Below are 114,034 nucleotides of genomic sequence, written 5' to 3'. Positions count from 1 at the left end.
AGATGAATTACAGAGTGCAAGTTCAATACAAAAATCAACTCAAACACAGCACATGAGCCATTAAAAAAAAAAATAATAACAGAATTATGAATGAACAGAATTATGAATCTAACCCTATATAGACATAGAAACATAGAAATTAGGTGCAGGAGTAGGCCATTCGGCCCTTCGAGCCTGCACCGCCATTCAATATGATCATGGCTGATCATCCAACTCAGTATCCCGTACCTGCCTTCTCTCCACACCCTCTGATCCCCTTAGCCACAAGGGCCACATCTAACTCCCTCTTAAATATAGCCAATGAACTGGCCTCGACTACCCTCTGTGGCAGAGAGTTCCAGAGATTCACCACTCTCTGTGTGAAAAAAGTTCTTCTCATCTCGGTTTTAAAGGATTTCCCCCTTATCCTTAAGCTGTGACCCCTTGTCCTGGACTTCCCCAACATCGGGAGCAATCTTCCTGCATCTAGCCTGTCCAACCCCTTAAGAATTTTGTAAGTTTCTATAAGATCCCCTCTCAATCTCCTAAATTCTAGAGAGTATAAACCAAGTCTATCCAGTCTTTCTTCATAAGACAGTCCTGACATCCCAGGAATCAGTCTGGTGAACCTTCTCTGCACTCCCTCTATGGCAATAATGTCCTTCCTCAGATTTGGAGACCAAAACTGTACGCAATACTCCAGGTGTGGTCTCACCAAGACCCTGTACAACTGCAGTAGAACCTCCCTGCTGCTATACTCAAATCCTTTTGCTATGAAAGCTAACATACCATTCGCTTTCTTCACTGCCTGCTGCACCTGCATGCCCACTTTCAATGACTGGTGTACCATGACACCCAGGTCTCGCTGCATCTCCCCTTTTCCTAGTCGGCCACCATTTAGATAATAGTCTGCTTTCCTGTTTTTGCCACCAAAATGGATAACCTCACATTTATCCACATTATACTGCATCTGCCAAACATTTGCCCACTCACCCAGCCTATCCAAGTCACCTTGCAGTCTCCTAGCATCCTCCTCACAGCTAACACTGCCCCCCAGCTTAGTGTCATCCGCAAACTTGGAGATATTGCCTTCAATTCCCTCATCCAGATCATTAATATATATTGTAAATAGCTGGGGTCCCAGCACTGGGCCTTGCGGTACCCCACTAGTCACTGCCTGCCATTGTGAAAAGGACCCGTTTACTCCTACTCTTTGCTTCCTGTTTGCCAGCCAGTTCTCTATCCACATCAATACTGAACCCCCAATGCCGTGTGCTTTAAGTTTGTATACTAATCTCTTATGTGGGACCTTGTCGAAAGCCTTCTGGAAGTCCAGATACACCACATCCACTGGTTCTCCCCTATCCACGCTACTAGTTACATCCTTGAAAAATTCTATAAGATTCGTCAGACATGATTTACCTTTTGTAAATCCATGCTGACTTTGTCCAATGATTTCACCACTTTCCAAATGTGCTGCTATCCCATCTTTAATAACTGACTAGCAGTTTCCCCACTACTGATGTTAGACTAACTGTACCCCGCAACGCTGATTACACTGCGAGAGGGATAACCAGTCGGGTCGAGTTTACTGAAATTGCCGACGTTCCGCCCCGTTGCGTACTACACAGCAGCCCATTGGATTAAGCAGGAGTGGACTATCTTGCTCCGCTATAGGATCTTTGGTCAACAGTCAAGCCAGCAACAGAGCATGATTAAAAGATAGAGTAAATAGATTAAAAGAACATTCACAGACTTCTCAACTTCAAAACATTCACAAGTTCTAGGAGTAGAATTAGGCCATTCGGCCCATCGAGTCCACTCCGCCATTCAATCATGCCTGATCTTTGCCTCTTAATCCCATTCTCCAGCCTTCTCCCAATAACCCTTGACACCCGTAATCAAGAATTTGTCTCTCTGCCTTAACTAATGCCTTCCACACATTAACTACCCTCTGACTAAAGAAGTTCCTCCTCACCTCCTTTCTAAAAGTGCTCCCTTTTTTTCAAGATACAAGATATATTTATTTGTCACATGTGCCAGTTGGCACAGTGAAATGTTATCACCATACAGCCATACAATAAAATAAAGAACACAACACACGATAGAGTTCAACATAAAACATCCCCACACAGCAGAATCAAAAGTTTCCCACTGTGAGGGAAGGCACCAAAGTCAGTCATCTTCCTCGATGTTCACCCATGGTCGGGGCCTCCGGAGCCTTCCGCAGTCACCGCTACGGGCAGCTTGCTCGCCGGGATGTTAGAACTCCGACGTCGTGACTGGAGGCCAACCTCAGCGGCTTGGACCTCCGAATCGGTGGAGGTGAGGGAGTGTGGGGATTGAGGGAGAGGAGGGGGTAGGGAGGGAGTGGGGGGGTGAAGAGGTAGAGTGGGGGAAGAGGGGGAATAAAGGGAGAGGAGTGGGGGAGGTAGGGAGTGGGGAAGAGGGATAGGGCAGTGGGGGAGGTCAGGAGGGATAGTGGGAGGGGAGGAGTGGGGGATAGGAGCGGGTAGGGAGGGGAGAGAAGTTACGGAGGGAGGGAGGGAGTGACTCAGGGTTGGGGAAAGGGGAGGGAGAGGTGAAGGATTGTGGAGGGGAGGAGAGGGGAAAGAAGAAGGAGGGCGAAGAGGAGGGGGAGGGAGTGCTGGGGGATGAGGGGAAATGAGCCGCACCTGCGCAGTTGGCAGCTATTCATGAGTGGTTGAATATTGCATTGGGAGAACGGGTGAGTGGTGGAATATTGCGTTGGGGAGCAAACCCAACGGGTCCGCACTTAGTCTAGTCAATTATTAAATATCAGGATAATTTAATAGGAGAGAAAAAAATTAAAGTAAAATAAAGAAGTCAATGAAAGAAATACAATATGTGAAGGAAGGAACTGCAGATGCTGATTTAAACCGAAAATAGACACAAAAACCTGGAGTAACACAGTGGGGCAGGCGGCATCTATGGAGAGAAGGAATGGGTGATGTTTCGGGTCGAATCTGTTTCGGGTCTGAAGAAGGGTTTCGACCCGAAACGTCACCCATTCCTTCTCTCCAAGGAAATGCAATATAACCATATTAAGAACGATTACAATTATTTTCTAATAGCACATTTTTTTTAAATCATTTCTTTGAAGGGAAAATAATTTCTTTGAAGATCAGACGATGGCTGTACGTGTGGCTTGGCTATAGTGATAATGCAAATCCCAGATTAGGAAGATAAATAAACGTGAATTAAAAGCAGCATAAAATAAAATTCAGCACAAATCATTCATACATAATGTCACTACAGTGGTGAATATAGCATATATTCTCAATGATAATAACAGGGCATCTTTGGGAATTATTTTACAATTAATTGAAAACTTTTACGATTTCCCGTTCAGCACAGCACATATTGAACATGTTTCCTGCCTCTAGCATGTCCAAACCCTTAACAATCTTATATGTTTCAATAAGATTCCCTCTCATCCTTCTAAACTCCAGAGTGTACAAGCCCAGCCTCTCCATTCTCTCAGCATATGATAGCCCCACCATGCCGGGAATTAACCTTGTAAACCTACGCTGCACTCCCTCAATAGCAAGAATGTCCTTCCTCAAATTAGGGGACCAAAACTGCACACAATACTCCAGGTGTGGTCTCACTAAGGCTCTGTACAACTGCAGAAGGACCTCTTTGCTCTTATACTTGACTTCCCTTGTTATAAAGGCCAACATGCCATTCACTTTCTTCTCTGCCTTCTGTACCTGCATGCTTACTTTCATAGACTGATGAACAAGGACCCCCAGACCCCGATGTATTTCCCCTTTTTCCCAACTTGACGCTATGTTACTATAATTGACTGAGTAAAAGATACAACATGGAAACAGGCCCTTTGGCCCACCAAGTACAGGCCGACCATCAATGATTTAAGTTCTATGTTTTCCCATTTTCTTACCTACTATTACACACGAGGCAATTTACAGAGGCCAATGTGTGCAGGAAGGAACTGCAGATGCTGGTTTATACTGAAGATAGAAACAAAATGCTGGCGTAACTCAGCGGGTCAGGTAGCATCTCCTGAGAGAAGGAATAGATGACGTAAGGGGGCAAGACCCTTCTTCAGACTACAAACCCTTCTGCAAACCCTAACACTTAAAAGGATTTGAATTCTTTGAACTTCCCAGTTCGATGAAGAAGAATGTTTCCAAATAAAATCAGATGCTTAAAATTTGATAGAAATCAGACTTTTGATGACAAGTCATGCAGTATGATGCCGATGCAAATCAGTAAATTGTGTTCACGTTTCACACCAGAAAGACGCACGAGTCAATTAAGTCACTTTAATCAATTTAAATTCCTTGATTTGTAATGATATTTTGTTGAACAAAAGTATATGGCAGTAAAAGTACATTATGTAGTTTTATACTCCTATGTTTATTTACAATAGTGCTTTACTTTTCCCCGTTTTACATTAAAATAACTCTTCAGTTCTATGGACTGAAGCGATAACATTTTCACGTTATTAAGTCTTATATCTATAATTTTCTACTTTCCAAATTATCACATCACTGCACCATAAATCTTTATTCAAACACAGCTGAATGTGGTTTGACTCCACGATTTACACTTTCTCTCAGCAATATATTTAAATTTATCGTACGAAAAAATATATAGCAACACCTGGCAAACATAGGATTTTAAGCAGAGCTAGGCACTTAAACCTTTTACATTTAAACTGACCGTTGACAATATGCCAAGTAAATATTTCCTTGGGCTTTTAAATTAGTGGAGTCAATAGCATTTTTTTTTTAGATCCATCATGATACACACAAGTTATTGAAAAATGCATTCCAAATTCCCCACCCAAGTTGTAAAAACAATTGGATGGAGTTATATTAAAATGTCTGAAAAGTAGGGCTGTCCCATTTATGTTTTGAGACCACTTATATTTGAGACCTGGCAATTAAAATACAGTTAAATTCAACAAAATCAAATTATAGGCTGGAAGATATTTATGCACCAAATAATTTGCTTAGTGAATTTTACTGAACAGAACGGTGTAAAGGATTTTAAATTTCACCAAACTGTTCTTATGAAAATTACTGAACGCAATTTGGGGAAAACATCAGGATATTTCTACTTTTATAAATTGTGACAACTCTTCAGCGTTTATTGAACATTCATGGATGTACATTCATTCTAAGGACTTGTCGTCAGTGCAGTGGGTTAAAGTCCTCAAATAAACGGTGTAACACAGAGTGTCTGCCGCTTGGAAATGAACAAATCACCGTATGGTCACTGATGGATGAGAGAAACAAGCCATTGGATCCTACTCAGGTCCACCACGCTGTAAAACAAAGTTACCATACCATTACCAAGGTACTCAATCTGTATAAAACTAATACATACTACAGTTCAGTTTCAGTTCAGTTTAGTTTATTGTCACGTGAACTGAGGTACAGTGAAAAGCTTTTTGTGGCATGCTAACCAATCAGCAGGAAGACAATACATGATTACAATCAATCCAATTACAGTGTATAGATACATGATCAGGAAATAACGTTTAGTGCAAGACCTTTTCCCTGTTGGGTCTCCGTTGTCGTTGGGGCCTAGCACCGTGGAGCGGCCTCCAACCGGAACGACCTGGGGCTCCAGTCGCGGAGCCTGCAGACTACTCACCATCGCGGAGCTGGCCGAGTTCGGAACGGGAGGAGCTGTGGTGGCGCGCTGCTGCGGCCCAACCCCGGAGATTAGGAGGCTCCAGCCGCCGGCCCGGTGGACGGTGACATCGGGAGCTCGCGGGTCCCTGGTGGGAGACTGCTTTTCGGTGCTTCCGCAACGGCAACTTCTCCCGCCCGAGTTGCGGCATTGAAAATGACCTGGAGCGGGGCCTTACATCGCCCGACGCGGCTTTAATGGCCGCGGGACTTGCTAGCGCCCGCCGGGGGCTTTAACATCAAGACCCGGAGCACTGCCTTGCATCGCCCGGCACGGCCTAAATGGCCGCGGGACTTATTTACCATCGCCCGCCGGGGGCTTTGACTGACATCGGGAGGAGAATGGGGAGAGCAGGGGAGAGATAAGCCTTTGCCTTCCATCACAGTGAGGAGGAGATTCGCTGTGATGGATGTTTGTGTAAATTATGTTGTGCCTTGGTTCTTTTTCTTGTTTGTATTGACTGCAGAAACCAAATTTTGTTTGAACCTCAATGAGGTTCAAATGACAACAAATAAATTGTATCATTGTATCATTGTAAGGTAATGCCAGCAAAGTCCAGTCAAGAACATCAAAGAGGTAGATTGTAGTTCAGGACTGCTCCCTGGTTGAGGTAGGATGATTCAGTTTGCCTGATAACAGCAAAAAAGAAACAGTCCCTGAATCTGGTGGTGTGCGTTTTCACACTTCTGTATCTTTTGCCTGATGGGAGGGGGAGAAGAAGTAGTGGCCAGGGTGCGACTGGTCCTTGATTATGCTGCTGGCCTTGCCGAGGCAGCGTGAGGTGTAAATGGAATCAATAGAAGGGGGGTTGGTTTGTGTGATGGCCTGGGCTGCGTCCACAATTTGCTGCAATTTTGTACGGTCGTGGGTGGAGCTGTTCCCAAAACAAGCTGTGTACAATTATATTCAAATCGATAATTACATTACTTTCAATCCCAATCCAAGCACCAATTCAGATAATTGAACACAGACTGATTACAGGAAAACCCCAGAGAGAAATAAGACAGATTTAAAACTGATGTTGATTATTCAAGTCAAATTCAGAATTCGATCTTGAACTAAAAGGATTCAGTTGAGCAGGGAAGGCCAAATTACTTGAGTCATTTACTTTGGAAAAACGTAACTAAAATACAATATTGCGTACACTGTGAATGGCTCGATTGTAATCTTGTATTGCCTTTCCTCTGGCTGGTTAGCAGGCAACAAACACTTTTCACTGTACCTCGGATCGCGTGACAATAAACTAAACATTGTTTAACATTGAGAAGCAGAACCCAGTCAAAATATTGATTATAATCAGCGCAACCAATTTTCTGTAATTCAGTACAAATTGCAAATCTACAAATAAATCATAGCACAAGAAGAGCACCGTTCATTTTTCTTCTTAGCTAACTGTGCAAATGAATATTTTGGTTAGGTTCGGGTTTTTATCGTTATTCCACACACTAGAGAACTAACAAACTGTGAATTACATCAGAAATTGAAAGGTAAAGATCAGATTCTGAAGACTATGGTATACATTTTGTGGGGGGGAAAAAACATAGGTCATGTGGTAGATTTTATACAGATCTATTTTCAAAGCCAAGTAAGAGAGCCTAGTTGCACGATGAGGCATTTGCATTCTGTAATGCAAATTGTATTACATAATTCAATTCATGTTGAACTATTTTAATAATTGACGACATTTATTAAAATGAATTATTGCATTATTGAATTTATTGAAAACAGCGTAGTTGTTTGGATAAGGGAAAGTCTGAGTAGATGGGAACAAATGTACAAGCTGGTTTCAGTTATGTTATAGTTCCAGCAGCACCTTAATCCTTAAAGCCCTGTCCCACTGTACGAGTTCATTCAAGAGTTCTCCCCGAGTTTGCCCTGATTCGAACTCGGAGATTTACGGTAATGACCGATCGTAAGTACTCGGGGCTCTTGTGGACATTTTTCAACATGTTGAAAAATCTTCACGAGTCTTCCCGGGCTAACCTGCCGTTAGAGAGTCTTCCCGAGTACCAGCCGTTAGCGTTACGAGCCGCTAAGAACCGTCCCCGAGCTCTGACGTACCCGCTATATTCATTCTATGTGCTTACCACGAGTTTGATTTTTTTTAAAACTCGGGAGAGCACTTGAATGAACTGGTACAGTATGATAGGGCCATCAGTTCTATTCTGCTGGTGGGGTTCGCCACAGCTTTCAAGTAGCTTTCTGCCATTAAGACAGGACCTCAGCAAGTCTCCGTTTTCACCATTGACGGGCAAGGATAAACCCATGCTCGCATCATTCATAAATTCATTTCCTAAGTCAAATAATAACTACGCACCTGTAGCTCTTACAATGTTGTGAAGAGTAAACCTAATTTCATCTAGAGCGCCCGTACTCACCTGAATGTACTCCATTTCTTCTTGTGAAATGGGTAATCTTCTGTATTTCTGCGGCAGAGCTCTTATTATTTCGATAGTGTCACGTGTGCCAGACAATTTGCTAACGGGGACACTGGCTGAAGAAACTGAACTTGTTGTTGTTGTTGTTGTTGTTGGCTGCTGTCCCTGGATTGATACAGACATCGATTTGAGAGCTTCACGCACTAAAAAACAAGAATCGAAATAATTGAACAAGCCACAGTACAGCACCCAACTTCTTCTCTGCCACAAGATAAGGTCAATGCAAACTTCAATCCACAAGAGATAAAGCAATTAGTAGCTGTTCTACTGCAACCAGGTGGATCATTATATATGGTGATAAATAATCTGCATTTTTTCAATTACTTTAGAAAATGTTTCCTCCCCGTGTTTTGTTTTAGTTTTTAGAGATAGTGTGGAAACAGAGACCCGGGTTCGATCCTGACTACGGGTGCTGTCTGTACGGAGTTTGTATGTTCTCCTCGTGATCTGTGTGGGTTTTCTCCGAGATCTTCGGTTTCCTCCCACACTCCAAAGACTTATAGGTTAATTGGCTTGGTAAATGTAAATATTGTCCCTAGAAGGATAGTGTTAATGTGCGGGGATTGCTGGTTGGCATGGACCCAGTGGGCCGAAGGGCCTGTTTTCGGGCCGTATCTCTAAACTAAACTTTGGCTCACCGAGTCCATGTGGACCAGTAATCAACCAAACACTAGTTATATCCTACAAACTAGGAATGTTTTTACAGCAGCACGTCTCTGGAATGAGGGAGGAATTCCAGAGCACCCGGAAAAACCCCGTGCGGTCACAGGGAGATCATACAAATTCTTTACTGACACCACCCGTAATTAAGATCCAACGGGTCTCTGGCGCTATAAGGCAGCAACTCTACTCTGCGCCACAGTGCCACCCCTTAACAAATAAATCTGTTATGTTAAGTAAAGAAATGAACACCCAACTTATGGGCACCCCATACACATGGACGAGCATTTGGGACACCAGTGGGATCATCTAAGATTAGGTCGGGGGAGTCCCCCCCGCCACGGGCACCATGTAATCCCGTGCTACCTGCTCCATGGTCGGATAGTCAGCGACTCAACCGTCTCCCCCACCTGGTGAGGAGGGGGCTGTGGACCCACAGCAGGACCAAAAACAAGACCTGTCAAAGGGTGGATGAGCTCCTAGCGAGCCAACGGCCATCCACACTTCAGTAGAGGTTGAGATCACTGTCGTACACGGCATTGTAAGGCACCGTGCCCGTTGATGTTTTCAACGATGATGATGATGTTGATGATGAGTGGGATCATTAGGGATGGATTTACCACCGTCTCCATCGGTGGGAGGTTGGGGGTCAGTTTCCCACACAAGCCATAGGTGACTGGGCAATCTGAACCCAAGCACCAAGTTGCAAGCGGCCGAAGGTGCGCATTCCTCGGGACAGCCCCCACTCTCCCACGGCCACCATCCGTGGGCTGTGGGTCGGGTGGGACAAAGTTCATCCCTCCACAGTGATGTGGTGGACGCGGGGGTCTGGTCCAATCGCTGACAAGTCCCCCGTCCCCCCCCGCAACATCATGTCCGTTATTTGACTTTTCTGTTGAGCGGCATTCGGTCCATTGGCTTGTAGGCGACGCTGCCTTTCGGGTAGGCGGCGTTTCGGCAGAGCGGCCATTCGGTTATTTGGCTTCTTTGCTTTGGCTTCTCGGTGCCATGTCCGAGTACCGTTATGGGGAGAAGCCAGGAGAATGGGGTTAAGAAGGTAAGATAGATCAAGCACGATTGAGTGGCAGAGTGGACTTGATTGGCCGGATGGCATAATTCTACTCCCATCACTTATGAACTTATGATTTTGTTTGCAAGGCCATGAAATGCTATGGAACACTTTCAAATGGGTAACCACTGTAACCAGACATATGATGAAAGAATGGATCGACTGGGCTTGTATTCACTGGAATTTAGAAGGGTGAGCAGGGATCTTATCGAAACATATAAAATTCTTAAGGGATTGGACAGACTAGTTGGGGGAATCCAGAACCAGGGGCCACAGTCTAAGAATAAGGGGTAGGCCATTTAGTGAAATGAGTAAAATCTTTTTCACCCAGAGAGTTGTGAATCTGTGGAATTCTATGACACAGAAGGCAGTGGAGGCCAATTGACTGGATTTATTCAAGAGAGAGTTAGATTTAGCTCTTAGGGCTAATGGAAACAAGTATTTTTCTTCTTGCGTATGGCACAGCCTAAAGACAACTTGTTCTGTTTGATCTTCTGTTTGTGCACACCAGGTTGATTGCATTCGTCGAGACAGGGTGGACCACGTGAAGGTTGCAATCTCCCACCCCAACGGAAACAAGCAGGAACTGGGTACTGATTTTGGATGAGCAGCCATGATCATATTGAATGGTGGTGCTGGCTTGAAGGGCCGAATGGCCTACTCCTGCACCTATTTTCTATGTTTCTATAATATTACTATTAGTAGTAAAGCAGTACACACAGGACATAAAACTGTACAGCACAGGACAGGCCCACCATGTTTGCGTCAAACATGATGCCAAGCTGAATTGATCTCATCTGCCTGCACATGATCCATATCCCTCTATTCCCTGCACTCCCATCTGCCTATCTAAAAGCCTCTTTAAGCCCACTGTGGTATCTGCCTCCACCACCATCACCACCCCTGGCAATATGTTTAATCACCTATCACCCTCTGTGTAAAAACACTTGCCTCCGCACATCTGCATTAAACTTTCTCCGTCTCACCTTATAGCTACGCCCTCTGGTGTCGGACATTTCCACCCTGGTACATTTACCGATATGTAACATGAAAAATCATCCTAAGATGCTTAACGTAGAAGAAATATACTTGTTAAATTTACTTGTATATTTTCATACAAATGTAAACATGTATTTTTGTCAGGGGGGGGTGGGGGGGTAACGGGATGTGTAACAGGGTGGTTACCTGAAGATGGTGTTAAGGGTTATCATAAAGGAGACAGTCAAAGTAGAAGGACTTTAGAGAGATCTTCAAATTTGGGACCAAAACAACTAATAAAGTCAGAAGACACCAAAATAGGAAGGCCACAGAGAAACATGGACTATGAAAATTTTATTTATTTTTAAATCAAATCACTGTTCAAGCGGGAGGTAGACAAAAATGCTGGAGAAACTCAGCGGGTGAGGCAGCATCTATGGAGCGAAGGAAATAGGCAACGTGATCGACATCTGGTTTGTGAACTGCTCTGCCCTGGGCAAGAAGGCTCTGCAGAGAGTAGGGCGTTCGGCCGAACGTACTTTGGGAACTACACTCGCCCCTCTGCAGGAACTATACATCAGAAGGTGTAGATCCAGAGCCAGCAACAATATGGGGGACCCCTTCCACCCCAGCAACAGACTGTTCCAGCTGCTACGGTCAGGCAAATGCCTCCACTGTCATGCTGTGAAAACAGAGAGGTTGAGAAGGAGTTTCTTCCAGAGGCCATTAGGACTGTAAACTCTCATCTCACCAGGGACGAACTTACTTGACCAATTTACTGTTGTGTGGTGTCTTTTTAAAATTGCAGTTTTTTTCTCACAAATATGTAATTACTAATTCTGTTCCATTCTGTTTTGTAGTTTTTTTTGCACAGTCCGCAAACATTGCCACTTTTCATTTTACTGCACATCGCGTATGCGTATGTGACAAATAAACTTGACGTTTCGGGCCGAAACCTTTCTTCAGACCCTGTTCAAGCGGGCACTGATGTAGAACATCGAACAGTGCAACACAGGAACGGGCCCTTCGGCCCATAATGTTTGAGCTGAACATGTTGTCTAGCTGAACTGATCTCATCTGCCTGCAAGTGATTCATATCACTCCATTTCCTGAAAAGCAATGTGCCCATCGAAAAGCTTTTTAAATGCTACTATCATATGTGTCTCCACCATCACCCCGAAACGTTATTCCCTTTATCCTGTATTGGTACGCTGTGGACGGCTTGATTGCAATCATGTATAGTCTGACCAACAAAAATGCTTTTCACTTTACCTCAGTACACCTGTTAATAAACTAAACCTAATTACCCTCTGTGTAAAAAAAACTAGCCCCGCACATATTTCCTCCCTCTCACTTTCTAGCCATGCCCTCTAGTATTAGACATTTCCACCTTAGGGAAAAAGGGTATCTATCCTACCTATGCCTACAATAATTTGAAATACAGGTGCACAACCTTTTATCCGAAAGCCTTGGGACCAGACACTTGTCGGATTTCGGAATTTTTCAGATTTCCGAATGGAAGATTTTTAGCGTAGATTAGGTAGGTAGCGCGGGCGGCTTGAAAAGTCAGGAGCGGCTGCCTCCTCCCCGGAGACCGGGGAAATCATTGTAAATCATTGCTTAAATGTTAGTCAGTTAGTTTGGAGGGATTTTATGTGGTTGGTGGGTGGGGGGTGAAGGGGGAAACTTTAATTCTTAGTCCCCTACCTGGTCGGAGAGGCGAGGAGCGGGCAATGCCTTACCGGGTCGCCGTGCAGTAAGCTCCGGAGCGCTGTGGCCGCCGACTCCCAACATCGCGGAGCTGGGGCTGCGGGCGGCGCCGGTTGTAGCTCCAACCCCGGCAACTCTACCCCTGGCTGCGAGGCGCTTCAAATCCAGCGCCGCTCGCAGCCCCAGTTCCGCGATGTTGGGAGTCGGCGGCGTCGCAGCGCTGGGATACCAGCGGGGAGCGGGCAATGCCTTACCGGGTCGCCGTGCGGTAAGCTCCGGAGCGCTGTGGCCGCCGACACACAACATGTCGGGCTGGGGCTGCGGGCGTCCGGCCGCGGGCCGCGCTGGATTTGGAGCGCCGCGCAGCCAGGGGTAGAGTTGCCGGGGTCGGAGCTACAACCGGCGCCGCCCGCGGCCGGACGCCCGCAGCCCCAGCTGGGAGTTGGCGGCCACAGCGCTCCGGAGCTTACTGCACGGCGACCCGGTAAGGCATTGACCGCTCCCCGCCTCTCCGACCAGGTAGGGGACTAAGAATTAAAGTTTCCCCCTTCACCCCACCCCACCCCCTTTTTCACATAAAAGCCCTCCAAACTAACTGACTAACATTTAAGCAATGATTTACAGATGTTTAAGTGTCTCCCCAGTCTCCGGAGAGGAGGCAGCCGCTACAGTAGTACAGACCTGGGTTGACAGTGGGTCGTTTCGGGTCAAGTTTGGCGCCAAACGCGAGCTTTGGTGTGCAGACGACATCCTGGAAAAAATGGCCGGTTTTCAGAGTTTTTCGGTTTCCGGAACTCCGGATAAAAGGTTGTGCACCTGTACTTCTATCAAGAATCCCCTCAGCCTCCAACGTTCCACAGAAAACAATCCAAGTCTGTCCAGTCTCTCCCTATACCTGAAACCCTCTGATCCAGGCAGCATTGTGGTAAACCTCCTCTGCACCCTCTCCAAAGTTTCACAACTTTCCTGCAATAGGGGGACCAAAACTGATCGGCGTAATATGACCTGAATTGATTGATAGAACTATACCAAGGGATAGTCAGTTGGAGGGACCACATCACCAATGGGGTCACATCACTCTGTGGGGAGAATCCACCTCTGACGGGGAAGATCAGGTGGAGAAGGATGAGGCTCGCTGGTCACTGCCACGGCCACCCAGAAATGCCAGCAAACAAGGTTGTGCTGTGGGAACCCGCCCATGGAAGACGTGACCCGGGACGGCCGACCAAGAAGATGCTGAAGACGTTGACGGAAGACGCATGTGTAGAGACAAAAGAAGAGCTTGCCAGCTGCATGGAGGACAGAAATGTGTGGTGCGTCCGTCACCGTGCCCGTCGGAAACCAGCACCACTGCGTCGCTAATGTTTTCAACCATGATGAATGAATACCAAGGGATAAAAATCTAACCCATTATCCATCTTTTCTGTAAATTATCAGAAAGCTTTACTGAATTACACTTACCATTAGGTTTAGGGGCAGTCTTTCTGTCTGGGAATTGAATTAATCGTTGATATGGTTTCACAATCTACAAAGAAATTTAAAAGAAAATAAGCACATACTTTCCAAGTCACTGATTATTCAGTCCTCAAAACATTCTCAACAAACATTTAGAAGTTTCCATCATCTATCTTCATCAAAATTCTTCAAGATGTTTTATTTACGAGGATTCATGAATATTCCTATTAATATACATATTTTTAATGCATTTCGTAGAAGCGAATGAGATGTTTGAAAATACAAATATTGATTTTCAGAACTCCACTTTAAATATTATCTTAGACATTTTCTTTGTAAACATTTGTAATCTCTAATAATTTATGAATGTGCATTTTTCAGGTTTGAATAGGATTCAGATACTGTCGATAGTTTTTAATCCTGGTCATGAAAGTCCTATTTTTCATTGCTTTTGACAGTTGAAAATGTAGTTTGGAATTTTAGTTTATGTTCTCCCTGTAACTCGCGTGGGTTTTCTCCACAAGCTCCGGTTTCCTCCCACACTCCAAAGACGTGCAGGTTTACTAGGTTAATTGGCTTCAGTAAAGATTGTAAATTGTCCCTAGGGTAGTGTTAGTGGGTGGAGATCGCTGGTTGGCATGGACTCGGTGGGTCGCAGGGCCTATTTCCGTGTTGTAACTCTGAACTAAACTAACAAAAGTAAGCCCATGATCTTTGGGCAACTGATCCAAATGGTCCTTTGTTCCCTTCATTATCTAGTCTGATTAACAGAAGGAGTTGGGAATAGATTTGGAGATATGGGGCATATACCAAGCGCTGGGTGGAATGCATTGTCGAGGTGCAGCAGAAACTGACATTGTACAAGAAATACTCCCTCTCGATCGCAGGTAAGAACCTGTTTGTCAGGTGTGAGGTGCTGTCAAAAATAAATTCCAAAGCTTCAAGAAGACAGCAAGGAATAAGGATAGGTGGAGTTCCTAAAAATGCTTAAAGTCCTCTTCATGTGTTCTAATAATTCTGAGCTTTAAAGGTTGAAACTTCTTGCGTGCACAGCCTAACGTTGTAGGACAACTTGTTCTATTTGATCTTATTTGATTGTGCATGCCGGCTTGATTGCATTCGTCGAAACAGGGCGGACCACGTGAAGGTTGCAATCTCCTACCCCAAGGTTGAAACTGAGCATGTGTAACTGACACTCACTGCATAGAAACATAGAAAAATAAGTGCAAGAGTAGGCCATTCGGCCACCACCACCATTCAATACGATCATGGCTGATCATCCTAAATCAGTACCCCGTTCCTGCTTTTTCCCCATATCCCTAGATTCCTTTAGCTCTTAAAGCTAAATCTCTCTCTGAAATTGGCCTCCATTGCCTTCAGTGGCAGAGAATTCCACAGATTCACAACTCTCTGGGTGAAAAGGCCACTCCTCATCTCAGTCCCAAATGGCTTATCCCTTATTCTTAAGTCTTCTTAGTCAGATTTGCTTCTCTGTTGTCAAAGAACAAATGGCAATTGTAAAACAACGAGTTAAGATGGAAAGGGTAACAGGACATTTCCTGTCTGTAATGGGGTGGAATTGGGCTGTATGTACTCTTCTGTGTTTTTCGGTATAAACTAGTCGGTATAAAAAAGTGTTATAAGACCATTTGGAAGAAGGAAAAGTGCTAAAATGCCTGCTACAGTAAACAACACATCAGTCTGAAGAAGGGTTTCGGCCCGAAACATTGCCCATTTCCTTCGCTCCATAGATGCTGCCTCACCCGCTGAGTTTCTCCAGCACTTTTGTCTACCTTCGATTTTCCAGCATCTGCAGTTCCTTCTTAAACATCAAAGTAAAATTCTGTATATGAGCAGTTAATGATTCTTTGTTCGTTAGAAACATAGAAACATGGAAAATAGGTGCAGGAGGAGGCCATTCGGCCCTTCGAGCGAGCACTGCCATTCATTGCGATCATGGCTGATCGTCCCCAATCAATAACCCTTGCCTGCCTTCTCCCCACATCTCCTAGATTGCTCCCCAGTGATCACTGTATTTGACACTCTTAAATAAAGTTTTGATTGTTTGCCTAATTGTCTGTTTAAAGTTTTCTTTAACAGGGCGGGTCATTCCCTCTTCTCCCCTTTCTCATCAGGCAAGATGCAAGTTTAAAAGCGCACACCTCCAGATTGAGAGATAGTTTCTTCCCAGCAGTTATCAGGTAACTGAACCATCCTATCACCAACTAGAGAGAGGTCCTGACCTACCATCTACCTCATGGGCCATCTTTGCACTAAACATTATTTTTCTTTATCCAGTATATGTACACTGTGAATGGCTTGACTGTAATCATGTATAGTCATTCTGCTGCTAGACACAAAATGCTGGAGTAACTCAGCGGGACAGGCAGCATCTCTGGAGAGAAGGAATGGGTGACATTTTGGGTCGGGACCCTTCTTCAGTCGTTCCGCTGACTGGATAACACACAACAAAATAGCTTTTCACTGTACCTCGATACATGTGACAATAAACTCAACGATCGAACTAGCAAGTGACAAACAATGAAACAACTGTTAACTGCTGCTAGAAAACCATCAAGAGAGTCAATAGTGTTTAATTATCATATGCACCAGGACTGGAACAATTAAATTATTACTTTCTGTAGCTTTACACATACATTAAATGCAACAATTCAACAAACAAATATATATATCATAAATTATCAGTTATATTCGGTAGCCAGTCCATAATAGTGCAAGCCAAAGTATGTTGTGCAATCTTATACCAAGTCCCTTGTAGTTCTGTGCTGATGATGATAAAAGTAGCCCTATTCCTGATGGTCATCTTCGAGTGGGGCTCAGTTCAGTTTATTGTCGCGTGTACCGACGTACAGTGAAAAGCTTTTGTTGCGTGCTATCCAGTCAGCAGAAAGACAATACATGATTACAATCAACCCATTTACAGTGTATAGATGATGATAAGGGAGTAACATTTAGTGGAAGGTAAAGCCAGCAAAGTCTGCAACAAAGGTATCCACAAAATGCTTGAGTAACTCAGCGGGTGAGGCAGCATCTCTGGAGAGAAGGAATGGGTGACATTTTGGGTCGATTCCCAAGGGTCTCGACCCAAAATGTCGCCTATTCCTTCTCTCCAGAGATGCTGCCTCACCCGCTGAGTTACTCCAGCATTTTGTGTCTACCTTCGATTTAAACCAGCATCTGCAGTTCTGTCTTACACACAAAGTCTGCAACAAGCTGTGTGCAGATCCTGGACATTCAAATACTTTTTGTGTTACTTCAAAATGAGGGTCAGGCTGGAAATGTGTCCCCAGCATTGTGAAGGCTATGTTTGGCCATGCTGATGCAGCACATTCCTTTGGTAGAAAGTTCATGCTCAAGAACGCAACTCAATCTGGCACAAAGAGATTGTTCATCCTGTCAGCTCCAAACTGTCAAAGACATCTGGCAGTGCGCGTCATTGACAGAACTTTCACAGTAACTACACTGTGCCTGGCTGATGGCGAGAAGGGCTCTCCCCATTAGAGTCTCAATATCACTGATGGCACCGATGAGTTGGTTGTAATGGGTATTGTCATCCCTGGAGGAGTTTCGGGAACTAAGGAGTAAACTAAAAAAGGATATCAGATGGACAAAAAGGGGCCAGGGGATAAATCTGACAGATAGCATTCAGGACAATCCCAAGAGATGTTCTAAATTCATAAATGGGAAAAGGGTAACTAGAGAGAGAGAGAGAGAGAGAGTGGGAATCCTCAGGAATCAAAATGGTCACCTCTGTGGAGCCACCGGAGATGGGCAAGGTCCTCAATGAGTATGTAATTACCAAGGATAAAGACAGGATGATGGAGGAACTTGTGGCAGTCAATGGAAGTGTGTTGAGAGCAGTCAGTGTTACGGTCGAAGAGGTGCTGGAGGTATTATCATGTGTGAAGGTAGACAAATTTCTGATCAGATATATCTGAAGACATTGTGGGAAACTAGAGAGGAAATTGAGGGAGCCTTGGTTGAAATTTACGAGTCGTCCTTAAATACAGGAGAAATGCCGGAAGACTGGTGGGTGGCAAACGTTGTGCCTCTATTCAAGAAGGGCTGCAGGGAAAATGCTGGGAACTATAGGCTGGTGAGCTGAACATCTGTTTTCAGAAAGTTACTAGAGAGTATTCTGAGGGATAGGATATGCAGGCATTTAGATGGATAAGGACTGATTAGGGAGTCAGCATGGTTTTGTACGTGGGATCACAAATTTGGTGCAGTTTTTTGAAAACGTGACCGAAAAGGTCAATGAGAGCAGAGCTGTATTTGTGGTGTATATGGATTTCAGTAAAGCATTCAACAAGGTTCCGCATGGTAGGCTGCTCTGGAAGGTTAGATCGCATGGGATATAAGGAGAGATAGCTGAATGGATAGCAAATTGGCTTAATGGAAGGAAGCAGAGGGTGATGGCGGAAGGTTGCTTCTCGGACTGGAGGCCTGTGACTAGTGGTGTGCCTCAGGGTTCGGTGCTGGGCCCATTACTGTTTGTCATCTACATCAATGATTTGGATGAGAATCTACAGAGCAAGATCAGCAAGTTTGCCGATGATACAAAAGTGGGTGGTTTTGCAGATAGTGAAGATGGTTGTGAAAGATTGCAGCAGGATCTTAATCGATTGGCCTGGTTTGCGGAGGAATGGCTTATGGAAATCAATACAGAGATGTGTGAGGTGTTGCACTTTGGGAAGTCTAACAAGGGCAGGATCTACACAGTGAATGGTAGGGCTCTGGGGAGTGCAGGTGCATGGTTCCTTGAAGGTGGAGTCGCAGGATGATCAAAAAGGCTTTTGGCACATTGGCCTTCATCAGTCAGCGTATAGAGGTTGGGAGGTTATATTGCAGTTGTATAAGACGTGGGTGAGGCCGTAATTGGAGTATTGTGTTCAGTTCTGGGCACCATGTTATAGGAAATATGTTGTCAAGCTGGAAAGGGTACAGAGAAGATTTACAAGGATGGTGACAGGACTAGAGGGTGTGAGCTATAGGGAGAGGTTGAGTAAGCTGGGACACTTTTCCCAGGAGGATGAAGGGGTGACCTTATAAAGGTGCATAAAATCAAGAGAGGAATAGATCGGGTAGATGCAGTCTCTTGCCCACAGTAGGGGTATTGAGGACCAGAGGACATAGGTTTAAGGTGAAAGGGAAACGATTTAATAGGAATCCGAGGGGTAACATTTTCCACACAAATGGTAGTAGGTGTATGGAACAAGCTGCCCAATGAGGTAGTTGAGGCTGGGACTATCCCAAAGTTTAAGAAACAGGTAGACAAGTACATGAATAGGACAGGTTTGGAGGGATATAGACCAAATGCAGACAGTGGGACTAGTGTGGCTGGGACATGTTGGCCGGTTTAGGCGTTGAGCCGAAGGGCCTGTTTCCATGCTGTATCACTCTGCATCTCCTTCTGGAATGTGCATTTGCCAAGATGCAGAGGCTGGGGCTACGGATGCAGGGGCTTTGTCAAATCTTCTGCTATACAGCAATGAAAAACAGGGACATGTGGTCTTCAATGGTTCCCAGTAATTCACACCAATACAAACATGATCACCAACATGGAATTATACAGTACAAAAATGAGCCCTATCAGTTCACCTCATTAATGCTGGCCATGATGCCTATCTACACTCATCCCGTCTGTCCCAAAGATCCCGCCTAACCCACTAAGATACTCCAGCACTTTAGGGGCTTTTTTTCCCTTACATCTTTTGCTCTCTCTACCCAGTAACCTGTATTTAGGACAGAACAGAATAGACTATTCTTTCAGGAGCCTGGTGTCAGGAATCTAAATACATGTCTGCCAATGAAGCTGACTGGGTATAAAAAGAGCATCAACGCTCAGGATGTTGGTGTGAGAGAGATCGCTGACATTGGTTCACCTTTCCAGTTGATTCGGAGAATTGTGCAGAGAAATTATTAATGGAGCAATGTACTCGCACGTGCTTACGTTGTGGACCTACAGTTCAAAGAGGCACATACCATAACAGTATATTATTAACATTGCTAAGCACTATACTATCATTTGATTCTCGGTTTTACTTGTGAGTTAGATGCTGCAGCCAGTGCAGAGTTTCATGTTCATGTCATATGAGCAGAATTAAGCCATTTAACCTATTGAGTCTACTCTGCCATTCAATCATGGCTGATCGATCTCCTTTCCCTCAACCATTCTATACTGACTGATTTGGATGGCTGAAAGGTAACAAAGGCAAGTGGGACTCGTGTAGCTGGAACATGTTGGCTGGTGTGGGCAAGTTGGGCCGAAGGGCCTGTTTGCATACTGTATGAACCTACGACATTTTGGGTCAGGACCCTTCCTCAGAAGAGTCTGATGGTGATTAGGGGTTCCGACCCAAAATGTCACCCATCAGAGATGCCGCCAGACGCACTGAATTATTTTGTGTCTATCTGCACCATTGATATAGTGAAGCATGAAAACGTGAGCATTGCCCTGGATAGAGTGAAGATAGACACAAAAAGCTGGAGTAACTCAGCGGGACAGACAGCATGCCTGGAGTGAAGGAATGGGTGGCGTTTTTGGGTTGAGACCCTTCTTCAGACGGCGTGAATATGGAGAGGATGTTTCCGCTCGTTGGAGAGACCAGGACCAGATGCCATAGTCTCAGAATAAAAGAACATAAAAAGGACAGAATAAAGGAAAGATGAGGCGGAATTTCTTTAGTCAGAGGGTGGTGAATCTGTGGAACTCATAGAAACATAGAAATTAGGTGCAGGAGTAGGCCATTCGGCCCTTCGAGCCCGCACCGCCATTCAATATGATCATTGCCACAGACGACTGTGGAGGCCAAGTTAATGGATAATCATAAGGAGGAGATTGATGGATTCTTGATTAGTACGGGTGTCATGGTTGTGGAGAGAAGGCAGGAAAATGGGGGTTTCGAGGGAAAGATAGATCAGCCATGATTGAATGGCGGAGTAGACATGATGGGCCGAATGGCCTAATTCTGCTCCTCGAATTTATGAAGTGGAGTAACCGGATGTTGGCAACTCATCCCTGGGGCTTCCCTTCAGTTAATGGGACAGAGGTCAGGGTCAGTGGCTGCAACAACCCATGTCTCTCTCTCTCCAGAGATGCTGCCTGACCCGCTGAGTTACTCCAGCATTTTGTGTCAACCAGCATCTGCAGTTCCTTCCTACACATTTCGTCTCTCTCTCTCTCTCTCTCGCTATCTAATGTATCTCTGTGGCTGTGGATGGCGCAGCTGGTGCAGCCGCGGGATCTCCCGTCCCCTGACAAGGACAAGCTGAGGGTAACAGGGTGTGGACATGGACAAGGACACCCGCGGCCCCGCTCCAGGCTCAGCGTCTCTGTGTGAAGCAGCGAGAGGCACAACACGGAGAGCCAGACGCGGTGCAGCGGCGGCAGCAGCAGCGGCGGCGACTCCTCGCCCACTCACTCACTTACTTACCCGGACGACCCGGCCCACGGCAGCCATCTTAGATCCCCAGCCGTTCCCCATGGCGACGCTGCGCACGGAGCACTTCCGGGGTGGTGGCACGGGCCCAATCACAGCGAGGCGGGGTCAGCGAGGCGGAAGCGCGTGTGAACACTACACAATGTATCAAAGACAGACACAAAGTGCTGGAGTAACTCAGCGGGACAGGCGGCGGCTCTGGGCAGAAGCAATGGGGGACGTTTCAGGTCGAGGTCACAACTGATACAGCAGAATTAGGCCCATCAAGTCTACTCCGCCATTCAATCATCTCTCTCCCTCCTAACCCAATTATCCTGCCTTCTCCCCATAACCCCGTACTAATCAAGAATCTATCTATCTCTGCCCTAAAAATAGGAGAGATAAGACGTTGCCTTCCATCACAGTGGGGAGGAGATGCGCTGTGATGGATGTTTGTGTAAATTGTGTTGTGCCTTGGTTCTTTTTTTGTGTGTGTATGTAATGACTGCAGAAACCAAATTTCGTTTGAACCTCAATGAGGTTCAAATGACAACAAATAAATTGTTAAGAGATAAGTTTTTTTGGCCTTCCATCACAGCAATGTGATGGATGTTTATGTAAATTATGTTGTGTCTTGGGTCTATTTGTTTGTAATGTATGGCTGCAGAAACGACATTTCGTTTGGACCTCAAGGGGTCCAAATGACAATAAATTGAATTGTATTGTATCATTGTAAATATCCATTGACTTGGCCTCCACAGACATCTCTGCAGAGACTGTCTGTCGCGCTGCGTTACTCCAGCTTTTTGTGTCTACCTGTAAGGAGAGGTTGGAGAAACTTGGACTGTGGCAAATAATTCCCCAGATTCACCACCCCCTGACTAAAAAAAATCCTCCACATCACCTTCTTAAAGGAGCGTCCTTTAATTCTGAGGCTATGACCTCTAGTCTTAGACTTGCCTACCAGTGGAAACATCCTCCCCACATCCACTCTTCTGTACATTTCAATTAGATCTCCCTCATTCTTTTAAACTCCAGCCAGGCCCAGTGCCGTTAAACACTCATGGAGACCCTTCATCAGACTGAGTCATGGGAAAGGGGAATCTAAGTCTGAAAAAGGTCTCAACCCAAAACGTCACCCATTCCTTCTCTCCAGAGATGCTGCCTGTCCCGCTGAGACTCCAGCTTTTTGTGTCTACCTTCGAAAGGGAGTCTTACCCACTGTTACTCCAGCTTTTTCTGTCTATCTTCGGTTTAAACCAGCATCTGCAGTTCCTTCCTATACACAATGTATCAATGAGGCGGCCAGATCCCCATGGGAGCACTGGGGCATGGTGACAGAGGTCCCAAAGCCACCAAATACATGCTCTCAGCTCAGAGTTCCCAAACCAACTCCCCTCACCATGACCTGACAGCATATATTGGAGACAGACACAAAATGCTGGAGTAACTCAGCAGGACAGGGAGCATCTCTAGAAAAAAGGAATAGGTGACATATCTGCAGAGACTCTGCCTGTCCCGCTGCGTTACTCCAGCTTTTTGTGTCTACCTGTAAGGAGAGGTTGGAGAAACTTGGATTGTTTTCTGTGGAATGTCAGAGGCTGAAAGGAGACCTGATGGAAGTATATAAAATTATGAGAGACACAGGTAGACCGTCAGAACCTTTTTCCCTTGGATTGAAATATCAAATTAAGATCAGTGGGGCACAGTTTAAAGGAAATGTGCGGTGCAAGTTGTTTTGTTTACAGAGAACGGTGGGTGCCTCAAATACACTGTGTGGGACATAGGTGGACGCAGACATGAATGTGATGTTTAAAGGATTTTAGATAGGCACTTGGATATGGAGGAATATGGATCATGTGCAAACAGAGGAGATGGAGTTTAACCCAAGCAAGTGTGAGCTGTTGTAGATTATTATCTGAATGGTGGCCGATTAGGAAAGGGGGAGATGCAACGAGACCTGGGTGTCATGGTACACCAGTCATTAAAAGTAGGCATGCAGGTGCAGCAGGCAGTGAAGAAGGCGAATGGTATGTTAGCATTCATAGCAAAAGGATTTGAGTATAGGAGCAGGGAGGTTCTACTGCAGTTGTACAGGGTCTTGGTGAGACCACACCTGGAGTATTGCGTACAGTTTTGGTCTCCTAATCTGAGGAAAGACATTCTTGCCATAGAGGGAGTACAGAGAAGGTTCACCAGACTGATTCCTGGGATGTCAGGACTTTCATATGAAGAAAGACTGGATAGACTCGGTTTGTACTCGCTAGAATTTAGAAGATTGAGGGGGGATCTTATAGAAACGTATAAAATTCTTAAGGGGTTGGACAGGCTAGATGCAGGAAGATTGTTCCCGATGTTGGGGAAGTCCAGAACAAGGGGTCACAGTTTAAGGATAAAGGGGAAATCTTTAGGACTGAGATGAGGAAAACATTTTTTCACAGTGAGTGGTGAATCTCTGGAATTCTCTGCCACAGAAGGTAGTTGAGGCCAGTTCATTGGCTTATATTTAAGAGGGAGTTAGATGTGGCCCTTGTGGCTAAAGGGATCAGGGGGTATGGAGAGAAGGCAGGTACAGGATACTGAGTTGGATGATCAGCCATGATCATATTGAATGGCGGTGCAGGCTCGAAGGGCCGAATGGCCTACTCCTGCACCTATTTTCTATGTTTCTATGTTGTACTTTGGGAGGTCCAATGTTAGCAGGTTTCCAGCTAATGACAAGACCCTTAACCACATTGATGTAGAAAGGGAACTTGAGGTAGAAGTCCATAGCTCCCTGAGAGTGGCAAGTGCTTGTCTTCACTGGCTTTGCTCTAGCAAGTATGCATTATGTAGTTTAATAAAGCAACCAACATATAAATGAAATGTAAATGATAAATATGCAAACAACAATACAAATAACATTTGGCAATAAAAAGCAGGACGTTCAGTTATTGGTTATTGACTTTTATTGTCACCACATCTTTGCTACTTTTTATATAAAATGACATTTCTGCTAAAATAGACAAAAAATGCTGGAGAAACTCAGCGGGTGAGGCAGCATCTATGGAGCGAAGGAATAGATGACGTTTTGGGTCGTGACCCTTTTCTGAACAAGGGTCTCGATCCGAAACGTCACCTATTTCCTTCGCTCCATAGATGCTGCCTCACCCGCTGAGTTTCTCCAGCATTTTTTGTCAACCTTCGATTTTTCCAGCTTCTGCAATTCTTTCTTAAACATTTCTGCTAAAATATATCGAATTTCTATGTGACTTCAGGTTTTATACTGAAGGATTAAATTACACATACGATGTTGTCATTTGCACTTACGGCTGATTTACATTTTGAAACAGTTTAACCCATGATAATGGGGCATGTTTTAAAAATTAGGATATTAAATATTAATTGAGAAAGAAAATATTTGCAAGAGAAAAAATTACACTACAACAGCAACATTAAATATTTAATCAAACAAATTAGTTAATCTTGCAGAGATTTGTTTCCATATATTCTAAATGCCTCCCAATTTATATTAACCACTGATCAGAAGGCTAAGAAACAATTCACATTTCACCACAATTTAACCAACATAATCTCACCTAAAAGACAACTATATAAAGATAATTTAAAACAAATTGGGGATTCACTTTGCACATCGGGGTTTTGCTGACTACTTCACTGCCAGAATTCAGTTTAAGCAATACTGAAATCTCAGTCTCGCTTGCATGCTGCATCAAACAAGAATTTACTGACTGATTTTGGATGACTAAAAGGTATCAGTTATCCCTTCAGCTGGAATAAGATCAGTGGTGCTGCCCAGACCTGCTGGTATATCAGACTTATATTTGGTGAGCAGGGGAAGGGGCCAGGCAGAATGGGAAGCATGGGGAAAAATAACATTTTGGATCTGGTTTTGATTAAATTGATTTCAAATGGGACTGCAGGACAAAAGGGTGGCGGACGTTACTTTTAGATAACTAAATAAGTGCAATATTTGTTTTTAGTTAACATTGTTTTAAATATAATCATTTTACAGTTTTATTTCAATTTCAATTCCTTTAAATTCAATTCAATATCCTTTAAATGACTCTGAATGCCATATACATTCAAAAAAATATTATTAAGAGTATTTTAATCGTAAACCTATACCCCAATCCCAACTTTGATAGCTGTTGCGGGCATTGAGTATCAGCGCCTCATCACTGTGGCATACAAAGGCTCCAGCCTCACTAGACCGTTATACTGGGTCAGAGACAATGCCTCAGCTCATCCAGACCAGCTATATAAGGGCCCAGGGAAGGGACTGCAACTGGGTGGGGACTGCAGGTGCAGGGGATGTCAGTGGGATTTGGATCACCATATCAGGCGATCAAAACTGAACATGGATAGGTGATGTTTCAGCAAAACCTATCCATGTTCTCCACAGACGCTGTCCGATTCGCTGAGTTACTCCAGCACTTTGTCTCTTCATGAGTGGATTGAATCAGTTTCTTCAAGTGGATTATTCTCCAGTTGCAAAACTATTTCCTTCAACTCAGGATCATTGGCCCAGTTCACTCCACTGGCAAGAATAACACCCTGTAAAAAGATGTTAATATTTTCTGATTAATTTTCAAAGCATGAGAAAATGTTCAAGGTTAACAAAATTATTCAGCAATTTTCAACCCAATTTAACATACTTCAAACACCTCACATAATAACAACATGTAGAAGAGTAGTACAGTCCATTATTCCAAATACAATTGTCAGTTTGTGTCAAGGATAATTGGATTTGTCTGGTATTGCAAAAGCTGAAACACAATTAACTTTGAGTAGTTTAGTTTAGAGATACAGCATGGAGCATATCCCACTTTGTCATCCATTCCCTATACACTAGGGCCAATTTACAGAGGCCAATGAACTTACAAACCCGCACATCCATGGTAAGCGAGAGGAACCCGGAGCAGCCAGAGGAAACCCACGTGGTCACAGGGAGAACATGCAAACTCCACACAGGCAGCACCCGAGGTCAGAATCGAACTCGGGTCACTGGCTCTGAGGCAACAGCTCTACCAGCTACGTCAATGTGCCGCCTTTAGTACCTTCTCATGTACCTTATCATTATCACAGATACTATTCTCCATCATTTAACCTAAATGTACAAAAAACAGCCAGCAGGGCAAATTGTATCTGTGGGTGTCAATCAAAAAGAATTGAAAAAGCAGAGAGAAGGAGTTGACAAAATAAGGATTTGCTAAGCAGAAGATAAGACATTTTAGATTTATTATTGTCATGTACTGGGGTACAGTGAAAAATGTGCTATCTAAACAGATTAGATATACCATGCATATATGCAATCAAGTCAAATTCAAATACAATAGGTAGAACAAAGGGGAAGGTACAGAGTGCAGAAGATAGTTCTCAGCATTGTAGCACAACAGTTCCAGAGACAAAGTCCAATGTACTCGATTGAGTAGAGGTGAATCGGACAGTACCCTAACTTATGGAAGGAGTGTTCAGAGGCCTGATAACAGAGGGGAAAAAGCCTTTTCTGAGTCTGGTGGTGCACGCTTTCAAACTTCTGTACCTCCTGCCAGATGGGAGCAGGAAGGAGGAACAAGTGAAGTGGGAAATCTATGATTCCGTTGGCTGCTTTTCCAAGGAAGTGTGGTGTAGATGGAGTCAATGGTGGGAAATCTAGTCTGTGTGATGGACTGGGTTACATCTTCAACTCTCTTCAATGTCTTGCAGTCTTGGGAAAAGCTGTTCCCAAACCAAGATGTGAGGCAACTCAACAGTAGGCTTTCCATGGTGCACTTGTAGAAGTTTGTAAGAGTGTCTGGAGAGATGCTGAATTTTCTCAATAATGTCCACGACAGATCATTGGTAATATTACCGCCAAGGAACTTGAAGCTCTCAACAATTTTCACTGCACCACTGAGGCTGATTGGGGCACGTACTTGAAGGTAGACACAAACTGCCGGAGTAACTCAGCAGGACAGGCAGCATCTCTGGAGAAAAGGAATGGGTGACATATCGGGCATCGACCCGATATGTCACCCATTCCTTCTCTCCAGAGATGCTGCCTGTCCTGCTGAGTTACTCCAGCATTTTGTGTCTACCTTCGAATTAAACCAGTATCTGCAGTTCTTTGCTACACATTTTGAGGCACACACTCCACCATTCTTCCTGAACTCGATAACTAGCTCCTTGGCCTTGCTGTCAAGTATCATGTCACATGCTTTCACAGTATTACAATTCCTCCTCCATTTCTAGGCATTTCACCCCTTCTGTTTCTCGTTGATCTTCTGCTATACCAGGTAACAAATCAAAGGGTCATTGACATGAAACATGTGTAAGAAGGAACTGCAGATGATGGTTTGCACCGAACATAGACACGAAGTGCTGGAGTCAGTCAGTGGGTCAGGCAGCATCTCTGGAGAAAACAAAAGCTTTCCACCCGACCTCGGTACACGTGATAATTATAAACAAAACTACCAAGATCACATAAACCATTTATGTAAACGAATTTTCCATCAGTGGATGAAATAGTCAGCGGAGAAATTAGGAGCAAGGTGGTGGAGAACATCTTTAAAGTAAGTGCAAAAATACCATGCTTTGTATTTTTAGACTAAAATATACCACATTAACCAGTATTTTGATGCTAACACCCCCTACCTGCAAAACCTTCTGAATTAATGTCACCATTTTAAAGTGTTCTTGCAAGTTCTTTTCTCCACGTTTTGGAAGTTCATTTTCTAATTGCTGTAACAGTTGTTGCTGCTTCTTCTTTTCAGCTTCCATGTCCTTTAATACACCCTGCATTTTTTGTTTTAGTGCTGCAAATTAGAAAAAGTGCAAATACGTTTTCAGTTATGAACTAAAAATGTAAAGTAACAGTACCACTGAGTTCAATATCACTATCCATTCCATTGATGCGTTTCACAAAAGACTTGAACTATCTCAAACTTATCTGCACTTCATTCTCTGATAAATTGGAACCCTTGAGCATTGCAAATTTGTAAAATGGCTTTACTTTACTACAGCCGGAGCTGGAAGATCCATTCCCATTCCCAACTTTGAGAGCTGGTATCTCGGCTCCTTGGCAGCAGAGGCAGACCATTCCAGTACCTTTGGATTCCTCTTGGAGGCCGTGACCTCTGTTGTACCAGCAAAATGGATAAGCCAGAAAGGCTCTGGAACCAAGGATGCCGGAAAACCAGTGGTGGACGTATTCCAGTTCTGATATTCCCTTAACTAATTCAGGTGGAATATCCCTGATAAAGTTTGACTGGAATGTAGGCTCTGGAACCAAGAATGCCGGAAAACCAGTGGTGGACTTGTATTCAAGTTCTGATATTCCCTTATCTAATTCAGGTGGAATATCCCTGATAAGGTCTGACTGGAATGTAGTACATGAGATGGGCAAGGAATAAAAGGTACTAATAAAATGATATGCCATTAGTGCACTCTATTGTATTAAAACAACTGCATTGTATCGAAGTGATAATTACATAGTCTCTGCTTTTGTACTTCAAACACTGCATTTTCCAAAGTGTGAACTTCCTACAATAAAAGGAAAAAAACAATTACTAGCTGTCCACAAGTTGTTAATTGTGAACTATAATAGTAGCTAATAATTTGATTAAATTATTGAAGGAAAATTGTCAGCAGCATTGATTTATTAAAAAAAAAGAGGACTTTCATGTCAGTGCTGAGGAATGAACTTTTCTCATTGCGACAGACTCTCCCAAGCCAAGTATTTTTGTCATTCTGCCTCAAGAATGTCCTAGTCCCAACTTTGGAATAGCATTAAATCAATTTTATAAAGCAAAATACTGCAGATACCATAAATTAAAAAAAATTAAAACTAGAAAATATTGCAAGTTATCAGCAACTCAGGAAATAGCTGGAGAGATAGAAAGAGAAAGAGTTAATATTTCACGTTGGTAACCTTTCGTCAGAAATAGGTGAACTTAGAAATCAAGTATGTTTCTCGTTACAGGAAGGGAGAGGATTGGAGTGACGAAAGAGAATTGTTTGTATAGACTGCAGACAAATCAAAATGTATGATAGTTTTAATATTGATCCTACTGAGAGAGGATGGTGCAGGCTTGTTGATTGCAGCAGATCTGTCTGCAAAGATTCCAGTAGGAGAAAATGAACGAGAATAAAAGGCGAAAGAAAAACCTTTGTGTGTTCTGGGACTCATGACAATAAACTCTCTTGACTTGACTAATGCATTTTACATTTTTAACAGTATCAACAGTTTACATGCTTATAATGTATCCAAGAATAAAAAGATTTGGTGCTGTAAATGATTGTGAACTCGAAAATACACAAGTGATTCATTATATTTGCTTTACCTTCTGGGTTGCTATAATCTCAGAACAAAGATCTAAAGAGTGCTTGACTGTTTCCATTATCAACCTAGGAACAAAGAACGATTCATTTAAAAAAGTAGACTTCCGTCAAACTTTGATCTCATTTAAAAAAAAGACTAATTTACATTTTTAGAATATCACTAATGACATATTTCAAACAAAGTCAGAAAATGCCACAAATGGCCATCAGATGGGGCTGAGAACAGATGAAACATTTCAAGTCGATGAAACTTCAGAACAGGAGAAGGAGAAAACAAGCATGTTTTCAGTTGCAGAGAGGTGGAGAGATGGTAGGACAGAGAGAATGTCTGTGATGGGATCATCTATATCAATGATTTGGATAGAATGTACAAAGCATGATTAGCAAGTTTGCAGATTATACTAAAGTGGGTGGTATTAGTTTATAGTTTAGCTTGAACTAAATTGTCGATTGTGAAGGTTGTCAAAAATTGCAGCAACATTGATCGATTGGGCAGGTGGGCTGAGGAACGGTTGATAACATTTAATACAGAGAGGTTTTAAGCCAAAATTCCAACGATGTACAGGTTTGGAGGCTAATTGGCTTGGTAAAATGGTCATTTGTCCCTTTTGTGTACGATAGTGTTAGTGTGCGGGGATCGCTGTTCGGAGTGGACCCGGTGGGCCTGTTTCCACGCTGTATCTCTAACGTAAAAAGTGGATAGATACAATGAGCAGGGTGTTGAAAGGGAATGCAGAAATGAGGTGACAAATCAGCTATATTCTTATTAAATGGCGGAGCACATTCAAGGGGCTAGATGGTCTATTTCTGCTCATAATTCATATGGTTGAATGTTTATAAAGCAAAAGCACTTAAGGCCAATTTTGAATTAAGTAGCAATCAAAGAAGTTCGAATCCAGATGAATTTGAATAAAAACACAGCATTTACTAAACCATGGATCTGAAATACTTACTTCCCATCTTTATCATTCATTTGTGCTGCTTCTCGAAGAGCATTTGTGTACTGAAGCCTGCAAAACAGCAGAGGTGTCAAACGCTTGCAATTTTATGCATTTCTTCATTCCGAACGCAAGTTAGGAGGGAGAGATAGATCAGCCATGAATGAATGACGGAGTAGACTGAACAATTTCCATCAGAAAGTCTGATCTGCTTCTAGATTTCTTCAGTTTTCTGAGCCAGATGATAAAGGACTGATGGTCCACAACTTGCTTTTTCTGGCCTTTGCAGCAGCTTCATAGAGCAAGCCATGTCTTCAAACAAGCCATCGTGGTAGATATTTTAACAAGGAAGCATCAATATTGTAATGGGGCTCTCGGTTAGTCTGCAACCTACTGCAGAACTGCATCAAAGTCTATATTAAACTTGCATGCATCGCCCATAAAATTGAAGTTTTCCAACTTTGCCAGCTGGTAAAGAAGTAAGAACTTGACATAACAGATTCAATTTTCAACCCATGCCCATTCTAGACAAAAACGTTGTTTGATTCTGTACAGGTAGATATATTAGCGTAGTAGACTAGGATCCAGAAAGTTTGAATCCTACCACTGCAGCTGAGGAACTTCAACTCAATTATGTCTAGAATGAGGTATTAGAAATAGAGCTTGCAAAACTACTCTTTCTGTGATGAAAATCCATCTGATATTTTAATGTTCTTTAGGGAAAGAAATCTGCCATCCTCACCTAGCCTGGTCTACATGTATCTTCAGTCCCACTGATGCTAACTCTGAGTTGAAATGGAGCTGCATGTCAGATCAGGACGAATCAGGGGCGGACAACAAATACCTGCCTTGTCAGCAACTTCTAGTCCCATGAACAAGCAAACTTAAAAAACACCAAATATCCATCACAGCACAGGCCTGTGTCATTAGGATTTTATTTGAAAATAAACTTCTTCAAACTGCTGCATGCACAGAATTAATAGTTGAGCCATCCAAAATGCTGAGGAATAATTCCACGAGACCTTAATGAGACAGCTTCATCACTACACCAATCTAAAGAGGTGGCTTCTCAGGGGAGGTAAGGCTGGACATGCTGGACTTCTAAACATCAATAATGCAACAAAAAAGATACCACATTGGAGCCAAATCACAATAACGCAACCTGGATATTTTTTTGTACCTATGGAGAGACATGTTTTTCTGCTGGAAAGAGACTGTAACATCTTCTAATTCCCGTTCGATCGCTTGAATTCTGTCAAAAGACACAAAATAAAGTAATCATTCAATAAGCAACCGATGGACCATGTTGCCTTTCCATATAGTTTCTCATCATGAAAATAATACTGTAATAAGAAAACTTGAAGATAAACCATCTTTTGGTTCACAGTAGAACAATAAACTAAGTAAACATACGTTTCTTTCAGGTTTTCTTCTGACACAGCCTCTGTATTAGTTTCAACACCTGGCAATAAAATACAAATACTCATTAAAGTTTGTAAAAAAAACAAAAAAACTTTTGGCCAGTTCCTTAAATTTGATTCTTGAGTTTCCTGGTCACTTTACAGACTAAGAGATAAAGTTCTCTGGAGTAATGGGGAAGTGAAACACATCACTCAGTATATTATATAAAACAGCATCACCCATTAATCAACTGTTCAATATCACAATTGGTTTTTATTTTTACAGATGAGAAATTCAATAATACTTGAGGTGTTTCTGGTTGTTAAATGCACAATGGGGAATAATATTTTCTGCAAGATAACTTTTTTTTTACACAAGAAGCAAAAACAATATATCACTCACAAATCATGAGCAAAATCCACTATAATGTACAATCTTGCAGAGGGTACAAGACACTTAATTGAAGAATGCAGCAAGTAAAGAAAAAAGGGGAGGAAAAATAGTCTAATCACAGCAAATTACTTAAACGCTGCTGCAAGAGAAACAAAAATGGCCGAGGAGACTCAGTCCCTACTTTCAGGAATGTAATACCACGAAAATGGAGCAAAAATGAAGAGGCTTCTGTGTACAGTTTTTCTTCTTGCTACTTCTTGAGGGATGCTGTCAATAAAGTATTTGTCTAAGGGATATCCTTGGGGAATTGAATGAATGAATGAATGAATGAATGAATGAATGAATGAATGAATAGTTTATTTCAGTCATACATTCAAAAGAACAAAACTTTACAATCTGTGTGAATATGAACCAACACTGTGTCCATTTCACACAACGTTCACATAATCAATGACCGAAAAAGGAATAGGCTGAAGCCACAACGCTTATTTTTTGCCTATCCTATACTTATTGAAATAAACACATCGCAAAATGCAAGGTCCTCCAACACGAAGAGTTTAATAGGTGAGCAACATTTTGCACAAATTAAGTTTAATGATTGTTTAAACTGAAAAATGAGAAATAATTTTTCATGACCCCAGAATATTTATAAACCAATGACATAAGTATTTTCAAAGTCGATTAAAGTAATTGTTGTAAAGCGGGGGGGGGGGGGGGGGGGGGGGGGGGGGGGGCATGAGGTATGGTTCAACATGTGACTTGAAAAGACAGTACACCAGACAATGTGATAGTTCATTATGGCATTATTTTGGACTTTTCAAGCAAATCTCCAAATGAACCTTTAACCGATAATCCGACCCAAATAGTTGCCTTTCTACCAAGGCAAGGGGTTGACATATCTGAATGGCAGGTTTTACTACACAGAGGATGGTGGATATATAGAACACACTGCAGAGTTCACAGAGCCATGAAGAAAATCAAAATGACCTAACATTTAATCAAAACATCTTACAAGCTTTCACACCAGCCTGGAGTTCCACCGTTTGTTGGCTTACTTGATCCTTTAACCTATAAAGAATAAATTACAGATACATAAAAATTATTTTTTATTTTCTGTTTCCAATAGCAAATATTAACAAAAACGCACGTGTTCCTTTCATTTCAAATTATCAGGACTGAAGCCTGCATTGAGCTCTGCAATACCATCAACTCGCCATATACATGGACTGTCTTGCAGCATGTAATTTTGATAAGCTCAAACAATGTTTTAAATAGTCACTAAGTGCTGATGTAACTGAGCGGGTCATGCAGCATCTCTGGAGAACATGTTTCGGTTGGTAGCCTTCTTCATGGATAGGTAACATTTCAGATAGGGACCCTTCTTCAGATTGAAGAAGGATCCTGACCCAAAATATCACCTGTCCAGCAGAGATGCTGCTTGATCCGCTAAGTTACTCCAGCACTTATGAGCCTTTTTTTAAATAAACCTGTATCTGCAGTTCTTTGTGTCCCATGTCTTTTACTTCCCAACATCATTGTCAAATTTAAGAATTAAGGTTTAAGAGATATTTCAATGGCCAATTTTAATTTACCACATGCAACCGCTTCTGAACCGATGACCTTCCTCCAGACTCAGTTATAATGTGCCTTCCTTTCACCTTCCAATCATTAATTACTGCAGAATATGCAGCTAGCATGCCCTGTGCTATGACATTATCTTTTTAAACCATTCCAAACCTATGAAATTTCTCCTGATCATTGAAAGCTCTGGCAAATAGTTAATACATTTTTTACATTGAGCTACTGCTGGCTCGAAGGGCCTACTCCTGCACCTATTATCTATATTCAAGCAGAAAATTTAAATCTTCAAAGGCTTCATAATTACTATTCCAAATTTTTTTAGCTTAGAGATTGTGCGGAAACAGGCCCTTCGGCCCACACCGATCAGCGATCCCCACTCGATAGCACTATCCCACACACACTAGGGACAATTTAGAATTAAACCAAGCCAATTAGCCTAAAAATCTGTACATCTTTGGAGTGTGGGAGGAAACCGAAGCACCCAGAGAAATCCCACGCAGGCCATGGGGAGAACGTACAAACTCCGTACAGACAGCACCCATAGTCAGAATCGAACCCGGGTCTCTGGCGCTGTGAGGGAGCAACACCACTGCTGCGCTACCGTGCCACTCCTCTTACAGTCATTAATACTTTTACTGTGAAGGGATATTGAAAATCTACTGTACGTTACCAAATGCACAGCCACTTACTCACCACAGAAGATGCAGAACGGAGTCTGTTAGAGCAGCGTTTTCTGGTCCAACAGTTGGTGCTACATGGAAATTATCAAGTGCCAACTGTCCCAGCTTCATACAGGAAGCACCAAGCTCCTGAAGAATATGCTTGTCGGTTCTATAATATCAGAGAACAGTTAAGCCATTGCAAGATGGAAAATAATTTAAAGTGTGCGGCAACTTGTACAGGAATGGGCTAAGAAACTTCCAAGAGTGGTACATTAGAACCATATAACACATCCTTAAAAGGGCTTTCCACTTGTCTGGGGTTATGGGGAGAAGGAAGGAGAATGGGATGAGGGAAAGATAGATCAGCCATGATTGAATGGCGGAGTAAACGTGATGGGCTGAAAGGTCTAATTCTTTTCCTATCACTTAAAAACATGAGCAAAATTAATTAATTAACCCGTAATAGAACATTCTGCATACCCCGACCACCAATATAACAAGATAATATTTTGAGGAATAAATATTGACTAGCACATCTTCTATGTATATCGGACTTTTCAACAGAGCAAAAAAATGGGCCAAGATACTTCACATTAGCATTATCAAATACATAATTGATTATGAGGCTAAAGAAATAGATTTAGAAGGAAAAGGAAGGGGGGTATAGGAAGGAAGAGACTGTCACATGTATAGTTTAAAGCCTTTGCAACTGAGGGTATGATAGAGTATTTAAATTCAGACATGGTCAAAAAGACAATTGATAGGGTTATGAAATCTAAGTTATATTGCTTCGAAGATTTACAAACATGGGGAGTTGCAAGACCATGCATGGATTTGTAAAGACATAAGAATTTTTTTAATTGTTTGTCAAGTTTATTGCCATATGCCCAGGTATAGTGAAGCGTAGGTACAATCAAAATCTATCCTGCAGCAGCATCACAGGCACATAGACTCAGGCAACACACAAAAACATAAATGACACTGAAATTCTTCAAAAAGACTGCAAAGAAAAAACGATTGCAACGCAACATGATGGGTGATATGAATTACATAGAATTAAGACTGAGCATCAGAATTCATAGATTGCAGTAAGAGTGAGCTGGGACAGGAGAATTGGTATTGGGTTATTGTTGTCACATGTACCGAAATGCAATGAACAGCTGTGTGTGCTATCTAGTTAAATCATACTAAATACGCGTATAATGGGCCTCGGATGGAACACTTGAATACAAAAGGCCTGGATAGAGTGGATGTGGAGAGGATGATTCCACTGGTGGGAGAGTCTAGGACCAGAGGCCATAGCCTCAAAATAAAAGGATGTTCCTTTAGAAAGGAGACGAGGAGGAATTTTTTTATTGAGAGGGTGGTGAATCTCTGGAATTAATTGCCAGAGATGGCTGCGGCGACCAAATAATTGGTAGATGGGTAGAAGGCAGGAGAATTTGGTTGAGAGGGAAAGAAAGATCAGCCATGAGAGAATGGTGGTGTAGACACAATGGGCCGAATGGCCTAATTCTGCTCCTACAACTTATTAACTTAATCAGGTCATATAGGAATACACCAATTTGTGTAAAGTGAAATATACCAGAATATAGCACTTCAGTTACAGAGAAAGTGCAGGTTAAAAAAATGGGGTAGGTTGGAAGATCGAAGTTCTACACAAAATGCTGGAGTAACTCAGCGCGTCAGGCACCTTCTCTGGAGAGTGCAGATAGGTTATGTTTCAGGTCAGGGCCTTTTTTCAGACTTGGATATCATTGATCAAGGTCAAAATGTTGATAAATGGTAAATTGCTCATTGTTGCTTACAAGAGACGACAAGGACTCTCATATAACTCAGTAAAGCCTCACAGACTTATTTAGCTCAAGATCATTACAATTTATTATTTTTAATATATACATTATGTGGGAGAAACTGAGTTTATCATTCATTAGTCCAACTTCCCCCGAGAAATCTCAGTTGTCAACTGGATATTGTTATAGAATGTAGATGTAATGGTTGTGAGCATTTTGCTTCCTTCATTGAAGTTTGTCTGCTGGCGTGGTCAAGGGAAGCAGATATCCAGTTAAGGTAACAAACTATGGTGATGTCTAAATCATGATCCTAGATGGCACAAAGATCTGTGAGTGACGCTTGCGTTGTAAACCACAAATCAATGACACAATTTCAACATAACCTACCTAACATCAAATGCACAGATCACAGACTACACCGTCTCTTGTTTTTTGGGACCAGTGCAGTTGCTGGAGTGTCAGAGACTGCCGTTCGGAACATTCCTCCCAGACTAGCTCCAAAAACCAGCAGTGGGCATCTGAACTTGTACGAAAAGCTAATGCACAGCACCTTGTTTGCCGACAATACAATACAAGTTTGGCTCCACTGCATGTAGGAAGTAGGATGCAGGCCGGGATCCAGCCAGGGGGGGGGGGGAAGGGTGCTGTCACATGCGGCGGCTGGCAGAAGACAGGACTGTTCAGTGAACTTTTTGTAACTTTGTTGGCGCTAGAAATGTGGTGACGCTTGTGTACTGCCTGGGTGAGTTCTGCTGGAGGATTTTACCAGATTAGACAATAGACAATAGGTGCAGGAGTAGGCCATTCGTCCTACTCCTGCACCTATTTGGCCCTGCACCCATTCGGCCCTTCGAACCCGCACCGCCATTCAATGTGATCATGGCTGATCATCCCTAATCAGTACCCCGTTCCTGCCTTCTCCCCATATCCCCTGATTCCGCGATCTTTAAAAACCCTACCTAGCTCTCTCTTGAAAGTATCCAGAGAACCGGCCTCCACCGCCCTCTGAGGCAGATAATTCCACACTCACAACTCTCTGTGTGAAGAACTGTTTCCTCGTCTCCGTTCTAAATGGCTTACCCCTTATTCTTAAACTGTGGCCCCTGGTTCTGGACTCCCCCAACATCAGGAACATGTTTCCTGCCTCTAGCATGTCCAAACCCTTAATAATCTTATATGTTTCAATAAGATTCCCGCTCATCCTTCTAATCCCCGCCATCCCGGGAATTAACCATGTAAACCAACGCTGCACACCCTCAATAGCAAGAATGTCCTTCCTCAAATTAGGGGACCAAAACTGCACACAATACTCCAGGTGTGATCTCACTAGTTCCCTGTACAACTACAGATGGACCTCTTTGCTCCTGTACTCAACTCCTTTTGTTATGAAGGCTAACATGCCATTCGCTTTCTTCACTGCCTGCTGTACCTGCATGCTTACTTTCATTGACTGATGAACAAGGACCCCCAGATCCCGTTGTACTTCCCCATTTCCCAACTTGACACCATTTAGATAATAATCTGCCTTCCTGTTTTTGCTACCAAAGTGGATAACCTCACAATTATCCACATTAAACTGCATCTGCCCACTCACCCAACCTGTTCAAGTCACCCTGTATTCTCATAGCTTCCTCCTCACAGTTTTCACACTGCCAGCCAGCTTTGTGTCATCTGCAAATTTGCTAATGTTACTTGGAATCCCTTCATCTAAATCATTGATGTATATTGTAAATAGCTGCTGTCCCAGCATGGAGCCTTGCGGTACCCCATTAGTCACAGCCTGCCGTTCTGAAAAGGACCCGTTAATCCCTACTCTTTGTTTCCTGTCAGCACTCTACCCCCAATACCATGTGCCCTAATTTTGCCCACTAATCTCCTATGTGGGACCTTATCAAATGCTTTCTGAAAGTCCAGGTACACTACATCCGCTGGCTCTCCCTTGTCCATTTTCCTAGTTACATCCTCAAAAAATTCCAGAAGATTAGTCGAGCATGATTTCCCCTTCGTAAATCCATGCTGACTCAGAGCGATCCTGTTACTGCTATCCAAATGTGCCGCTATTTCATCTTTTATAATTAACTCCAGCATCTTGTCCATCATGTCAGGCTAACTGGTCTATAATTCCCTGTTTTCTCTCTCCCGTCTATCTTAAAAAGTGGGATAACATTAGCTACCCTCCAATCTACAGGATCTGATCCTGAATCTATAGAACATTGGAAAATTATCACCAATGCTTCCACGATTTCTAGAGCCACTTCCTTAAGTACCCTGGGATGCAGACCATCAGGCCCTGGGGATTTATCAGCCTTCAGTCCCATCAGTCTACCCAACACCATTTCCTGCCTAATGTGGATTTCCTTCAGTTCCTCCGTCACGTCAGATCCTCTGGTCACTAGTACATCAGGGAGATTGTCTGTGTCCTCCTTAGTGAAGACAGATCCAAAGTACCTGTTCAACATCTGCCATTTCCTTGTTCCCCATAATAAATTCACCTTTTTCAGTCTTCAAGGGCCCAACTTTGGTCTTAACTAATTTTTTCCTCTCCACATACCTAAAGAAGCTTTTACTATCCTCCTTTATATTCTTGGCTAGCTTATCTTCGCACCTCATCTTTTCTCCCCATATTGTCTTTTTAGTTATCTTCTGTTGCACCTTAAACATTACCCAAACCTCTTGCTTCCCGCTCATCTTTGCTACGTTGTACTCCTTCTCTTTTCTTTTTATACTGTCCCTGACATCCCTTGTCAACCACGGTCACCACTTACTCCCCTTGGAATTTTTCTTCCTCTTTGGAATGAACTGACCCTGCACCTTCGGTTTTATTCCCAGAAATACCTGCCATTGTTGTTCCACTGTCATCCCTGCTAGGGTATCTAGCAATTAGCAAAGTACCGTGGTATCCATTACATCCACCCAAGAGACTGCACCTGCACCTCTCAGATTAGTATACAATGGACAGGCAGCCCATATTCTGTACCCCAGTCTCTGGCTTTAAATGCACAACATTTTGGTCTCACATCAGATCTTCAACTAAACTCATCAGCTGCCTCTGCCCGGAGTACAAACTATGTGAGGTTCATTATTATTGTCATGTGTAGGAAAGTACAGTGAAAAGCTATGCTTTCCAATCAATCAGATCATATACATAAAGTACAATCAAGCCAAACTCAAATACAATAGGTAGAGTGAAGGGAAAGGTACAGAACGCATAATATTCTTCTCAGAGCAACGGACATTAGTGTCATGCCAAAAAACAAACTACTGGATGAAGGCAGGGCTCAAGCTCTACCTTGGGAAGGAGGGATTATTCGGATGGTGGATGCTACAAGTCATCAAGAACTTCACACAGCCTCGGAAAAGAGGCCAACATAATCAAAGACTTGTCCTGTCCCACCCCGTCATTCCTTTTCCCTCTTATGTTCAGCAGAAGCCACATAAAGTTGAAAGTGTGTACCAACATCTTAGCGACAGCTTTTGCCCCTCTGTTATCAGGCTTCTTCCCTAAGTTATGGGGTACTGTCCAACACATCTCTACCCCATTGAGGACTGGATTTCGTCAATGTAACTGATGCGCTACAATGCTGAGAACTATATTCTGCACTCTATACCTCCCCCTTTGCTCTATCTATTGTACTTGCAATTGACTTAATTGTATATATATCATTATCTGACCTTCTTGGATTGCATGTAAAACAAAGCTTTTCACTGTACTGCAGTAACAATAATAAACCTACACCTAAACGAGAATGTAAAGTCTGAAGAAATGTCCCAAAACATCTCCTGTCTGTTAGATCCTCAATCACCGTTGTGATAGTCCAGGGACATTGCAAACTGAAGTTGAGACAGTGGGGGATCAAACTCAAGACTACCAAATTAATGAGCCAATAATGCACGAGTCAGAGGAGACTATGCAAAACCAGGATCGAGATGATGAACTGGTGGAATAGGACATGACAGATCAGATTCCAGTACCAGTGCAAACAGAGGCAGTGGTCAGACCAAAACGTCAGAGAAGCCCACCCAAGAGATAAGAGTGAGGTTTTGACATTGTCCACGTTCTCCACAGATGCTGCCTGACACACTCTTTGTTCTATATTTTTGTAAACCATCAACTGCAGTTCCTTTCATTTCATGTTCATAAAATATAGGAGCAGAATTAGACCGTCATGTCTACTCTGCCATTCAATCATGGCTGATCTATTTTCCCCTCCCAACCCCATTATCCTGCCTTCCCCCGTAACCCCTGACACCCGTACTATAGTAATCAAGACTTTTCCAAGCTGTTGGAGGAACTCAGCAGACCAGTCTGTGGGGGATGGGGGGGGGGGAGAAATATGTTTCAGGTCAGGTCCAACAAAAGATGCAGCACAGAAGCCACAGGAGATCCTTTTCCGCTATGTCTATTAAACTGTCCAACTGCTGTTGTACTGTTGTTGCTGACTGACACCTACCCCAATGTTTGTACATCCCTCATCCTGGACTTTTCCACACCATAATTTAACTGCATGTCTGTGCGATATTACATATGTGCTGTGCAATAACTGGCCACTTAAATTTCATTATTATTATAATGTACATGACACTTTCAATGCCTTGTAACTGTATATTTTAGCTGTTAGCAAACCAATTTCCCTCTGGGATAAATAAAGTGGTATTGTAATTCAGACTTTGCAGTCTTCACACCGATGACCTGCAACAGCCACCATCCAAATAATCCCTCGTCCTGCAGCAGCCACTTTGAGCAGAATTCCAGCCTCCACAGGTCCCCTGAGTCATAGCCATACAGTGTGGAAACAGGCCCTATGGCCCAACTTGCGCACACCAGCCAACAATGTCCCAGCTACACTAGTCCCACTTGCTTGCGCTTGGTCCATATCCCGCCAAACCTGTCCTATCCATGTACCTGTCTAACTGTCTCCTAAATGATGGGATAGTCCCAGCCTCAACTACCTCTTCTGGCAGCTTGTTCCATACACCCACCACCCTTTGGGCGAAAGCGTTACCTCTCGGATTCCTATTAAATCTTTTCCCCTTCACCTTGAACCTATGTCCTCTGGTCCTCGATTCATCTACTCTGGCCAAGAGACTGTGTGCATCCACCCGATCTATACCTCTCACGATTTTGTACACCTCTATAAGATTCTCCCCTCATCCTCCAGTGCTCCATGGAACAGAGACCCAGCCTATTCAACCTCTCCCTATAGCTCACATCATCTAGTCCTGGCAACATCCTTGTAAATATTTTCTGAACCCTTTCATGATAATATCTATCCTATAACATGATGCCCAGAATTGAACACAATATTCTAAACGCGGTCTCACCAACATCTTATACAACTGCAACATGACATCCCAACTTCTATACTCAATACTCTGACTGATGAAAGCCAAAGTGCCAAAAGCCTTTTTGTCCACCTTATCTATCTGCGACTCGACCTTCAAGGAACAATGCACATGTACTCCTAGATCCCACTGCTCTACAACACTACCCAGAAGTCTACAATTTACTGTGTAGATCCTGCCCTTGTTCCACGTCCCCAAATGCAACCCCTCACATTTCTCTGTATTAAATTCCATCACCCATTCCTCCGCCCACCAGGCCGATCGATCCAGATCCTGCTGCAACCGTTCACAACCGAGGGATCGGGATTTTGTTACCAGCAACCACTGTACAACCAACATGGACCCCCTAGTCCCACAATTATAGACGAGAATCATTCTCTTACTCCTCACTCGATGCCGCTGCCGCCGGAGATCCGGCCTCCACAGGGATCGGGGCTTTCACCGGTAAACACTGCCCGACCACAACCCCCTCAGTGATAGACGGTAATCACTCTCTCTTACTCCTCACTCGGTGCCGGTGTTGCTCCCGCCGGAGGACAGGACAGGCCCGGCCCGGCCCAGCCCCCAGAGGGAGCGGGTATTTACCAGCAACCAACACTATACAACGAACATGGACACATAACGCTCAGTAATGGATGAGAACCACTGTCTTACTCCTCACTCGGTGCTGCTGCTGCTGCCATCGCCGTCGCCATTGCCGTCACCGTAGTGCGTGGATGGGTGGGATGCCGCCCCCGTCCCGCCTATTGCCCCTCCCCCCCATGTCCATTGCCCCTCCCACCCCCCATTGTCCCTCTCCCGCCCATTGCCCCTCCCCCCCCCCCGCCTAATGGCCGGGCTGGAGTTCCGGGGCGGGATCTCAGGCGGATCAATGCTCCGGTTGGATGAGAGTGATGTCAATCAGCAGGCCGCGCCTCTCTCCGGGGGTGATTGACAGCAGCGCGAGGCGGGACGGTTGAAATTTGAAACGGGAGAGTTGTGTGGAGGCCAAATAACGTGCCGGACATAGACGGTGAGTGTGAACGGTCGGAGTGGTGGTGGGGACACGAGTTGTGGAGTCCAACGGTGTGTGTGTGTGGGGGGGCCCGGTAAACGTCTCAATGAGATGAACGGTGTGTGAACGGCTGCAACGGTCGTGACCGAACGGGGACGGACCGGAGAACGGTCGGTGTGTGGAGGCCAACTATCGCGTCTAACACCAGGCAAGACGACAGCGGCCGGACAGGACGGTGTGTGAAGGGGCATCAACGCTTGGACTGGACACTGGACGGTATGTGGAGAGGTAACGGTCAGTGAGGTGACCGACTGTCGACCGGGCAATATGACTGTTTCCTGCTGATATTTATTACTGCCACTTAATAACTCAATTATCAAGAAAGCTCATCAGCGCCTCTACTTCCTGAGAAGATTACGGAGAGTCGGATTGTCAAGGAGGACTCTCTCTCTCTCTGTCTGAAGAAGGGTTTCGGCCCGAAACGTTGCCTATTTCCTTCGCTCCATAGCACCCGCTGAGTTTCTCCAGCATTTTTGTGCACCTTCGATCTTCCAGCATCTGCAGTTCCTTCTTGAACACTCTCTCTAACTTCTACAGGTGCACAGTCGAGAGCATGCTGACCGGTTGCATCGTGGCTTGGTTCGGCAATTTGAGCGTCCTGGAGAGGAAAAGACTACAAAAAGTAGTAAACACTGCCCAGTCCATCATCGGCTCTGACCTTCCTTCCATCGAGGGGATTTATCGCAGTCGCTGCCTCAAAAAGGCTGGCAGTATCATCAAAGACCCACACCATCCTGGCCACACACTCATCTCCCTGCTACCTTCAGGTAGAAGGTACAGGAGCCTGAAGGCTGCAACAACCAGGTTCAGGAATAGCTACTTCCCCACAGCCATCAGGCTATTAAACCTGGCTCGGACAAAACTCTGATTATTAATAACCACTTTCTGTTATTTGCACTTTACCAGTTTATTTATTCATGTGTGTATATATTTATATCATGGTATATGGACACATTTATCTGTTTTGTAGTAAATGCCTACTATTTTCTGTGTGCTTAAGCAAAGCAAGAATTTCATTGTCCTATACAGGGACACATGACAATAAACTCACTTGAACTTGAACTAATAGTGACCACATAGCGCATAAGTTAAGTACTTTAGTAATTTTTGTCTTCAACTATGATTTTATTTTTCTAGATTTATGGCTCCAACTCTTAGACCAAGCGGATTACGGGAAGGAGATGGCACTCCGTGCCGTGGATATACGAACCTCAATACAGGAATACAAATAAATTCGCAGCCACTCTTTGCAAACAGAAGGAAAAACATGGGAACTCCGAATGAAAAGGGGAAAATCTTTCATACTCCACGTCATCGATTGGTAACACCCTTAATTTCAAACACACTTGATCATCTAATGTAAGTACCATAGCTAAATATAGAAAAAGTCCTCTATTTCAAAATAATTCCCCTATTGATTGCTCATTCTTTTTTCATGTCAACCATTTAATATTTCCCTAGGCTATTTATAAAATCACTTGGTTTTCAACTTAACTAGTGTTCATGTCAAAGGACCAGACTTAGGCCGTTTGGCCCATCGATTCTACTCTGCCATTCAGTCATGACTGATCTATCTTACCCTCTCAACCCCATTCTCCTGCTTTCTCCCTGTATCCTTTGGCATCCTTATTAATCAATAATTGGTCAATCTCCGCTTTAAATATGCCTTGGCCTCCACGGCATTCTGCGGCAATTAATTCCACAGATACACCACCCACCCTCTGATTAAAGAAATTCCTCCTCATCTTCTTTCTAAAGGTACATCCTTTTATTCTGATGATGTAGCCTCTGGTCCTTGACTCTCCCAATAGTGGAAACATCCTCTCCACATCTATCCACGCTTTTCACTGCTTGGTAAGTTTCAATGAAATCCCCCCCTTTCATATTGAGTTTTGTGAAACATTTTTTCGAAAATCCATACTCCACAAAGATTTTGGGGATTACATTGAGGTGTCTAATCCTCAAAGTTGGTGATTGCTCAAGCAAGACCTTCTTCCGGATCCATGCTAACTATTGTTAAGAGTGGGTTATTTTTAACAAATTTAATACAATATTTCATATAGGAAAGGTGTGGGCTCCTATATATCGGCGAGACCAAGCGCAGGCTCGGTGATAGTTTCACTGAACACCTCCGCTCAGTATGCCTAGGCCTATGCGATCTCCCGGTTGCTAAACACTTTTACTTCCCATCCCATTCCCACACTGATCTTTCAGTCTTGGGTCTCCTCCACTGTCTGAGTGAGACCCAACTCAAATTGGAGGAACAGCATCTCATATTTTGCTTGGGCTGCTTACAACCCAGCGGTATGAATATTGATTTCTCTAACTTCAAGTAACCCTTGTGTCGCATGACCCAGTCATACTCACGAACATGGTACAACAGTATTGAAAAACACATATAGAAACATAGAAATTAGGTGCAGGAGTAGGCCATTCGGCCCTTCGAGCCTGCACCGCCATTCAATATGATCATGGCTGATCATCCAACTCAGTATCCCGTACCTGCCTTCTCTCCATACCCTCTGATCCCCTTAGCCACAAGGGCCACATCTAACTCCCTCTTAAATATAGCCAATGAACTGGCCTCGACTACCCTCTGTGGCAGGGAGTTCCAGAGATTCACCACTCTCTGTGTGAAAAAAGTTCTTCTCATCTCGGTTTTAAAGGATTTCCCCCTTATCCTTAAGCTGTGACCCCTTGTCCTGGACTTCCCCAACATCGGGAGCAATCTTCCTGCATCTAGCCTGTCCAACCCCTTAAGAATTTTGTAAGTTTCTATAAGATCCCCTCTCAATCTCCTAAATTCTAGAGAGTATAAACCAAGTCAATCCAGTCTTTCTTCATAAGACAGTCCTGACATCCCAGGAATCAGTCTGGTGAACCTTCTCTGCACTCCCTCTATGGCAATAATGTCCTTCCTCAGATTTGGAGACCAAAACTGTACGCAATACTCCAGGTGTGGTCTCACCAAGACCCTGTACAACTGCAGTAGAACCTCCCTGCTCCTATACTCAAATCCTTTTGCTATGAAAGCTAACATACCATTCGCTTTCTTCACTGCCTGCTGCACCTGCATGCCCACTTTCAATGACTGGTGTACCATGACACCCAGGTCTCGCTGCATCTCCCCTTTTCCTAGTCGGCCACCATTTAGATAATAGTCTGCTTTCCTGTTTTTGCCACCAAAATGGATAACCTCACATTTATCCACATTATACTGCATCTGCCAAACATTTGCCCACTCACCCAGCCTATCCAAGTCACCTTGCAGTCTCCTAGCATCCTCCTCACAGCTAACACTGCCCCCCAGCTTAGTGTCATCCGCAAACTTGGAGATATTGCCTTCAATTCCCTCATCCAGATCATTAATATATATTGTAAATAGCTGGGGTCCCAGCACTGAGCCTTGCGGTACCCCACTAGTCACTGCCTGCCATTGTGAAAAGGACCCGTTTACTCCTACTTTTTGCTTCCTGTTTGCCAGCCAGTTCTCTATCCACATCAATACTGAACCCCCAATGCCGTGTGCTTTAAGTTTGTAAACTAATCTCTTATGTGGGACCTTGTCGAAAGCCTTCTGGAAGTCCAGATACACCACATCCACTGGTTCTCCCCTATCCACGCTACTAGTTACATCCTCGAAAAATTCTATAAGATTCGTCAGACATGATTTACCTTTTGTAAATCCATGCTGACTTTGTCCAATGATTTCACCACTTTCCAAATGTGCTGCTATCCCATCTTTAATAACTGACTCTAGCAGTTTCCCCACTACCGATGTTAGACTAACTGGTCTGTAATTCCCCGTTTTCTCTCTCCCTCCCTTCTTAAAAAGTGGGGTTACGTTTGCTACCCGCCAATCCTCAGGAACTACTCCAGAATCTAAAGAGTTTTGAAAGATTATTACTAATGCATCCACTATTTCTGGAGCTACTTCCTTAAGTACTCTGGGATGCAGCCTATCTGGCCCTGGGGATTTATCGGCCTTTAATCCATTCAATTTACCCAACACCACTTCCCGGCTAACCTGGATTTCACTCAATTCCTCCAACTCCTTTGACCCGCGGTCCCCTGCTATTTCCGGCAGATTATTTATGTCTTCCTTAGTGAAGACAGAACCAAAGTAGTTATTCAATTGGTCCGCCATATCCTTGTTCCCCATGATCAACTCACCCGTTTCTGACTGCAAGGGACCTACATTTGTTTTAACTAATCTCTTTCTTTTCACATATCTATAAAAACTTTTGCAGTCAGTTTTTATGTTCCCTGCCAGTTTTCTTTCATAATCTATTTTTCCTTTCCTAATTAAGCCCTTTGTCCTCCTCTGCTGGTCTCTGAATTTCTCCCAGTCCTCCGGTATGCTGCTTTTTCTGGCTAATTTGTACGCATCATCCTTCGCTTTGATACTATCCCTGATTTCCCTTGTTATCCACGGATGCACTACCTTCCCTGATTTATTCTTTTGCCAAACTGGGATGAACAATTTTTGTAGTTCATCCATGCAGTCTTTAAATGTCTTCCATTGCATATCCACCGTCAACCCTTTTAGAAATAATTGCCAGTCAATCTTGGCCAATTCACGTCTCATACCCTCAAAGTTACCTTTCTTTAAGTTCAGGACCATTGTTTCCGAATTAACAATGTCACTCTCCATCCTAATGAAGAACTCAACCATATTATGGTCACTCTTGCCCAAGGGGGCACGTACAACAAGACTGCTAACTAACCCTTCCTCATTACTCAATACCCAGTCTAAAATAGCCTGCTCTCTCGTTGGTTCCTCTACATGTTGATTTAGATAACTATCCCGCATACATTCCAAAAAATCCTCTTCCTCAGCACCCCTGCCAATTTGATTCACCCAATCTATATGTAGATTGAAGTCACCCATTATAACGGTTTTGCCTTTGTCGCACGCATTTCTAATTTCCTGTTTGATACCATCTCCAACTTCACTACTACTGTTAGGTGGCCTGTACACAACACCCACCAGCGTTTTCTGCCCCTTAGTGTTTCGCAGCTCTACCCATACCGATTCCACATCCTGCAAACTAATGTCCTTCCTTTCCATTGCGTTAATCTCCTCTCTAATCAGCAACGCTACCCCACCTCCTTTTCCTTTCTCTCTATCCCTCCTGAATATTGAATATCCCTGGATGTTCAGCTCCCAGCCTTGGTCACCCTGGAGCCATGTCTCCGTGATCCCAACTATATCATAGTCATTAATAGCTATCTGCACATTCAACTCATCCACCTTATTACGAATGCTCCTTGCATTGAGACACAAAGCCTTCAGGCTTGTTTTTACAACACTCTTACCCCTTATACAATTTTGTTGAAAAGTGGCCCTTTTTGATTTTTGCCCTGGATTTTCCGGCCTGCCACTTTTACTTTTCACCTTGCTACCTATTGCTTCTACCCTCATTTTACACCCCTCTGTCTTTACGCTCACACATTTAAGAAACCCTTTCCCTTTAACTCCATCCTCCACTAGCCCATTCGACACCCCACCCCCCTTATTCAGTTTAAAACCACACGTGTAGCAGTGGCAAACCTGCCTGCCAGAATGCTGGTCCCACACCTGTTAAGATGCAATCCGTCCCTTTTGTACAGTTCCCCCTTACCCCAAAACAGATCCCAGTGATCTAAGAATCTAAATCCCTGCCCCGTGCACCAGTTCCTCAGCCACACGTTCAGGTCCCGTATCTCCCTGTTCCTGCTCTCGCCAGCACGAGGAACTGGAAGCAAACCGGAGATAACAACCCTGGAGGTCCTGCTTTTCAGCATTTTTTCCGAGCTCTCTAAAGTCACGCTGCAGAATATTCATCCCCTTCTTTCCGACATCGTTTGTGCCGACATGCACTACCACTTCCGGATGTTCACCTTCGCCCTTGAGGATTTTCTGCACTCTGTCCGTGACATCCTGGATCCTGGCACCAGGAAGGCAGCACACCATCCTCGCATCCCGTCTGTTGCCGCAGAAACCCCTGTCCGTACCTCTCACAATGGAGTCTCCCACTACAATGGCGTTGCCTGCCTTAGGCCTTTTTGGTTTTGGCTCAACAGCCCTATTCGCATCACAAGCCAGTCCGCCGCCCAGTGTAAACACCTCTTCTGTCCCGACAGCTTCTAAGTGGGTGAACCTGTTCACAAGAGGTACAACCCCCGGGGACGTTGGCATTCCATGCTTCCCTCCCGTTCTCACTGTCTCCCACCTTCTCTCTTCCAGTACCTTAGGTGTAACAATCGTACTGTAGGACTTGTCGAGGAACGACTCCGTTTCTCGGACGAACCGGAGGTCATCCACTTGCTTCTCCAGTTCCCCAACACGGCCCTTCAGGAGCTCTACCTGGATGCACTTTTCGCATTTGTAGCAGCCAGAGGCACTAGCGGTGTCCTTGACCTCCCACATACTGCAAGCATCACACTGAATCAGCTTGCCTGACATCTCCTTCTTTCGTCTCTCCCTCTGCAGTGTTTTGCGTAGTCTCCTCTCCTCAGCCTCCTCTCTGAAGACTCTCGAGCCAAAGACTCACACTTTTCTCACAGGGCACTTCACTCACTGCCGCTCCCAAAGAGCAGTCTTACTTAAATTGACTGATAAATTGCCTGATTTACCAATTTACAAACCAAATTCCTCAGTTTTCAACTGTTTTCACTTCTCTCCTCCCACTTGGGTTAGAGCCAATCAGTCGTATCTCTTGCTAATCTCCTCCTGCTGTTGCTCCCAAAGCTACAGCAGTTCTGAGTCAAGTCTGCCTGTCCTTGACCTGTACTTAAACTGTTTTCACTTCTCTCCTCCCACTTGGGCTAGAGCCAATCAGTCGTATCTCTTGCTAATCTCCTCCTGCTGCTGCTGCTGCTCCCAAAGCTATAGCAGTTCTGAGTCAAGTCTGCCTGTCCTTGACCTGTACTTAAACTGTTTTCACTTCTCTCCTCCCACTTGGGCTAGAGCCAATCAGTCGTATCTCTTGCTAATCTCCTCCTGCTGCTGCTGCTGTTGTTGTTGCTCCCAAAGCTACAGCAGTTCTGAGTCAAGTCTGCCTGTCCTTGACCTGTACTTAAACTGTTTTCACTTCTCTCCTCCCACTTGGGCTAGAGCCAATCAGTCGTATCTCTTGCTAATCTGCCGCTGCTGCTGCCGCTGCTGCTGCCGCTGCTGCTGCCGCTGCTGCTGCCGCTGCTGCTGCCGCTGCTGCTGCCGCTGCTGCTGCCGCTGCTGCTGCCGCTGCTGCTGCTCCTCCCCCTCCCAAAGCTACAGCAGTTCTACAGCATATAATGCACTACTTCTGCTGTGGAGCAGCATGGACTGCCAGCACAAGTTGGGTTGCGATAATATGAACAGTGTAGTAGGCGGAGCGTCTAATAATAAAGTATTACATTGGTTAGTAAGTGAAGTAACGAATCTAAGTCTGAAGAAGGGTTTCGGCCCGAAACGTTGCCTATTTCCTTTGCTCCAAAGATGCTGCCTCACCCGCTGAGTTTCTCCAGCATTTTTGTCTACCTTTGTTTTTCCAGCATCTGTAGTTCCTTCTTAACCAATCTACACCTTGCTTGCTTTCTTTCATTCTCTTTCTCTTTCTCTCTCTCTCTCTCTCTTCGGGAGAGAGAGGGAGGGAGAGAGAGAGGGAGAGAGAGAGAGAGGGAGAGAGAGAGGGAAAGAGAGAGAGGGAGAGAGATAGGGAGAGAGAGAGGGAGAGAGAGAGGGAGAGAGAGAGGGAGAGAGAGAGGCTAGAGAGAGGGAGAGAGAGATGGAGAGCGAGGGAGGAGAGAGAGAGTGGAGAGAGAATGGAGATCGCGATATTTCATCTCTAAGAGTGGTTTCTAGCTCTATTGATCATCGAGCTATTTCGCTCTGATCTCTTTCTCTTTCTCTCTTTCTCTTTCTCTCTTTCTCTTTCTCTCTCTCTTTCTTTCTCTCTTTCTCTCTTTCTCTCTTTCTCTCTCTCTCTTTCTCTCTCTTCTTCCCCCCCCCCCCCTACCCTAGTTGTCCGACTAGTTTCACTGTCCTGATAAATTGTACTGATTATATGCCTCCTGGTCACCATCCCCAGGGCTAACAATGAATAAAATTGCTACATTTCCTTATCTGCTTTGATCTATTGTTTTTGCAGGTAGACACAAAATGCTGGAGTAACTCAGCAGGGACAGGCAGCATCTCTGGAGAGAAGGAATGCGTGACGTTTCGGATCGAGACCCTTCTTCAGGCTGATTCAGGTGTCATTTTTGCACCTTGCATCGCCATATTTCTAGACTCCTCCCCCCCCCCCCCATCGCTCTGTGTCTGAAGAACGGTCTTGAGCTGAAACATCACCCGTTCCTTTTCTCCAGGGATGCTGCCTGTCCCGCTAAGTTATTCCAGCATTTTGTGTCTATCTATAATAGAATATTTTGTTCGAAACATATTTACCTGAGGATTGTAATTCAGTTGAGGTGATATGTGGACTTCCAGAAAATGTTTGATAAGATGCCGCATAACTAGCTTATCCGCAGAGTCGAAGCATATGAAATAAAAGCGACGTGGATAGAGTGGATATGTCGTTGGCTAGTTAACAGGAAAATGATTGTCATGTTCAATGGTTGTGTTTTGTTTTGGAGGGTGGAAAAAGGCATTCCCCTGATGTTGGTGTAAGAACCATTATTTTTCCTGTCCTGATCTACATTAATGGGAGACACAATGAGCATTAAATTTTATTTTGTATATTGTGCAGCTCCAGTGTTGAAAACAGCCACAAGAAGTCAGAAAAAGCAGTCAGCCCAAACCTTGCAATGCTTAGAATGACACCAGGTGAGTTGGTAGTTTGACAAAATGCGAGTCTTAAGTGAAATGCCATAAAAGTGGGATATTTAAACCCTTGGGTCTCAATCTCAAACCCTGCATAAAAGCTCTGGCATTTTTGCTTACTGGTTTAGCATGTTAGAAATTTACAGTTTGAGGTTTAGAATGTAACATTCAGTGTTGTTTTTTGTAACAACACCAGAAAAGCTACCAAATTGTTGTGGAAAGACATCTTGTTTACAAACACGACTCGGGGGGAAAAGAAAATCTGCCATTCTTGCCCTGTTGGACTATGTAATTCTGGTTGATTTTTAAATGGCATCTGAAGTGGCTTACCAAAATACCAAATTGTACCTAGTATCTTTAAATCAGAGAATAAAACTGGATAAACTATGTTTAATGCTACAACTGATTCTAGCACTGATTCCATTATTTCTCTAATTGCTAAGAAAGCATCTAAATATTAAGTGAGGTACCAGTGCAGTAGTAGGAGTAGAGAGCTCCTACTACTGCCTTGGCCATCTGTTTCTGGCTCTGTTTTGTTCTGGCCCTCTACCTCCTGTATCCCCACTCTACTTCCGAAACGTCACCTCCAGAGATGCTGCCTGACATGCTTTCTTATTTCTCCATATTTTAAATTAAAGTGCAGCTGTAGAAATTGGTAAATGGGACATCTACCAATGGAATGTGGACCAATCAACAAGCAGAAATCATAACTGCTCACTTCTTGCAGGAAAACTAGTCGGAGTTTTTGCTTATTAATTTAAAAAGTACTAAAATGTATTTGGTTATCTAACATACTATTTGCACTAGTTGCACGAATCGCATTCTTAAAACTACCCAACCGTTAACAAAAAATTAATAAATGTTTCTAGAATTGTGACTTGTGAAGTAAAAATGAAGGCTCTTAATTTTATGAATCAGGTCTTCAGCAGAAACAAAAGATTTTACAAGAAAAACATCTAAAAGCAAAATCTGCAGTGGACAAGTTTCCTATAGGCGGTGGAGTAAGTATTTATTTTGCAATAATTATAGATTTGCTATTTGCAAATTCCCTGTGAATGTATTGGTAACATCCAAAAGGGGATCTCGGATTCTCATGCATTCACACTAGCTCGGAACAAGAGTAGGCCCCTTGCGTCTGCACTGACATTTAATATCATTGCTGATCAGATTCAAACCTCGGCTCTGCATTCCCATCTACCTGCACATGAGTAGTTCTAAAATGAATCAAATATATTTGTGCTCTTAGTAAGAGATCCAAACATTAACATAAACTGAAGGTCTTGTATATTTGTTAAAATGTTCAACATTTATGTCCTCAAATTCACTGTAGGACATCCATTATTCACTGATAACCATGTATTATTAAAATAGTGCAATGTAGAGCCTTTTTAGTTTGAGGAAATATGAACTTGCAAAGTTATCCATATTTACTAATGTACTTTAAAAAATATACTTTTAAAATGTGTGCATAATAAAGGGCAGCCTTTAAACCACCATGTAACTTCGGGTCTGCTGTTTTACTGAGTTGATAGATTTTGTAATAGAGAAGCCAGAATTCTCTCCTCAGCATCCAGTTCTGGTGGTCTTCAGAATCTGTGAACAGTCTGAGCTGTGGACAGTTTGTAACTCATGGGATGGGAGTGATATGTTGTAAATGAGGCTTTTTATGAAAGGAGCTTCCTTTATGGAGTTTTTGAGACCTTCAGTCCTCTCGCAATGTGGGCGCTGATGTTTTGGGGCTAGGTTGATAGAGGTGATAGAGAAAATTAGGTAGTGGCAGTTATCTGTACAGATGCTGTCGATACCTTTTACAGCCCCTTGCTTGGATAAGTGCTTACACTGGGGTTGTTTCCATAATGTTTTGTGCTAATCCCTTTAACAGAATAGGTTGTTCATTATGATCGGGCTGTGGCTCCAAGCATTTGCCAAGGGAAGGGGTCTGTTGGAGTTGGCCTTCCCTACTCCTTCCTTGCTGACCATGCCATTCCAGAGGGTTGGGTCCCTTCATGCCCTCTCATTGAAAACAGACAGGTGAATCAGTTTTGGATGTAGACCAGAATCTTTCTGATGTTGAAGTTCAACCTGACCTCGACTGCTTTTACAAAATAAATTCTCAAGTATGGAACAAAAGGTCTGAATTTAATTTGTGAAACCTTGAGATGCAAATATAGCATCCTGGTGTTGATGCTAAGATATTATAATGAAGAGTAGAATAATGTTTGTATGTTAGGCCTAGATAGACACAATGCTGGAGTAACTTGGTGTGTCAGGCAGCATCTCTGGAGAAAAGGAATAGGTGGCTCTCTGGAGATGCTGCCTGACCCGCTGAGTTACTTCAGCATTTTGTTTCTATCTTCGGTATAAACTAGCATTACCAGTTCGTTCCTATACAGTTTATTCGCCCTGCTATTCTTAGTCTGGAGAGAAGAAATGTAAAGGAAGGATCTGCAGATGCTTGTTTACACCGAAGATAGACACAAATTGCTGGAGTAAGTCAACAGGACAGGCAGCATCTCTGGATAGAAGGAATGCGTGAAGTTTCGGGTTGAGACCCTTCTTCAGACTGAGGGTCAGGAGACGGAGACACAGATGAGGAAGTGTACGGTGTGAACGCGAGACATCAAAGGGGATGAGCATTGAGGAAAATGTAGAATAGATCATTGTTAGCTACGAGAAGGTGACAATGAAGCATACAGAGATATAATTTAACCAAGGGGACAGTCAAACTGGTCGGAGAACTAGGAATGTGGAGAGATGGGGAAAGCAAGGGTTACTTGAATTTAGAGAAGTCAATATTCATACTGCTGGGGGGTCTGCCCAAGTTAAATGAGGTAAAAGTAGATCCATTCTAAGCAGAGAAGTTCTTCATGTTGATTAGCAGAAAAATATTTAAAGAATAACTGATTTTTTTTTTTTTAAAGTAAAGCTTGTTACTATCATTAGCATTTAATAATTCATTTTCTTTATTTACAGATTAGTTTATGGCCAGAAATGGACAATATGAGACTTACTAAAGGCGAAGTGATTAGTCTAGCTATAACATCTTTGATGCTAAGTGTTGCTGTTTTCATCATGTTTGAATATCTGCATGGTACGTTTCATTTTGTCACTAAATTAATATTTAAATTATTCCTTCCTCTCCAGTGTTTACTCTCATCATATTTGAATATCTGATCCTAGTAGAATCCACCTACTGCATGGTTCTTCCTGCTTTGAGTAATTTTCTTGTATATTAATTTTAATGGAACATATTATGTCATCATGACCCCATGTTAATGATTGAACATGTGTTTGCAGGCCCATTACTTTTACGTTTAAATCTCTATAGCGGAAAAGTGAGAGCATTCCACAGAGACCATTCAATTTCGAGCCGCTCAGAGCCAGCCCTCAATCAATCACTCATAAGGTGGCACAAAGATTTCTGGAATTTATTGGTGAGTAATGCAGAAATGGAAAGTTTGGGGTCTTTTTTATTTTTTATTTTTATCCTTACCAACATATATAAAGTGGGCAATCCAACTTTTGTGTGGCCTCTGAATTAGCTAGTATACACAGGTCTCTTGATTCTGAGTCAGAAAGTTATTTTTATAAAGCTGATGCCAAATATATGCAAAGACATTAAACAAAGAACCCATATGCTCTCCCAAATCAATATAAAGGATCCAATAGAATCTTTGTTCTTGGATTTAAAAAAAAAAAGAAATGGGTGTGGAAATTGGTCATTCAGCTTTTTAAGCCCGCTCCAACATTCAATATGATTATGGCAGATCACCCAAATTCAGTAACTTTCTCCCTGTGTCCCTTGATTCCTCTAGTCCTAAGAACAATATTCAACTCCCTGAATATGGTTAATAATTTGGTTTCAACGGCTTACTCTGGTGGAGAATTCCAAGGGCTCACTGCCCTACAATAGAGGCCATTTCTCCAAATTCTTAAATGGCTAACCCCATTATCATTAGACTACAGGGTGTGACCAGCAATAAGGCCAGCATTTATTGCCCATTCCTAACGTCAGTTTAGTTTAGAGGTACAGCGTGGAAACGGGCCCATCAGCAAGTTTGTGCCGACCAGCAATCCCCGTACATCCTTTTTCCTTTCTTCTCCCCGCCTCCCCCCGCCCCCTATCAGTCTGAAGAAGGGTTTCGACCCGAAACGTTGCCTATCTCCTTCGCTCCATAGATGCTGCTGCACCCGCTGAGTTTCTCCAGCATTTTTGTGTATCCCCGTACATTAGCACTATCCTACACACCAGGGACCACTTATAATTTTAACGAAGCCAACTAACCTACAAATCTGCATGTCTTTGGAGTGTGGTAAGAAACCGGAGCACCCGGTGGAAACCCACGCAGGCACATAGAGAATGTACAAACTCCATACAGACAGCAGCCGTAGTCGGGTTCGAACCTGGGCCTCCGGCACTGTAAGAGAGCAGCTCTACCGCTGCGCCACTGCGCTGCCCCACTGGCACTGTTCTAGTAAAGTCAATTCCTTACATGAAAGTTGTGCTGCGTAGGTGGTTGGCAGAATTCTGCATATCACAACATGCTGGGAATTGACGTGGGATGTGTACTATTTAAAATTCTGAGCATGATTCATGTAACTTTATACAATGTTCTCCTGCCCTGTGTTGTCAGTAACTAATTATCACAACCAATTGGCCATGCCATAGAATTTGATATTGTCTTCTCAAAGGATTATTATAAATTAGCTCACCATTATAAATGTGCCTATTCCTGACTACATAAGAAACCTACATTTGACCTCATCAGTCTTTTTCCTCATATAGATATAGAAGCTTTCACAGTCAGTTTTCATGTTCCCCGCAAGCTTGCTTTCTTGCTCCGTTCTCACTTTAATTAATCCCTTGGTTCTCTTTTGCTGAATTCTTTTTTTTTTTTTTGCATTTTCAGGCCAATTTATGTTTCAACCTGGATATAATAATATCCCTACTTTCCCTTTTTAATCATGGATACCCAATCTAGTATAGCCCATTATGCAGTAGATTCCTCGTAGTATTGTCAAGAGAGCTATCCTGCATGCACTCCAGAAATTCTCCCTGCAAGCATTGTTACTCATTTAGTTAGCCCAAATTATTTGAAGATTAAAGTCACCTCATGATTACCGTAGTATTCTTATTGCATATACCTCTAATTCCCTGTGTCATGCCATCCTCCGGTATCACCGTCACTGTTGGTAGGTTCCACTACTGTTTTTAACACCAAAAGCAGTATCAATATAGCACAAACTTATATCCCACCACTTGCACCATTCGTCAAGCTGTGGATTTATCCCATTTATCCTTCCTATGGAAAGACATTCTTGCCATAGAGGGAGTGCAGAGAAGGTTCACCAGACTGATTCCTGGGATGTCAGGACTTTCATTTGAAGAAAGACTGGATAGACTCGGCTTGTACTTTCTAGAATTTAGAAGATTGAGGGGGGATCTTATAGAAACGTTAACAATTCTTAAGGGGTTGAACAGGCTAGATGCAGGAAGATTGTTCCCGATGGTGGGGAAGTCCAGAACAAGGTGTCACAGTTTAAGGATAAGGGGGAAGTCTTTTAGGACCGAGATGAGAAAATCATTTTTTACACAGAGAGTGGTGAATCTGTGAAATCTCTGCCACAGAAGGTAGTTGAGGCCGGTTCATTGGCTATATTTAAGAGGGAGTTAGATGTGGCCCTTGTGGCTAAAGGGATCAGGGGGTATGGAGAGAAGGCAGGTACAGGATACTGAGTTGGATGATCAGCCATGATCATATTGAATGGCGGTGAAAGGCCGAATGGCCTACTCCTGCACCTATTTTCTATGTTTCTATTTCTTCTTTGACTGGCACATGACACTGGAAATATCCTGTCATAACTGAGGTTCTGCTGCTTAATTTGCTTCCTAACTCCATATCTGGCTTATAGGACCTCATCCTCTTTATTTACCCATATCATCAGACTATTTTAGGGAGATAGACAAGGTAAATGTTGAAAGGTAACCGGAGCACCCAGGGAAGACCCTCAGGGTCACGGGGAGAATGTACAAACTCCTTACAGATAAGCACCCATAGTCAGGATCGATCCCGGGTCCCTGGCACTGTAAAGTAGTAACTTTACCGCTACGCCACCGTGCGCCCTACGGAATAATTTTACTTGCTATACTTTTCAAAATATTCTGCTTTTCACTTTTCTCCATGGGTCTATTCTAACTGCTACTTTCTCATCCACTCATTTATTTTCTTCCAAAACCCTTTCTCTTCCTTATGGTTTGTATTCCTTCTGCAAGCATGGAAACCATACAATTTAGACCTCAACCAAAATATATTTAGAGATTGTAAATAGCTGGGGCCCAGGCATTCAACTGTCTTATCCTGTCTTATTTTGTAATTTATTGAACTACAGGATAAGATTCAATGGCAATTTGAAGCGCCCTTTCGTGTGACCTTCATTCTATATGTTCTGCTGTATGTTGCTGGGATAATGATACTGCTTTACTACCTCGCAGATAACATGATTCAGAAAAGCAGGCTCACTCCAAAGAGAACAAAGAAATGGTAAGTTGCCCATTCTTTAAACCTTCTGTCTCCAAAACGGAGAGCCATGGTCATAGAACCAAGCAAACGCACAGGTCAGAGACGGTGACTTGGCTTCTTATGCTTGTAATGAGTGTGCTTGAGCAATCTAAATGAAATTAAGCTCTGCACGGTGACGCAGCAATTGAGTTGCCGCCTTACCCGGGTTCGATCCCGACTACGGGTGCTGTTTGTACGTTCTCCCCGTAACCGCGTGGGTTTTCTGCAGGATCTTCGGTTTCCTCCCACACTTCAAAGACTTACAGGTTTGTAAGTTAATTGGCTTGGTGTATGTGTAAATTGTCCCCAGTGTGTGTAGGATAGTGTTAATGTGCGGGGATTGCTGGTTGACGCGAACTCGGCGAACCGAGGGGCCTGGTTCCGCCCTGTATCTCTAAACTAAATAAGGGCATGCCCATTTAAGATTGAATTAGGGACGAATTTTTTTTAAATATTGTATTATTATTATTATTATTACTTATTTTTAAATCTGGTGCATACAAACTAGGTATCTTCATTGCTGTTCACAACACATAGTCTAATTTGAATGTCCGGTAATGTGGTGTTTTGACACCTTTAAACTTATTACCAAACGAACATTTGCTGCAGTTATGTCCTTTGGCCATCTCTTGTCAGTTAGTGCAATGTTTAACCTGTCAGATGGGTATAGTCAGTTTTAACAGCTATTATTATAAAAAGCCTTTAGAAATGTCCTTGCAACCTGTATATTTTGTTGTGGATAAATTATGTGGGAAGCGAGAGTGTTTCTGTGCCAATAGCAATAACGACCCATGCTATGGCCATGTCATGATAATTTTCGGTCCTTCACAGAAAACATGGCGCGATTGCCTCAATCTGTAGTGTGCATGGTTAAGCATATATGTTACCATGGTCCAGGATTTATTGACACAGGTTGATCATACACTGAATAATCCAACCATATTTTTGTTTGGAAGTGGAAAGAAATAATAGAAATTGCATTAATTGCAATGTGTAAAAAGAGTTGAGATACTGTATTATAATTTTGCTGCATGTCATTGTGGTATATATCATGTGTTGATTGATGAATATGTTTAGTTTGTGACTTTTTTTGAAGCAGAAATAATATGCGAATGCTTCATTGACCATCATTCCGACTGGCAACTATGCACTTCGTCCGAGCACATTATTGCACGTGTCATGCAAGCCGTCTTAAATGACCACCTAAACTGTCATTTGGCAACCTTAAAAGCTGCCTAGGTTGCCCAGCTGGCAACAGGGAAAAAAAGTTGAGAGCCCTGGACATGGATATGACAGGTTTAGAGGGGTATGGGCCAACTGCAGGCAGGTGAGACTAGTGCAGATGGTACATGTTAATTGGTGTGGGAATGTTGGGCTGAAGGGCCTGTCTCTACGCTGTATAACCCTATGACTCTATCTCCTCAAATATTTTATCCATGACTCATTGAAACCAATCAGTTGCATCATAACGTGGCAATGGAAAATGAAACAGTGCAGCACAGTTGGCCCACAGTGTCTATGCTGACCTCCTTGTAATTCTCCATGGTGTAGTAAAGGTTTATGCAACGTTCCTAGATTTAACATAATTCAATTAAAGTGTGCTTTGAAGATCCATATTAATTATTGTCGTCCAGTGCTAATTGAAGTTTTCCAAGCAGTTGCCAATACCAGGGACAGGTTGTTTACTGATTTTGCAGTAAGATATTTGGATTTCTCAATTACTTTTATTAAATAAAACACGATGGATCTATTTTTTCCATGCAACACGATCTGAAAGATTTCACTGTCTTGTGGTAATTGCACACTTTTCTTGAGGATCCTTTATACCAACACTAGATGTCACCAACATACTTAGCACAGGAAATAATTAACAAAGAAAATCTTGCATTTATGTAGTGTTTTCAGAACTTTCGAATATCCTGTAGCACTTTGTAGCCAATGATTGATTATTGTACAAAATACAGGCTGCGATAAAGCTTGGAGAGGCATTTCGGAAGAACTCCCGATGGCTACTTGATTGGTCTAATATGATGTCCACTAATATATAATTCTGGGATGCCATGTGCATGGGCTGTGGTAGAATTTAGCCCATACAGAGTGCAACATGCCACCTTGCCACTTTTAAGTGTCATGTAGAAGAGAGGAGAACTTCTTCAAAGTAGGACTTAAGATGGGGCCCCAACCCAAATGTTCCCTGTGCATAAAATAGCCACAAAATGCTGGAGTAAGTCAGCGGGTCAGGCAGCATCTTTGGAACAAAGAAATAGGTGACGTTTTGGGTCCTAATCCTCCTTCTGCCCAAGTGTTACAATTTAAAAAGCTATGTTGACAAAATCATTATTGTTGGTGATTTTTAATTCTCTTAAATAGGTTGGTTCTGCTGGTTGTTGCTGCATCATGGACCTTGCTTATGATGAAGCTGCTGATTGCTGCTCACAATCTTGAACATGCAATTGAAGGAGCGGTGTACAGATTAATAGAAGAACTGGTAGGGGACATAATTTATTATTTCATCAACTTTAACATATGCATAACATAGGAGACTAGCAGGAAGTTCGTAAGTCCTTGGAGCAGAATTAGGCCATTCGGCCCATCAAGTCTACTATTCCAATCAATCATGGCTGATCTATTTTTCCTTCTCAACTCCATTCTCCTGCCTTCTTCCCTCAACCCTTACTAATCAAGAATCTGTCAATCTCTGCCTTAAAAAAAATACCCAATGGCCTCCACAGATATCGGTGCCAATGAATTGCACAGATTCACCTCCCTCAGTCTAAAGAAATTCCTCCTCAACTCCTTCATAAAGGAACATCCTTGTATTCTGAGGCTGTGCCCTCGACCTAGACTCGCCCACTAATGGAAACACCCTCTCCACATCCACTCTATCCAGGACTGTCACTATTTGGTGAATGTCAAGGAGGTGACCCCTCATCTCTAAACTATAGTGAGTACAGGCCCAGTGCAGTCAAACATTAATCATATGTTAACCCAATCATTCCTGGGATCATTGTTGTAAGCCTCCTCTGGATCCTCTCCAATGCCAACCTTCCTCACATATGGGCTCAATACTGCTCATATCTGTATTTTATATATATTTTTATGTATATTCATATATGAAGTATTTTACTTTTTGAATGTCAAATGCAGGAGCATAAAATCTAGAGCTAAAGAAATCCCTGTAAAACTACTTGTGTAATTATTACATCGGCGTCAACATGGCCTGTTGATCCCCGAGTGATTTATAGGTTTCTGAGAAGAAAAGGGAGCCAAACTGTTAAAAACTCCTGACCTGTTTGTCATCTACATCAATGATTTGGAAGATTAGCAAGTTTGCTGATGATACAATTGGGCAGTTTTGCAGATAGTGAAGATGGTTGCGAACGATTGCAACAAGATCTGGATCGATTGGCCAGGTGGGCTGAGGAATGGTTGACAGAATTTAATACGTAGAAGTTAGAGTTGTTGCATTTTGGGATGTCTAACAGGGCAGGAACTACACAATATATGGCAGGCCTCTGGGCAGAGGGATCTAGGAGTGCAGGTGCATGGTTCTGTGAAGGCCGAGTCGCAGGTAGATAAGTTGGTCAAAAAGCCTTTTGGCACATTGGCCTTCATTAGTCAGAGTATGGAGTATAGAAGTTGGGAGGTCATGTTGCAGTTGTATAAGACGTTGGTGAGACTGCATTTAGAATATTGTGTTCAGTTCTTGCACCATGTTATAGGAAAGATATTGTCACGCTTGAAAGGGTTCAGGGAAGATTTATGTTGCCAGGACTAGAGGGTGTGAACTATAGCTACTCCTTGGAGTGCATGAGGATGAGGGGTGATCTTATAGTGTATAAAATCATGAGAGGAATAGATCAGGTAGATGCACAGTCTCTTACCCAGAGTAGGGGATTGAGTACATAGGTTCAAGATGAAAGGGAAAATATTTAGAGGGATAACATTGTCATTGGTGGGTGTATGGGGGGGGGGGGGGGGGAAGCTGCCTGATGAGGATAGGACAGGTTTGGAGGGATTTGGCCCAAGCGCAGGCAGGTGGGACGAGTGTAGCTGGGACATGTTGGCCGGCCTGGGCAAGTTGGGCCAAAGGGCCTGTTTTCCACTCTATGACTCTACATCCCAGTGGACATTAATCAATTATTTTTTTTAGAAATCAAATTAATCTTCAATTATTCACTTATAGGAGTTTTTACATTGAAGGAATTACAGATGTGATTTCTCTAATGCAAACAGGCATAATGTGCAATCAGCATACATGGCAATTATACTGACTCTTTTAAATCCAGTATATTGTGAGAAAGCCATTTCACTTTTTAGAAAATGCTGTACATATGGTTAATAAATGAGCTGTCAGATGAAGCAAGATGAATGTTGATGCTGTGTGCTTGGGACAGCTGATGATGAGAATGAATAATACTTTCTTCCAGTAAATAACCTGCCATTCAGAGTAAGGTACAGTCACGTAAAGGCCCACACAATGTGTAAAAATAGCGCTGATTCAACTCTGCAAAAGAACTATGTTCAGAATAGCACAGTTACATTAAAATTAATTAAAAGTTCAGGGTTGCGTGTTAACACCCAATCTCTTGGTCTTGTGGTGCAGGGAATTGTCTAGGAAAGGGGAAGTAACAATATCAAATTAATTATGTTGCATATTCTCACTTTAATTCTAATTTTGTTCTCTTGCATTGTAACTTCAATAGAATAAAATTAACTTATCAAAGATCAATATTGCAGCAGAGGTGTAAAATCATTTTGAATATATCTGAAATCTATTCCTGTTGAGTATGATTTAGACTTGATACAGCGCGAAAATAGGCCCTTAGGCCCACCGAGTCTCCACCGACCAGCGATCTCCATACACCAACACTGTCCTACACACATTAGGGACAATTTACAATTTTACCAAAACCAATTAACCTACAATCCTGTACGTCATTGGAGTGTGGGTGGAAACCGGAGTACCCGGAGAAAACCCACGCGGTCACGGAGAGAGCGTACAAACTCCGTACAGGCAGCACTCTGGCGGGGTACTCGCTAGAATTTAGAAGATTGAGGGGGGATCTTATAGAAACTTACAAAATTCTTAAGTGGTTGGACAGGCTAGATGCAGGAAGATTGTTCCCGATGTTGGGGAAGTCCAGAACAAGGGGTCCCAGTTTAAGGATAAGGGGGGAAGTCTTTTAGGACCGAGATGAGAAAAACATTTTTCACACAGAGTGGTGACTATGTGGAATTCTCTGCCACAGAAGGTAGTTGAGGCCAGTTCATTGGCTATATTTAAGAGGGAGTTAGATGTGGCCCTTGTGGCTAAAGGGATCAGGAGGTATGGAGAGAAGGCAGGTACAGGATACTGAGTTGGATGATCAGCCATGATCATATTGAATGGTGGTGCAGACTCGAAGGGCCGCATAGCCTACTCCTGAACCTATTTTCTATGTCTCTGGCGCTGTAAGGAAGCAGCTCTTCCACTTCGCCACTGTGCCGCCAAAATGTTGTCCCCTGGTGAAACCTAATCACCCTGTTGCATGATTCCAGGCGGACCTTGCAGTATCGGGGCATGATCTTCGCTGCTACCATGACGTTGTTATCTATTGGCGATTCCGATGCCTTCCTCCAACAAAAAGGGGGATTCTGAAAATATTTGGGTTAATAAAAGTCTACGATGCCTCATTTTACTTTCAGTATTACAGCCTGCCAGTGATTACAGCATTGTGCACACCAGTTGTTAAATTATTACTCGCATTGAAGGCGGTCTACACCGGCCCATGTGTCAACTAAATGGACAATTGCAATTATAATTTTCTTCCATATCAGATCGTGGGAACAATGCCACATTACTTTTTAAAAGTGTGTATGCCTATTCGAATGTTCAATTTTTTACTTAAATGACATGGAACATTTTAGTTTGCAAACTAGAACAATATTGATGTTAAACCTTAACTGAATCTAGAACACATTCTTGTGATCTTATTGTCTGCTCTGTATAACTAATTTATTTGAGAAAATCTTTCTTGGGATTAATGTTTTGATGCATTTTATCACTGCTGCTGTGTGAAATGTCAAAACTATTATTTTAAAATTATCTTAACTTTTGAATGATTTTTATAATTAAGTGGGTTTAATTATGCTGGGATCTTGCATAAGATCGCAAACAGTATTCAATTGTATTGTGGCAGCTCTGTACCTCAATTCCCTGTAAAATAGTGAAACGCATTGAGCCTAATAATGTTGCTATTAAACGATGTGCTGGAATGAATTTAAACTTAATGAAATTACTGCTGCTCCTACAGTCACGAGTCCAGAGCTGTTCTCTTTGATGCCCAGTCAGGTCCCTTAATGCTCAGATATGTGTAAACCGCTCAAAGCTCTGGTTCTATGTATATTGCAGAGCAATAGGAGGCATTCTTGTTGCAAACACATCTTCCCCCATTGCTATAACCAAACAAAAGCTTTTGGCTGTATCTCGGTACATGTGACAATAATAAACCTAAATCAATATCAACCAAAGGCAAGTGTGGATGCTGGAAATCTGGTATAACACGTTTTCTGGGAAGCATTGGTTCCTAGGAGAAATTAAGGAGAAAGAGAATTAATGCTTCAAGGTGATGACTTTTCATTGACGAGACATGAAGCCTGTTTCTGTACATAGATGCTGCTGAAAATGCCTGAACGTTTCTATCATTCTGTTCATATTTGTGATATTCACGTCTATTCAAGCAAGTTCAAGTGAGTTTATTGTCATGTGTCCCTGTATAGGACAATGAAATTCTTGCTTTGCTTAAGCACACAGAAAATAGTAGGCATTTACTACAAAACAGATAAATGTGTCCATATACCATGATATAAATATATACACACATGAATAAATAAACTGATAGTGTAAATAGCAGAAAGTGGTTATTAATAATCAGAGTTTTGTCCGAGCCAGATTTAATAGCCTGATGGCTGTGGGGAAGTAGCTATTCCTGAACCTGGTTGTTGCAGTCTTCAGGCTCCTGTACCTTCTACCTGAAGGTAGCAGGGAGATGAGTGTGTGGTCAGGATGTTGTGGGTCTTTGATGATACTGCCAGCCTTTTTGAGGCAGCGACTGTGATAAATCCCCTCAATGGAAGGAAGGTCAGAGCCGATGATGGACTGGGCAGTGTTTACTACTTTTTGTAGTCTCTTCCTCTCCAGGGCGCTCAAATTGCCGAACCAAGCTACGATGCAACCGGTCAGCATGCTCTCTACTGTGTATTCTAACTCTGAGATCTTAGTAACTGAACATCTCTACTAGATGGCTTGATTTAAAGCTGAGATCCTTTCAAGCAGAGGGTGTTCACCTAATCGGATTTTCATCAACAGCATTACAAATAATCTTGAGTCTGAAGAAGGATGCTGATCTGTAACGTTGCCTACCCATGTTTTCCAGAGATGCTGCCTGACATGCTGAGTTACTCCAGCATTTTGTGCCTAACTTTGGTATAAACCAGAATCTGCCGTTCCTTTTTGTTATATGTCGTATCCAGTGTTGTGCTGCCATCATCGTAGCCCGAAGCTGGTGTGGATGGTGCCACAAAAGCCAAATGTAATGAAAGCCACGGGCACAATGGGTCACATTGTCTATGTAATTTTGGCCACCGTATCAAATGATAATAATAAGTGAGATGGGACTAGCCTGGAGAAGGCATGGACGGGTTGGGCTACAGGACCTCTTCCTGTATGGCTCTATCTCTCAGTTACTGGTTCATGGGTCTTTTAAACTCGAGAGCCATGCTCCAAGTCATTCAGAATAAAAATCTAAAATTCATGGGGTTTTTTTTCTTTTTCTTTGCAAAGGACTAAAGTTGCTGCCTTACAGCACCAGAGACCCACGTTCCACTGCGGGTGCTGTCTGGGCAGAGTTTGTATGCTCTCCCCATGACCACGTGGGTTTTTTTTGGGTGTCCTGGTTTCATCTCATACTCCAAAGTTGTGCACGTTTGTAGTTTAATTGGCTTCTGTAAATTGTGTGTTAAATAGAATTCGTGTACGGGGGATCGATGGTTGGCATGGAATAAGGCCGAAGGGCCTGTTTCCAAGCTCCATCTCTTAAACTAAACTAAAGACTGGTTATTCACACTTTAATCTCAGCAGGCTAAATGTGTCCCAAGAAACTGTCTCTTTTCATCCATGTCCACCCTCAAAAATCACTATCCTGTCTAGTATCACATCTACCCAGGGGTCCTTCAGTCCCTTGCTTGCATAAAAATGAGAGTGAAATAGCGAGGCAGGGGCAGAGAGAGTAATTCGAAGAACTTTGCAGCACATTGTACCTCTGATCTATATACTATTAAAAATCTCGACTTGTTTGTCTGTCTGTGATCGCGGGAGCTACGTCAAAACGGTGCACAATGCCACAAACCTTTTGCAGAATCTTACTATGCTTTTTCCAGTGGTCATTTGTATCAAGTTTTTTCACATTTGATGTTATATTTCACAAGTTATTGATATTTCAAGGTTTTTAAATTTTTTTAAAGGCAACTTTAACAAGATTTTTACTGCTAAAATCCTTACTCCAGCTTCCAACAAACTTTGATACAAAGTTGTGATACAGGAACACTGCTTCCACCAATATCACAGTCCTCCACCAGGTATTTGCAACAATGTTGCCATGATACAACATTACTCCAGCTCCTGGAAGGACAGGAGGGGGAGGGTGAATTGGTATTGCAATTGCAATTTTTTTTTAAAGTCCAGTGCTGGGGGAGGCAGGGGAGCGCTGCAAACTTACGTTTGGGAACGGGTTGAGTTGGGGGACCACGCCTCCTTTGGGGGCTACGGGTTAGTGGTGCAATATTGCGTTGGGGGTCCAGGCGTCCTATGTGACAGCAGTTGGTCTAGTATGGGGTTGAGAACTGGTGCCCAACGCTGGTGTTGTGGCTCCAGCATTGAGTGGACCCTGAATGTAATGATATCGATAAATAGCTGGGGCGGCGAGGTGTGCCTCCTGCGGCAGTGGAGAGGAGCGGCAGACACGAGGCCTGAAGCTTGGCGCTTCACCCCGGAATGACCTCCAAGGAGAACGGAAAACTTTTAAGAACCAGCCCAAGGTGTTTAATTGAAAAATACTGCCTTCAGTATATTATATTTTGTTCTTAATTTCATATTTGTAATTCATAAGTTCATATTTTGTTGTGATGCCCTAACTTGCACAATCATTTATTTTGCATAATATTTGAAATAAAATTCACTGCTTGAGCTTATTTTTTTATAAAAACTAAATAATCTTTTTTTTTCTAGTTATTTGCTAATTCCAAATGCATGCATACTGGGATCAACCCACACAAAAAACTCATAGAATGTAGAACAGGCCCTTAGGCCCATAATGCCTGTGCTGAACCTGACACCAACTCAGGCTGTGTATTGAATGAAAGAGTTATTAATGTTAACGATTTACATAATTAAACAGAAACATATTTCTCGCTTCACCTTAATTTATTTTTCAATAATTCTCAATTAATCCTCCGCGATAATTCTCAATAAATTCAATCTAATTAGTTCGAAGAAGGGTCCCAACCCAAAACCTTGTCGGTTCATTTCCCTCCACAGATGCTGCCTGTTCCACCAGCATCTTGTTTTGCTTATCCTTTTAGTGAGTTGATTTTCTTTCAAATAAAATGCCAGTCTGCAAGTACAATATCACAATCAATAGATATCATTGGGGGCGGCACAGTGGCGCAGCGTTGGAGTTGCTTCCTTACAGCACCAGAGACCTGGGTTCGATTCTGACTATGGGTGCTGTTTGTACATTCTCCCTGTGACTGGTTTCCTCTTGCATTCCCAAGAATTGCAGGTTTGTAGGTTAATTGGCTTCTGTAAATTGTCCCTAGAGTGTCGTGTCGAACTAGTGTATGGGGATTGCTGGTCGGTGCAGACTCAGTGGACCGAAGGGCCTGTTTGCATGCAACTTAATCACTTGTTTGGCTTTGTTGATTGATGGTAAGCAGCAGCCTTATTTGCCCATCAGTCATTGGCTGACAAGGAACAAAGTCGACACTGATTCCAGGATATTTCCGTATTTCACTAAAATTAGAATTTTCCAGCTTTATTATCAGCTCCTGAAGCTCATAGTTGAGATTTTGTAGCTCTTGAATTTCTAACATTGTGATATCACGTTCCCTCACATTCTTGTCTCTTTCGTGAGTCACAGAAGCTAATTCTTCTTCAAGTACTTGTAACCTGCGGTTGAAATCAAATAAAGCCACGTTAAAGCAGTCTTGTCCTAATTACACAGATGCAGTCACAAGGAACTGCAGATGCTGGTTTACAAAAAGGGTTGGAGTAACTCGGAGTCAGGCAGCATCTCTGGAAGACATTGATAGACGACGTTTCAAGTTGGGGCCCTTCAAGTGACCCTTGCTTTCCCTCTCTCCATCCCTCCCTCTTCCCAGTTTTCTGACCAGTCTGACTGTCCCCTGATTACATTGTATCTCTGTTTGCTTTGTTGTTACCTTCTCCTAGCTAACAATGATCTATTCTACATTTTTCTATCTCTCTTTCCACCCGCCCCCCCCCCCCCCACCACTCTCAGTCTGGAGAAGGGTCTCGGCCCAAAACGTCACTCATTCCTTCTCTCCAGAGAAGCTGCCTGTGCTGCTGAGTTACTCCAGCATTTTGTGTCTATCTTTGGTTTAAACCAGTATGCAGTTCCTTCCTACACATGGGCAGTGTTGAACATGCCAAATGGGAAAGGTGATTGAAGTTTGATCAATGTTAGAACAATATTAATTATTTCTCTGAATTCTCAGTTTAAAGAGGGGTGCCAACCCAAAACGTCTGCCCATTCCCTCCAGAGATGTTGCCAGACCCACTGAGTTCCTCCCGCCTCGAGATTCTAGCATCTGCAATCTTGTGCATCAATGTTAATGATTCCTCCTTCCCCATTTCTTTTCATTCTCTTTGACGGTTCAGTTCATCCACCAGGAATGTTATGGTAGCAGAAAAAGGACATTCGAAAAGAAAGGAGAAGGCAAGTGGTCTGATGAGTACGTTTACGGATTACACCAAAATGTTGAGGTGTGGACAGCGAATAAGGTTGAGCCTAACATCTAATTATCTTCAGTAAAGATTGTAAATTGTCCCTAGTGGGTAGTGTCCAGGGATTGCTGGTCAGCGCGGACTAGGTGGGCCAAAGTGCCTGTTTCCCCATGTACAAATAAACTAAACCAAGTTGATTGTACTGTGTCGCTCATGTACCTAAACAAGCTCTCAACCTCTGTTTTGAAAATAATTTGTATTTCTGGTTTACCTTTGTAAATATCCTTCCCTCATGATTTCCACCTTTTGTCCCAACTCCAGGTTGTCTTCTTTCAGATTTTTATTGGCTTCTTTGGAAAAGAGAAAGATTTCTTTCATGGTTGATTTACCATTTATAGAAATGCGTCCTACCAAAGGCAAAATGAAATGAAGACAGTCAGTGCACTCAAAATGCCGGCAGTTAGTTGTGTCGTAGTCAATGTGTATTGTAAATAAACTTGCCCTCGAACATAGAACAGTGCAGCGCAGGTACAGACGCTTCTGCCCACAATGTCTGCTGATGGAAGCGCCAAGTTAAACTGAACTCTGCCTGCGCATGGTGCATATCCCTCCGTTAGCACGCAACAAAAACTTCTCACTGTACCTCGGTACAGGCATGGGTGGAAATCCCGGGGGGGAACGACACGTCCCTCCCACGTTTTGTGAGGTGGGGGACAATGCCCCCCATGTTTTGTAATCTGGATTTTGAAATTCGGTGAAAAAAAAATCTATTAAAAATCTCCGCTTTCGGCGAGACAGTGGGGGTGGGACAGATGATCGAGGACGCCGATTGGACGAGAGAGACGTTTGTCCACAGGCAATGGGGGGGGGGGGGGGGGGGGGGGCGGGACATGATGATTCAGCGCGATGATTGGAGGAGGGAGGTGTCGGTCAGAGGCAGAAGTAGAGGGGTGGGACTGAGGATAGAGCGGAGCAAAGATCATAGAGCGGAGCTTGACTTGGCCGCGGGACCTTCCACCTCCCTGCTGTCAAATTGCTGCGTCGAGGCTCCCGATGTTGAAGCCCCCGCCGGGGGATGGAAGATCCCGCGGCCGGTTTTAAGCCGTGCCAGGCGATGAAAGGCCCCGCGAACGGGCCGATTCAAGCCCCACGATTTGGGGCAGGCGAAGCTGCTGTTGCTTGAGTTCAGAGTCGCTCACCAACCAGGTCAGGGGCCAAAGCCATGTGTGTGTGTGTACGCTCGCGTGGCCACCAAGTAATCGTGTGTCCCCCCCCCCCAGATTTCCGCCCCTGGGTTCAGATGACAATAAACTAAACTGAAACATTCCCTGCATATCCATGTACAGTAATAAATGCCATGTGATGCTTTACATTAATATAAATGATGAAATAAATGAGCATCAGAAGGCAGCATGGTTGCACAGCACAGTTGCTACCTTGCAGCGCCATGGACCCGGCTTCAAGCCTGACTACAGGTGCTTGTCTACAGAATTTGTACGTTCTCCTTGTGACCTGCGTGGGTTTTTCCAGGATCTCCGGTTTCCTCCCACACTCCACAGACATACAGGTTTGTAGGCTAATTGGCTTGGTATAATGGTAAATTGTTGTGTAGGAATGTGGTAATGGGCAGGGATCGCTGCTCGGTGCTGGGGACTCGATTGACTGAAGGGCCTCTTTCCGCGCCGTATCTGATTATGTGTACGGTTTTATAAAAGATAATATGGAGTTCATAAACTAAACATTTATGCAAAAATCTTAACAATACAGGCAGCATGCAGGTTACATAAAGGTTCCGATCCTGAGAACTGTCTATAAGCCAATTTCTCCATTGTCAAAAATGTCAGTTTTCTATGTAACCCATATCTATATGCTCTTCATACACTGTCTATAATTTGCTTATGTTCATGGGCGAGGAGAGGGATCGCTGAACGGCCCAGATGTAGGCAACGGCTGGAGGCCCTGCAGAAGCCTGGGGCTCGCCTGGATCGGGAGCCGCTCCATGAGACCTGACTTTGGACCGTTGGAAATGGCTCCAAATCTGGCGACTTGAAAAATAATTTCACTGTGTTTTGCCCATGTGGCAATCAAGCGCCATTGAAGCATTGAGCAGCCTTACCTGGGTCAGGGATTGAATGACTGCGCCTCACAGAACTCCAATCTCCCATTGGCAGCTGTGTTGGCTTGGAGCCACCTGGACTCCACACAAAAATAAAAACATTAATGAGATGTAGGATAGACGACCTGACTTACTAAATAAAACAATCCCTGTAACTGAAACCCACTAATCCAGGCAACATTCTGGTAAACCTCCTCCCCACACTCTCCAAAGCTTCCACATCTTGGTTGTAATGGAGCAACCAGAACTGTACGCAATACTCCAAACGTGGCCTAACCAAAGTCTTATAGAGCTGCATCATGACTTCCTGACTCCTGTATTCAATACCCCACAGCAATGCATATTTTACCACCCTATCTACTTGTGCTGTCACCTTGAGTGTGTAATGAACCTGGACTCCAAGATCCCGCTGAACATCAATGCTGTTAAATATATTGCCTTTAACTGTATACTCTCTGCATTCAATGGTTAGGTGACGTTTCAGGTCAGGACCCTTCTTTACACTGATGGATGATGCTTTGTGTTAGAGCCCTTCTTCAGTCTGAAGAGTGGTCCCAACCAGAAAGGTAGTCTATACATTCCCTCCACAGATGCTGCCTGAGCCGCTGAGTTAGTCCAGCACTTTGTGTTTTTTTCTGTTTAAATCAATGCCTGAAGATGTCTATACATAGACATAGAGTTAGATAGATCTGTACATAGACATAGAGTTAGATAGGACTAGCGGAATCAAGGGATATGGGGTGAAGGCAGGCACGGGTTACAAATTGTGGATGATCAGCCATGATCACATTGAATGGCGGTGCTGGCTCGAAGGGCCAAATGCACCTATTTTCTATGTTTATAGGCAAGCCTGACATTTTTTATTCATAGAAACATCTGAGGAGGTTTGTGAGTCTAAGGGTTTATACCTGTGCTGTACTGTTCTAAGTACTATTTATGAGGAATAAAAACAGCGTGTGATGTTTCAGGTGCGACCTTCATCAATCAGCCGCGGTTTAAGAAATGAAGAGAAACACACTGAAAATATTAACACGTCATCCTTTGTCCTCACAGATGCTGACTGCACTTCCAATATTAACTTTCATTTTGCAACTAAGGATCATTGAAAGTTAAAAATCAGTGTCTCTACAGTTTCGTTTCGTTTAGAGATACAGCGTGGACACAGGTCCTTCCGCCCACCGAGCCCGTGCCGACCAGCGATCGTCCCGCACACTAGTTCTATCCTACATGCTAGGGACAATTTACAGAAGCCTATTAAACTACAAACCTGCACGTCTTTGGAGTGTGGGAGGAAACCGGAGCACCCGGAGAAAACCCACTTGGTTATAGGGAGAACATACAAACTCTGTACAGACAGCACCCTAGTCGGCATCGAACTTGGTTCTCCAGCGCTGTTAGGCAGCAACTCTACTGCTGCACCATCACACAAACCAACCTCCCTTCCATTGACTCCATCTACACTTCACAATGCCTCGGCAAGGCCAGCAGCATAATCAAGGACCAGTCTCACTCCCTCTTCTCCCATCACCCATCAGGCAAGAGGTACAGAAGTGTGAAAACGCACACCTCCAGATTCAGGGACAGTTTCTTCCCAGCTGTTATCGGGCAACTGAACCATCCTATCAACAATTTGAGAGCGGTCCTGATCTTACTATCTACCTCATTGGAGACATTCGGACTATCTGTAATTGGACTTTACGTCTGTGGAGCGGCCAGCCGCGTGCGGCGGCGCTGAACTTCACATCGGGAGCCTGGGATCTCTCGCCGAGATCGCCGGTGGTGGAGCTCCATCCAGCGCGGCCTGTCGGCTTCCGAAGCCGCGGTCTCCGGTAAGGAAGCGGCTGTTCCAGTTTTCCCATGCCGCTGTGAGGATTCTTCCGACGCCGGAGCACCATCACACGTAGCGGCGAATGCGGAGGCCAAAATAGGCCCGACTATGGGTGGACATGGGGATGGGGACTGGACTTTGAGCCTTCACTCATAATGGGAACCATTGTGGGGGGATGTTATTTATGTTTACATTTCTTTATTATTGTTATGTTTGTATTATTTTTTATATGCTGCAATGGCAATATGCATTTCACTACACCAATCGATTTATATGACTAATAAAGAACCATTGAACTGGACTTTAGACACAAAATGCTGGAGTAACTCAGCAGGTGAGGCAGCATCTCTGGAGAGAAGGAATTTACTGGACTTTATCTTGCACTAATCATTATTCCCTTTATCCTGTATCTGTACACTGGATGGCGCGATTGTAATCATATTTCTGCTGACTGGATTGCACGCAACAAAACGCTTTTCACTGTACCTTGGTACACGTGGCAATAAACCAAACTAAAGAAGAAAAAAGATTGCTTTTCTTATCTTGGAAAACTGTAGCCAGGTTTCATAATCAAAACTGTAACCAGATTTCAAAAATAATTTCAAAATATATCAGACCCAAAATAGTCGCAAATCAAATAGTCGCAAATCAATTCACATAATCTTTAGGGAAAAAACAATTGTGAGCCTTAAAAAGATTACTAGGGTAGATTATTTGTGAATTGGCCAATATCGCACCAAAGTGCGCCACCAGCAGTGGCTGCCTCGCCAACAGTCTGTCTGTCCTTTCTTTTTGTTAAATTTAGGATGTATTAAAAAGTATGTTGGGGGAAACTTTTTTTAAATCTCTTACCTCGACAGAGATTTTTTCCCGCATCGTATCTCTGTCCGCACTGCGGCCTAACATCGTGGAGTTGGCGGCCTTTCCTGGAGACCGACCAAGCGCTCCAAGCCGCGGCGGTCTGCGGGACGTTAATCCCTTTGCCGCGGATCGCAGCTCCAACCGCGGGGCCTGTGGGATTTAACATCATGAAGCCTGCGGTCTCTGTTAAAAAGAGGCCGACTCGGGAGCTCCATGCCGCGGAGAGAGTTTCGATCAACCCCGACGGGAGCTGCGGGGGGAGGGGGGGGGGGCTTTGATTGCCCCGACTGCGGTTGGTTCGCCTGCCCCGAACGCGGGAGAACAAAGAGGAAGAAGCTTGAACTTTATTGACTTCCATCACAGTGAGGAATGTGGAATCCACTGTGGTGGATGTTTATGTGAACTTTTATGTGGTTGTGTGTCTTGTTGCCAAATCAGAAGGATGTACATGTGACAATACACTGACCTGGATACCTTGAACCAAATCAGAAGTATCTACACTACAGAAGGATCCTTCCCCTAGCTAACAATGATCTATTCTACATTTTCCTTGATCTGCATCCCCTTTGATGTCTCGCTTTCACACCATACCTTTCCATATCTCTGTGTCTCCCTGACTCGCGGTCTGAAGAAGGGCCTCGACCCGAAACATCACCCATTCCTACTCTCCAGAGATGCTGCCTGTCCCGCTGAGTTACACAAGCATTCTGTGTCCCAGTCAATTCTGTTTGTTCCTTACCTGCATATGTCCAGTCCTTGTCTTCAGTGGCCGTTCGAAGAGTCTGAGCGAGGTACCAATATCCCAGCTCCCCCAGAACGCTGCAAAACGACTCGAACACGTGGCTCTCAGCATTTTTAACAATCTCAAGAAGTTTGGCCACCTTCAGTTCCGGCAGGCTCTCTAGCTGTGTGGATCACCAGTCACTGGTTACAGTCAGTTTGGCCAATTACTTTATTTTTTATTAAGTCACGTATATTATTTTTCCTAGTGTACATTACATGATAGCTTTGATGTAAGAAAGCACATAATGACAGACACAATTCTGTCAGGTTCACCAAATAGTCGTACAGCAAAGAACCAGGCCCTTCGGCCCAACTTGCCCATGCTGACCAAGATGCCCCATCTAAGCTAGTCCCATTTACCCTTGTTTGGCCCAAATCCCTCTAGACCTTTCCTATCCACGTTCCTGTCCAACTGTCTTTTAAGTGTTGTTATCGTACCTATCTAAACTCTCTCCTCTGGCAGCTCGTTCCATACAACCACCACCCTCTGAGTGAAAATGTTGCCCCTCTGGTTCCTATTCAATCTCACCCCTCTTACCTTAGACCTAAGACCTTTGGTTATTGATTCACCCTCACTGGTGTTTATCTTGCACTAAACGTTAACTTTAAGAAGGAACTGGAGATGCTGGGAAAATCGAAGGTAGACAAAAATGCTGGAGAAACTCAGTGGGTGAGACAGCATCTATGGAGCGAAGGAATAGGTGACGTTTCGGGTCGAGACCCTTCTTCGGACTGATGTGGGGGTGGGGGGGGAGGGGGGGGGCGGGAAGAAGAAAGGAAGTGGAGGCAGTCGGCTGAGGGAGAGCTGGGAAGGGGAATGCAGGGACTACCTGAAATTGGAGAAGTCAATGTTCTTACCGCTGGGGTGCAAACTGCCCAAGCGAAATATGAGGTGCTGCTCCTCCAATTTACGGTGGGACTCACTCTGGCCATGGAGGAGGCCCAGGACAGAAAGGTCAGATTCGGAATGGGAGATGGAGTTGAAGTGCTGAGCCACTGGGTGATCAGGTTGGTTATTGCGAACTGAGCGGAGGTGTTGGGCGAATCGATCGCAAAGCCTATGCTTGGTCTCACCGATTTTGAGCAGCTGACACCTAGAGCAGTGGATGCAATAGATGAGGTTGGAGGAGGTGCAGGTGAACCTCTGCCGCACCTGGAACGACTGCTTGGGTCCTTGGATGGAGTCAAGGGGGGAGGTAAAGCGACAAGTGTAGCATTTCCTGCAGTTGCAAGGGAAATTACCAGGGGAGGGCGTGGTTTGGGTGGGAAGGGAGGAATTGACCAGGGAGTTATGGAGGGAGCGGTCTCTGTGGAAAGCCGAAAGGGGAGAAGATGGGAAGATGTGGCCAGTGGTGGGATCCCATTGGAGGCAGCGAAAATGTCGGAGGATTATCTGTATGTGTGACGGCTGGCAGGGTGGAAGGTGAGGACAAAGGGCACTAAACTGGGGATGATCAGCCATGATCATATTGAATGGCGGTGCTGGCTCGAAGGACCAAATGGCCTACTCCTGCCCCTTTTGTCTATTAACGTTATTCCCTTTATCATGCATCTACACTGTGGATGGCTTGATTTGAATCATGTATTGACTTTCTGCTCACTGTACCTCGGTACATGTAACTATAAACTAAGTTTTTTTTAAACTACAATATGTAACTATACTTTATAATATGTTTGCTTCTAATTAAAAAAAAATAAAATTTAATCTATAAAAAAAATAAACTAACTAACTAAGCTCGAAGATAGTAACTCAGCGGGACAGGCAGCATCTCTGGAGAGAAGGAATAGGGAACGTTTCGGTTTCACTTGCACCTCCTCCAACCTCATCTACTGTATCCGTTGTTCTAGAGATGGACTCTTATACATCGGCGAGACCAAACGCAGACTGGGCGATCGTTTCGCGGAACACCTTCACTCAGCCCGCCTAAACCACCCTGATCTCCTGGTTGCTGGACACTTTGATTCTCATTCCCATTCCAACACAGACCTTTCTGTCCTCAGTCTCCTCCATTGTCAGAATGAAGCTAAACGCAAATTGGAGGAACTGCATCTCATACTTCGCTTGGGCAGCTTACAGCCCAGTGGTATGAATATTGATTTCTCTCACTTCAGGTAGCCCCGGCATTCCCTCTCTCTCTATCCCTCCCCCACCCAAGTCACACCAGCTTCTCATTTTCACTCAACAAACAGCTTACAATGGCCTGTTTCCTTTGTTATCGTTACTTTTTTGCATATCTTTCATTCACTGTCTTTACCTCTCCACATCAACATCTATATCTCTGCCCGAAACGTCGCCTATTTCCTTCGCTCCATAGATGCTGCTGCACCCGCTGAGTTCCTCCAGCATTTTTGTGTACCTTCTATATCTCTGGTTTCCCTTATCCCTAACCAGTCTGAAGCAGGGTCTCGACCCAAAACGTCACCCATTCCTTCTCTCTAGAGAGTTTAAGAAGGAACTGCAGATGCTGGAAAAGCGAAGGTACACAAAAATGCTGGAGAAACTCAGCGGGTGCAGCAGCATATATGGAGCGAAGGAAATAGGCAACGTTTCGGGCCGAAACTTGCCTATTTCCTTCGCTCCATAGATGCTGCTGCACCCGCTGAGTTTCTGCAGCATTTTTGCGTACCTTCTCTGTAGAGATGCTGCCTGACCCGCTGAATTACTCCAGCATTTTATGTCTATAAACGATCGCTGAGCCTGCTCTTGTTCTCGCCGACATATAGGAGAGTCCACGCTGTTTTATCTGTGTATTTATCTGTTCAGTTCTTTTCTTCTGTACGGTTGGCGAGTGACAGCGCCAACATTCAAAGGAGAACAATAGACAATAGACAATAGACAATAGGTGCAGGAGTAGGCCATTCGGCCCTTCAAGCCAGCACCACCATTCAATGTGATCGTGGCTGTAATCAACATAAATCAAAACAAAACTCAAAGATGATCCCTACCTCAATCTGCCCCACTTGCTCGGTGGTTAAGACTCCCTTCTCCTTCAGAGCCCGGTAAAAGGGGGAAGATAACTTTATCTCTTTGACCAGGGACGCGAAGTGGGTCCGGATTACAGTACCATGGTGATGTGGGCTTTCACCAGCCTTTGCCCCTGTTAGAGGAAGGACATGAGAAGGGTTATAAGTGATCAAAAGGGAACTGCAGATGCTGGAATATCGAAGGTACACAAAATTGCTGGGGAAACTCAGCGGGTGCAGCAGCATCTTTGGAGCGAAGGAAATAGGCGACGTCGCCTATTTCCTTCGCTCCATAGATGCTGCTGCACCCGCTGAGTTTCCCCAGCAATTTTGTGTACCTGGGTTATAAGTGAACCTGCTTTGAGAGCTGATGTGTGTAGTTTAGTTTAGTTTAGAGATACAACGCGGAAACAGGAAACAGGCCTTTCAGACCACCAGATGCGCGATGACCAGCACTATCACTATCCTGCACAGGAGGGACAATTTACAATCTTTGTGCCGAAGCCAATTGTACCGAGTCCGCATCGATCTGCGACTCCCGCATTCTAATACTCTCGTCGGGACAATTTGCAATTTACACCAAGCCAATTAACCTACAAACATGTGTGGGAAAGATGCTGGTTTATAGCAAAGGTGGATACAAAATGCTGGAGTAACTCAGCGGGACGGGCAGCATCTCTGGAGAGAAGGAACGACTGCCTGTCCCGCTGAGTTACTCCAGCATTTTGTGTCTACCTTCAACCTACAAACTGTTCGTCTTTGGAGTGTGGGAGGAAACCGGAGATCTCGGAGAAAACCCACGCGATCATGGGGAGCACGTACAAACTCTGCACAGACAGCGCCCGTAGTCAGGCTTGAACCCGGGTCTCTGGCGTCGTGAGGCAGCAACTCTACTACTGCGCCACCGTGCCGCCCAGATCAACACAGCAGGTAAATTCAGCAGGCGACAAAAGTAGGTTATTATACAGGTATTATCAGGTTATTATACAGGAGGTTAACTCAGCTGAGTTTATTGTCACGTGTACCGAGGTACAGTGAAAAGCTTTTGTTGCATGCTATCCAGTCAGCAGAAAGACAATTAAGCCATTCACAGTGTATAGATAGATGGAAGATAGACACAAAATGCTGGAGTAACTCAGCGGGACAGGCAGCATCTCTGGAGAGAAGGACTGGGTGGGTGACGTTTTGGGTCGAGACCCTTCTTCAGACTTCCAGCATTTTGGGTTCATCTTCAGTTTAAACCAGCATCTGCAGTTCATTTGTACAGAGTTTGTACGTTCTCCCCGTGACCTGCGTGGGTTTCTTCCCGGGTGCTCCGGTTTCATCCCACACTCCAAAGACGTGTAGGTTTGTAGGTTAATTGGCTTCTGTAAAATTGCAAATTGTCCCTAGTGTGTGCGTGATAGCGTTAATGTGCGGGGATCACTGGTCGGCGCGGACTCGGTGGGCTGAATGGCCTGTTTCCGCCCACCTCTAATGGCCTGTACCTCTAAATTAAGCTAAACTAAACCAGGCTGTGCAGGCCATTCACTGGTTGCATTGAAGGCCAGTGTTAGGATGTGTGCGGTTGGTTACTCACTGTAGGTTTGCAGCCCTCCGAATGTCACTCGCTTTTTCCGGCTGCCGAACGGTCTAGACATGGTCTGGAGATTGTGATGACCGCTTGTGTCTAGACCATCCCGGAATCTGACATCCCGACCTCTGCCCCGCTCAGTCCCAAACGTTCGCAGGCCCGGCCGAGGAGACTTTAACGCACAAAACTTTGTTCTTCCAAACTCCAGGTCGAACCCAGTGATTACTGGCGAGCTCAAGTGTCGGGTGTTTGTTTCATGTGGTTGCTAGGTGACATTGGGATTTAGCTGGAAGTTGCTTAGCACAGGCCTACTTATACACCAAGCACGCCTGAGCTAACTTAATGAGGCTGGGCTCGAGGTCAGGAGTGCAGTGGTCATAACTTCAATGTTTCAGTGGCATTTATTTGTCGCAGCTGCAACTCCACAGTCAGATTCTTGTTGCATATTTACACATGAGGGCGCCGCCACAGTTTTGGCGCCATTTCTACAAGCCCAAAGTCCGGTCGGCCTGCATGCTCGGTCTACTGGAGAGGTTCCCGATCCATCACGCCCACCTCAACCCAACCCGAGAGCTTTCAGAGATACTTCCTTCAATTGTGGACGCAGCCCAGACCAACCTCCCTTCCATTGACTCCACGCTGCCTCGGCAAGGCCAGCAGCATAATCAGGGACTAGTCTCACACCAGTCACCCCATCTTCTCTCCTCTCACTTCAGGCCATGGTACTGAAGTGTAAAAACACACACTGATGATTAGGGACAATTAACATTTTAGGTGTTGTGTACCTTGGTTTGTTTGCCCCGCATACCTCGACAGGTCATCTACAGCATGCTCTCCCAGGGACAAAGCGACTGTGGGTGTCCCAGCAAGTGGTGCAAAGATTGTGGCAAGGACCATCTCCACTATTGTGGCCTTGTGGCCAAGCAACTGGAAGCCTGGGCCAGCGACAGAACACGCTGGCGTGCAGCAGTGCGAACAGCAGCCAGCAGCTTCGAGGAATGCCACCTAGAGCTAGCAAAGCCAGGGAGAGGAGGAAAGCTGCCACCCAGAACCCGCCAGCAATGTCCTTCTTCTGCACCCACTGCCCTCGAGTGTGCTCTTCACGACTTGGACTCGTGAGCCATGTCAGAACTCACCAGAATGGAGACTGCACAACCCGCCATCGTCAAAGTCAAAGTCAATTTTATTCGTCACATGCAGTGAAATGAATTTGCCAGCAGCGATACACTTAAAAAGAGAACACACAATATGCAATAGAATTTAACAGAAAAATCTACCACAGCATTCTCCACTGTGGTGGAAGGCAACAAAGTTCAGCCAGTCTTTGATCCGTGATCGGGGCCATGAACCCTCCGTAGTCGCCGCTATGGACGGCCCGATGTACAGGCCCTCTCGTCGGGATGATCCAAACTCCGACGTCGGGACGGTCAAACCCACTCCGCGGCTTGGAGTGGCCGAATCGGCACTTTCCTACCAGAGACCGCGGCTTCAGGATGTTATAGGCCGCAGGCAGGCCGGCGGTCGGAGATCTTCTCCGGCGATCCCCAGCAAGGGATCCCAGGCTCCGGGTGGCAAGTCCACGCCACGCCCGCAGCTAGAAGCCCCGCAGACCACAGCCCCATGATGCCAAAGTCACCAGGCCAGCGATCGGAGCACTCTTCCCTGGCGACCCCCGGCAAGGGTTCACCCGCTCCTCGATGGAAAAAGTCCACGCTGCGCCTGCCTGTGTAGCTCTGGGCCTGACTCCGGGAAAGGCCGCTCCAATCCAAGCTGTTAGGCCGTGAGGGAGGCGACATGGAAAAAGTAGCCTCTCCGTCGAGGAGGCGACCAAAAGCGTTTCCCCCCCCCCTTTTCCCCCCTCGTTAGGGACGGGCCACCACCATCTTGGGTTGCTTGAGTGCAAGATTAAAAGCTTGGTCAGTTAATGAAGGACACTGTGCAGAAATTAGCTATGACGTTGCCTACCTTCACAAACAGAAATGGCACATTAACAGCAGCAGCTTGAGAACAGTGAATATGTAGCCGGTAGAGGAGGCCAGGTAACTTTACCCTCCTGATGGTTTTTGGGCAGATCATTCCACCACTAGAAGCAAGTTGAAAACAAGATTAGTTTAGTTTATTATTGTCATGTGTATCGATGTTCAGTGAAAAGCTTTATTGTTGCGTGGCAATAGACAATAGGTGCAGGAGTAGGCCATTCGGCCCTTCGAGCCAGCACTGCCATTCAATGTGATCATGGCTGATCATCCCCAATCAGTACCCCGTTCCTGCCTTCTCCCCATACCCCTTGACTCCGCTATCTTTAAGAGCCCTATCTAGCTCTCTCTTGAAAGTATCCAGAGAACCGGCCTCCACCGCCCTCTGAAGCAGAGAATTCCACAGACTCACAACTCTCTGTGAGAAAAAGAGCATCCTCGTCTCCGTTCTAAATGGTTTACCCCTTATTCTTAAACGGTGGCCTCTGGTTCTGGACTCCCCCAACATCGCGAACATGTTTCCTGCCTCCAGCGTGTAACCCTTAACAATCTTATATGTTTCAATAAGATTCCCTCTCATCCTTTTAAACTCTAGAGTCTACAAGCCATTATCAGTGAAGACTATACAGGATTACAATCAAGCTGTCCACAGATACTGTAGATACAGGATAAAGGGTGTAATGCTTAATGCAAGGTAAAGTTAAATTAAAAATAGTCCGAGGGTCTTCAATGAGGTAGATGGTAGCTCAAGACCGCTCTCTAGTTGTGGATAGGATGGTACAGTTGCCCGATAACAGCTGAGAAGAAACTGTCCCTGAATCTGGAGGTAGACAAAAATGCTGGAGAAACTCAGTGGGTGAGGCAGCATCTATGGAGCGAAGGAATAAGTGACGTTTCAGGTCAGGTTTTCACACTTCTGTATGTCTTGCCTGATGGGAGAGGGGAGAAGAGGGAGTGACCAGGGTGCGACTGGTCCTTGGTTATGCTGCTGGTCTTGCCAAGGCAACGTGAGGTGTAGATGGAGTCAATGGAAGGGAGGTTTGTTAGTGTGACGGTCTGGGCTGTGTTCAGACACGTAGATGTAAATATTCAACACATGCAAAATAACTTACCCATTCATTCTTTGATTAATCATTTCGATTGAAAGACATGAAGCAGGCTTACAAAACATGGGTGTCACAAGGCTGTCGGCAGACAAGTGCATCCAGCTCATCTGTTCAGTACCTCAAGTAAAATCATAAGGACAGCACCATGATGTAGCTGGTGGAGCCGCTGCCTGTCAGCGCCAGAGACCCGGATTAGATTCCGACCTCAGTTGCTGTCTGTGTGGAGTTTGCACGTTCTCTGTGTTTGCATGGGTTTCCACTGGTTTCATAAGGTCGTATGGAATAGGAGTAGAATTAGGCCCATCAAGTCTACTCCGCCATTCAATCATGACTGATCTATCTCTCCCTCCTAACCCCATTCTCCTGCCTTCTCCCCATAACTCCGACACCCGTTTCCTCCCACATTTTGATTATTATTGTCATGTGTGCGGAGGCACAGTGAAAACCCTTTCTTGCATGCTATCCAGTCAGCAAAAAAATTACCCGATTACTATCAAGCCTGCCACAGTGTAGAGATACATGATAAAGGGACAATGTACAAGGGCGAGTTAAAGCACAGTAAAATCGGAGAGCTCGAGGGTCTCAAATCAGGTAGATGGTAGCACAGCACCGCTCTCTGCTTGCTGGTAGGATGATTCAGTTGCCAGGGAGGTCGGTAGTCAGACGGGTGCTGTACCCCCAGGCCCACAGCCAGTGCAGAGAAGCAGCGCTAAACCCAGCTCAACTCTGCCTGTCCCGCCAGGTTAACCTGCCTGGGCTTGTGGGAAATATGGCCAGCGCGGAGAAGCAGCGCTGGTGTCCCGTCAGTCCAGTCAGGGCTTGTAGGTTAACCCAGCGAGACAGGCAGAGTTGAGCTGCATTTAGCGCTTGATTGAGCCTCCGAAGCCTCGTGTGAGTGTGCACATGCGTGCGCGACCACCCAAAAATTGTGTCCCCCCCTGTCCCCTCCATATTTTGATAGCGAGTTCCGTGCCTGAGATGGACCCATAGGCCAAAGGTCCCATTTCCACACTGTATCTCTAAACTAAACTGTGGTCTTTGCAGAATCCACAAGTGAAGATTAGCTGTGCTATCAGCCCAAAGCAACTCTGCTCCAAGTGGAAGCTACATGAAACTACAGCACAAGCACAGACCTCCGTTTAAAGCAAATGCTTAGAAAGATGGACACCAAGTGCTGGAGTAACTCAGCAGGACAGGCAGCATCTCTGGATAGAAGGAATGGGTGACGTTTTGGGTTGGGACCCTTCAGACAGAGTCATGGGAGAGGGAAACGAGAGATATGGAAGGGCAAGGTGTGCAAATGAGAGATCGAAGGGGACGAAGCACAAGGAAAATAAATCCTTTATTAATTAAAAGAGATAAATTACAGGTTAAACAACAATAACTTACAGGTTAAAACAGTAGCAGCATTAAGTCAAGTAGGGCAGACAATACACTTCATTTTAATGACGACATGCATTTGACAATTTAAGAATCAGGACTGACGTCAGTTGCAAGATAGTGCTGATCCTCAGTTCATTCTTCCTAGCATACTTGTTCTTCACAGTCTGCAGCAAAGAGAAAAGACAACAGCATCTGATAAATGCACATAATGGCAGCACGGTTGTGCAGCGGTAGAGTTGCTGCCTCACTGCGCCAGAGACCCGGGTTCCATCCGGACTACGGGTGCCATTCTGTACGGAGATCGTATGTTCTCCCCGTGACACGTGTAGGTGCTCCGGGTGCTCCGGTTTCTTCCCACACGCCAAGATGCACAGGCTTGCAGTTTAATTGGCTACAGTCAGTGTGCAGGATAGTACAGAGATCACTGGTCGGTGGGCCGAAGGACCTGTTTCCGTGTTGTATCTCAAAATTAAACCAAAGGCATCTGGCTTGCTAGAATTTTAACTTGCGCGCAAATGTAGAAAACATAAGTCAGGCACATGGAGTGCTTATCTCTCTACTTATTTTAATCTCTGCACAATAAGGGAGACACAAAGTATACGATGCATAGCAAAGGACCGACTGCACCCCCTCCAAACACATCTGGATATCCTGCCATCAGGCAAGAGATACCGTAGCATCAAAGCCCGGACAACCAGACTGCTAAACAGCTTCCTTCCACAGGCTGTAAAGGGCTTGTCCCATGAGCATGCGACTCCACGTGGCGAGCGCGACCTAACGTGTTCGCTTGAGCCGTACGGCCTCGCAGGGCCGGTCCCACTTCGATCGCTGGAGCCGTATGGAGTTGTGCGGAGCTGGTCCCGACATCGCGCGGGGCTCAGAAAAACTGACCGTGTTCAAAAATTCCTCACGGCAACGGCCTGCCGGCCCGCAGCCGCATTGAGGCCGTACGCACCGCCTCGGCGGGCATACGCAGCATCTTGACGCCGTACGCAGCGTCTTGTTGTCGTACGTCACGCGCAAACTTCCCCCGGACTTCACGTCAATCACTCGACCTCCGCACGGCCCCCGCTTCCGGTTTGGTCGCGCTCGCCGCATGCAGGCGCATGCTCGTGGGACAGACCCTGAAGGCTGCTAAACAGTCACTCCACCTGATTCTGCTGCTTTTTTGCACTGACAATTTAACAACTCTGGCACTGGCCACTTAAATCAGCTGCCCTGGACAATTTATGACTGTTTTTACTTGTATTTTAATGTTGCTGTTTTTTACCCGCACTTTTTAAACTATTCGTATTGTTTTTATCAGGGACTGGATTGTTTTTATTTATGTGTGAAATGTTTAAGTTTTATGTGCGATGCTCTGGTATTCCCTGGGAAACGTCTTCTCATTTTGTACTGCACAACTGTTGCTTTGCAAGATGACAATAAAGGTTGATTGATTGATTGATTGAATAGATAAGTTTAAGAAAGAACTGCAGATGCGGGAAAAATCGAAGGTAGACAAAAATGCTGGAAACATAGAAACATAGAAAATAGGTGGAGTAGGCCATTCGGCCCTTCGAGCCTGCACCGCCATTCAATATGATCATGGCTGATCATCCAACTCAGTATCCTGTACCTGCCTTCTCTCCATACCCCCTGATCCCTTTAGCCACAAGGGCCACATCTAACTCCCTCTTAAATATAGCCAATGAACTGGCCTCAACTACCTTCTGCGGGAGAGAATTCCACAGATTCACCACTCTCTGTGTGAAAAATGTTTTCCTCATCTCAGTCCTAAAAGATTTCCCCCTTATCCTTAAACTGTGACCCCTTGTTCTGGACTTCCCCAACATCGGGAACAATCTTCCTGCATCTAGCCTGTCCAACCCCTTAAGAATATTGTAAGTTTCCCGAAACGTCACCTATTCCTTCGCTCCATAGATGCCGCCTCACCCGCTGAGTTTCTCCAGCATTTTTGTCCACCGAAGAATAGATATGGTCAATAGTCAGACCTTTCTTTCCAGGGCAGAAATAAAGATCAAAGGGTATAGCTTTAAGGTGAGAGGGGCAAAGTTCAAAGGAAATGTATGGAGAAAGTATCAATGCATTGAGTGCCTGGAATACACTGCCTGGGATGGTGGAGGCAGAAAATGATGCACAAGGCTTTTAGAAAGGTGCATGGATAAACAGGGAATGGAGGGATTATGAATCACATGCAGCAGAGGAGATTAGTTTACCCTGGCATCAATACAATACAAATTTATTCCTCACATGCACCAACTAAGGTGCAGTGAAATGAATTTGCCAGCAGCGATACAACTGAAAAAAGAACGCACAATACATAATAGAATTCAACATAAACATCCACCACAGCATCCCTATCTGTCCTCCTCCTTTGTTCATCCGTGGTCGGGGCCGTGAACCCTCCGTAGTCGCCGCTATGGACGGCTCAATGTACAGGCCCTCTCGACGGAGTGATCAAAACTTCAACGTCGGGACGGTCGAACACGCTCCGCGGCTTGGAGAGCCCGAATCGGCCACTTTCCCACCGGAGATCGCGGGCTTCAGGATGTTACAGGCCAGCGGTTGGAGTTCCTCTCCGGCGATCCCCGGCAAGGGACCCCAGGCTCCGGACGGTAAGTCCACGCCACGCCCGCGGCTAGAAGCTCCGCAGACCACAGCCCCATGATGCCAAAGTCACCAGGCCAGCGATCGGGGCACTCCTCTCTAGCGACCCCCCCCCCCCCCCCGGCAAGGGTTTGCCCCCGCTCCACGATGGAAAAGTCCACGCTGCGCCCGCTGCTGAAGCTCCGGGCCCGACTCCGGGAAAGGCCGCTCCAATCCAAGCTGTTAGGCCGTGAGAGGGGACGCGGAGAAGCAACATGGGAAAAGTTGCCTCGCCGTCGAGGAAATTACTAAAAAATAGTTTTCCCCTCCCCCACCCCCCCCCAGACACACAGAGAACCAAAACAAACACTTGGACATACCAAAAAAAAAGTAAAAATAACGAACACTGCTGGCAGGGCAGCCGACTAGCAGCATCCCCAACTGGCCCTGATTTGGCATATTTGGCACAGACATTGCTGTCTGAACGGCATGTTCCTGTGTTGCACTGTTGTATGTTCACAAGGCTGTTTATGCACTGCTGCTTGCAATTTGTTGTGTCAAAAGGTACATTATTTGACCAGGCTGGAATGCAGGGCAGCACAGCGGCCATCATATACTTCAGTCTTGAAGGCCCCTGGGCAGTATATTGTCAGAACATCTTTCTACACTTCAGGTTTGTTGAATTACATAAGAGGCGGCACAGTGGCACAGCGGGTAGAGTTGCTGCCTTACAGCACCAGAGACCCGGGTTCGATCCCGACTACGGGTGCCATCTGTATTGAACATGGTAGCTCTCCCCGTGACCTGCGTGGGTTTTCCCCGGGTGCTCCGGTTTCTTCCCACACACCAAAGGTGTACAGGTTTGTAGGTTAATAAGCTTCACTAGAAAGATTGTAAATTGTCCCGAGTGTGCAGGATGGAACTAGTGTAGGGGTGATCGCTGGCCAGTGGGGACTTGGTGGGCCGAAGGGCCTGAATCTCTAAACTTTGAAGAAGTTAAGTAGTGTCAATAAAGCTAGAGTTTAGAACAACCTACCATGTGCCTGGTGCGGCAGTTGGTGACTTGCACAACATTTTTTGCTATGTGTTGCATAACTGGTAGAAGATCCTCTTCTTCATACAAGAGGTAATACTGCAAGAGGGGAGTCTGAAAAAAACAACAACGCATTACGTACAGTTCTGGTCAGTACAGGAATAGTTCGGGTAGATGCACAGAGTCTTTTACGTCGAGGGGAATCGAGGACCAGAGGACATAGGTTCAAGGTGAAGGGGAAAAGGTTTAATAGGAAACTGAAGGGGTGACTTTTGTTGGGAACTTTTATGGAACAAGCTGCCAGAGGAGGTAGTTGAGGCTGGGACCATCCCATCATTTAAGAAGCAGTTGGACGGGTACATGGATAGGACAGGTTTGGAAGGTTATGGACCAAGCGCAGGCAAGTGGGACCAGTGTAGCTGGGACATTGTTGGCCGGTGTGGGTGAGTTGGGCCAAAGGGCCTGTTTCCACACTGTATGACACCCCATTACAGAAAGGAGAAGGTGACTCGAGAGAGAAGCAGAGGATGTTTATCGAACACTGCCTGGGTTTAAGGGCATTAGCTACAAGACAAGGTTGGACAAACTTGGATCTTTTAATCTGGAACGTCATGTTGAGGAGAGACCCGATAGAAGGATACAAAATAATAAGAGGCTTATATAGTTTTGATATACAGACTGTTAAAGCTCCAGGGTTAAAATCTGTGGAATTCTCTGCTTCAGAGGGCGGTGGAGGCAGGTTCTCTGGATGCTTTCAAGAGAGAGCTAGATAGGGCTCTTAACAATAGCGGAGTCAGGGGATATGGGGAGAAGGCAGGAACGGGGTACTGATTGTGGATGATCAGCAACGATCACATTGAGTGGCGGTGCTGGCTCAAAGGGCCGAATGGCCTACTCCTGCGTCTATTGTCTGATTACTGGCAGCTTGCAAAATATACTCACCCATTCACCAGAGTGGAGGAGTTTCTGAGCGAGATGGAAGGCGGCAGCAGCAATCAGGGACGGAGGATAATGGACCATGTCGTAATCCCCCATTGTCAGCTCCATCAAGTATTTGGCAAGAGCATGTTGTTCTGTGCTGGACTGAACAAAATGACATAACGAGCGAGTCAGGAATGTTTAATTCTCATCCGTACTAAACGCAATAGTGAAATTCTTACCTTGCAGCAGCTTAATAGGCCTATAAATGCGATACGCCGATCAATTAAAAATTCAGTAGCTGTAACTAGCATTAGTAACAGTGATCAGTCTGAAGAAGGGTCTTGACCCAAAACGTCACCCTTTCCTTCTCTCCAGAGATGCTGCCTGTCCCACTGAGTTACTCCAGCATTTTGTGTCTATGTTAGTAACCATAATTCTAGTGCAAAAACCAAAGTCCTTCGTGCAACCGGAGACTAACTATAGAAGTCCAAAGTTTACGTTAGTGTCGTGCGATGGTCAAGAGCCCGATTCTTAGTTTATAGATACAGCGTGGAAGCAGGGCCTTCAACCCACTGGGTCCATGCTGACCGTGGATCACCTGGGCGTTAGTTCTGCATTATCCCATTCCCTTCACACACCAGGGGCAAATCACAGTAGACAATTGATCCACAAACCCGCATGTCTTTGGGATGTGGGAGGAAACCAGAGAACCTGGAGGAAGGTCACGGGGAAAACGTGCAACCTCTACACGTACAGCACCCGAGATCAGGATCAAAGCCAGGTCTCTGGTGCTGCCTCCGATGGCTGTTGGAAAGAAGCTATTCTTGAACCTGGCGGTCATGGTATCCGGGCTCTTGGATCTTCTGCCCAGTTGGAGGATGGAACTGAGTGTGGCCAAGGTGGTGTGGGTCTTTGACGACATTGGCTGCCTTTGAGGAAAGACCTGCAGCTTCCGTCAATGGTGGCAAAGCCAGTACCCGTGATGGACTTGGCAGTGTTTACTCTGCTAGATACAAAAAGCTTGAAGCTTTAAGCTTGAAAGATTACAATATACTAGTTATTAGGGACAATTGCAGGAAATGCAATCAATCTAATAGGACCATTCCATTTCAACCACAATAGAATGCACAATAATAGGCAGTAGACAAAAGTTTGACGATACCACAATTTCCATTGGAACTGTGGACAGGTTCATGTCAGGAAACCCGTCAGCAAATTTTCTAAATTGATCTGCCTTATCCGTCACATTAAAGTTAATACGTTCTAGGAGCAGATTTAGTCCATTCGGCCCATCAAGTCTACTCCGCCATTCAATCACAGCTGATCTATCTTTTCCTCAAACCTACTTCTCCTGCCTTCTCCCAATAACCCCCGACACCCGTGAGTGACCCCCGACAAATGTTTCACACAGAGTTGTGAGTCTGTGGAATTCTCTGCCTCAGAGGGCGGTGTGGAGGCCAGTGTGGAGGCCAGTGTGGAGGCCAGTTCTCTGGATACTTCCAAGGGAGAGCTAGTTAGGGCTCTTAAAGATAGCGGAGTCAGGGGATATGGGGAGAAGGCAGGAACGGGGTACTGATTGGGGATGATCAGCCATGATCACATTGAATGACAGTGCTGGCTCGAAGGGCCGAATGGCCTACCCCTGCACCTATTGTCAGCTTAGTTTATTGTCACGTGCACGGAGGTACAGCAAAAAGCTTTTGTTGCCCCATTCTCCCCAGTCATGAAAGCGACACAGACTTGTGGGGAGAAATAAAAGTGCTTACATCTGCAACTTTCGATGCTCTTCTGAGGAAATGCAGTGGAAGAGGTTTGCCAAGGGAAAAGTCGAGCTTCTTCAATATGCACCTCTCCATTTGACGGATTTGTGCGCAGGTGTAAGCGTTGTCTGTGATGACTACAAAGTCTCCAATTACTGGAGGAAAAATCTCTTCATATTTGCAAGCAACAAACATTGCCGTCACGCCAACAAGTTGCAGATTCTTCTTGGTTACTGGGTTATCCTAAGAGACAAGAGTAGTCCATGTTATAAAGTAGAAGAGTCCAGATTTACTTCTGCCTTGAACTGCTTTTATCTTGTTTGCTTTATCAAAGACCTACTTACAATAAAGCTGGTATTTAAAGCAGGCACAAGGGGCTGGTTTACAGAAAAGACAGGTGTGGAGTAACCCAACAGCTCTGGAGAACATGAATAGGTGACATTACAGGTCAGGCCCCCTTCTTCAGACTGGCTGCAGTAAGGAGCAAGCTGGAAGAGTTGGTGGGGTGGGACAAACCCTGGCAAGTGGAAACGAGGAACTGCAGATGCTGGTTTACAAAAGGACAAAACAAAGTGCTGGAGTAACCTAGCGGGTCAGGCAGTATCTCTGGAGAACATGGATAGGTTCAGGCACGGACCCTCAGACAGATTTGAGGTGGGCTGAAAGGTAGCTGGGAGAGGAGAGGCAGGACGGAGCATGGCAGGTGGACACAGGTGAGGGCGTTTTTGTAGGCAGATGGTTGGAACAAAGGAAAGAGTTTAAAGCAGGGAGTGGAGGGACAGCAGGATTGAAGAGTTACAAATTGTGAAGCCAGAGGAAGGAATGGGAAGGGGGAGAAACACATGCCAGGGGTAAGGGGGTGAAGTGTGGGGTGTCTTTGGAGATCACCCTAAAATTGGTGGACTCAATGTTCACACCGCTGGGTTGTAGGCTGCCCAAATGGAAGACGGGTTGCTGGTCCTCCAGTTTGTGAGGCGCTTCACTCTGGCAATGGAGGCGGTCCAGGGCAGAGAGGTCAGTGTGGGACTGGGAAAGGGCAAGTGATAGGTGGAAGCAGACAAGACGGGTGTTGTTTGGCCGATGCGGCATGCAATGGCCAGAGGTGGCACGATGACAAAAGCTCGAGATAAGAAGAGGCAAGAGGAAGGGATATTGGTTGAAAGGAACAGGGCAAGAGGGACAGGTTGTTGAGTCGGAGTGATACTGGTTGGGGGAGATCTGTCCCCCCCCACCCCCCCATGTTTTGAGAGGTGGAGGACAATCCCCCCATGTTTTGTGACCCGGCCAGTTCCCAGGTCGCCTGCGTGCCCCGGGACTGGCTGTAGCGCCCAAGTCAGCTCGCCTGCCCCACACTCCAAAGACGTGCAGGTTTGTAGGTTAAGTGCTTCAGCAAATTGTGAATTGTCCCTAGTGTGTCAGATGGTGCTCGTGTTTGCTGGTCGGCGCAGACACGGTGGGCTAAAGGACCTGCAGTTCCCAGGTCGCCTGGGCGCCCACGTCGGCTCGCCTGCCCTGGGGACTGGCTGTAGTTCCAACGTCACGAAAACTAATTGAAAAAAAAATACGCCTGCGGGCCGGATGATTTTGGCCCAGATCCGGCACATGGGCCATGTCCTAGATGTCAGGCCTCATTGTGCCCCCCCCCCCCACCCCGCCATGTTTTAAAAGCGATTTCCGCCCATGATCAACTGATTAAAAATAGATGGTCAGACAGTTTGCAGGGAAGAATACAGAGCCCATTTTTCCCCTCAGGAATACTTACCTGGAGAAATCTGTCAATGATGGACACAGTCATGTACAGGCTTTCTGGAAGAAGCTTGAAGTTCACTTGGACTTGCACGAGCCAGTCTATTAAGACAGCGCGCATGGGTCCTGTGATCCCCTGTCCTGTCAGGTAGTCTGGTCTTACTGCCTGATCAACCTGTGGGGGGGAAAAGGACTGGTTACAATCTGTAGGTAGATAGAAGAAGCTGGAGTAACTCAGCGAGACAGGCAGCATCTCTGGAGAGAACGAATGGGAGACGTTTCAGGTCAAGACCCTTCTTCACACTCCAAGTCAGAGGCGCGGGTAACAAGAGATACAACAAGCCACATAGAACAAGCAAATTAACTAATCAAATAGTGAATGAATAGCAAAAGGCCTGGATAGAGGGGATGTGGAGAGGATGTTTCCACTAGTGGGCGAGTCGAGGACCAGAGGTCACAGCCTCAGAATTAAATGACATTCCTTTAGGAAAGAGACGAGGAATTTCTTAGTCAGAGGGTGGTGAATCTGTGGAATTCTTTGCCACAGATGGATGTGGAGTCCAAGTCAGTGGATATTTTTAAACCTCCTCTGGCAGCGCGATCCATACACCCACCACCCTTTGCATGGAAAAAGTTACCCCTCAGATTCCTATTAAATTTTCCCTTCACCTTAAACCTATGTCCTCTGGACCTAGAGCAAGAGCAGCATTTCATCCCAAACTTCAAAAGTCACTCCCAAGCCAGCCCCATAGCAGAAGCGTCCACACCGCGGGGCTGGAAACTGGAAGTATCCCGAGCATATTCTGCTACCACCATCATCTATTGCGACCAGTGATGGCTTCCACTGATTGTCGCCGGAAGCCTGCGCCCTTTTCAGGACGGACGATGACAGCGAGGTCAACATTTGTAGCAAGATGGACACGAAAAGAAGACGACTCCCCACCCAAAAGAGATATTGAACAAATGTACTGTTCTAGTACATTGCACTAGCGTTACTAGTCACTCACGTTACTGTTCGATGAACTTTTGTATCTTTGTCGGCGTCAGAAATGCGGTGACACTTGTACTGTCTCGGCGAGGCCTACTGTACGATTTTACCGCAAAACAAAGCATTTTACTGTACATAGTAACATTGACAATAAAGTATTCATGTGATTGTAGTAGAATTAGGCCATTCGGTCCATCAAACCTACACCGCCATTCAAACATGGCTGATCTATCTTCCCCACTCAACCACATTCTCCTGCCTTCTCCCCATAACCACCCGCCCCCTCCCCCCACCCCGACACCCATGCTAATCAAGAGTCTACTTTGCCTTAAAAATATCCATTGACTTGGCCTCCACAGCCTACTGTGGCAATGAATTCCACAGATTCACCACCCTCTGACTAAAGAAATTCCTCCTCATCCCCTTGCTAAAGGAATGTCCTCTTATGCTGAGGCTGCAGTGTATGACCCCTGGCCATAAACCCTCCCACTAGTGGAAACATCCTCTCCACATCCACTCTATCCAAGCCTTTCACTATTTGGTAAGTTTCAATGAGGTCCCACCTCATCCTTCTAAACTCCAGCGAGTAGAGGCCCAGTGCCGTCAAACACTCATCATATGTTAACCCACTCATTCCTGGGATCATTCTCGTAAACCTCTTCTGAACTCCTCGCCAGCACCAGCACATCCTTCCTCAGATAGAGGACCCAAAATCGCTCACAATACTCCAGTATCATTCCACAATTAATAAGCAACACTGATGCGTACAACTCTAGATAAAAGTTCAGAGAAAGGAAAACTAACCTCCAGTTGCCGCAAATACTTGAAGATATCTTTAACATATTCACTGCAGTTCACTATATCATTGCCGTCCTTTATATCAACATCTTCAACAGGAAGGATCTCTACAGAGAAGGCATCATAGAGTTCAGGCGAACACATTGAAATGTCCATTGGCGTTGGTGGCACCTGTAGAATATTTGTGAAATATTAACTTGGAGAAGTGGTACATGTTCCACAGAATTAAGCATCGCAAGTTGAAGCTCTGAAACGCGACATCATTTAACATTTCCAGTTTCCATTACTATATTGTAGGTATATAGAGAGTCATAGAGTGATACAATGTTGAAACAGGCCCTTTGGCCCAACTTGCCCACACCGCCCAAAATGGCCCAGCTACACCAGTCCCACCTGCCTGCCACCAGTCCAAGTCAAGTCAAGTCAAGTCAAGAGAGTTTATTGTCATGTGTCCCAGATAGGACAATGAAATTCTTGCTTGCTGCAGCACAACAGAATATTGTAGGCATAAATACAGATCAGATCAGTGTGTCCATATACCATAGAATATATATACACACACACACACACATAAATAATCATAAATCCATATCCATCTACCCAATGTATTCCTCTAATGATTTTATGCACCTCTACAAGATCCCCCCTCTTCCTCCTGCGCTCCAAAGAATAGAGACCCAGCCTATTCAACCTATCCCTATAGCTCAGTCCTTCTAGTCCTGGCAACATCCTTGTATATCTTCTCCAAACCCTTTCAAGCTTGACAATATCTTTCCTATAGCATCGTGCCCAGTACTGAACAGTATACACATCTGCGCCTTCCTCCCTCGGAACATGGACCCGTTGCAGTTCTCATACCTCCGAACAGATCCACGGACGATGCGGTCTCCCAGGTCTTGTACACCGCTCTCTCCCATCTGGACAGCCAGAAGGGGGGCTACGTGAGGATGCTGTTCATAGAAACATAGAAACATAGAAAATAGATGCAGGAGTAGGCCATTCGGCCCTTCGAGCCTGCACCGCCATTCAATATGATCATGGCTGATCATCCAACTCAGTATCCTGTACCTGCCTTCTCTCCATACCCCCTGATCCCTTTAGCCACAAGGGCCACAGCTAACTCCCTCTTAAATATAGCCAATGAACTGGCCTCAACTACCTTCTGCGGGAGAGAATTCCACAGATTCACCACTCTCTGTGTGAAAAAAGTTTTCCTCATCTCGGTCCTAAAAGATTTCCCCTTTATCCTTAAACTGTGACCCCTTGTTCTGGACTTCCCCAACATCGGGAACAATCTTCCTGCATCTAGCCTGTCCAACCCCGTAAGAATTTTGTACGTTTCTATAAGATCCCCCTCAATCTTCTAAATTCTAGCGAGTACAAACCGAGTCTATCCAGTCTTTCTTCATATGAAAGTCCTGACATCCCAAGAATCAGTCTGGTGAACCTTCTCTGTACTCCCTCTATGGCAAGAATGTCTTTCCTCAGATTAGGAGACCAAAACTGTATGCAATACTCCAGGTGTGGTCTCACCAAGACCCTGTACAACTGCAGTAGAACCTCCCTGCTCCTATACTAAAATCCTTTTGCTATGAATGCTAACATACCATTCGCCTTCTTCACTGCCTGCTGCACCTGCATGCCTACTTTTAATGACTGGTGTACCATGACACCCAGGTCTCGTTGCATCTCCCCCTTTCCTAATCGGCCACCATTCAGATAATAATCTACTTTCCTGTTTTTGCCACCAAAGTGGATAACCTCACATTTATCCACATTATACTGCATCTGCCATGCATTTGCCCACTCACCCAGCCTATCCAAGTCACCTTGCAGCCTCCTAGCATCCTCCTCACAGCTAACACTGCCCCCCAGCTTCGTGTCATCCGCAAACTTGGAGATGTTGCATTCAATTCCCTCGTCCAAATCATTAATATATATCGTAAATAGCTGGGGTCCCAGAACTGAGCCTTGTGGTACCCCACTAGTCACTGCCTGCCATTGTGAAAAGGACCCGATTACTCCTACTCTTTGCTTCCTGTCTGCCAGCCAGTTCTCTATCCACATCAATACTAAACCCCCAATACCGTATGCTTTAAGTTTGTATACTAATCTCTTATGTGGGACCTTGTCGAAAGCCTTCTGAAAGTCCAGATATAACACATCCACTGGTTCTCCCTTATCCACTCTACTAGTTACATCCTCGAAAAATTCTATAAGATTCGTCAGACATGATTTACCTTTCATAAATCCATGTTGACTTTGTCCAATGATTTCTCAACTTTCCAAATGTGCTGCTATCCCATCTTTAATAACTGACTCTAGCATTTTCCCCACTACCGACGTTAGACTAACTGGTCTGTAATTCCCCGTTTTCTCTCTCCCTCCCTTTTTAAAAAGTGGGGTTACATTAGCTACCCTCCAATCCTCAGGAACTACTCCAGAATCTAAAGAGTTTTTAAAAATTATCACTAATGCATCCACTATTTCTGGGGCTACTTCCTTAAGTACTCTAGGATGCAGCCTATCTGGCCCTGGGGATTTATCGGCCTTTAATCCATTCAATTTACCTAACACCACTTCCCGGCTAACCTGGATTTCACTCAGTTCCTCCATCTCATTTGACCTCCGGTCCCCGGCTATTTCCGGCAGATTATTTATGTCTTCCTTAGTGAAGACAGAACCAAAGTAGTTATTCAATTGGTCTGCCATGTCCTTGTTCCCCATGATCAATTCACCCGTTTCTGACTGCAAGGGACCTACATTTGTTTTAACTAATGACTACAGTTCAGCCTTCAACACGATAGTCCCCACCAGACTGGCCGGGAAGCTAATGGAATTGGGGCTCAACACCTCCCTGTGTGCCTGGGTCCTGGACTTTCTCACTGCCAGGCCCCAGGTAGTCAAGATGGGAGGGAATACATCGAAGTCCCTCACCCTGAGCACAGGATCGCCCCAGGGTTGCGTCCTCAGCCCCCTATTGTACTCCCTGTACACACATGACTGTGTGGCTAGGTTCAGCTCCAACTCAATAATTAAGTTTGCTGATGACACTGTGGTGGTGGGCCTGATCTCAGACAACGATGAGAAGGCCTACCGGGAGGAGGTGGTTGATCTAGCACTCTGGTGCCAGGATAACAGCCTCCTCTTGAACATCAAAAAAACGAAGGAGCTGATCATGGACTTTAGGAGGGCACATCATCCGAGGACGTACACACCATTGAGGATAAATGGGGATCCTGTGGATAGGGTGAACTGTTTTAAATATCTGGGAGTCCACATCTCCGAGGATATGACATGGGCATCACACGCCTCAGCACTCGTGAGTAAGGCAAGGCAGCGCCTTTACCACCTCAGGCAATTGAGGAAATTCAGTGCGTCTCCGAGGATCCTCCAGTGCTTCTACGCAGCGGCGGTGGAAAGCATCTTGTCCGGGAACATTACCATCTGGTTTGGGAATTGCTCTGCCCAGGACAAGAAGGCTCTGCAGAGAGTAGTGCGTTCGGCCGAACGCACTATGGGAACTTCACTTGCCCCCCTGCAGGAACTATACATCAGGAGGTGCAACTCCAGAGCCAACAATATCATGAGAGACCCCTTCCACCCCTGCAACGGACTGTTCCAGCTGCTACGGTCAGGCAAACGCTTCCGTTGCCACACGGTGAGAACGGAGAGGTTGAGAAGGAGTTTCTTCCCAGAGGCCATTCGGACTGTAAACGCCTAACTCACCAGGGACTAACTCTACTGAATGTTTTTCCTTCCATTATTTATTATGTAAAAGAATATGTGTGTTATGATTGTGTTTATAGTTTGTTTGGTTGTTTGTCTTTTGCACAAAAGTCCACGAGCATTGCCACTTTCATTTCACTGCACATCTCGTATGTATATGTGACAAATAAACTTGACTTGACTATACTCTAAATGCAGTCTCACCAACGTCTTATACAACTGCAACATGATCTCCCAGCTTCCATACTCAATACTCTGACTGATGAAGGCCAAAGTGCCAAAAGCCTTTTTGACCACCTTATCCACCTGCGACTCGACCTTCAAGGAATCAAGCACCTGCACTCCTAGATCCCTCTTGTCTGCAACACTCTCCAGAGGTCTACCATTTACTGTGTAAGTTCTGCCTTTGTTAGACATCCCAAAATGCAACACCTCACATTTCTCTGTATTAAATTCCATCAAATATATGATCTACCTTTAGAGAAAGTGACACATCACCTAAAATGATGATATAATGATGGGATAAGAATCAAGTCGAAAGGTATATGGATAGGTACACAAAAATGCTGGAGAAACTCAGCGGGTGCAGCAGCATCTATGGAGCGAAGGAAATAAGCAACGTTTCGGCCCGAAACGTTGCCTATTTCCTTTGCTCCATAGATGCTGCTGCACCCGCTGAGTTTCTCCAACATTTTTGTGTACCATCGATTTTCCAGCATCTGCAGTTCCTTCTTAAACAGGTACATGGATAGGACAGGTTTAGAGGGATATGGACCAAACACAGGCAGGTAGGACTAGTGTAGATGGGTAGAATGAGCCAAAGGGCTTATTTCCACACTGTCTGACTCTGAAATGGCAAATCCCATTCAAATTTAGAGGCTGGCATCCATCTCTATAAAACTCATTTTAATTAAATGGCAAATCAAGGCTGTTCTGAAAATGGTGTAACGAACCAGCAACTGAGCATTGGCTTAATTGGTTCAATTATCAAATAGTTTAATGATATATTTCAACAATGCTATGAATGGTTAGGACATCAAGGATCTATCCAATCTGGGATCACATATCCTTTCACACAAAGCTGTTGACAAAACGGCTCAAACTTTAATCAATTGTAAATTTTAAACCAGTTCAAGGATTATTTTTTTACTTCGTTCAAGTTCAAGTGAGTTTATTGTCATGTGTCCCTGTATAGGACAATGAAATTTTTGCTTTGCTTAAGCACACAGAAAATAGTAGGCATTTACTACAAAACAGATAAATGTGTCTATACCATGATATAAATATATACACACATGAATAAATAAACTGGTAAAGTGCAAATAACAGAAAGTGGTTATTAATAATAAGAGTTTTGTCCGAGCCAGGTTTAATAGCCTGATGGCTGTGGGGAAGTAGCTATTCCTGAACCTGGTTGTTGCAGTCTTCAGGCTCCTGTACCTTCTACCTGAAGGTAGCAGGGAGATGAGTGTGTGGCCAGGATGGTGTGGGTCTTTGATGATACTGCCAGCCTTTTTGAGGCAGCGACTGCGATAAATCCCCTCGATGGAAGGAAGGTCAGAGCCGATGATGGACTGGGCAGTGTTTACTACTTTTTGTAGTCTTTTCCTCTCCAGGGCGCTCACATTGCAAAACCAAGCCACGATGCAACCGGTCAGCATGCTCTCGACTGTGCACCTGTAGAAGTTAGAGAGAGTCTTCCTTGACAATCCGACACTCCGTAATCTTCTCAGGAAGTAGAGGCGCTGATGAGCTTTTTTAATAATTGCGTTAGTGTTCTCGGACCAGGAAAGATCTTCAGAGATGTGCACGCCCAGGAATTTGAAGTTCTTGACCCTTTCAACCATCGACCCGTTAATACAAACGGGGCTGTGGGTCCCCCTCCTACTCCTGCCAAAGTCCACAATCAGTTCCTTGGTTTTGCTGGTGTTGAGGGCCAGGTTATTGCGCTGGCACCATATGGACAGTTGCTCGATCTCTCTTCTGTATTCTGACTCATCCCCATCAGTGATACGCCCCACAATAGTGGTGTCGTCAGCGAACTTGATGATGGAGTTCGCACTGTGGTTCGCTACACAGTCATGAGTATAGAGTGAGTACAGCAGGGGGCTGAGCACGCAGCCTTGAGGTGCTCCCGTGCTGAGTGTTATCGAAGCTGACACATTTCCACCAATACGAACAGACTGGTCTGTGGATGAGGAAGTCGAGGATCCAGTTGCAGAGGGATGCGCAGAGACCCAGTTCTGCGAGTTTGGTAACCAGTTTGGAGGGGATGATTGTGTTAAATGCCGAGCTGTAATCAATGAATAACAGCCTGACATATGAGTTTTTGTTGTCCAAGTGGTGGGCCAGCGAGATCGCATCCACCATTGATCTGTTGTGGCGGTACGCGAACTGCAGTGGGTCCAGGTTTTTGTCGAGGTAAGAGTTGATTTGCTCCATGATCAACCTCTCAAACCACTTCATCACCACCGGCGTTAGTGCCACTGGTCGATAGTAATTGAGGCATGTCACCTTACTCTTCTTGGGCACCGGTATAATTGATGCCCTTTTAAAGCAGGTGGGGACCTGCTTTTGAGCCCATTTCAGAAATTCTGCACAATGCAGGGAAAAGCCAATTTCTAAACTCTTCTAAACAAGATTACAACCTCAGGTTGCAGGGGTAAAATTGGTATTTAAATTGGTATTCAAATTGGAAATTCAAACTTATTAAATAATGATTGGCAAAAATTAATTTCAATCCCCTCAGGCTCCAGATTGCCAAAGGTCAGCATTTAAACCAAAGAAAGAAACAAGGAACTGCAGGTGCTAGTTTACAAAAGAAGGACAAAGTGCTGGAGTAACTCAGTGGGTCAGGCATCATCTCTGGAGAAAAAGGATGGGTGACGTTTTGGATTGAGATGGGGGGGGGGGGGGGGGGGGGGGGGGGTTGGGGGAAAATCCAAATCAGGGCCAGCAACAGATGATCTCAGCCAGGATTAGTACAATCCCAAAAGAGATACATCATTGCGGACTGTGTCATAGAGTGGTACAGTATGGAAACAGGCCCTTCGGCCCAACTTGCCCACGCCAACCAACATGACCCATCTACACTAGTCCCACCTTTCTGCACTTTACCCATATCCCTCCATACCCGTCCTACCCATGTACCTATCTAAATAGACAATATGTGCAGGAGTAGGCCATACGGCCCTTCAAGCCAGCACCACCATTCAATATGATCATGGCTGATCATCCCCAATCAGTACCCCGTTCCTGCCTTCTCCCACATCCCCTGACTCCGCTATTTTTAAGCCGTATCTAGCTCGCTCTTGAAAGCATCCAGAGAACCTGCCTCCACCGCCCTCTGAGGCAGAGAATTCCACAGACATAGCTAGATAGGGCTCTTAAAAATAGCAGAGCCAGGCGATATGGGGAGAAGGCAGGAATGGGGTACTGATTGGGGATGATCAGCCATGATCACATTGAATGGCCTACTCCTGCACCTATTGTCTATTGACCTCCCAACTTCTATACTCAATATTGTGGCTGATTAAGGCCAAAGCCTTTTTGACCACCCTATCTAACTGCAACTCCACCTTCAAGGAACTATGTACCTGCACTCCTAGATCCCTCTGCTCCACAATACTCCCCAAGGCCCTACCATTCACTGTGATGCCAATATCATACAACCTTTTTCTCCAGATGCTGCCTGACCTGCTGAGTTACTCCAGCACTCTGTGCCTCTCCTTGGTGTAAAGCAACATCTACAGTGTTTCAGCACCGAGAGAAAATGGATAGGCGACGTTTCAGGTCGGGACATGAAGATGACTGAAGAAGGGTCCCGAGCCAAAATGTCACCTGTCCATGTTCTCCAGAGATGCTGCCTGGCCCACTGAATTCCTCCAGGACGTTCTCTTTATTCAAAACAAATATGCACGGTTTTACTCGATCCGTTTAAATCTCGACCTTTACCACTTCTTCTGGGACGAAGAATTCCTGCTGCGGAACCTCTGGGCGTCTCAATATCTTCACCGGTTCCTTTATTGGAGAGAGACATTTTCCCATCTCTGGGTTTGTTGCCATTTCAGCCTGCACCAGGATACAAATACAACCAAATGTAATCGATTCATTCATCAAATATTGAGAGCAACAGATTTTAAATACACTAGACGAAATTTTAATGAAGAACCCCAAATTAGTTGTGGCAAATGGGGATGTTTCTCTTGTGCAGCAGCATAATTCTGAACTGTAAATATATGAGGTAGTGGATTCGGTCTCCATTTGTCGACTTCTTACAAGCATATGGTGCAACACAAACGTAGAAATGATCCGTTTCAGGACTGGGTGAATGGTGGTCAAGAATAACAAATTGCTATCTCCCCTTTATTCTTCTGCTTTCTACCTCTTCTTCTTTTCTCTTTATTTTCTCACTTTCTGATATCACACACTTCTCTATTTCTTTTCTATTCTCTCTCCGTCTCCTTTTTATTGTTAAAAGAAAAGAAAATGAGAAGTTGTACATGAACTGTAACATGTCAATATATACTAGGTACCTATGGTACCATATTATTGTACTTACTTCTAACTAAATGTTTTATTTTTATTTAATAAATAAATGAGGTGGTAGTATTTTGTCCATCAAAATGGCACACCAAGATATGACCATCACATTCTTCAATGCCCAAAGCTTTGTAGCCGTGTATAGTCTTCTATACGCCATTGAGAAGCATCTTTGAAAAGCCTTCACCACCAAACCTTGTCCCTAGTGTAGTAACAAAGAACTGCAGATGCTGGTTTAGACCAAAGGTAGACAAACTGCAGGAGTAACTCAGCAGGTCAGGCAGTAATCCTGGAAAAAAGGATGGGCGATGTTGCTGCAGAATGGTCCCGACCCAAAATACCCAGGGGGAGTTGAAGTGCTGAGCCACCGGGAGATTGGGTTGGTTAAGCGGACTGTGCGGAGGTGTTGGGCGAAGCGATCGCCAAGCCTGCGCTTGGTCTCACCGATGTAGTGCAGTTGAGCTAGAGCAGCGGATGCAATAGATGAGGTTGGAGGAGGTGCAGGTGAACCTCCGCCGCACCTGGAAAGACGACTTGGGTCCTTGGATGGAGTCGAAGGGGGAGGTAAAGTGACAAGTGTAGCATTTCCTGCGGTTGCAAGGGAAAGTACCAGGGGAAGGGGGTGGTTTTGGTAGGAAGGGTCGAATTGACCAGGGAGTTACGGAGGGAGCGGTCTCTGCAGAAAGCCGAAAGGGGAGGAGATGGGAAGATATGGCCTGTGGTGGGATCCCATTGGTAGACAAAAAAACTGGAGAAAATCAGTGGGATCCCGTTGGAGGTGGTGAAAATAGTAGTTTACACCGCAGCGGTATGAACATTGATCTCCAATTTCAGGTAGCCCTTGCTTTCTCCCTCCTTCCCCTCCCCTTCCCAGCTCTCCCACAGCCCACTGTCTCCGCCTCTTCCTTTCTTCTTCCCGTCTCCCCCCACCCCCACAGTCTGAAGAAGGGTCTCGACCCGAAACATCACCTATTCCTTCGCTCCATAGATGCTGCCTCACCCGCTGAGTTTCTCCAGCATTTTCGTCTAGCTAAAGCTGAAAAATGTTAGCAAGAACTAGACTCCATGTTGGGATGTGCTTCCATTGAAATTGGGAGCACCATCCATTCCAACAGCAAGTTCCATTATTGATTAAGTCATAGAGTCTTACAGTGTGGCCCACGTCAGACAACATGTCCCATCTACACTAGTCCCACTTGCCTCTGTTTGGTCCATATCCCTCTAAACCTGCACTATCCATGTACCTGTCTAAATGTTTCTTAAATTTTGGAAATGCAACTCAGCGGGCCAGTCATCTCTGGAGAAAAAGGATGGGTAACATTTCAGGTCGAGACCCATCACACAAAAGTCCTACCAGTTTATACCAGGGCAGCACAGTGGCGCAACAGTAGAGATGCCGCCTCACAGCACTAGAGACACAGGTTCGATCCCGACTACGGGTGCTGTCTGTATGGAGTTTGTACGTTCTCCCCGTGACCTACATGGGTTATCTCAGAGACCTTCAGTTTCCTCCCACACTCCAAAGATGTGGAGTGTGGTAGGTTAATTGGCTTGGTATCATTGTTTAAAAAAATTCCTAATGTGTGTAGGGTAGTGTTAGAGTGCGGGGAAAATCGCTGGTCGGTACGGGACGGACTCAGAGGGCCGAATGTATCTCTAAGCATCCGTGCTGTATCTCTGGACTAGAGTGGATTTTAAACAAATCATTAATCACAGGACAACATAAAATTTGTAGAAATTGTGACAATGAAGCAGCTTCACCTTTTTAAGGGGCAACTTGATGCCATACGGTTTGTTTTTAATATCCACCAATGCGACTCTTTCTTCCAAGGTAGTCACTCTTTGAAGGCTCTTTAAATGGACATCTATTATAGCAACATGGGCAACCTGGAAAGACACATTGGCACAAGGTTCAAGGCAAATCAAAACATGATACACACGAGAGGAATAAATCAGGGAGACACACAGAGCATCTTGCCTAGAGTAGTGGAATTCGAGAACCAGAGGACATAGGTTTACCGTGAGGGGGGGGAAAAGATTTAATGGGAATCTGAGGGGTCATTTTTTTTCACACAAAGGGTAGCGAGTGTATGGAACGAGCTGCCGGCGGAGGTAGTTGAGGCAGGGACGATCCCAATGTTTAAGAAACATTTAGACAGGTACATGGATAGGATAGATTTAGATGGACATTGGCCAAACGCAAGCAGGTGGGACTAGTGTAGCTGGGACGTGTTGGCCGGTGTGGGCAAGTTCGGTCGTAGGGCCTGTTCCTACGCTGCAAGATTCTGAAAGTTCAGACATGTGGATGTAATGTTACATTAATTTGCTCTGAACACAAGTTCATAATGAAAGGCCATTAACCTAATGTGTTATTTTGTCTCCCCACACAAAGTTTTAGTTACAGTTTTTGAGATACAGTGCTGAAACAGGCCTTTCGGCCCACCCAGGTCCACGCTGACCAGCAATCCCCATGCACTAGCAATATCCTACACACTATGGACAATTTACCAAAGCCAATTAACCTACAAACCTTCAAGTCTTCAGAGTGTGGGAGGAAATGAGCATATCCAATGCTCTATAGACTCTGGATCTGTTCCTGTGGACTGGAGGGTAGCTAATGTACCTCCACTTTTTAAGAACGAAACGAGAGAGAAAACAAGGAATTATAGACCAGTTAGCCTTACATTGGTAGTGGGGAAGATGCTCGAGTCGATTATTAAAGATGTAATAGCAGCACGTTTGGAAAGCAGTGACTGGATCGGTCAAAGTCAGCATGGATTAATGAAGGAGAAATCATGCTAGACTAATCTGCTGGGATGTTTTGAGGATGTAACAAGTAGAATGGATAAGGGAGAGCCAATGGATGTGGTGTATCTGGACTTTGAAAAAGCCTTTGACATGGTCCCATACAAGAGATTAGTGTGCAAAATTAGAGCACATGGTATTGGGGGTAGAGTATTGATATGGATAGAGAACTGGTTGGCAGAGTGGGAATTAGCAGGTCCTTTTCAGAATGGCAGGCAGTGACTAGTGGGGTGCCGCAAGGCTCAGTGCCCGGACCCCAGATATTTACAATATATATTAACAATTTAGATGAGGGAATTAAGGGTGACATATCCAAGTTTGCGGATGACACAAAGCTGGGTGGCAGTGCGAGTTGTGAGGAGGATGCTATGAGGCTGCAGGGTGACTTGGTTAGGTTGGGTGAGTGGGCAGATGCAGTATAATATGGATAAATGTGATGTTGGCTACTTTGGTGGCAAGAACAGTAACTGAAAGTAAGCATGTAGGTATAGCAGGCAGTGAAGAAAGCCAATGGCATGTTGGCCTTCATTGCGAGAGAATTTGAGTTTAGGAGCAAGGCAGTCCTATTGCAGTTGTACAGGGCCCTGGTGAGACTGCACCTGGAGTATTGTGTGCAGTTTTGGTCTCCTAATTTGAGGAAGGACATTCTTGCTATTGAGGGAGTGCAGCATAGGTTCATCCGGATGGCAGGACTGACATATGATGAAAGAATGGGTCGACTGGGCTTGTATTCACTGGAATTTAGAAGGATGAGAGAGGATCTTATAGAAACATATAAAATTCTTAAAGGATTGGATAGACTAGATGCAGGAAAAATGTTCCCAATGTTGGGGGAGTCCAGAACTTTTTACACAGAGAGTTGTGAATCTGTGGAATTATCTGCCACTGAAGGCAGTGAAGGCCAATTCACTGGATGTTTTCAAGACAGAGTTAGATATGGGGAAAAAGCAGGAATGGGGTACTGATTTTAGATGATCAGCCATGATCATATTGAAGGGTGGTGCTGGCTCGTGCGACAGAATGGCCTACTCCTTAAACCTATTTTTCGAAGTTTCTATTGTATGTTTCTATGAAGAGTCGAGAGTCAGAGAGAGTTTTTATTGTCATGTGTCCCAGATAGGACAATGAAATTCTTGCTTGCTGCAGCACAACAGAATATGCAAACCAGTGCACCTGGAGAAAACCCTCACAGGTCACGGGGAGAAGGTACAAACGCTGTACAGACAGCACCCATAGTCAGGATCGAACCTGGGTCTTGTGCCTGAACTATGGAAGATGTCAGCATTTAACTTTAAGATTGTGGGGATTACTCCGAACCAAAGTAGCTAAATTAGTATCACCACAATTTCAAACCACCTCAGGATTTTGGTCACCAGTTCAATTTTATTGATTATACGACTGCATAATGTCCAGGGCTTCGTCAAACAAAACATAGGTGTAAAAGAGATTTAGTGTATAAACAATGAGTGTTTTCAAAGGCAAGACGGTACAAAAAAGTGAAAAGTAAAGTTCTTGTTTGCCCTCATTTATTTGAGCTTCTGTGCATTTTATATTTGAAGAGCAGCAGGCAAGGTGTGCAGACCAGACTCAAAAAGCAGGCAAAATCCTAACCTGCACTGCAGATCTAATTAGGGATTATTAAATCCAAGACACATGAAAACAAAGGCTTTGATATGCAAGGGAAACAATCTACCAAATCCTCATCAACGGACACATTAAAATTTGGTGAGGCAGCATCTCTGGAGAAAATGGATGGGTGATGTTCTGAAGAAGGGTCCCAACCCAAAAACATCACCCATCCATTTTCTCCAGAGATGCTGCCTGACCCAGAGTTACTACAGCAATATGTGCTTAACATAGGCACCGTCGGCAAGGTTTAATGAATCTTATCTGTGTTCACTATGGAGGATATTTAAGTGGGAGAAGTCAAGGGGTGAGATAAAGATCTCTATAACAAGGCAAAATCAAATCAAATTTAAACAACACACAGCTGTAAAACAAAGGCTGTAGAGGCCCAACCCAAAACATCATCTTATCCATTCCCTCCACAGGTTAGTGCAGAGAAGCACAGAAACAGGCCCTTCAGCCCACACCAACCAGCAATCCTGGTACACTTGCACTATCCTAGCCACCGGGTACAATTCACTGTTTTTTTTACCAAAGCCAATTAACCTATAACCCTGTACACCTTTGGAATATAGGTGGAAATCTGAAAAGCCAGTCACAGGGGGAACATACAATCTACATACAGACAATAAACATAGTCAGAATGACACCCACTGCACCACCAGATAGATGCTGCCTGACCCACACCAAGCACCTTGTCCTTAACTTCACACCCAAATCAATTAAAAACCAAAAGGGTGGTTGCTAGCTTAAAAAAAGGGACAGGGGGGGTGTAGTTTAAGAATTCAACATTACAGAGAACAGTACGAAACAGGCCATTCAGACCACAATGTCTGTACAAAGTCATGAAGCCAAGTCTTTTCCGTTTACACACACACACAGTCGCATCTATGTAGACGCCTCTTAAACGCCACATGTTGCAACACTGCCACACCGAGCAGAGTGTTTTACACTTCATTTTGACTGGAATTTGTTTTTGACTTAACGGAGATTCAGCAGCACAGAGACAGGAGATAATAGAGCCAGGAGATAATAGAGACAGGAGAGACGGCGGCGGAATCCTTGATAAAGCCAAGGGCGGCATGTTTGCAAACACCGCCTAAGTGGTGGACACAGGACATACGAAACACATCAGGGCGGCAAGGCAGGGGGGGGGGGGGGGGGGGGGGGGGGTGGGATGGGATGTCCCGGTCTGGAGCCGGGCCGGGCCGCACCGCACCGCACCATAGTGAACGGTCAGCAGCCGGAGCGCCGTGAGTTCGAGACCCCTTTCCCCTGTAGCGCCCAACACCCGCACTAGACTCGGGCTTCACCCCGACTAACCTTCACTCAACTACAACTCACCTGTCTGAATCGCGAAGCCATTTTTTTCAACCCCCTCTCTCTCTCTCTAGGTCGCTGACCCACCCAACCAACCAACCAACAAATAAAGCTGCTCCAACAGCCCTTCGGCCCTTTTAAAGCCGGCCCGCAGTTGGGGTTGGGCTTGTCCAGCATTCATGACCAATCGGCGTCCAGCCTGGCGACAGACAGCCAACGCCAATGGTCCAAGTGTATTGGCAACGAGAGAGTCCTCAACTTTATTTGTCCCAGCAGGGGACAAAATTCATGAAAACACATTTCCCTGGGGTTTCATTGGCATCCTGTCTTGCCCCAAACAAGGTTGATTACATTGGAAAGTCAAACTTACTAAGCAATGATTGCCAAAAAAAATCCATTTGCATTCCCTCATTCTCCACATTATCAAAGGTCAACATTTAAATCAAATAGAGAAACAAGGAACTGCAGATGCTATCTTACAAAAGAAGGACAAAGTGCTGGAGTAACTCAGTGGGCTCAGGCAGCATAAGGTCGTAAGGAATAGGAGTAGAATTAGGCCATTTGGCCAGTCGAGTCTACTCCGCCAATTCAATCATGGCTGATCTATCATCTCTCCCTCCTGACCCCATTCTCCTGCCTTCTCCCCAATAACTCCTGATGCCCGCAGCATCGCTGGAGAAAAAGGAGTCGGTGACATTTTGAGCCGAGACCCTTCTTCAGACTGAGAGTCAGGGGAGAGGGAAACTGGAGGTTTGAAAACATACGGAACACATCAGGGACGGCACCGATGACCCTGGAAAGTTGGAGCCCACAATGGTCCATTGTTGGCTGTGGAGGTGCTAATAATGATGGGATATGAACAGTGAAACTAGCAGGATGACCAGGTTGGCGGAGTCACGGTGAGAGAGGGGATGCAGAGGTTACTAGAAATGAGATAAATCGACATTCTACCGCTGCTTCTCTGGAGAGAAGGAATGGGCGACGTTTCGGGTCGAGACCCTTCTTCAGACCCTGGAGCCCCTGGATTGTTCAGCCTACCGGCGTTCTTCTCCTCACCCAGCCACCTTTGTTCATAAGTTGTTATAGAGGCAGAATTAGGGCTATTCGGCCCATCAAGACTACTATGTCATTCAATCATGGCTGATCTATCTTTCCCTCATAACCCCATTCTCCAGCCTTTTCCCCATAACCTCTGACACCAGTACTAATGAAGAAATCTCTCTCTCTATATATATATATACAAAATAAAACAAATAAACAATAATAGCACTAAAGCCAAAAATAATGCCCCAAGTCTATTTAGTTCAGAGCTTATTTGGATGTTGTGGTGTTTAATGCACATGGCTGTAGGGAAGAAGCTGTTCCTGAACCTGGGCGTTAGGGCTTTCAGGCTCCTGTACCTTCTTCCCAATGGCAGGGGTGAAATGAGAGCATGGTGAGGGTGGTGTGGGTCACTGACGATGATGGCTGCCTTTTTGAGGCAGCGACTCCTGTAGATCCCATCGATGGTGGGGAGGTCAGTACCCGTGATGGGTTGTGCAGTGTTCCCGATGCATGCTGGCTTCAGGTGGAGAGTGGTCAGTGATGGAGACGGAGAGGTGGCGTTTGGTCAACTCTTCACGGTCCTCAAACAATGGAAGGGTGCATCACCCCAAAGGGGTTACATGAGTGTCGATGGTGCTATGTATGTCCGAAGAGGATAAAAGTGATGTACGAAGAGGATAAAATTAGCAACACTAGCAAATGTCTACCTTGATACTAAGAATGAATTTTGCAGTTTTCTTTTGTATATATTTTTATTACACTTAAATTACATACACACACATTTATATATATGTGTATATGTTCAGGGTGGCACAATGGCGCAGCGGTAGAGTTGCTGCCTTACAGCACCAGAGACCCAGGTTCGATGCCGACTACAGGTGCTGTCTGTACGGAGTTTGTACATTCTCCCCGTAGGTTTTCTCCAAGAACCTCGGTTTCCTCCCACACTCCAATGGCGTACAGGTTTTTTAGGTTCATTGGCTTGGTGTGGGTGTAAATGTTTCCTTAGTGTGTGTAGGACAGTGTTAATGTGTGGGGATCGCTGGTCGGCGTGGACTTCCGCGCTGTATCTTTGAAACTAAAACTAATACACACACTGAACTTTTTCTCTCGTTTATTATATTGTTTACAGAGTACTATGTTTGCATGTTCTGTTGTGCTGCTGCAAGTAAGAATGTCCTCGTTCTATCTGGGACTCATGACAAGAAAACACTCTTGAGTCCTGAAGTTTATTTTTGAGGTCTGTGTCCTTCCTTGAGTACATCGAATCCCACACCAGACTGCCCCTTCTCCCCACCCCACGCCAGCAGCCATGCCACCGCTCAGCCACCTCTCCCCCTTGCTTGCAGGAGACCAGCGATGGCATGGAGGACGTGTCGCTTTGCAACGCCGAGGGGGAGGGGCCGCGGAGACCGAAGAGAAAGAAGATCCGGTAAACGTGGAGGGTGCGGGGGGGTGTTAGCCACTGGGATGGCGGGGCTGGTTGAGTTGGCAGGGGGTCAACATTGGGAGGGGAGAGCACGGGTAATCTGTGGAACACATTGCCACAGACGACCGTGGAGGCCAAGTCAATGGATATTTTTAAGGTGCAGATTGATAAACTTTTGATTAATAATGGTGTCAGGGGTGGATTGTCACCTTGTCGTGGTGGAGAAGCTTGTGTGGACCTGAGATCCTGAGAGCGATGCCGTCTGGGAGCTATGCTCCTGGTAGGGCCACCCATGGCGGTAAGGTCGAGGGGGAGGTCTGTGACAAAGAGCAATCCAACCAAGACCTCAACGGTGGAACAGGCGGAGGACGATGGCTGACTTTAGTGGAACGTCACAACGGCTGGGAAGGCGGATGAAGGCTGCAGCAGAAAAGGGTCTCCGGTCGTCTTAGACTCCATGCCATTGGATCCTGACCCAGATCAGTCAAGGACCGTGTGGTGGCTGCCTGTGCACCAGTCTCCCCACGTTAAACAAAGTCACGCACAGGCGTCCTCCATGAGAGGACAGTCATAGTCGTTTCGAGTGACCGCCGATGATGGGTGTCAGGGGTTACGGGTAGAAGGCAGGAGAATGGGGTTAGGGGGGAGAGATTGATCAGCCATGATTAAATGGCGGAGTAGACATTAATTAGAGGGGCTAAGGTGAATGTCAGTTTGTAACAAATAGGTTAAGAATAGAGATTTAAGTATATTATTATGGCTAAAGATCACCTTTTCCACATGATCCCCAGATCATTTTATTCACTTGAGTACAAATTCAGATACAGTAATGTGATGAAGTTACTCTCTGTATCCATTCTAAATGATTTATTGGTAAATGGTTTATTCTGAGTCTCCAAATCTAATCTCTCTCTCTACCTTCTCCAACCAGGGAAATAGGTTTAGAGAGTCGCCCTTCAAGCCTTCTAAGAAGCCTAGAGAACCTTCAAGCCTTTTAAGAAGGTTACACATTTCAGTCACATTCAGATTCATAGAGTCACGAGGAACTGCAGATGCTGGAATCTGGAGCAAAGCACAAAGTGCTGGAGGAAGACAGTGGGTCAGGCACGTTTCAGGTCGGAACCTACGGACAGATTAATGTGTGTCTGGTCGGTTATGTGGGTCCCGAGGTGACTGATGTATGGGAAGAGCTGACTGTCCACAGGTCTGGGGGGGTGGGGGGGGGGTGGAGGTGTCAGGTGGGATGGGTGGCTGGATGATTTATGAGGGTGTGCACACCTTTTCATGTTCATAATTGACAGGAGCAGAATAAGCCCTGTCGGCAAATCGAGTCCACTCCATCATTCAATCACAGCTGATCTATGTTTCCCCCTCAACTCCATTCTCCTGCCTTCTCCCCATAACCTTTGATGCCTGGATAGAGTGGATGTGCAGAGGATGTCTCCACTAGTGGGAAAGTCTAGGACCCAGACGTCATAACCTCAGAATTAGACATTGCTTTAGGAAGGAGATGAGGAGGGATTGCTTTAGTCAGAGGGTGGTGAATCTGTGGAATTCTGTGTGAATCTGTGAAATTTAGGAATGGAGCAGCTGGGCTTGTACTCTGGAGTTTAGAAGGATGAGAGGGTTTCTTATTGATACATATAAGATTATTAAAGGTTTGGACACGCTGGAGGCAGGAAACATGTTCCCGATTTTGGGCGAGTCCAGAACCAGGGGCCACAGTTTAAGAATAAGGGGTAGGCCATTTAGAACGGAGACGAGGAAACGCTTTTTCTCACAGAGAGTGGTGAGTTGTAAAGATCACCTTTTCCACCTGATCGTCAAATCATTTTATTCAATTATGTACAAAATTCAAATCACCAGTCCCATTGCCCTCCGGGACTGAGAATTTCAAAGACTAACTTCATGTGACGAAGTTACTCTCTGTTATCCATTCTAAATGATTTTTGAATGGATACAGTCCATCCTACTGCCCCACCCACCACCCACCCCTGGATTGACAGTTCTCCAGGCCTTGCCGAGGCAGCGTGAGGTATAAATGGAGACAATGGGAGGTTTATTTGTGTGGGTCTGGGCTGCGTCCACAACCCTACGATTTCCTGCAGTCCTGGATGGAGCTGTTCTTTAGGCTTCTTAAGAGGCTTGGAGGGCCTTCACTGGTGGAAGAGATTCGTTTTGGAGACCCAGAATAAACCATTTACCATTTATCAATAGGTAGACAAAAATGCTGGAGAAACGCAGCGGGTGAGGCAGCATCTATGGAGCTGTGGCGGCTCCCAACGGTCGGGCCATTCCACTATCGAACCCCTCGGCACGAGAATGGACTAGTCTGGGGGCGGCCCTAAGCGACAGGGATAAAGGGCAGGGGGTTAGGCGCGATCAAAGATCCTGTAGCGAGCAAGATAGGTCACTCGACGAAAAAGATGTAGTACGGTCATGGGCAGATTCATGGGTAATTTTCTGAGAGTTGTTGGGGATATGCCAAACATCAGGTCTGTAACGATGCAGAGGCATTGGTGTGCTTTCGTGAAAACTTGCAAGGCTCGGCAGTAGAATTAGCGAGTCACTCCTATTGTGAAAGTGTTGTCGTGGCTGTCCCTCGAAGTCGACTTGATGTTGCACTCCAAGAAGCACACGGTCCTTCACAAATTAATCAACTAACTCCAATGGCAGGGGAACCAAGAAGATTGGAGCTGATAGATCTGTTGCAGCCTTCACAGCCCTTTGAGTTCAAGATACCTTGGTCCGCCATTGAGGTCTTGTAGGTTGGATCGTTCCTAGTTTGGACCCTCATCCTCGACCTTACTGCCATGGGTGGCCCTACCAGCAGCTGGTGCTTCCGACAGCATCGTCCCGGAATCATGGGGGCACGCAAGCCTCTTCACCACCACAAGATAAACGAACCATTCCATGATAAACAGCAAATTCGGAAAACTATGTCCATTTATCCTCCTGTGCATTCACTTGGTACATTTTCACCCCTGAATTGCATTTAATTGTAACTTCAGTCCCCACCCACACTTAGTTGCTGCTTCATAATTGGAATAGCAATAAGCAAAGGGTAGGGGTTGAGAAAAATGCATAGAAAGGAATTGCCAAAGCTGGTTTATACTGAAGATAGACAAAGTAACTCAGCGGGTCCGGCAGCATCTCTGGTGAAAAAGGATGATGTTAATGTTCCATGGTTTGTTTTATGTGGGGAGTCGGGGAAACTTTTTTTCAATCTCTTACCTTGCCGGAGATGCGATTGTTTTCCGGACCGTATCTCCGGTCGCTCTGCGGCCTAACATCATGGAGCTGGCGGCCTTGCTCGAGACTGACTTTGAGCCCCACCGCTGGGATCGACGCTCCAACGTCTGCGGATCCCAACATCGAGGAGCTCGTAGTCTCGGGTGGAGACCGATGCCGGGGAGCTCCAAAGTCGCAGGAGGTTTGACTAGGCCCAACTCGGGGTCTGATCCCCCCCAATGCGGGAGCTTGATTGCCCCGACATGGAGGGCCCGACGGCAGGAGCCAAGATCGCCCCATTAACGGCAGGCTCAAGGCCCCCGACCGCGGGAGAACAAAGAAGAGAAGAGGTTGAACTTTTTTTACGCCTTCCATCACAGTGAGGAATGTGGAGGAGTCACTGTGGTGGATGTTCATGTTAAAATGTATTTTGTGTCTTGTTGCTTTTTATTGGTATGACTGTATGGCAAATCAAACTCCTTGTATGTTGCAAAACATACTTGGCTAATAGAGTATGATTATGATTATGAGTGACGCTTCTGGTTAGAACCCTTCTTCAGACATGGAGTCATAGAGAGATACAGTGTGGAAATAGGCCCAACTCGCCCACACCAGCCAACAATGTCC

General features: G+C 44.9%; 5 protein-coding genes across 5 annotated transcripts; 1 reads left to right on the top strand and 4 right to left on the bottom strand.

Annotated features, from left to right (window-relative positions):
- Positions 1-4,275: 4,275 nt before the first annotated feature.
- mrps36 (mitochondrial ribosomal protein S36) lies at positions 4,276-21,530 on the bottom strand. The gene is made up of 4 exons (XM_033018583.1): positions 21,435-21,530; positions 13,984-14,047; positions 8,046-8,248; positions 4,276-5,296 (listed from the first exon to the last, which is right to left on the bottom strand). The coding sequence occupies exons 1-4, from the start codon at positions 21,483-21,485 to the stop codon at positions 5,279-5,281; spliced, it is 336 nt and encodes a 111-aa protein (XP_032874474.1). The 5' UTR covers positions 21,486-21,530; the 3' UTR covers positions 4,276-5,278.
- A 3,004-nt stretch (positions 21,531-24,534) lies between these two features.
- Positions 24,535-42,581, bottom strand: cenph (centromere protein H). Its single transcript, XM_033018581.1, has 10 exons — positions 42,507-42,581; positions 34,748-34,885; positions 33,486-33,541; positions 32,093-32,141; positions 31,860-31,931; positions 30,695-30,751; positions 29,744-29,807; positions 28,892-28,943; positions 28,056-28,216; positions 24,535-25,976 (listed from the first exon to the last, which is right to left on the bottom strand). The coding sequence occupies exons 1-10, from the start codon at positions 42,545-42,547 to the stop codon at positions 25,866-25,868; spliced, it is 801 nt and encodes a 266-aa protein (XP_032874472.1). The 5' UTR covers positions 42,548-42,581; the 3' UTR covers positions 24,535-25,865.
- A 219-nt stretch (positions 42,582-42,800) lies between these two features.
- LOC116971417 lies at positions 42,801-64,764 on the top strand. The gene is made up of 9 exons (XM_033018580.1): positions 42,801-42,864; positions 44,044-44,265; positions 51,618-51,694; positions 52,610-52,692; positions 54,665-54,782; positions 54,989-55,125; positions 58,082-58,233; positions 60,622-60,739; positions 63,793-64,764. The coding sequence occupies exons 2-9, from the start codon at positions 44,048-44,050 to the stop codon at positions 64,033-64,035; spliced, it is 1,146 nt and encodes a 381-aa protein (XP_032874471.1). The 5' UTR covers positions 42,801-42,864; positions 44,044-44,047; the 3' UTR covers positions 64,036-64,764.
- Positions 64,765-68,109: 3,345 nt separating this feature from the next.
- On the bottom strand, positions 68,110-80,187 carry LOC116971594. Its single transcript, XM_033018829.1, has 7 exons — positions 80,167-80,187; positions 79,388-79,646; positions 77,791-77,942; positions 74,801-74,966; positions 71,373-71,447; positions 69,528-69,663; positions 68,110-68,458 (listed from the first exon to the last, which is right to left on the bottom strand). Exons 1-7 carry the CDS (start codon positions 80,185-80,187, stop codon positions 68,188-68,190), a joined length of 1,080 nt encoding a protein of 359 aa, XP_032874720.1. The 3' UTR covers positions 68,110-68,187.
- A 3,673-nt stretch (positions 80,188-83,860) lies between these two features.
- LOC116971593 (G2/mitotic-specific cyclin-B1-like) lies at positions 83,861-101,475 on the bottom strand. The gene is made up of 7 exons (XM_033018828.1): positions 101,359-101,475; positions 93,688-93,852; positions 91,912-92,070; positions 90,156-90,392; positions 88,411-88,551; positions 87,472-87,582; positions 83,861-84,010 (listed from the first exon to the last, which is right to left on the bottom strand). Exons 1-7 carry the CDS (start codon positions 101,473-101,475, stop codon positions 83,906-83,908), a joined length of 1,035 nt encoding a protein of 344 aa, XP_032874719.1. The 3' UTR covers positions 83,861-83,905.
- Positions 101,476-114,034: the final 12,559 nt, after the last annotated feature.

Source organism: Amblyraja radiata, chromosome 3 (genome assembly GCF_010909765.2).
Source record: "Amblyraja radiata isolate CabotCenter1 chromosome 3, sAmbRad1.1.pri, whole genome shotgun sequence".
Classification (NCBI taxonomy): Eukaryota; Metazoa; Chordata; class Chondrichthyes; order Rajiformes; family Rajidae; genus Amblyraja; species Amblyraja radiata.
This window is presented reverse-complemented; position numbering and strand designations above follow the sequence as displayed.

Excerpts from the sequence above, each read along its gene's own strand:
- LOC116971417 (XM_033018580.1), top strand. The coding sequence starts at position 44,048 with ATGGCTCCAACTCTTAGACCAAGCGGATTACGGGAAGGAGATGGCACT. Across the intron at positions 52,693-54,664 it reads AGTTTCCTATAGGCGGTGGA|ATTAGTTTATGGCCAGAAAT; the intron begins GTAAGTATTTAT and ends CTTTATTTACAG. Across the intron at positions 60,740-63,792 it reads ACAGATTAATAGAAGAACTG|GCGGACCTTGCAGTATCGGG; the intron begins GTAGGGGACATA and ends GCATGATTCCAG.
- LOC116971594 (XM_033018829.1), bottom strand. The coding sequence starts at position 80,187 with ATGCGGGGCAAACAAACCAAG. Across the intron at positions 69,664-71,372 it reads TCATTCAATCCCTGACCCAG|GACGCATTTCTATAAATGGT; the intron begins GTAAGGCTGCTC and ends TGCCTTTGGTAG. Across the intron at positions 68,459-69,527 it reads AGGGAAGGATATTTACAAAG|GTTACAAGTACTTGAAGAAG; the intron begins GTAAACCAGAAA and ends TTTCAACCGCAG.
- LOC116971593 (XM_033018828.1), bottom strand. The coding sequence starts at position 101,475 with ATGGCAACAAACCCAGAGATGGGAAAATGTCTCTCTCCAATAAAGGAA. Across the intron at positions 88,552-90,155 it reads GAGCATCGAAAGTTGCAGAT|TCCAGCACAGAACAACATGC; the intron begins GTAAGCACTTTT and ends CATTTTGTTCAG. Across the intron at positions 87,583-88,410 it reads TCCTCCACTCTGGTGAATGG|ACTCCCCTCTTGCAGTATTA; the intron begins GTGAGTATATTT and ends TGTTTTTTTCAG.
- mrps36 (XM_033018583.1), bottom strand. The coding sequence starts at position 21,485 with ATGGGGAACGGCTGGGGATCTAAGATGGCTGCCGTGGGCCGGGTCGTC. Across the intron at positions 14,048-21,434 it reads CCGTGGGCCGGGTCGTCCGG|ATTGTGAAACCATATCAACG; the intron begins GTAAGTAAGTGA and ends ATTTCTTTGTAG. Across the intron at positions 8,249-13,983 it reads GACTGCCCCTAAACCTAATG|TGCGTGAAGCTCTCAAATCG; the intron begins GTAAGTGTAATT and ends CTTGTTTTTTAG.
- cenph (XM_033018581.1), bottom strand. The coding sequence starts at position 42,547 with ATGGCGACGGCGATGGCAGCAGCAGCAGCACCGAGTGAGGA. Across the intron at positions 34,886-42,506 it reads GCAGCAGCACCGAGTGAGGA|AACCGACAAGCATATTCTTC; the intron begins GTAAGACAGTGG and ends CTGATATTATAG. Across the intron at positions 28,944-29,743 it reads AGATTATAGCAACCCAGAAG|GAAGTTCACACTTTGGAAAA; the intron begins GTAAAGCAAATA and ends CTTTTATTGTAG.